The 124982-nt window shown below is 44.5% G+C and overlaps 1 protein-coding gene across 2 annotated transcripts; it reads right to left on the bottom strand.

Moving 5' to 3' along the window:
- Positions 1–3322: 3322 nt before the first annotated feature.
- On the bottom strand, positions 3323–97198 carry LOC309568032 (Friend leukemia integration 1 transcription factor-like). Of its 2 annotated transcripts, XM_082273608.1 has the most exons (9): positions 97031–97198; positions 30784–30965; positions 26682–26848; positions 18272–18475; positions 17075–17152; positions 16923–16985; positions 15728–15787; positions 9658–9705; positions 3323–3838 (listed from the first exon to the last, which is right to left on the bottom strand). In XM_082273608.1, exons 1-9 carry the CDS (start codon positions 97046–97048, stop codon positions 3327–3329), a joined length of 1332 nt encoding a protein of 443 aa, XP_082129734.1. In that variant the 5' UTR covers positions 97049–97198; the 3' UTR covers positions 3323–3326. The 2 variants fall into 2 exon arrangements, with proteins under 2 accessions (XP_082129734.1, XP_082129735.1); XM_082273609.1 differs by lacking the exon at positions 9658–9705.
- Positions 97199–124982: the final 27784 nt, after the last annotated feature.

Below are 124982 nucleotides of genomic sequence, written 5' to 3'. Positions count from 1 at the left end.
GTCCTCCCCCCACCCTGGTCTGTCACTTTATAAAATAAGACATTATATAGTGCCCCCCCCACCCTGGTCTGTCACTTTATAAAATAAGACATTATATAGTGCCCCCCCCCACCCTGCTCTGTCACTTTATAAAATAAGACATTATATAGTCCCCCCCCCCCCACTGCCCTGTCGCTTTAAAAAATAAACGATTATATAGTGTCCCTCCACCCTGCTTTGTCACTTTATAAAATAAAACATTATATAGTCCCCCCCCCCCCCCACTGCTCTGTCACTTTATAAAATAAAACAATATATAGTCACCCCTCCACCTCATGCCTTCACTTTATATAAAATGACTTTATATCCAATAGATTGTAAGCTCTCAGGACCAGGGCCCTCTTGTATTGTACTGTAACTGCACTGTCTCCCTTGTTTTTGTAAAGCTCGGCACACACTGTTGGCGCTCTATAAATCCTGTATAATAATAATAGGGGGCACATCTGACCCCCCCCCCCCCCACACTGTCGCTGAGTTGAATGATCTGAATGGCCTATCAGTTTCTGCCATCTGACAATGGAGCGCAGAGATTTCTGGGGGGGGGGGGGGGTCCATTGTCCTATATCCTGGTAAACAGGAAGGCAGCTGTGAGTGTGCACAGGAAGTGGGGTGTCAGAGGACACAGGATGTGAGGTCCTGGACGTCACTCTCCTTGTCACCATCAGAAGCCACTGACCTTCTCTGTCTCTTGTCAGCTACTAAGTGCCCGGCCGCCATCATTGGTGGTGGGGGGGGGGGGGGTCTTGGATAGATTGGGTGACATATAATGACATGAGGAAGTATTGTGGATACATTGTAGCCATTGGATTGCAAAGATTTACATTTGTCCAATCTGCAGGGAATCGTTCGCTTTCCGAATCACAGTTGCCCTCGCTGGTTGTAAAGTTGGAGGCGATAACTTAACCACTTAAGCCCCGGAGGATTTGGCTGCTCAAAGACCAGGGCCTATTTTGTGATTTGGCACTGCGTGAATTTAACGGACAATTGCGCGGTCGTGCGACGCTGTACCCAAATGAAATTGACGTCCTTTTTTTCCCACAAACAGAGCTTTCTTTTGGTGGTATTTGATCACCTGTGCGATTTTTATTTTTTGCACTATAAACAAAAAAAGAGCGACAATTTTGAAAAAATAACAATATTTTTCACATTTTTTATATGAAATTCTCCAAAAAAAATGTAAAAATCAAAATTTTTAAACATTTTAGTCCAATTTGTTTTCTGCTACATATTTTTGGTAAAAAAAATCGCAATAAGCGTATTTTGATTGGTTTGCGCAAAAGTTATTGCGTTTACTAACTAAGAGAAAGATTTATGTCATTTTTATTGTTTTTTTTTTTTAACTAGTAATGGCGGCGATCTGCGATTTTTTTTTGCGGTACTGCGACATTGCGGCGGACAGATCGGACCCCTGACTGACATTTTTGACACTTTTGGGGGTACCAGTGACATTACTGCAGTAATCAGTGCTATAAATATGCACTGTTACTGTAAAAATGACACTGGCAGGGAAGGGGTTAACTTTATTAGTGATCAAGGGGTTAAGTGTGTCCCTAGGGGCGTGCTTCTAACTGTAAAGGGGCGTGGCTTGTGATGTAACCACAGAGACATACGATCCTACATAGCAGGATCGTATGATCTCTGCAGTTAGATCAGGGAGAATGACAGGCGGCTTTGTTTACATCAGCCGCCTGCCTTTCTCCCTCTCCAGCGGGAGAACACGAGTGGTCGGCGGACATCGGAGCCGCCAGTCACTCGCGCGGGGATCCCTGCAAACAAGCGGGGGCGGGAGCGCGCCTCCGGCGGCGCGCGCTTGCCCCCTATTGGCTCGTGGGCGAGTGACGTACCGGTACGTCACTTTGTCCAGGAGGGGCTGACCGCCGCAGTATATGTACTTGCGGCAGTCGGCAAGTGGTTGACCACTTGCTGACCAGCTGCCGTAGTTATACAGCGGCAGGTCGGCTCTGTACCTGTACTTCGCTTCGCGGGACCGCTCGCCCGCCCATTCGCAACAGGGGGAGCCAATCAGCCGATCCGAGGGCCGTGATGTTCGCCGATCGCTCCCCAGAGAGACGGAAAGGCGGTGTGCCGTTGTAAACACGGCAGACCGCTGTTCTGTCAGTGATGAACACAGAGATCCTGTGTTGATCGCCGCAATTCTGCCCGCGATCCCAAATCATTGCAAATCACGGGACGCCCGTGCAGTTTCCGTGACTTGCAATGGCACCCCAAAACGCGGTGCCATTTTTCTGTGATTGTTGCCCCGAGGAATCGCTGTAAAATTGTGCAAACAGAATCGTGGGACGCCTGTTACCCAAAAGAAGTTCATTATCCCGCAATCCTGTTTGTGTGATTTTACCGCAGATCGACGGGTGACAATCGCGCCAAAATCAGGCCGCGTTTGGGGTGCCATTGCAAGTCAGAGGGAATCGCTCGGGCGCCCCGCGACTTGCAATGGTTCAAAATCCCGGGGCAGAATCGCGGCAATCCGAAATGCCTGTATGCGAACGGAGCCTTACATTGTAGCAAAGCGTTATTTTTTCAGTGTTGTCACATAAAAAGATACAATAAAATAGTTACAAAAATGTAACGGATGTACTTACTTTTGGGAGATACTTTATATTTGTGATGGAGGTGAAGGAAGAAAATAAACAGATGTGCAAGACAGTGAAAAAAAATAAATAAAAGACATATAATGTGTTTAATGGGAAGTAAAAAATAGATATAACAAGAAAAAACAAACATAGAAAAAGATAAAAAGTCCGGTAAACTTGGCCTTGGGGGAGGGGCTGCTGAACCCCAGGATAAGTCCTCCTACTGCCTTGTCCCCAAAATATAAAAACAGGCTTTTCCTCTTTTTTTTTTTTTTTGGCCGGGTTTTATGGAATGGAAGTCCTTTATTGTCTGTATAAAACTTCACTATTAACTGCCAATCTGCAGCAGTTAGAAGAAAAAGGAGTGCCTTGGATCAAGTGATCCCCCTGCTGCCCCTATTTATGAGGTCATGTGATCTCCCCCACTGCCCCTTTCATGAGGTCATGTGATCTCCCCCACTGCCCCTTTCATGAGGTCATGTGATCTCCCCACTGCCCTTTTCATGAGGTCATGTGATCTCCCCACTGCCCCTTTCATGAGGTCATGTGATCCCATTGGATGAGACAGGTGACTGGGCTAACAAATCCGAGTCCTAAAAATGTGAAATGCTCTTTCCAGTAGTTCCTGGGCGCGCTAAGTAATTTAGTCCCGCCTCCATTTTTTATATTTTTTTAAGATACCCCATCTGCTCAGGGTCAGTAGTAGCCGCTCAGGTGTGACCCCAGTTGACCGCCATGTTGCTTCGTCACTCCCTGGCTCTGGTACAGTCCGCCCCCCGGTGGCGTGCCGAAGTACTGCACGGGTATGAGTGCGGGCAGGCTCTGCGGCTGACTATGGTGCGATGGTAGAGGCCCTTGCTGCTTGGCCTGCGGCGAGTAATAGGTCCCCTCTGTGTACTTGCAGACGGCGGAGTCGCTGTTGTGCGCTTGCTGGACCAGCTGGATCCCCTGGAAGTCGAACCTGTAGGCGTAGCGCTTGCCGTGCACCTTGCTCATGATGTTCTTGTCGTAGTAATAGCGAAGAGCCCGGCTTAGCTTATCGTAGTTCATGTTGGGCTTGCTCTTACGCTCCCCCCACCGCCGCGCCACCTCGTCTGGGTCCGTCATCTTGAACTCCCCGTTGAGGCCCTCCCAGGCGATGCAGCCGGAGTTGCCGCTGTCGGATAAAAGCTCGAGGAGGAACTGCCAGAGCTGGATCTGTCCGCTGCCTGCGGGGGTACGAGAGAGAGAGGGAGGGTCAGCGACAAATGCAAACGCAGATTAAACTGGGATCACTCATCATTCAAAGAACAGAGATTATCTGGAAGATACCACATTATGGCCACTAGATGGCGCTGATAATTATAGTAAATAAATACTTATCAGCTCTATCTAGTGGCCATAATGCAGTATTTCACTCTGTCCTTTATGAATGAATAACATTTAACCTTGAACATAATAATCTAATAACATTCGATTTTACCTCCAATTGCACAGAACATCATTCAAAGAACAGAGATTACCTGGAAGATACCACATTATGGCCACTAGATGGCGCTGATAATTATAGTGAATAAATACTTTTTAGTTCTATCTAGTGGCCATAATGAGGTATTTCACTCTGTCCTTTATGAATGAATACCATTCAACCTGGAACAAAATAATCTAATAACATTCGATTTTAACTCCAATTGCACAGAACATCATTCATCATTCAAAGAACAGAGATTATCTGGAAGATACCACATTATGGCCACTAGATGGCGCTGATAATTATATTAAATACTTATCAGCTCTATCTAGTGGCCATAATGCAGTATTTCACTCTGTCCTTTATGAATGAATAACATTCAACCTGGAACATAATAATCTAATAACATTCGATTTCCAATTGCAGAGAACGAATGTACACACAGTTTTGAAGGATGAATAGCCCTGCAATTTTTTTTTTTACAAATACAGCCCTTAGTTTCTTGGTCTAAGACTTTTTCAATGCCTAGATTGTTGTTTCTGTCTCTGTGTTCCTGTTGCAGATTTTCCTCACTTCCTGTCTGGTGAAACAGAAAGTGAGTCTAGAAAGCAGTAAAAGCCTGACAGGGGTTCCAATATTTCCCCACTCCATCCAAAACTAGAATACATGTTTTTTTGGCTGGACAGACACTTTGATATCAATAATCTTATGACACCCTGCAAAGATTTGTTACATAATAATTCTTCATTACATATACATGGTGTGCTTCCTGCTTTATATTACTGAGCAGTGACTGTGCTTTGCTGTTCCTCTTCCATAATCACTGTAAGGCTGAACAATTAATACCAGAAAAACCGATCACATTCCCAATACGGAGGTGACAGCCACCGGGAGCATTCACAAACCTCTGTACAGAATATAATAATCAGGAATGAACACAATTCAGGATGGGGGAGGGAGGGGATAAACATGGTGGCATTGGTAAAACATAATGGTGGCACTGGGGTGACAGGACGGCACTGGAGGGAACATGATGGCACTGGTGGAACATAATGGTGGCACTGGGATGACAGGGTGGCGGGGGAGACATGGCAGCACTGATAAGATATAATAGTGGCACCGGGGGGGGGGGGACATGGTGGCACTTGTGAAACAGAGGTGGCACTATGGTGGCACTGGTGAAACATAATGGTGGCACTAGAGTGGCACTGGTGAATTATATTGGTGGCATTGGGGTTACGCTGGCACTCAGAAAACATAATGTTGGCACAGGGTGGTACTGGGGGGGGATGATGGAACTGGTGCATTATAATGGTGGCATTGGGATGGCACTGGGGGTGATGTGGTGGCACTGGTGAAACATAATGGTGGCACTTGGGGGGCATGGTGGCACTGGCGGAACTTAATAGTGGCACTGGGATGACAGGGTGGCACTTGGTTGTGACATGGTGGCACTGGTGAAACATAATGTTGGCACAGGGGTGACAGGGTGGCACTAGTAAACCATAATGGTGGCACTGGGGTGTAAGAGTGGCACTGGGGGGGCATGGTGGCACTGGTGAAACAAAATGGTGGCACTGGGGTGACATGATGGCAGTGGTGGAACATAATGGAGGCACTGGAGTTACAGGGTGGAACTGGGGGAGGGCATGGTGGCATTGGTGAAACATAATGTTGGCACCTGGGGAACATTATGGAACTGGTGAATTATAATGGTGGCATTGGAGTGGCACTGGAGGTGACGTGGTTGCACTGGTAAAACATAATGGTGGCACTGGGGTGACAGGGTGGCACTGGTGGAACATAATGGTGTCACTAGAGTGACAGGGTGGCACTGGGGGTGACATGGTGGCACTGGTGAAATGTTGGCACGGGGTGACAGAGTGGCACTGAAACATAATGGTGGCACTGGTGAAACAAAATGGTGGCACTGGGGTGACATAATGGCACTGGGGTGACAGGGTGGCACTAGGGAAGGGCATGGTGGCACTGGGGTGACAGTTAGACACAGGGGGGTGGCATGTTGGCACAGGTGAAACATAATAGTGGCACTGGGGTGACAGGGTGGCACTGGCAGTACATACTGGTGGCACTGGTGGAACATGACAGCACAGTGGAACTGTGGTGACATGGTGACACAGAACAGTGGCACATGGGTGACATTATGCCACTGGTGGAACGAAATGGTGGCACAGGGAGTGGGGGGGGGGGGGTAGATCATTATAATACTATATTGATGAGGAGCAGAAATATGGTGGCACTATAAAGTACAGTGCACTAACCACCAAGGTAAGAGGGGATGTTACTATGGCTTCCCACAGATCACCAATGTAAGGAAAGCATTACTTGGGAAGGGGGGACAACCAATGCATCATTTTTTTATGTCACCCCTTTAATTTGACCAAGCTCCAACGTCCTCCCCCTACCCCCGGTGATCTCCACCCTTTTGGAATTGCCTACCTTTGTCTAAATTAAGGGGGAAAAAAAGACATATAAACAGATTTCAGTGGCTCGGTGGGCAAAATTAAGAATTTGTAATTCTGCAACAAAATGTAATTAATGAAAACCCAATCTTCTCCTTCTAATAATCAAAGTACACCACCAGCCAAGACAATGTGAGAGCCGCACAACGCCGGCAATCCTGGCTGCACTCGTCCTCCAAGCTTTAGCAGGTTGTCGGAGATATTTGAGGTTCCGCCACCCAGGATGGAGATCCACCTGAGCCGCGTCTCCCACATTTCTGAAAACTTCACTCGGAAAGCAATTAAAGGGTAATTAGAGTTAATCAGTGATAAACCAAATACACTATAAAAACACCCAAAAGTTTGTCCAATAATTAGGTGTAAGATCCAAAAGTAATAACCCCCCCCCCCCCCACCACCACCTGCAGAGTCCTGCATGAGGGGCCTCATTAGGAATGCGTTGAAACCCGAGGAGCTTGCAATCAGCTGGACACATGGAGAAGATGCTGCATGCTCAGGATTACATCAGTCTGACGTTTACATACTCACTATGGGGTAAACTGACATTGTGTGGGGTGGGAAGCTTTGGGGAGGCCATGGAAGATAATTAGAACGATGACCCCCCGCCTGGAAATGAATGGGTTCTCTGTACCATAATATTTACCCGAGATTTAAAATCCAAATCCATGAGTGATAAGCACAGAATAAACACGATGCAGTTTTCACCAGTTTGATGCTTTCCCCATTACTGTCTATTTAACAGCGGTTTTTCAAACACAATTTATTTGGAAAAAAATAAATAAAAATTCCGGTATATATCCCATAGTTTGTAGACACTAAAATGTTTGTGTAAACCAAATATAAACCAATAAATATACGTTTATTGTTTTTTTTTTATTTTTTTTACCAAAAATATGTAGCAAATAGGCCTAAATCTATGAAGAAATTTGATTTTTTTCATTTTTTTTAATGAATGTTTTCTACACTTTAACCACTTGCCTACCGGGCACTTTCACCCCCTTCCTACCCCCTTCCTGCCCAGGCCAATTTTCAGCTTTCAGTGCTCTCACACTTTGAGTGACAATTGCGCGGTCATGCAACACTGTACCCATATGAAATGTTTATCATTTTTTTCACACAAATAGAGCTTTGATTTGGTGGTATTTAATCACCTCTGGGTTTTTTATTTCTTACAACAAAAAAAAAAAGAAAAAAGACAGAATTTTGAAAAAAAAAAAGTTTTTCTTATTTTCTGTGAGTACATTTTGAAAATATATAATTTTTCTCCTTCACTGATGTGCGCTGATGAGGCGGCACTGATGGGCATTGATAGGCTGCACTGATGGGCACTGATGAGGTGGCATCTATGGGCACTGATGAGGAGGTACTAATGGGCACTGATAGGTGGGCACTGATAGGCAGCACTGAGGGGCACTGAGAGGTGGCACTGATGGGCAGCACTGATGGGCACTGACGGGTGGCACTGATGAACAATGATGGGTGGCACTGATGGACACTGATGGGCAGCACCATCAGTGCCCACAATCAGTGCCCATAATGCTGCCAGTCAGCACCCATCAGTGCCTAGATGAGCAGGCACTGACTGGCAGCACTATGGGCACTGATTGTGGGCACTGATTGTGGGCTCTGATGGCGGACACTGTGGGCACTGATGAACAATGACGGTTGGCACTGATGAGCACTGATGGGCGGCACTGATGGACACTGATGGGCAGCACCATCAGTACCCACAATCAGTGCCCTTAGTGCTGCCAGTAAGTGCCGATCAGTGCCTAGATGAGCAGGCACTGATGGGCACTGAATGGCAGCACTATGGGCACTAATTGTGGGCACTGATGGTGGGCACTGTGGGCACTGATGGTGGGTAGTAATTGGCATTTTATTTACATGTTCTGTAATCAGGGCACTGATGATCAGTGCCCTGATTACCTTTCCTGGTCTTCCCTGTGAGGAGGAGCAGCTGATCAGCTCTCCTCGCCTCACACTCTGACAGACACAGCCAATCACATGGGTAAAGAGCCATGTCATTGACTCTTTACTGAGATCGGGGTTGTGCCATGTCCTAGCAACACGGCGCGGCCACGATCGCTCTGGGGCGCGCAAGAGAGGCTGTTCTGGTGCACCGTCATATGACAGCGTCCCAGAACAGTAGCTCCACCGCTACACCGCTCGGCCGCCATTTGATGGTAGGCGGGTAGTATGTGGTTAATGAATTGTAGTGCACACAAAATGATATAATACCCCATTTTTTGATGGGGTGTTAGGCCGAATAAATAGATACCAAACAAAACTGCTCACACCTTTACAGGTTACTATTTTAGAGTTACACAGGAGGTCTGGTGCTGGAATTATTGCTCTCGCTCTCACGCTTGCGGCAATACACGTGTGGCGCGATCGCCGTTTACCTACGCGCGCAGTGTACGTATCTTTCGCCTTTGCACATGAGCACAGTGGGATACGGGCGCTTTAAAATTTCAAAAATAATAAAAAAAATGTAAAATAATAAAAACATTTAAAAATTTACAATTTTAAAAATTTAACATTTTAAAAATTTTAAAATTTTAAAAATTAAAAAAAAAATAATGAAGAATAAAATTTTAAAATAAAAAAAAATATTATTTATTTTTGTATGAATGTTTTTATTTTTTATTTTTACACTGTCTCTGTGATTTTATTTATTTATTTATTTTTTATTACTTTTATTATGTAAACATCCTTTGTGATAACAATAAGCAGTGACTGGTACTCTTCATGGAGAGATCTGGGGGTCTATTAGATTAGTGCCCACAGTGAAAAATTAGAACCCCCCCATCATTTTACCCCTCTGTTCCTGTCCCAAGGACATGAAAGTGAAAAGAAATCTCCCCAAAGTAAAAGGGAAAAAAAATGTGTCACCAAAACAGGTGACTCCATGTAAGATTATCCCGCTATTCCTGCTCTAATGACTAAAGATCCTGCACCTTTCCCAGCTCCGCCTACTCTGTGTTCCCAGCTCCACCCACTTTGCCAACTCATCAGCACCTCAAAAAAAGAAATGATTTCAATCTATGGAGAGAATGAACACGCCAATCAAGCTGACTAACGTGTCACTCACCTGGATTGGACAGGCGACTGCTTGTTGGCCCCAACACCTGATAAGGGTCTGGAAAATATAAAAATGGGAATATTAGAAGTGAGGGGGAGAAGGAAAGACATTGAAAGCCTTTAATCTTAGAAGATGCCAGAGAGTGGCTCAGTCCAACGGGCTCCGGCTAAAACTGAGAATGACTGCATAAGAATGACAGTGCCAGGTCGGACCAGGAAACCTTATTAACTCCTACGAAAGATGTTGACTAATTTTATTAGTCCTGTGGGGGGGTTTTTTTCACCGTGGTGTACCAAATACACTATAAGGCCAAAAGTATGTGAACCCCCATCAATATGATGGGGTTCATGTGTTTCCAGTGAAGGATTCTGTTAATGCTTCACAATACGAAGACATTGTAGACAGTTGTGTTCTTCCATCCTTGTGGTAACAGTTTGGTGAAGACCCTTTTCTTGTCCACCATGACGGTTCCCCTGTGTACAAAGCCAGCTCCATAAAGACATGGTTTAACCAGTTTGGTGTGGAGGAACAGAAGTTCACAAACCAAAGGAACTTCACAGAGCCCTGACCTCAACCTTACTGAACACTTTTGGGATGGATTAGAATGAGTCAGGTCTTCTCAACCAAAATCCAATTAAGACATGGTTTGACCAGTTTGGTGTGGAGGAACTCAGGTGTCCTGCACAGAGCCCTGACCTCAACCCTACTGAACACCTTTGGGATGGATTGGAATGAGTCAGGTCTTCTCAACCAAAATCCAATTAAGACATGGTTTGACCAGTTTGGTGTGGAGGAACTAAGCTGTCCTGCACAGAGCTCTGACCTCAACCCTACTGAACACCTTTGGGATGAATTGGAATGAGTCAGGTCTTCTCAACCAGTATCTCCATAAAGACATGGTTTGACCAGTTTTTTGTGGAGGAACTCAGCTGTCCTGCACAGAGTTCCGACCTCAACCTTACTGAACACCTTTGGGATGGATTGGAATGAGTCAGGTCTTCTCAACCAAAATCCAATTAAGACATGGTTTGACCAGTTTGGTGTGGAGGAACTAAGCTGTCCTGCATAGAGCTCTGACCTCAACCCTACTGAACACCTTTGGGATGAATTGGAATGAGTCAGGTCTTCTCAACCAGTATCTCCATAAAGACATGGTTTGACCAGTTTTTTGTGGAGGAACTAAGCTGTCCTGCACAGAGCTCTGACCTCAACCCTACTGAACATCTTTAGGATGAATTAGAATGAGTCAGCTCTTCTCAACCAACAACTCAATTAAGACACAGGTTGACCAGTTTAGTGTGGAGGAACTCAGCTGTCCTGCACAGAGCCCTGACCTCAACCCCACTAGCGGCGCGCTCCCGCCCCAACTAGGCAGCGGGGATGCCAATCCGTGGGACCAGTGGCTGCGATTGCCGCCTGACACCCGTGATCGCTCCCCGCTGAGAGAGAGGGACGGTCAGCTGTTGTAAACACCGTTCTTCTCTCTGGAATGATCATAGAGCGCCTGTGATCCTTCAATATAGGATCACATGTCTCTGTGATCATTTCACAAGCCCCCCCCCCCCAGTTAGAGAACACCCCCTAGGCTCACAATTAACCCCTATGATTACCCCTAGGTTAACCCCTTCCCTTCCAGTGTCATTATTACAGTGACAGTGCATATGGTCCCCCCAAGAGTTGGCAAAGTGGGTGGAGCTGGGAACACAGAGTAGGCGGAGCTGGGAAAGGTGCAGGATCTTTAGTCATTAGAACAGGAATAGCGGGATAATCTTACATGGAGTCACCTGTTTTGGTGACAAATTTTTTTCCCCTTTACTTTGGGGGAGATTTCTTTTCACTTCCATGTCCTTGGGACAGGAACAGAGGGGTAAACCAGTGTCACTGGTCCCCACAAGAGTGTCAAAAATGTCAGTTAGGGGTCCGATCTGTCCGCTGCAATGTCACAGTCCCGCTAAAAATCACAGATGCACTCTTACTGTATTAATGACACTGGCAGGGAAGGGGTTAACATTGTGGGTGATCAAGGGGTTAAATGTGTACCTAGGGAAGTGATTCTAACTGTATGTGGGAGTGGCTTGTGGAATGATCATAGAGACCTGTGATCCTATATAGAAGGATCACAGGCGCTCTGTGATCATTCCAGGGAGAAGAACGGTCAGCTGTGTTTACAACATCCGACCGTCCTTCTCTCTCAGCAGGGAGCGATCGCGGGTGTCAGGTGGCAATTTGAGCCGCCTGCCCCGTGCATCGGCTTCCCTGCTGCCGAGTGGGGGCAGCAGCCCGCCGCCGAGTGGGGGCAGCAGCCCGCCGCCGGCGTTGCACGCTCGCCCCCTACCTGCCTGCGCGCGACTGACATAGGTCTACGTCGGTTCGCACAGAAGGGCTGCAGTAAAAAGGTGGCAGGCAGTCCAGAAGCGGTTAAGTCGCTGATTGCCGCCATTACTAGTAAATAAATAATCAAATAAGAATTCCAGTATATGTCCCATAACGTTTGCTTATTGGGATTTTTTTAATACCAAAAATATGTAGCACATGGGTCTAAATTTATGAAGAAATTAGATTTTTTTCATTTTTTTTAATGGGTGTTTTTAAGCAGAAAGTAAAAAAATATTGTTTTTTTTTTTTTTTTATAGTCTCAGCATTTTATGTTTATAGTGCAAAAAAAAAAAAAAAATGCAGATGTGATCAAATACCACCAAAAGAAAGAGCTATTTGTGGGAAAAAAGCACACCAATTCTATTTGGGTACAGCGTTGCACAACCGCGCAATTGTCAGTTAAAATAACGCAGTGCTGAATCGCAAAATTTGCCTGGACATGAAGGGGGGGGGGATAAGCCCTCGTTCACATTGAACGCAGCTTTGAAATCATGCAACTTCATCTAAACTCGCACGATTTCAAAGCCGCATTTCAGAGTGAATTTGGGTTTGATTAGGAAGACATCTGTGCGTCTTCATGCATAGAGGTTTATTAAGTCGCACCCAAAAATCGGCAAAAAGTAGTGCAGGAACTACTCGGTGCGGCACCTCAAACTCAGCCTCACGCGATTGGAACGCTGCCATTGCCATTTGACCTGTCAAATCGCATGACTAATCACTCCAATGTGAACGAGGGCTAAATCTTTCAGAGGTCCGGTGGTTACAAAATTCTCGGATTAAAAAAAAAAAAAAAAAGATATTGGGGTTGATTTACTAAAACTGTAGAGTGCAAAATCTCCACGAAAGTGGAGTTACCCTTTAAGCTTTGACAATAAAACCTTCGAGCTGATTGGTTTCTATGCAGAGCTGCACCAGATTTTTGCACTTTCTAGTTTTAGTAAATTAACATCATAAACTCACTCTGGATACAGTGTTGCGTAACAGAGTCATTTTCAGTCAAACTATCACTCTGATGAAGACTATAAAATAGCCCGGATATCAAGCCTGGATACTGAAGTGGTTGATCAATCCCGCAGATTTTAAAATATTGATAATGAGTGTTGATATGACATTAACGTGTTAAACCTTCGATGAGATTTTAGTGATCGGGCTCAGCTCAGGATTTTAGTAATAATTCACTTTCTGTACCTTCTGATGAGCGGGGATTTTACACACAATGGAGGTTGAGGTTATCTCGAAGGGACTTTCCAACTTTACCAAAAAGTGTTTGAAAGGCAAATATTTTCAGGGCAAATAATAATTTTTGTTCTGTAGAAGTGTTATGCTGAAATAATCTTTTCTAATTCTCCAACACAGACACTATATATATATATACACTATATTACCAAAAGTATTGGGACGCCTGCCTTTACACACACATGAACTTTAATGGCATCCCAGTCTTAGTCCGTAGGGTTCAATATTGAGTATCTATCTATCTATCTATCTATCTATCTATCTATCTATCTATCTATCTATCTATCTATCTATCTATCTATCTATCTATCTATCTATCTATCTATCTATCTATCCTTCCTTCCTTCCTTCCTTCCTTCCTTCCTATCTATCTATCTATCTATCCTTCCTTCCTATCTATCCTTCCTTCCTTCCTATCTTTCTATCCTTCCTTCCTTCCTTTCTATCTATCTATCCTTCCTTCCTATCTTTCTATCCTTCCTTCCTTCCTTTCTATCTATCTATCTATCCTTCCTTCCTTCCTTCCTTTCTATCTATCTATCTATCTATCTATCTATCTATCTATCTATCTATCTATCTATCTATCTATCTATCTATCTATCTATCTATCTATCTACACAATATTACCAAAAGTATTGGGACGCCTTCCCCTTTACACACACATGAACTTTCATGACATCCCAGTCTTAGTCCGTAGGGTGCAATATTGAGTATCTATCTATCTATCTATCTATCTATCTATCTATCTATCTATCTATCTATCTATCTATCTATCTATCTATCTATCTATCTATCTATCTATCCATCCTTTCTATCTATCTATCTATCTATCTATCTATCTATCTATCTATCTATCTATCTATCTATCTATCCTTCCTTCCTTCCTTCCTTCCTTCCTTCCTTCCTTCCTTCCTTCCTTCCTTCCTTCCTTCCTTCCTTCCTTCCTTCCTTCCTATCTATCTATCTATCTATCCTTCCTTCCTATCTATCCTTCCTTCCTTCCTATCTTTCTATCCTTCCTTCCTTCCTTTCTATCTATCTATCCTTCCTTCCTATCTTTCTATCCTTCCTTCCTTCCTTTCTATCTATCTATCCTTCCTTCCTTCCTTTCTATCTATCTATCTATCTATCTATCTATCTATCTATCTATCTATCTATCTATCTATCTATCTATCTATCTATCTATCTATCTATCTATCTATCTATCTATCTATCTATCTATCTACACAATATTACCAAAAGTATTGGGACGCCTTCCCCTTTACACACACATGAACTTTCATGACATCCCAGTCTTAGTCCGTAGGGTTCAATATTGCGTTGGAACTAAGAGGCCAAGCCCAACCCCTTAAAAGCAACCCCACACCATAATCCCCCCTCCACCAAATGATTTGGACCAGTGCACAAAGCAAGGTCCATAAAGACATGGATGAGTAAGTTTGGGGTGGAGGAACTTGATTGGCCTGCACAGAGTCCTGACCGCAACCTGATAGAACACCTTTGGGATGAATTGGCCTGGAGAGCGTCCCATCCCAACATCAGTGCTTGACCTTGCCTTGTGCACTGGCCTAAATCATTTGGTGGAGGGAGGGTTATGGTGTGGGGTTGTTTTTCAGGGGTTGGGCTTGGGCCCAGGGCTGTCATCAGGGTAGTACAGGTGATGCACCTGTACGGGGCCTGAGCGTCAGGAGGGGCCCGGGCCCCGGCAACCAGGAAGTGTGCACAGTGCAAGAGAGAGGAGATGGGACGGAGGAGATAGGATTGGAGGAGGAGGACATGGGATTGGAGAGATGGGATGGGGAAGGAGGGGGGCATGGGATGGGACTTGGTGGGACAGTCAGTGGGGGGCCCTAGGGAATGTTGATGGTCAGGTCCAGGGGGGGGGGGCAGTCCTAAAGCTGTGAAGGGGCCCCAAAAATTCTGGCCCTGCTTGGACCTTTAGTTCCAGTGAAGGGAAATCTTAAGGTGTCAGCATTCCAAGACATTTTGGACATTTTCATGCTCCCAACTTTGTGGGAGGAGTTTGGGGATGGCCCCTTCCTGTTCCAACATGACTGCGCACCAGTGCACAAAGCAAGGTTCATAAAGACATGGATGAGTGAGTTTGGGGTGGAGGAACTTGACCTCAACCCGATCGAACACCTTTGGGATGAATTATAGCGGAGACCTTGTCAGCCAACATCAGTGCCTGACCTCACAAATGCGCTTCTGGAAGAATGGCCAAACATTCCCATAGACACTCCTAAACCTTGTGGACAGCCTTCCCAGAAGAGTTGAAGCTGTTATAGCTGCAAAGGGTGGGCCAACTCAATATTGAACCCTACGGACTAAGACTGGGATGCCATTAAAGTATAAAGGCAGGCGTTCCAATACTTTTGGCAATATGCTGTATGATATCAAACCACCAGGGGGCTCTCCCCGCATATAGAGCAATTAATGTCAGCTGCACCCATTTCCCCCAACCCACCTGGAGTGGCACGTATGGCTCCGGCGGTGCTGCTGATGGTCGGCGTCTGAGGAGGAGACCCTGCAGAAATGGACAGCTATACTCAGTACATTACATTACCGACATCCTCATTCACCATTTATCAAGTCATCCATACATCAGGTAACGCAGTCAGCATCCCTGCTTAAAGCGAATGTTCAATCCGCTCATTTTTGCCTTCCCCGTTTCCCCCTCCCACTTAATTAACATGCTAATAATGGCCTTGGCGCCGAGCAACTGAAGCCATCGCAAAGGGTGTGCTGGGTGTGCATGGGCACACCCTTATCACCCTTTGCAATGCCAATTACCCCTGGTTCCCTCCTCTACCGCGGGCTGCTGCAGGGGATGATTCAGGATGGATGAATGAATGAACACAGTGAGTGATCTTTACGGATCAATCCTGTGTTCATTCTTAACTGAAGCATAGTAAACTGTGTTTACTATGTTTGATTTTGCGAATGGACAGGAAGCCGCTCAGCAAAGAGCCCCTCCCATTCATTCGCTGTCCAGTGCAGCTGAGGCTGCAGAGAAAGGGACTGGGGAAGCTCTGTCCTCAGTCCCTTTCGCTCTGTTTAGATTCTTGATAGTTCAAACAAATTCCCCCCAACGGGGCTCCCAAAAAAATTGTTAAAAAAATAATAAAAAATAATATTGTAAAAAATAATTTAAAAAATAAGATTGTAAAAAAAATAATTTAAAAAAATAAGATTGTAAAAAATAATTTAAAAAATAAGATTGTAAAAAAAAATAATAAAAAAAATAAGATTGTAAAAAATAATTTAAAAAATAAGATTGTAAAAAAAATAATTAAAAAAATAAGATTGTAAAAAATAATTAAAAAAATTAGATTGTAAAAAAAGAATTAAAAAAATAAGATTGTAAAAAAAAAAAAAAAAACAAAATAATAAAATAAAAACTAGTGACAGATAAAAAAATAAATAAATAAAAACAACTGTCCTCTGCCCCACTGACACCAATCTCTGCTCTACTGACACCCTCCACTTCTCTGCTGATATACACGCATGTGTATTAACCCAAGAGGAGCCTATATAAGAATAACATGGACCAGCATCATCGATTTCACAGACGGGGAAGTCTCAAGGGCTCCCTCTAGCTATCTGGAGGATAACTGCAGATTTATCATATATAACAATAGCACATTTATTCGGTGTTGTACCCCTCTGAATGGAGCCGGTGTTGGAACTCCAGCTTCCTCGCCGTACATCCTCATACAACGGCTCTAAAGACAACACACAAGGAGACAACCAATTAGTCCGATTTGGTCCAAATAGTAGATCACATGACCAGCCGTGGCGAATGTTCGCTTACCTATCTTCACCGGATTCCTCGCGGGCACTGGATGAGCTGGAACAGTCGGAACCACTGAATAAGTAAACGTTGGACTGTCTGTGTAGGGGAAATAAAACAATAGATAAATAAATAGTCAGTCCTTCCATAACTGGACCTGAATGGGTCTATTTATTACACATTCGTTGCACGAATGTCAGAAAAATTGGTGCAAGCTGAACAAAATGTGACCGTAATTTTCTAAGAGATTTTTGCCTGTATCTTCAGCTCCATCTAGTGGCCAAAATGCAGTATGGTTCATTGGGAGGAGGATTGATGCTATTAGGGATATTTGGGGGGCATTTGTGCTAAGAAGAGAAATTGGGGAGGTGGGGGGGGGATTTGTGCAAGGATGGAGGATTGGGGGAGGTGAATTTGTGCTGGGGGATAGGGTTTAGAGTTGATGGGGGGGGGGGGGGTGGGAGGGGGAATTTGGGGGCGGTAGGAGGTAAGAACTGTTTTAGGAGGGGAAACTTTGGGAGGTGTGTTAAGGAGTGGTAATGTTGGGGACGATTTGTGTTTTGGGAAGGGGATGGGGGGGAAGAGGATTTGCGCTAAGAGGGGGTATTTGTGCTAGAAAAAGTAATATGGTATGGGGGGGGGGGATTTGTGCTAGGAGGGATGTTTGGGGGGGGCATTTGTGGTAGGAGGAGAAATAGGGGGGGGGGGTTTGTGCTAGGAGAAATGGGGGGGGGGGGGCTGTGCTAGGATGGAGGATTGGGGGAGGGAATTTGTGGTGGGAGCAGGCATTTGTAGTGGGGGGGGGGAGAGAGGATTTGCGCTCAGAGGGGAAATATTAGGGGTAGAGGATTTATGCTAGGAGGGAGGGGGGTGGGGGAGATTCTGCTGGGAGCTTATGTGGAATGAGAAAGATTTGGCATTGGGGGGGCAAAGATTTGTGCTGGTAGGGGGGAATTCAGCAGGGGGGTGGATTTTTACTGGGTGGAGGGGGAATTTATGCTTGGGGCTAAGCATGCAGATTAGCGCTCATTTTTATTTTTGGGGGAGGGGATTGTTGCTAACACATAACGCTCATACATCTGGGGGGCGCAATTTGGCATGTTTACCCTGGGTTCAAGATGACCCTGTCCCGGCTCTGCCACATAGCACAGCCAGGTGGGTGACACAAGTCACAGTTTTGTAGAAGCTGCAATAAATGTGGTCAGGCGGCGCACGTACTTTGGCGGAGGTAGGCCAGGTGCGACATCAGCATTTCGGTGCTGTAGGAAGATGCCATGCGTAAGAAGTCCTCTCGGGTCATCCTGCACAGTTCCTTCCCATCCACGCCTTGCATCAACGACGTGCTGACATCACAGAGCCCGTACTCCTTCACCGCCCAGTCCAGCCACTGGGCCACGTGTTCCTGCGTCCACACCGTCGGGTCTGTTTCCAGGGAGGAATTGGTTAAAGGTTATCAAGTGGCAAGGAGACAGCAGAAAACGCTAATGTTTGCTTGCCTTTATCTGGCCCTTGGGGGACTATTCCTCCCACTGACACCAATGATGGGGCACTATTCCTCCCACTGACACCAATGATGGGGCACTATTCCTCCCACTGACACCAATGATGGGACACTGTTCCTTCCACTGATACCAATGATGGTACACTATTCCTCCCACTGACACCAATGATGGGGCACTATTCCTCCCACTGACACCAATGATGGGGCACTATTCCTCCCACTGACACCAATGATGGGGCACTATTCCTCCCACTGACACCAATGATGGGGCACTATTCCTCCCACTGATACCAATGATGGGACACTGTTCCTTCCACTGATACCAATGATGGGGCACTATTCCTCCCACTGACACCAATGATGGGGCACTATTCCTCCCACTGATACCAATGATGGGACACTGTTCCTTCCACTGATACCAATGATGGGGCACTATTCCTCCCACTGACACCAATGATGGGGCACTATTCCTCCCACTGACACCAATGATGGGACACTGTTCCTTCCACTGATACCAATGATGGGACACTATTCCTCCCACTGACACCAATGATGGGGCACTATTCCTCCCACTGATACCAATGATGAGGCACTATTCCTCCCACTGACACCAATGATGGGGCACTATTCCTCCCACTGACACCAATGATGGGGCACTATTCCTCCTACTGACACCAATGATGGGACACTATTCCTCCAATTGACACCAATGATGGGGCACTATTCCTCCCACTGACACCAATGATGGGACACTATTCCTCCCACTGACACCAATGATGGGGCACTATTCCCCCCACTGACACCAATGATGGGGCACTATTCCTCCCACTGACACCAATGATGGGGCACTATTCCTACCACTGACACCAATGATGGGGCACAATTCCTCCCACTGACACCAATGATGGGGCACTATTCCTCCCACTGACACCAATGATGGGGCACTATTCCTCCCACTGACACCAATGATGGGGCACTATTCCTACCACTGACACCAATGATGGGGCACAATTCCTCCCACTGACACCAATGATGGGGCACTATTCCTCCCACTGACACCAATGATGGGGCACTATTCCTCCCACTGACACCAATGATGGGGCACTATTGATCTTTTATTGAAAAGAATCAAGCAACATATTTTATACAAAAGTAAAAAACAGAACTATAGTACAATATTCCAACCGAAAACAAAGGAATACACATCCATGTGCAGAATATATACAATATATACATAATCCACTTCCAACATTTTTAGAAAACTATTTACATAAAGCAGCAGAGAGGGCCTAAGAGGCACAACCCATCACCTATGTATGCAGCCATTTATCAAAAACTAAGCATTAAGAAAAAATCTAGGGTGATAAGAGACAGAAAGCCACACCCGGGAAAGAGACTCCTGGCAGTCAGGGAGGTTTGAAACCCCTCCACGCCTTCAACCAAGCCCTCTGACCCCACTTGTCTCTCTCAAGCGCCCGAATCTTCCCCACCTCATGCAGAATGTCACACACCACCACCTGAACAGGAAGGATTTTACGCCGAAGGGTGACCTGACACCGTGCGTTCCATGTGTAATAACGGACTACTAAACTAACTAAAAAAAGTGTATCCAAACCAAATCCCCCACCAGTATTGAATGCTCCATACACCCACTCAGCATAACCCAGCCTGGAGAGGAAAGGAACACCGAGGGCCAGCCCCACCTGTTTGTATACCTCTATGTTAAAAGGGCAACGAAGCAGAAAATGGTCCATAGTCTCCTCCTCACCTGTACATTCCTCCCGAGGACAACCACGATCCACCCCACTGCGGAATTTCAAATTGCCCCGAACATAGAGCCTCCCGTGGAAGCACAACCAGGCCAGATCCCTGAATTTAAGGGGGACTCTAGCCAAATTAATCAATCTTAACCCTTCCCTCAAAATTGGGCCTGGGCAATCCCTTAAGGCCAGTGGGTCATGAAAGACTTCGCTCAAGACTCGGCTCATAAGGACTTTCCTCGGAGCGGATCTGAGATCTTCAGCCGACAGTCGCCACTGCCGCAGCAACTTCAGACAGGGAGCGACATAGGCTGGAAGCTGACCACGATGACCCCTGAGATTCTTCACTTGGCCACCTTCTTCCCAAAGTCGCAGAAAAGGCCTAAACCAAGATCTAAACAAGCCTGCCCATCCAGGAGGTTCCACTGCAAGCATACTACCAATATTAAACTTAAGAAATAGCAGTGAAAAGAAAAGAACGGGGTTGACCATACCTAAGCCACCCTCCCTCCTGGATAGATAGGTGACATTCCTCTTGATGGGGTTCAGTCTGTTCCCCCAGAGCATCTGGAAGAACACACTATAGATCCTAGCATAGAGAGACACTGGCAAGATGCAGACAGGGCTGACATACAAGAAGATCGGTATCAGGTAAGTCTTAATCAGATCAACCCTTTCCCTCAGAGATAACTTCCATCTCTTCCAGCTGACCACTTTAGTATTGGCAACTTCCAGCCTGCCTTCCCAGTTTTTGAGGCCATAATCGCCAGGTCCAAATTCAATGCCTAATATCTTAATTTTTTCCTGGGGCACTGGAAAGGTGTCCGGGAGATCAAACCCCTCACCTTCCTTTCCCATCCAAAAAACTTCACTCTTTTCCTGATTGATCTTGGAGCCTGATGCTTCAGAGTACCGTGATGTCAAAGAGACCACCTCCTCCGCTTCATCTGTCCCAGTGACAATCACTGACACATCATCCGCATAGGCAACAACCCTCAAAGGCGGCTCACCCGGGATTCCCACTGGTACCCCACACAACATGCTGCACTCTAGCCTCCTGATGAAGGGGTCGATTGCAAAAACATAGAGCAGGGGACTCAGGGGACAACCCTGGCGCACCCCAGAACCAACCTCAAAGGACTGTCCAACCCAACCATTAACAAGAGGGAAGCTTTCTGCCCCCTTATACAAAACTTTTAACCAATCGACAAAACCACCCGGCAGACCGTACTTACTAAAGAGCAACCACAGGTACTCATGATTGACACGATCGAAAGCCTTTGCCTGATCCAATGCCAGTAGATACTTTCCCCAGCCTGCAGCCCTGCACTGCTCCAAGGCCTCCCGGACAGCTAAAACCGCTGTGAAGGTGCTCCTACCCTGGATCGAACAGTGCTGATGGCGAGAAAGCAAAGACTCTGCTACTGCCGATAGGCGCCAGAAAAGTATCTTCGCCAGCACCTTTCTATCGACATTGAGAAGGCTGATGGGGCGCCAATTCTCAATCATCGAAGGATCTTTACCTTTTGAAAGAAGAATCACAGCTGAGTGTCTCATGGAAGGGGGAAGCACCCCCTCAGCAAGACAACTGTTAAAAACCTCTACCAAATGTGGGGCCAGAATAGACTTAAAGGCTTTGTAAAACTCAGCCGTCAGACCATCCGGTCCAGGTGACTTCTTGATGGCAAGCTGTTCAATTGCCCTCGTCACCTCTTCAACTGTGATCTCTTCGGTCAAATTCATCAAAGGGACATCTCCACCATTTAGACCTGGAGTAGAGTCCAAAAAGCTTTCCATCTTGTCCCGGTCAAGCTCTTTCCTCCCAAGAAGTTCAGCATAAAAAGACCTCACGACCTCCAGGATCCCTGACCTGGACTTTGTCAAGGAACCTGTACTATCCTTAAGGCCAACGACCATCTTAACAGCTACACCCTGTTTGCAGTTCTGGTAAGGGTCAGGCGAGTGGTATTTCCCATAGTCCCTCTCCAGAACCAAAGAGGTATGCCGGTCATATTGACACTTCCTGAGGAGGATTTTCACTTCAGAGATTGCCCCAGGATCTCCTCCTCTCGAGACAAGAATATCCAGCTTCCTCCGCAAACGTTGGTAGGTCATGTATCTATTAAACTGTTTTTTATTGGCTAGGCCCCTGAAGAATCCAGCAATCCTCTTTTTGGTCAGCTCCCACCACTCAGCCTTGCTGCTACAAAAGTCCAGGATGGTCACCTGTGCCTGAAAGAATTCCTCAAAGGATTGTCTAACATGTTCTTCCTCAAGGAGAGTCGAATTTAATCTCCAGATGCCTTTGCCCCTCTGAGGGAAGTCTGAAGCATTCAAGACCACAGATAGCATACAGTGATCAGAGAACTCCACTGCCTGCACCACTGGGGGTGAGAAAGCAGAGGCCTCCTTCAAAAAAAACCTATCTATCCTACTCTGACTATTACCTCGATGAAAGGTGAACCCTGTGTCATCCGGAAGGTGCTTAATGTGCACATCCACAAGACCAGCATCCCTAACCATACTATTTAAAAAAACGCTATCATATCCCAGCCTGTCATTGAAGTCCTTCCTGTCCTTGGGCCTAGTCACAGTATTAAAGTCACCTCCAAAAACCACTTGCCGGGATGTAAAAAGAAATGGCTTGATCCTTGTAAAAAGGCATTTCCTGTCCCACTTTGTGTGCGGCCCATATATATTAATTAGGCGCAGGTCCTGCCCTCCCACAAGAACGTCTAAGACCATACATCTCCCAATCTCCACCTCAATAACCCGCCGGACAGTTACCATGCCGGTTTTAAACAACACCGCCACCCCGCCGTAAGGCTCGGCCGCAAGAGACCAGTAAGATGGACCATACCTCCACTCTCTCTTGGCCATATGAATATCTGCCAAGGAGGTGAGCCTAGTCTCTTGCAAAAATAAAATTTCAGCATCTAATTGGCTGAACAAAAAGAAGGCCATAGAACGAGCTCTTACTGACTTAATACTGGCGACATTTATTGTCACCACTTTTAACGGAGGGGGAACCGCCATTTGGGTTATTGGGTGGATTGCTTCTTAGCTCCCCTCTGCTGCTCATCACCAGAAGCCTCTCTCTTTCTTGAGGCCTCCTCCAACTCCATTTCTGAGTCTGAATTTTGTTCAGAGGAAGCTCCAGATGAGGAAATATCCCATGCAGAAGCCCTAGAACGGTTGGGGACAGACACTGGGGCTTCCTGCTCCGTCCTCACCGCCTGTCTCTTCCGCCTCACAACCTTCCTTCTCTCCTCCAGGTACTGCAGGTCAGACTCCAAGATGTTTTCATCTCTTGTTTTCTTCTTCAAAGTCTTTGCAGAAGACTTCTTTACAGAAGAAGCAGCAGCACCCTTTTTGGCACATCCCACCACTCCGGGTGGGGGGGGACCTTCCTTTAAGTCAGACCTAGGAGACTCATGGGGCAAGACTGACTCAGGGGGCACAGACTTGGAAGGTTCTGACACAAGAGGAGCGGGTACAGTAGGCTGGGGGGACACAGAGACAGCCACAGAAGGAATACCTACAGACACAGGAGGGTTTGCCACAGAAACTGGGGAGGGATCCTGAACAGGACCAGGGGAGTCAGTCACCGCAGGGGAAGATGGTACACCAGGGGCCTCATCCTCCATCCCGTCCAGCCTCAACAGATCATCTACTACCTCCTTCTCCATATTGTGCCAGGCCTCCGGACATCGGCTGTAGGGGTGGCCAAGGCGCAGGCACAGGTTGCACCTTATCGCCTGGGTGCAGTCCCTGGCCACATGACCCTGTCCCCGACATACCGAACATATTAAGGCTGAACAGGAGGAGCTAAAATGCCCCTTTTCTCCACAGCGGTGACATAGCTTTGGCTGACCAGGATAAAAAACAGTCATCCTATCCCTTCCTATGAAAGCCGAGGAGGGCAGGTGACGGACAACATTCCCATCCCTGGCCAACCTGACCGTTACTGACCAACCCCCAGTCCATATACCACGTTCATCAAGAATTTTATTTGGTGTTGTCAAAACCTCACCATAGTTCCTTAACCAGACCTCTAAGTCCCGAGCAGGAACACTCTCGTTAGTGAGAATGATGGTTATTTTTTTAACCGTTGATCTCTGCGAAACAGCAACTGGTGCCAGATCTTCCCATTCGGGTCTTGACCTGCACCGAGCTTCATATCGTTCCCAGAACAGGTCAAGACCCTCTGGCCTGGTGAAGCTGATTGTGTACTCCCGGCTCCCAGCTACGTGTATTAGGGCATAAAGGTCATTCGCCCCAAAGCCCATCTCCAAAATCATATCCACCACCACACGCCGTGCTGGAGAGACTGCACCACCTTCCCATTTAAGTATAACGACATTACGTCTTGGACCCCCAGCAGAAGCCAGAGACCCAAGACCGGAACCAGGGGTGCTCAAAGTGGCAGTTTGTGGTGTTAATCTCTGCCTGGAAGCAGGGTTCCTCATTGGCTGCAGCCCTGGCCTAATAATATTACCAGGAGCAGAGCGTACCACCTGAGCAAAAGAGGGCTTATCAGGGCCAAGACCCCACACTGATGTAACTTTAGCTGGTACATTATTATTATTATCCTTATTATTAACTTCTTGTACTGAGCCAGCAGGATTGTCCATTAAACACACATTAGTAGGATTATTCAGAACACCTGTGTTGGAAGAAATGTCAGAACAATCAGTATTCACTATCACAGTTTCTGCTGTAGTACCACAGGTGGCCTGATGCTGCAGTATAGAGACAGCAGCTGTGACTGGACAAACAGCCTTTGACTCAGCAAAAGGGGGGTTAATTGGTTTCTCTGGCTCTTGTAGTTCCTTTGCTGCAATGTCATTTTTTAAACGCAGTTTTTCCTGCAAGGAAACATCAGCTGCTGAAATATTGCTGGATATGAAATTACCAGCCTGGGTGTCATTGGGCAAAACATCAGCATTAGCCAAGGTGTTAAATGGCACAAAAATAGTGTTATCAGTCACTTGGGACTTGCTAGGCTTTACCTTATCAGGCACATTATCAGGAAAGTTCTCCTCACCAAACACCAGCTGATCCGCCCGTAATGGAGACTCCACTGCCTGGATCACTGTCAGCATGCCTCCTGAGCCCTGAGAAGGCAACGGGTTGCTTACCTCACCTTGGGGAGTCAGGGGGTCAGAACCGGGGGTCCCCTCCTCCACCTCCATCTTTGCCATCCTTGCAAATCTCCGGTCATTGCAAAACTTTTCCTTAAAGGGCCCCTCTTTACCTTCCATCATGGCCACAATGGTTTCCTGGTGTTGAACCCGGACCTTTGCCAACTGGATTTCCGAATCCATAGATCCACGGCTGCGGCTGTGCAAACCTTCACGTTGCTTTCGCAGACGCTTCAACTCCGCTCTCAGTTTGTAGAGCTGGTCTCTCTCCCTATTCAGGACCTTGATCCCGGCCACCACTCGCTCCCGAATGGACTCGGTATCCTCATCCTCACCAGGGGCAGAGAGATCCCCAGCCATGGCTTGTCCAGGAGCAGGTATGTCATCCAGCTGCCCAGGGGATGGTTCAGAGCTTCCAGCAGGAGAGGCCCTGCTGGCCTGCATGGCCTCCCCAGATAGGGGCCAGCAGGGCTGGGAGAGATTTTACCGAACTCCCCTCTCACAGAAATCACCTGGAGCAGCTCCAGACACACAGCCAGAGAACCTTCCTGCAGCCACACCCGAAGCTGAATGATGGGAAACTACTCCTCCCACTGACAGCAATGATGGGGCACTATTCCTTCCACTGACACCAATTATGGGGCACTATTCCTCCCGCTGACACCAATAATGGGGCACTATTCCTCCCACTGACACCAATTATGGGGCACTATTTCTCCCACTGACACCAATGATGGGGCACTATTCCTCCCACTGACACCAATGATGGGGCACTATTCCTCTCACTGACACCAATGATGGGACACTATTCCTCCACTGATACCAATGATGGGGCACTATTCCTCTCACTGACACCAATGATGGGGCACTATTCCTCCCACTGACACCAATGATGGGGCACAATTCCTCCCACTGACACCAATGATGGGGCACTATTCCTCTCACTGACACCAATGATGGGACACTATTCCTCCCACTGACACCAATGACGAGGCACTATTCCTCCCACTGACACCAATGATGGGGCACTATTCCTCCCACTGATACCAATGATGGGGCACTATTCCTCCCACTGACACCAATGAGGAGGCACTCATTGATCCATGAGAGCTTCAGATTATTTTAGTATGTTTATTGGTTCTCTTTGTATAGCACCAATCATATGCAGTTCATTCCATTGAAGACCCCTTTCCCACCCCCGTTTCCTATGAAATGCTCCTGACCTGCCGGAACAATCACTCTCTTCTCTTCGTTGCCATTGATTAGGTTCGGCGATTCAGTTCCATCGCTCGTGGTGTCGGGGTAGGTGGGCTGGTAGGTTGTGTGGGGGGATTCATTCTCCTCTTCTGGTTTATCAGCAGCCATGACTGTTACCACCGATGAAGGGAGTCTGGGGGGAAAATGAATAAAGAGAGGATTTAAAAAATCTTCATTAAAAAAGGGAATGTAAATATACACAGTATCTCACAAAAGTAAGTACACCCCTCACATTTTTGTAAATATTTTATTCTATCTTTTCATGTGACAACTCTGAAGAAATGACACTTTGCTACAATGTAAAGTAGTGAGTGTACAGCTTGTATAACAGTGTAAATTTGCTGTCCCCTCAAAATAACTCAACACACAGCCATTAATGTCTAAACCGCTGGCAACAAAAGTGAGTACACCCCTAAGTGACAATGTCCAAACTGGGGCCAATTAGCCATTTTCCCTCCCCGGTGTCATGTGACTCGTTAGTGTTACAAGGTCTCAGGTATGAATGGGGAGCAGGTGTGTTAAATTTGGTGTTATCGCTCTCACTCTCTCATACTGGTCACTGGAAGTTCATCATGGCCCCTCATGGCAAATAACTCTCTGAGGATCTGAAAAAAGAATTGTTGCTCTACATAAAGATGGCCTAGGCTATAAGAAGATTGCCAAGACCCTGAAACTGAGCTGCAGCACGGTGGCCAAGGCCATACAGTGGTTTAACAGGACAGGTTCCACTCAGAACAGGCCTCGCCATGGTCAACCAAAGAAGTTGAGTGCACGTGCTCAGCGTCATATCCAGAGGTTGTGTTTAGGAAATAGACACATGAGTGCTGACAGCATTGTCTCAATGATCCCAAGAACAATTTACAAAATTTTGACAAAACTGAATCTTATAGAACATTTGTTTAGCTCATTACATGAAAAATGAATGCAAAACTGAATACACCCCGTAACAAAAACTACTCCATCTAGTATTTTGTATGACCTCCATGATTTGTAAGGAGAGCACCAAGTCTTCTAGGCATGGAATGAACGGCGACATATTGTCCCATCTATATTTTTCCATTCTTCCAGAATGACCTCTTTTAGAGCCTGGATGCTGGATGGAGAGTGATGCTCATCTCTTCAGAATTTCCCATAGGTGTTAGATTGGGTTCAGATCAGGAGACGTACTTGGCCACTGAATGAATTTCACCTTGTTCTTCAGAAATGCAACAGTGGCCTTAGATACATAGTTAGTGAGGTTGAAAAAAGACATCAATCCATCCAGTTCAACCTATGATGTGTGTGTGTGTTTGCCGTTAACCGTACATTGTATACCCCTGTATGTTGTACATTGTATACCCCTGTATGTTGTACATTGTATACCCCTGTATGTTGTACATTGTATACCCCTGTATGTTGTACATTGTATACCTCTGTATGTTGCACATTGTATACCCCTGTATGTTGTACATTGTATACCCCTATATGTTGTACATTGTATACCCCTGTATGTTGTACATTGTATACCCCTGTATGTTGTACGTTGTATACCCCTGCATCTTGTACATTGTATACCCCTGCATCTTGTACATTGTATACCCCTGTATGTTGTACATTGTATACCCCTGTATGTTGTACATTGTATACCCCTGTATGTTGTACGTTGTATACCCCTGTATGTTGTACATTGTATACCCCTGTATGTTGTACATTGTATACCCCTGTATATTGTACATTGTATACCCCTGTATGTTGTACATTGTATACCCCTGTATGTTGTACATTGTATACCCCTGTATGTAGTACATTGTATACCCCTGTATGTTGTACATTGTATACCCCTGTATGTTGTACATTGTATACCCCTGTATGTTGTACATTGTATACCCCTGTATGTTGTGGTCTTTAAGGTGCCCATCTAATAGTTTTTTGAAACTATCGATGCTCCCTGCTGATACGACTGCTTGTGGAAGAGAATTCCACATCCTTACTGCTCTCACAGTGAAGAACCCCTTACGTATTTTAAGGTTAAACCGCCTTTCCTCTAGTTTTATTGAGTGGCCACGTGTCTTATTGTATTCCCTTTCTCTGAATAGTTTGTTCCTTATGCTAGGGTCGCCAGTACAGTATTTGTACATTGATATCATATCCCCCCCTCAATCGTCTCTTCTCCAGAGAGAATAAGTTCAGTGCTTGTAGTCTTTCCTCATAGCTGATGTCCTCCATTCCCCTAATTATTTTTGTTGCCCTTCTCTGGACTCTCTCCAGTTCCAGCACATCCTTCCTGAGGACCGGTGCCCAGAACTGGACAGCATACTCCAGATGTGGCCGGACCAGAGTCTTGTAGAGTGGGAGAATAATCTCTTTATTTCTGGAGTGAATCCCCTTTTTTATACATCCCAGTATTCTGTTGGCTTTGCTTGCAGCGGCTTGGCATTGCATGCCACTGCCAAGCCTATTGTCTACCAGTACCCCCAGGTCCTTTTCCATCCTAGACTCACCCAGAGGTTCCCCCCCTAGTGAGTAGCTTGCTTTCTGGTTTCTGGCACCCAAGTCCATTACTTTACATTTTTCAACATTAAACCTCATCTGCCATGTAGTTGCCCACCCCGTTATTTTGTTCAGGTCCGCTTGTAAGGTTTCCACATCCTGCATAGAAGATATTGGCATGCTTAGTTTAGTATCATCCGCAAATACTGAGATTGTACTAGATATCCCCTCCTCTAGATCATTTATGAATAAATTAAACAGGATTGGCCCCAGGACAGAACCCTGGGGGACCCCACTATGTGTGTTCTGGATCAATCATGTTGGAAAAGTGCACAGCGACCAAGGGCACGGAGTGATGGTAGCATCTTCTCTTTCAATATAGAGCAATACTTCTGTGAATTCATGATACCATCAATGAAATGCAGCTCCTCGACACCAGCAGCACTCATGCAGCCTCCACAGAAGGACACTGCCACCGCCAAGTTTCACAGTAGGCACCATGCATTTTTCTTTGTATTCCTCGCCTCTGCGACGCCGTACAGTTTTGAAGCCATCAGTTCCAAAAACATTTATCTTGGTCTCATCACTCCAGAATGCAGAGTCCCAGTAGTCTTCTTCTTTTTCAGCATCGGCCCTGGCAAATTCTAGGTGAGCTTTTTTTCTGCATGGCCTTTAGGAGAGGCTTCCTTCATGGACGACACCCATGCATGCCATTCCTCTGAAGTCCTATGGCATTTTGTGTGACGGGAAACAATCACCTCAGTTTGGCTTTCTACTGCTTTAGCTAACTCGCCAGCGAGGAAGCCGATCCACGGGGCCGGCGGCCGCGATCGCTCCCCGTGGAGAGAGAACGGCGGTCTGCTGTTGTAAAAAAAAAATCTCTAGCAATACACACCAAACTGAGCATGTGCAGAGTGACTCCTAAGGCTCTGTCTTATCAGGAGATGGATTGGGGACAGTGGAAGAAGGGGAGGATCAGAGAAGACAGGGTCAAACTGTTTTTTTTACACAATGCAGAGGATTAACCCCTTAGGTTCCACAGTGAATATAACAAGCATGCTTTTACAGACTAATGTTACCGTTGTGGATTTAGAAACACTTTAAGCTACAACTTTATGTTAAATTTAAGCTAGCTTAAGTTTTAGATATACCAGGTAAAGTTTAAAAACCCTGGAATGGTTTTCTTGTGGCCCCATTGTGGGAATTTCCCACCACTTCCTGTCTCTGAGGACTCAACAGGAAGTAAGGGAACCTGCTCAATGAGCACACAGCAACAGAAACATGACGAAGGATCAAAAGGATGACAAAGGATGCTGATTGGCCCTGCGCTGATCACATGCACCCTCCCAAGAAAAAAAAGAAATCCCTAGCAATACACACCAAACTGAGCATGTGCAGAGTGACTCCAAAGGCTCTGTCATATCAGGAGATGGATTGGGGACAGTGGAAGAAGGGGAGGATCAGAAAAGACAGCCTCTTTACACAAAATGCGGAGGATTAACCCCTTAGCTTCCACAGTTAGTATAACAAGCATGCTTTACTGCATTTACAGACTGATGTCACTGTTGTGGGATTAGTAATATGGTCTACAATTCCTACCTGGTCACCGTATGTTCCTCTATCTCCTCTTTTATATGCTGCTGTCGCTCGCTGCTATAGATCCAGGTGGTCTCGGGAAGAGCGGAGCGCTCCTTAATGCTTGAGTACTCATCTGGCATCTCCGTCTTAGGCAGTAGCGGTGCGAATAGCGTATGGTCCTCGCTGACCACTGAGAGAGCCTCCTGGGAAGAGAGAGAAGAGCCATCAATCACCTTTTATATGGATTACCACTATTACATGTAATATCAATTAAAGGAAACATATTATTTTATATTCTTTACAGTAAAACCTCGGATTGACAGTAACTTGGTTTGGGAGCGTTCTGCAAGACAAGCAACATTTTTTTCGAAATGTTGACTTTATGAACAAACGATGTCTTCATATACAAGTAGCATCACGTCATAACTGAGTATTAAAGAGAAGAGAGGGCGCCTCTATGTGTAGCAATATGGTTACATTTAATGAAGGTTCAACATTTAGCAACTCACATGGTTGATGATTATAAGAGGCACATCTAAGTATGCCGACATCCTGGATAAAGCTGTCCATAGAGACCGTCCTCCTCACCTCGCTATCGACGTCATCCCTTCCACACTGCACTCCACGAGCGCTTCAAGCCTCGCTTTCAGATCGCTCTACTGCAGGGTAGTCTTCCCGGCCACCACTGCAGATTGACAGCGGTAAGAAGGATGGTCTATGTGGACAGTTTTACCTTCAGATGCCTGCATTCTTACAGTATCTCACAGAAGTGAGTACACCCCTCATATTTTTGTAAATATTTTATTCCATCTTTTCATGTGACAACACTGAGGAAATGACACTTTGCTACAATGTAAAGTAGTGAGTGTACAGCTTGTATAACAGTGTAAATTTGCTGTCCCCTCAAAATAACTCAACACACAGCCATTAATGTCTAAATCACTGCCAACAAGTGAGTGAAAATGTCCAAATCGGGCCCAATTAACCATTTTCCCTCCCCAATGTCATGTGACTTGTTAGTGTTAGAAGGTCTCAGGTGTGAATGGGGAGCAGATGTGTTAAATTTGGTGTTATCGCTCTCACTCTCTCATACTGGTCACTGGAAGTTCTACATGGCACCTCATGGCAAAGAACTCTCTGAGGATCTGAAAGAAAGAATTGTTGCTCTACATAAAGATGGCCTAGGCTATAAGAAGATTGCCAAGACCCTGAAACTGAGCTGCAGCACAGTGGCCAAGACCATACAGCGGTTTAAAAGAACAGGTTCCACTCAGAACAGGCCTCAAAATGGTTGGCCAAACAAGTTGAGTGCACGTGCTCAGCGTCATATCCAGAGGTTGTCTTTGGGAAATAGACGTATGAGTGCTGCCAGCATTGCTGCAGAGGTTGAAGGGGTGGGGGAGGGGTCAGCCTGTCAGTGCTCAGACCATACGCCGCACACTGCATCAAATTGGTCTGCATGGCTGTCGCCCCAGAAGGAAGCCTCTTCTAAAGATGATGCACAAGAAAGCCCACAGTTTGCTGAAGACAAGCAGACTAAGGACATGGATTACTGGAACCATCTCCTGTGCTCTGATGAGACCAAGATAAACTTATTTGGTTCAGATGATGTCAGGCGTTTGTGGCGGCAACCAGGTGAGGAGTACAAAGACAAGTGTGTCTTCCTACAGTCAAGCATGGTGGTGGGAGTGTCATGGTCTGGGGCTGCATGAGTGCTGCCGGCACTGGGGGGGCTACAGATCATTGAGGGAACCATGAATGCCAACATGTACTGTGACATACTGAAGCAGAGCATGATCCCCTCCCTTCAGAGACTGGGCCGCAGGGCAGTATTCCAACATAACGACCCCAAACACCTCCAAGATGACCACTGCCTTGCTAAAGAAGATGAGGGTAAAGGCGATGGACTGACCAAGCATTTAGCATCTGTGGGGCATCCTCAAACTTAAGGTGGAGGAGTGCAAGGTCTCTAACATCCACCAGCTCCGTGATGTTGTCATGGGGGAGTGAAAGAGGACTCCAGTGGCAACCTGTGAAGCTCTGGTGAACTCCATGCCTAAGAGGCTCCCCATTAACACGTGAGACCTTGTAACACTAATGAGTCACATGATGCCGGGGAAGAGAAAGTGGCTAATTGGGCCCCCTATTTCCCAAAGACAACCTCTGGATATGACGCTGAGCCCGTGCACTCAACTTCTTTGGTCGACCATGGCGAGGCCTGTTCTGAGTGGAACCTGTCCTGTTAAACCGCTGTATGGTCTTGGCCACCGTGCTGCAGCTCAGTTTCAGGGTCTTGGCAATCTTCTTATAGCCTAGGCCGTCTTTACTGTATATAGAGCAACAATTATTTTTTTCAGATCCTCAGAGAGTTATTTGCCATGAGGTGCCATGTTGAACTTCCAGTGACCAGTATGAGAGAGTGAGAGCGATAACCCCAAATTTAACACACCTCCCCCCATTCACACCTGAGACCTTGTAACACTAACGAGTCACATGACACCGGGGAGGTAAAATGGCCAATTTGGACATTGTCACTTAGGGGTGTACTCACTTTTGTTGCCAGCGGTTTAGACATTAATGGCTGTGTGTTGAGTTATTTTGAGGGGACAGCAAATTTACACTGTTATACAAGCTGTACACTCACTACTTTACATTGTAGCAAAGTGTCATTTCTTTAGTGTTGTCACATGAAAAGAATAAAATATTTACAAAAATGTGAGGGGTGTACTCACTTTCGTGAGATACTGTATATATATATATATATATATATATATATATATATATATATATTTATTTATTTAATATATATACATATATAGTATCTCCCAAAAGTAAGTACACCCCTCACATTTTTTGAAATATTTTATTATAAGTTTTCATGTGACAACACTGAAGAAATGAAAATTACAGTGAACCCCTAATATATATATATATATATTTATTATTTTAGGGGTTCAGAGTAATTTTCTAGCAAAAAATGATGTTTTTTACAGGTAGGAGAGGAAAACTGGAATTTGCCCGGTATCGAAGCGATTAAAGAACTCACAAAGATGTAAGATGAAGGAAAGGCGTTTACAATGGAGGGTAAAACATACATGGGGCAGCCATAACATTTTATTACATTTGCAGATTCTGCTTCATTTTTAATCGTTATACACAAGAGCTCTGTGCTACTGATTCCTATCTCAGTGGAGTCGGATGCTTTTACTATAAGGGTGATATTTGTGGACACCTGACCATCACACCTACAACTCTATGGTCAAAAATAAGACCAATTATTGAGTTCAGGTGTTTCCAGTGAAGGATACTGTTAACCACTTGCCGACCGCCGCACGACTATTTACGGCGGCGGTCAGCCCCACACAGGCAAAGTGACGTAGATCTACGTCGCTAGCCTGTGAGGCTCTAGGGAGCGAGCGCGTGCCGCCGGAGGCGCGCTCCCGCGCGGTCACGGACTCTCTCGCGCGTGTGCCCGGCGGACCCGATGTCCGCCGGGCACTCGCGATCGTCCGTTACACCGGGAGAAAGGCAGGCGGCTAATGTAAACACAGCCGCCTGTCATTCTCCCTGGTGTAAGAATGGTGATCACACGGTTCTACTATGTAGGACCGTTGATCACTGTTCTTACACCTCAAGCCACAGCCAATCACAGTTAGAAACACGCCCCTAGGGACACCCTTAACCCCTCCCTTTCAAAAAAAGTTAACCCCTTCACTGCCTGTGTCATTTTTTACAGTATATGTATAGCACTGATTACTGTAGTAATGTCAATGGTAACCCCAAAAGTGTCAAAAATGTCAGCCAAGGGTCCGATCTGTCCTCCCCAATGTCGCAGTCCCGCAAAGAAAATCGCAGATCGCCGCCATTACGCGTTAAAAAAAAAAAACAACAAAAATGACAAAAATCTTTCCCTTTGTTAGTAAACGCAATAACTTTTGCGCAAACCAATCAAAATACGCCAAAAATTGGCCTAAAATGTTAAAAATCTTTGATTTTTAAATTTTTTTTTGGGAAATTTATATAAAAAAATGTGAAAAATATTGTTATTTTTGCAAAATTGACGCTCTTTTTTTGTTTATAGCGCATGATCAAAAAATCGCACAGGTGACCAAATACCACCAAAAGAAAGCTCTGTTTGTGGGAAAAAAACGACATCAAATTCGTTTAGGTACAGCGTCGCACGACCGCGCAATTGTCCGTTAAAGTCACGCAGTGCCGAATCGCAAAATAGGCCCTGGTCAGGAAGGGGGTAAAATCTTCTGGGGCTTAAGTGGTTAATGCTGCAGCATACAAAGACTTTTTAGACCAGCCTTTCTAGCTTTTTTTTTTTTTTTTTTTAACCACAGACGAACCCTTTAAATTATTTTTAGACCTCAGAGAACCCCTGCTAAAACCAAATCATTGGGTGTCAATGAGAAAATGGCCATTACATGGTGGCCAGTAAGCAGAATGTCCCCTTACAGACAGTTTGGTGTCATATAGTTGGCTCTGTCAAGTGGTGTTGGCTCCATCACCAATAAATGGGAGGTCAATAAGCCGCAACTCAAGCCACTTGACTGAAAAATTTACATTTCTGTGTCGGTTACACCATGGTGGAAACACAGCACAGCGAGCAAGTAACATGTGAAAGGTTCATTAAAGATTTCTTCCAGGTAAGTGTTGCAATATAAGATTTGGAGACAGGTACTTCCTAAAGTGCATCAAAGTTCTCCTTTTTTAAACTCTTGCTAAAGATCAATTTAGTAAGGCTGTGCTGCCTTGCCCAGCAGACTGGTGAAATACATAGTGGCACAATGGCTTAGTGGTTAGCATTTCTGCCTTGTAGCGCTGAGGTCCTTGGTTCAATTCCTGGCCTGCATGGAGTTTGCATGTGCTTCAGTAAGTTTCCTCCCACATTCCAGTGACTTGCTGGTAGGATAATTGGCCAGCCACATGGAGTTTGCATGTTCTCCCTGTGCTTACGTGGGTTTCCTCCATGCTGGTTGGCTAAGCTGACCCATGCATGTAAGGAAGGGACCTTAGATTGCCAGTGCCTTGAGGGCAGGGACTGATGTGAATGTATTGTATGCAAATTGTTGGTGCAATAAATACACCTTGTAACATTTTGTGCAGATACAGGAAATTGCTCCATCAATAGCAGATTACCCAAGAAAGCGTTGCCCAACACCCCTCACCAGACGAATACAGACTCCAGCCGCTGCATTTGGAATCTTCTTACAAAAAAAAAAAAAAAAACAGCGGAAATCAGGAACACTCTTATTGCTGAAAGTGGTTGTAAACCTCAGACATGAGATATGAACAAAGCATATCCCTCCATAGTGTGTACTTGTCTCAGTCCAGAGCACTAAGTGTCATTTCTGTCTGCTGCCTCCTTCCTGTCACTTCTGACAAGTTTTCCTAATACCAAGAGAAAAAAAGGTGACAGGGAAGGGAGCTCCAGCACACAGTCTGTGATTGTCAGCCTCAGCTCTGTTCCTGTGTGAAGGAGGGTGTGTCCCTTCCCTCCAATCAGCTCTCAGAGCTCTCCTTACTGAGCTGTGCAGGTAGGAATCAGGGCGGTCTTGAATGCAGGGCAAAAGGGGCAGCTGCCCAGGGCCCTGTCTTCATTGAGGTTCCCAAAGCAGCTGCCCCTTGAGCCCCTTGTCATGGGAAATCCTGCACTGGTGTCAGCGCCACGGTGGGAGCCCAGGAGAAGCGAGAGCCCGGGAGGAAGAAGAGCTCCCCGACCACCCACTACAGAAAACTACAGGAGGGGGCAGAGACAAGACCACCCTGCGAAAAGAAGCGAGAGCAGAGCAGTGGGAGGAGTCTAGCAGGCTCCACCCACTACACAAAACTACAGTAGGGGGTGGAGACAAGACCAGTTCTCCTGCAAAAAGGAGAGAGGGCAGAGCTGTGGGAGGAGATCAGCAGGCTCCACCCACTACCAAAAACTACAGGAGAGGGTGGATACAAGACCAGTTCTCCAGCAAAAAGGAGAGAGGGCAGCAAAAAGGAGAGAGGGCAGAGCTGTGGGAGGAGATCAAAAACTACAGGAGGGGGGCGGAGACAAGACCAGTTGTCCTGCAAAAAGGAGAGAGGGCAGAGCTGTGGAAGGAGATCAGCAGGCTCCACCCACTACCAAAAACTACAGGAGGGGGCAAGGACAAGACCAGTTACCCTGCGAAAAGAAGAGAGAGCAGAGCAGTGGGAGGAGCCTGGCAGGCTCCACCCACTACACAAAACTACAGTAGGGGGTGGAGACAAGACCAGTTGTCCTGCAAAAAGGAGAGAGGGCAGAGCTGTGGGAGGAGATCAGCAGGCTCCACCCACTACCAAAAACTACAGTAGGGGGTGGAGACAAGACCAGTTGTCCTGCAAAAAGGAGAGAGGGCAGAGCTGTGGGAGGAGATCAGCAGGCTCCACCCACTACAGAAAACTACAGAAGGGGTGGACACCAGACCAGTGTCCCTGCACAAGGAGAGAGAGCAGCAGTGAGCGGTCTTTATTACAGGAAGTCTCACACTGGATTACTGCACAGATCTGGAAGAAATACACAACCTGGAGTTTAGCTTTAAAGCACATGGAAAGTGAAATTTCAGAGCGCCGGCTATGCGGGGCTGCAGGTTAGATATATAATACTCTGTACTAGTGAAAGAAGCCTCATATTCCATCCTAGGACTTTAAAAATGACTATTTGCCTTATCAAGGAGGCCATATTGTGTCGGCGGTCAGGAATTGGCCGCAAGCCATTTCAGGTCCTCTTATTTTTAGAGTTTATCAGTAAAGAATTTCATCATCTTCCATCCCCACAATCCGTCCTTAACGTCTTCAGCCAGACTAACAAGTGTTGGATTTTATCAGCCGCCCTTATCTGCATTATCTGCCTTCATTTCCCAACAGCTAACGGGATTGTCTTATCCCTAATTGTATCACTAATGTGACATGATCCCCAGCTCCAGGAGGTACGAGGGGCGGAGACTCAGCCTGGTATGGAGATAAGGTCCATGAGAACCCCCAACTGGATGACATTTAGTCTGCTAAAGCATGGAGTATCATAAACAATTTTTCTTCCTTTATTACATCTCAGTGCTGCTGATCTCCTGCAGTCTCTTTGCAGACACTTCAAGCCTAAGGGATGGCTGCATGGCATTTCTCAGGGCAGGTTTCCTGATGGTGACAGCCATGGACCATGCCTGCCGCCCTGAAGTGGCCACTTGTAGTCTTCATATGAAATCTGTGAGACAAGGCGACGACTCAGGAGCTCATTTGGGCTGGGCAGGGCAGGGACAAAGGGTGGGCAGGAGGGGAAGCCGCCCAGGGCACAGTGGTGGTGGCACTGGTGTGTAGGCTATTGCATTAGGGTGTGCGCCCCAGAGCACAAACACACATGCGTGTATATCGGCAGAGCAGTGGATGGTGTCAGTAGAGCAAACATTGGTATCAGTGGGGCAGTGGACGGTGCCAGTAGAGCAAAGATTGGTGTCAGTGGGGCAGTGGACGGTGACAGTAGAGCAAAGATTGGTGTCAGTGGGGCAGTGGACGGTGACAGTAGAGCAAAGATTGGTGTCAGTGGGGCAGTGGACGGTGTCAGTACAGCAAAGATTGGTGTCAGTGGGGCAGTGGACGGTGCCAGTAGAGCAAAGATTGGTGTCAGTGGGGCAGTAGACGGTGACAGTAGAGCAAAGATTGGTGTCAGTGGGGCAGTGGACGGTGCCAGTAGAGCAAAGATTGGTGTCAGTGGGGCAGTGGACGGTGACAGTAGAGCAAAGATTGGTGTCAGTGGGGCAGTGGACGGTGACAGTAGAGCAAAGATTGGTGTCAGTGGGGCAGTGGACGGTGACGGTAGAGCAAAGATTGGTGTCAATGGGGCAGTAGACGGTGACGGTAGAGCAAAGATTGGTGTCAGTGGGGCAGTGGACGGTGCCAGTAGAGCAAAGATTGGTGTCAGTGGGGCAGTAGACGGTGCCAGTAGAGCAAAGATTGGTGTCAGTGGGGCAGTGGACGGTGCCAGTAGAGCAAAGATTGGTGTCAGTGGGGCAGTGGACGGTGCCAGTAGAGCAAAGATTGGTGTCAGTGGGGCAGTAGACGGTGCCAGTAGAGCAAAGATTGGTGTCAGTGGGGCAGTGGACGGTGCCAGTAGAGCAAAGATTGGTGTCAGTGGGGCAGTGGACGGTGCCAGTAGAGCAAAGATTGGTGTCAGTGGGGCAGTGGACGGTGCCAGTAGAGCAAAGATTGGTGTCAGTGGGGCAGTAGACGGTGACAGTAGTTTTTTATTTTTATTATTTTAAATTATTTTTTACAATATTATCTTTTACTAATTTATTACATTTTTTTAGGAGCCCTGTTATGGGGCTTTGGTGAAATATTAAGGGTCTAAACAGACCCCTGATGTCTCACTTTTGAAAGAAACTGAGGACAAAGATTCCCCCGTCCCTTTCTCTGCAGCAAACATAGTTTACTATGATTCAGTTAAGAATGAAGACAGGAGCGATCAGTACAAATCACTCACTGTGTTCATTTAGAAAAGAAAGGCTGATTCATGAAATATTTACCATCCCCTTCCCCACTCCTGAGAGGAGAGGAGAGAAGAGAAAAGGAGGGAAGCTGGCAGCACTGCAGGGAGGAGACGGGAAGCAGGGGGGAATCAGCACCACAGGGGGGTGATTAGGGTGTGCCCAGGCACCCCGGGCACACCATGTGTGCACGCCTATGGGTGGTGGGGAGGCAAGACTCAGGACCCTGGATCCAGGACTCAAGACCAAGGACTCAGGACTCAAGACCCAGGACTCAGGGCTCAAGACCCAGAATCTAGGACTCAAGACCCAGGATCTAGGTCTTCAGGATCTAGGACTCAAGACCCAGCACTCATGACCCAGGATCTAGGACTCAAGACTCAGGACTCAAGACCCAGGATCTATGACTCAAGACCCAGTATCTACGACGCAAGACCCAGGACTCAAGACCCAGGATCTATGACTCAAGACCCAGGATCTAGGACTCAAGACCCAGGATCTAGGACTCAAGACCCAGGATCTATGACTCAAGACCCAGGATCTAGGACTCAAGACCCAGGATCTAGGACTCAAGACCCAGGATCTAGGACTCAAGACCCAGGACTCAAGACCCAGGATCTAGGACTCAAGACTGAGAATCTAGGACTTAAGACCCAGGACTCAAGACCCAGGGTCTAGGACTCAAGACCCAGGACTCAGGGGAGCTCATAGGAAGCTGAATTGCATCTCAACTGGAAAGTTTTGCAAAGTCCATTTTAGTGTTTTAAAAGCCGCACATGAGCCCCTCCCATCCAAACACATCCGTCATAATCAACGGGAATAAAATGTAACATTGTACCTAGAAAATGAAATCTTTTCACCTTCCATCACCCAGAGGGATACAAAAGATAAATTGAAGCTTCTTATTTATTACCTTTAATATAATACATGAGAAAAAGTTCCTAAATAACCTCTTAGGTCCCATTCACATTTCCCAATTTGGAATCGCGACAATCTGCACCTTTAACCACTTGCCTACCGGGCACTTTCACCCCCATTTCTACCCAGGCCAATTTTCAGCTTTCATCGCTGCCACACTTTGACTGACAATTGCGCAGTCATGCAACACTGTACCCATATGACATGTTTATCATTTTTTTTTTTTCACACCAATAGAACTTTCTTTTGGTGATATTTAATCACCACTAAGGTTTTTATTTTTTGCTAAATAAATGAAAAAAAAAAAAAAAAAGTTTGAAAAAAGAAAATGTTTTTCATGGTTTGTTATAATTTTTTTTACCTGTGGTATGGCATGTGTAAAAATGCGGTATGTTTGTAGATGCATGGATGATGCTGGATGTTCTCCAGCCAGGAAATGAGGCGGGGCTTTATCTTGCTGCAGCTTCTAAAGCACATTGTAAGAAGCTCACAGTGTGCAGTGAAATCAGAGGAAGCCATTTCAGTCCAGGAGAGGAGCCGGTGTTCTGTTGGATCATGCCTCTGACCATTTGCGCATGTGCAGTACATACTGCCACTCCAGCTGACGTGACGTCAACACTGCGCATACGCAGATTGTCAGAGGCATTATTCTTCAATCTGCAAAGTGCGGAGGGAGAATATAATTGTCAGATTCTGCCTCACTTTCTCTGTGCATTTGCGAGACTTGAAAGACAAAATCCACCCATCAACACACCCAAATCCGCACTGCAAGATCCGCCCAGCAACACACCCAAATCTGCACTGCGAGATCCGCCCAGCAACACACCCAAATCCACACTGCGAGATCCGCCCAGCAACACACCCAAATCCACACTGCGAGATCCGCCCAGCAACACACCCAAATCCGCACTGCCAGATCCGCCCAGCAACACACCCAAATCTGCACTGCGAGATCCGCCCAGCAACACACCCAAATCCACACTGCAAGATCCGCCCAGCAACACACCCAAATCCACACTGCGAGATCCGCCCAGCAACACACCCAAATCTGCACTGCAAGATCCGCCCAGCAACACACCCAAATCTGCACTGCAAGATCCGCCCAGCAACACACCCAAATCCACACTGCGAGATCCGCCCAGCAACACACCCAAATCCGCACTGCGAGATCCGCCCAGCAACACACCCAAATCCACACTGCGAGATCCGCCCAGCAACACACCCAAATCCTCACTGCAAGATCCGCCCAGCAACACACCCAAATCCACACTGCGAGATCTGCCCAGCAACACACCCAAATCTGCACTGCAAGATCCGCCCAGCAAAACACCCAAATCCGCACTGCGAGATCCGCCCAGCAACACACCCAAATCCACACTGCGAGATCCGCCCAGCAACACACCCAAATCCACACTGCGAGATCCGCCCAGCAACACACCCAAATCCACACTACGAGATCCGCCCAGCAACACACCCAAATCCGCACTGCAAGATCCGCCCAGCAACACACCCAAATCTGCACTGCAAGATCCGCCCAGCAACACACCCAAATCCACACTGCAAGATCCGCCCAGCAACACACCCAAATCTGCACTGCAAGATCCGCCCAGCAACACACCCAAATCCACACTGCGAGATCCGCCCAGCAACACACCCAAATCTGCACTGCAAGATCCGCCCAGCAACACACCCAAATCCACACTGCGAGATCTGCCCAGCAACACACCCAAATCTGCACTGCAAGATCCGCCCAGCAACACACCCAAATCCACACTGCGAGATCCGCCCAGCAACACACCCAAATCCGCACTGCGAGATCCGCCCAGCAACACACCCAAATCCACACTGCGAGATCCGCCCAGCAACACACCCAAATCCACACTGCGAGATCCGCCCAGCAACACACCCAAATCCGCACTGCGAGGATCCGCCCAGCAACACACCCAAATCCGCACTGCGAGATCTGCCCAGCAACACACCCAAATCCGCACTGCGAGATCCGCCCAGCAACACACCCAAATCCACACTGCAAGATCCGCCCAGCAACACACCCAAATCTGCACTGCAAGATCCGCCCAGCAACACACCCAAATCCACACTGCGAGATCCGCCCAGCAACACACCCAAATCCGCACTGCGAGATCCGCCCAGCAACACACCCAAATCCACACTGCGAGATCTGCCCAGCAACACACCCAAATCCGCACTGCGAGATCCGCCCAGCAACACACCCAAATCCACACTGCGAGATCCGCCCAGCAACACACCCAAATCCGCACTGCAAGATCCGCCCAGCAACACACCCAAATCTGCACTGCAAGATCCGCCCAGCAACACACCCAAATCCGCACTGCGATATCCGCCCAGCAACACACCCAAATCCACACTGCGAGATCCGCCCAGCAACACACCCAAATCCGCCCAACAATAGTATTTTAACCTGTGACTCCACCTATGACTTCGCTCAAGTCTTGCGCATGAGCAGAGAGAGCGAGGCAGTTTCTGACTTGGTATTGCACAGTTGTGGCAGTATTCTGTCGAATAGAGCATCCCATTGGATAATCCCACTGACTATCTGCGCATACGCAGTGTTGATGTCACGCAAGCTGATCAATAGATCAGTACTGATCAGTACTGCGCATGCGCAGATTGTTAGAGGCATTATCCAATGGGATGCTCCATTCGACAGAACACCGCCACAACTGTGCAAGACCAAGCCTTGGTTCACATCGATGCTACTTTGAAATTGTAGCACGATCTCAAAGTAGCAGATCAGCGCGATTTCAGGCACTGCTTGAACGACACGCGTGCGGCTTCATGCACAGATGTCTATTGAAGTTGCACCTGAAATCGATAAAAGTAGCGCAGGAACTACTTCTGCAAATCGGTGCGGCGCCGCAAACTTGGTGTCGCATCTATTGGAACGGTGCCATTGCCGGCAATAGATTGCGACTTGACCTGTCAAATCGCATGACAAATCGCTCCAATGTGAACGAGGGCTGAAGGGAAGGCCGGAGGTCGACTATCCTCCCATAATTAGCACGGTCCAGCCATATATAACCATTAAAGATGGCGGTCCTCTGGCAGGGAAAAGTAAACCCGAACAGCGTGACGTGTGAGCAGAAGTCGATGGTGTCGCAGATAAAGGAGCTTCTCTATATTCTCTAACAACAGGAAGCGCTTTGTAACCACAAAAAGTCATCTTCAATGCAGAAACCTAAATCTATCGAATGTCACCCAGTCCTGGCGATGGTCCTAATCTCCCCCTCCACCGACTCAGGTCACTTCCTCTCTGCCACCCATCCAACCTCTCCATGGGGGGGGGGGGGTTAAAGGGTCACAACTGGCACCATGTTTCACATGAAGCAAAAAATTTGCATAGATTGTATCAACTTTAAGAAGTTTTTTTGTTTCATATCTTATAAACTTCTGAACTGATGTGAACTGGATGAACTGCGATTATTTCAAAGATCACTTTGTATGGTTGGCAGGGGGGCGCTGAGGATTAAAGGAGATCTCTGGCCCAACTGTTAGGCCCCTTTCACACACGGAGTCCGTCAGGCGGACTCCGTTTTTCTCAGCGGGGGATCGATCCGCCGATCCCCCGCTGAGAAGGCGGATGACAGCTCTGTCTCTGCTCTGTGTGCGGAGACAGAGCTGTCAGGTCTCCATGCATCTCTATGGGGGAATTGGGTGGGAACGGACCGCCTGTCCGTTCTCATCCGATCCCATCCGATCCGCTGGACGGATGGAAAATAGGGTTTCCATCCGTCCAGATTTGACGGATCGGATGTCAGTGGACATGTCTCCGCTGACATCCGATGCCCCATAGAGATGCATGAGGGGACCGTTCAGATCCGTTAAAAAAATGGACAGGAGGATCTGAACGGTCAGCCTGTGTGAAAGGGACCTAAGGTGTCCGATCTGTCTGCCGGAATATCGCAGTCCCACTAAAAATCGCGGGGGATCGCAGGGGAAGGTGAGTTTTAGAGCCCATTCAGACTAGTGCGACACGACTTTGGGGGGCGACCTGTGAAGTCGCATGCACCGCGACTTCGGCGCGACTTGCAGAGACTTCACATAATGGAAGTCTATGCAAGTCGCTCCGAGGTTGCCCCAAAGTAGTACAGGACCCTTTTTCTAAGTCGGAGCGACTTGTGTCGCTCCTATTAGAACGGGTCCTGTGCTAATCAATGGACCGCGACCGAGCGCTAATGTGAATGGGCTCTTAAAATATAAAACAACAGATTTCCATGCAAAACAATGTATCGCTTTTAGCACCGAAATCCTGACATAATCAGACCGCCAGGGAGGTTCAGTAGTGGATAGGCATGGATTATTTTGGAGAATAAGAGTCGGTTCAAACTATGGCGACACGACTTCTGGGCAACTTAATGAAGTCGCCGTGCACCGCGACTTCGGCGCTTCTTGCACCCACTGCACATAATGGAAGTCAATGCAAGTCGCTCCAACTTCGGGCAAAAGTAGTGCAGGAACCTTTTTCTAAGTCGGAGCGACTTGAGTCGCTCCTATTAGAACGGTTCCAATTGCACAGAATGGACATAGGTGTGCGCAGCCTATTGCATTAGGGTGTGCACCCCAAAGTTTAAATACACATGCATGTGTTTGCCTACATGTATATGGTCCCGGTACATTACTCTCCCTGCTGGCAATGTGAAATAGAAGTGTGTGGCACTTCTCTTATGGCAGAGCAGGTCCGAGGGAGATCTTTCCCATCTCCTCACTGGCAAACAGAGCGATAATGCTAATGTGCCCTAGGTGATAAGGGTGTGCCCAGGCACATCCGGCACACCCTGTGCGCACGCCTATGAGAATGGAGCACGACTTGTCAGGCGACTTGTCGGAAAAGAGTGAACCGGCACTAAGGATTTCATTTCGTGTCCCTTTAACTGTTTCAGCTCCCCAGCGCCACCACCTGAACCAGAGACCGGGACCACCTGTACAGCCACCTGTGTGCGGCGCTGAAATCGTTTCACAGATTCTGTCAGTTAGTCAGACCAAATCCACCCAAACCCGTCACCAGACACCAGAGTCTCCCACAACGAAAATCTCATTAACCACAGAGGACCTCCACCCAGACTCCGCCCTGGGAGCACAGATAGAAAAATCTGCTTCTCAGCTGCGCCAGTAACCGATAGAGATTAGGAGAGCGGCGGAAAAATATCTCAGACGTGGGTGCAAATGTAAACCGAAACCCAGAGAAGCTTTAACGGGTTCATGTCATTGCAAAGGTCATAATCTTCTAAAATCTGCATCTTTCATTAACCACTTCTTTACCGGAAGATTTACCCCCTTAATGACCAGGCCATATTTTACGATTCGGCACTGCGTTACTTTAACGGACAATTGTGCGGTTGTGCGACGCTGTACCTAAATAAAATTGTTGTCCTTTTTTTCCCTACAAATAGAGTTTTTCTTTTGGTGGTATTTGATCACCTGGGCGATTTTTATTTTTTGCGCTATAAACAAAAATAGAGCGACAATTCTGAAAAAAAAAAAATATATATTTTTCACATTCTGCTATATAACATTCCCCCCCCCAAAAAAAAAAAAAAATTTAAAATCAACATTTTTTAACATTTTAGACCAATTTGTTTACTGCTACATATGTTTGGGAAAAAAAATCGCAATAAGCGTATTTTGATTGGTTTGCGCAAAAGTTATTGCGTCTACTAACTACAGGAAAGATTTATGTCATTTTTATTGTTTCTTTCTTTTTTTACTAGTAATGGCGGCGATCTGTGATTTTTTTGCGGGACTGCGACATTGCGGCGGACAGATCTGACCCCTAACTGACATTTTTGACACTTTTCGGGATACTACCGTACTAGTGACATTACTACAGTAATCAGTGCTAAAAATATGCTCTGTTACTGTAATAATGACACTGGCAGGGAAGGGGTTAACACTGTGGGTGATCAAGGGGTAAAATGTGACCCTAGGGGAGTGTTTCTAACTGTGGGGGGCGTGGCTTTTGAAATGATCACAGAGACCTGTGATCCTATATAGAAGGGTCACAGCCACTCTGTAATCATTTCAGGGAGAAGAACGGTCAGCTGTGTTTACAACATCCGACCGTCCTTCTCTCTCAGCGGGGAACGATCGCGGGTGTCGGGTGGCAATTGGAGCCGCCTGCCCCGTGCATCGGAGTACCCGCTGCTGAGTAAGGGCGGGAGCACGCCGCCGTCCCCTAGCTGCAGGCGCGCGACCAACGTAGGTCTACATCGGTTTGCGCAGGAGGGCCGCACTGCCGCAGTAAATAAACGGCGGGCGGTCGGGAAGAGGTTAAGTTCGTCCCTGGTGATCCTGCTCTGAAGATCCTTGTTCAGACACTTCCTGTTATAGGGTGACAACACTCTGCGCCTGTCTCCCTGTTGTGCTCCTGCGTTGTCACCATTCGCTCAGGCTTTCAATGGAGGCTACAAGTGGCTGCCTCAAAGCAAATTACACAGGCCTGGTCTACCATTGTCACCATCACCCACCGTTCCCATAGATGCCATCTGTCCAGTATCTCTGACCCAATGATGCTGTGTCCCCTGGATCACAGCCATCACCCTTATATGAGTTAGTCCCCATTCACACTTGTGTGACTTGACATGCGACTTTTAACATCAAAGTCACATGACAAGTTGTACCTCCATGTCTTCCAATGATCCCTGTGCTGAGTTCCCGGGTCTGTACACCTGCTGTGCCCATTATGAGGGGGTCCCACCATCCCTGTTCTGAGTTCCCGGGTCTGTACACCTGCTGTGCCCATTATGAGGGGTTCCCACCATCCCTGTGCTGAGTTTCCAGGTCTGTACACCTGCTGTGCCCGTTATGAGGGGTTCCCACCATCTCTGTGCTGAGTTCCCAGGTCTGTACACCTGCTGTGCCCGTTATGAGGGGTTCCCACCATCCCTGTACTGAGTTCCCGGGTCTGTACACCTGCTGTGCCCATTATGAGGGGTTCCCACCATCCCTGTGCTGAGTTCCCAGGTCTGTACACCTGCTGTGCCCATTATGAGGGGTTCCCACCATCAAATTCCCCCTCCGAGTGAGGCCCTCTAATTCCTCCTGTATTGAATTGTATTGTCTTCCGTCATATTGTAAAGCGCTGCGCAAACTGTTGGCGCCATATAAACCCTGTATAATAACAATAATAATAATATAATAATAATATTAATAATAATATAATAATAATAACAATAATATAATGATAATAATAATAATAATAATAATAATATAATAATATTATAATAATAATAATAATAATAATATAATAATAATAATAATATAATAATAATAATGACAATAATAATAATATTAATAATAATATTATAATAATAATAATAATAAAAATAATAATAATATAGATTTTGTTATTGTTAGTACATTAGTCAGCCCGGAGTTCAGCTTTGAATGCAGTTCGGCATGCCTTATGTGCGATCGCACAGATGTCTGCTTTCTGCAGAGTAGATTTTGCAGCTCCTTACAATAAATAGTTCAGTCTGAGCTGGAAATGGTGTCATAAATAAAGCTCAGTTTTATTATTTCTCACCAGAGATGATATTTTTACTGAGAACGACTTCCTTTATTCGAGGGAAGAGACGATTTCTCAGCGAAGTGCTGACTGTGCAACCAATGAGGTGCGACGCTGCTTACCAACCCGACACTCCGCCCACCAAATACTGACATTTGTATCTACGCCGTCCCTAGAATTCTTCTATCAGACTCCATTCTGAGAACTTTTATTGTATATTATGGAAAATAAAAGGGGAGGAGCTGGGAACACCCCCATGCGATTTTAGGTGCCGCTGTTTTAGTGCCATAGCATGCCGGTGCCAAGGCCAAGAATAATGCGACACCTGAAGGAGAAAATATCAACCTCAGGGTCGGAGGACAGTTTGTTTTTTGGGGTTAATGAAGTAAAGATTGGTTATGGGTGAAGTCACACCTGGGAATGCATCCACACTGCGATTATATGCGAGAATTGCAGAGGGGATCCCGGCGATTCGCTGCGGGAGGCAACCCAGCGATCCAATGCAAGCGATCGGCCTTGGATGCAGGGCACACATTACAAACAACACAGAGCATAGAACTCATACAGCAGACAGTACACACACAGAACGCACACAGCATAGAACTCATACAGCACACACACACACAGAGCGCACACAGCATAGAACTCCTACAGCAGACAGCACACACACAGAACGCACACAGCATAGAACTCATACAGCAGACAGCACACACACAGAGCGCACACAGCATAGAACTCATACAGCACACACACACACACACACACAGAGCGCACACAGCATAGAACTCCTACAGCAGACAGCACACACACACACAGAGCGCACGTAGCATAGAACTCATACAGCAGGCAGCACACACACACACAGAGCGCACGTAGCATAGAACTCATACAGCAGGCAGCACACACACACATTTATAACACATCACAGAGCACACACAGCATAGAACTCATACAGCAGACAGCACACACACAGAGCGCACACAGAATACAACTCATACAGCAGACAGCACACACACACACACAGCGCAGACAGCATAGAACTCATACAGCAGACAGCACACACACACACACAGCGCAGACAGCATAGAACTCATACAGCAGACAGCACACACACATTTATAACACATCACAGAGCACACAAAGCACAGAACTCATACAGCAGACATTACACACACAGAGCACACATACAACACATCGCAGAACACACACAGCACATAACTCATACAGCAGACAGCACACATACAACACACACAGCACAGAACTCATACACCAGACAGTACACATACACAGAGCACACATACAACACACACAGTACAGAACTCATACAGCAGACAATACATACACACAGCACATATACAACACATCACAGTGCACCCACACAACACTTATCATAGAGCACACACAGCATAGAACTGTACAGCAGACAGTAAACACACACACATGCAACACATCATACAGCATACACAGCATAGCACTTATACACCAGACATTACACACACAGAGCACACATACAACACATCATAGAGCACACACAGCATAGAACTCATACCCTAGAGCAGCCTTTCTCAACCTTTTCAACACAGAGGAACTCTTGAAATAAATTTCTGGTCTCGGGGAACCCCGGCTAAAAATGAGAAATCTACAACTCCTGATACATTAGTGTGACAGTCAGTGAGAAGAATGCTCCGTACTCTTCTCATCATTGGGAAGAATTACCCCCCTTACAAATAGCTACAAGGAACAATGGTGTCACTGGGAACTTATCTGAGGGGCAGAAATTGCCCATTGCTAGAGAAACCCCCAGCAACCTCAGGAGGAACCCTGGTTGAGAAAGCCTACACTAGACAGTACACACACAGAGCACACATACAACACTTATCACAGAGCACACACAGCATAGAACTCATACACCTGACATTACACACACACAGCACACACAGCATAGAACTCATACACCTGACATTACACACACACAGCACACACAGCATAGAACTCATACACCTGACATTACACACACACAGCACACACAGCATAGAACTCATATACCTGACATTACACACACAGCACACACAGCATAGAACTCATACACCTGACATTACACACACAGCACACACAGCATATAACTCATACACCTGACATTACACACACACAGCACACACAGCATAGAACTCATACACCTGACATTACACACACACAGCGCACACAGCATAGAACTCATACACCTGACATTACACACACAGCACACACAGCATAGAACTCATACACCTGACATTACACACACAGCACACACAGCATAGAACTCATACACCTGACATTACACACACAGCACACACAGCATAGAACTCATACACCTGACATTACACACACAGCATACACAGCATAGAACTCATACACCTGACATTACACACACACAGCACACACAGCATAGAACTCATACACCTGACATTACACACACAGCATAGAACTCATACACCTGACAACACACACAGCGCACACAGCATAGAACTCATACACCTGACATTACACACACAGCGCACACAGCATAGAACTAATACACCTGACATTACACACACAGCACACACAGCATAGAACTCATACACCTGACATTACACACACACAGCACACAGCATAGAACTCATACACCTGACATTACACACACAGCGCACACAGCATAGAACTAATACACCTGACATTACACACACAGCACACACAGCATAGAACTCATACACCTGACAATACACACAGAGCACACACAGCATAGAACTCATACACCTGACAACACACACAGCGCACACAGCATAGAACTCATACACCTGACATTACACACACAGCACACACAGCATAGAACTCATACACCTGACATTACACACACACTGCACACACAGCATAGAACTCATACACCTGACATTACACACACACAGCACACACAGCATAGAACTCATACACCTGACATTACACACACAGAGCACACACAGCATAGAACTCATACACCTGACATTACACACACAGAGCACACACAGCATAGAACTCATACACCTGACATTACACACACACAGCACACACAGCATAGAACTCATACACCTGACATTACACACACAGAGCACACAGCATAGGACTCATACACCTGACATTACACACACACAGCACACACAGCATAGAACTCATACACCTGACATTACACACACAGCGCACACAGCATAGAACTCATACACCTGACATTACACACACAGCACACACAGCATAGAACTCATACACCTGACATTACACACACAGCGCACACAGCATAGAACTCATACACCTGACATTACACACACAGCGCACACAGCATAGAACTCATACACCTGACATTACACACACAGCACACACAGCATAGAACTCATACACCTGACATTACACACACAGCATAGAACTCATACACCTGACATTACACACACACACAGCGCACACAGCATAGAACTCATACACCTGACATTACACACACAGCACACATACTGTATACCATTTATTATAGATAACCTACAGCACAGAATGGGGTACAGAGAATACCTAGCATAGAACATGTACAGCAGACAGCACACACGTGGCACAGATTTTACATATATGCATAGAATTTTTGTGTGCTACACAGTGATTGTCCTTTATTTAATTTTATCTCAGCAGATCAGCACATACAAAACAATGTGTGCATGAAAACAATAACTCAGAGGTAAACTTTTGAACCATGGCTCTAAGTTAGCACTGGCTTAGGGCACACTGCCCATCTCCTTGGATTGGACCTGCTATAAAGCATTGTATTAGGAAGATGGGAGAGCTGCATTCCTCTGGATCCAGGCTCCTGCCTGATTGTGCAGGGTGTGGGGGAGTCTGGGGACAGGGATGCAGGATGCTGGGCCGGAAGCTGTGGCCTGTCTGGAACTGCAGATAAGAGCAGATAATCACAATGGCCTTAGAACTTCCTGTGCTGGGAAAGGCGCGGTATTAGAGATGGTGAGGAAGGCCCTCTGACTCCCGCCAGGCCAGGACAAAACTTACAGAAAGGATAAAAGTCTGGGTTCCCCTTTCCCATTTTCTCCCTCTTATAAGTTTGTAGCAATTTCCTCTTTTTTTTTTTAATTTTATTTAATCGTGATCATGATTTGCCCTGATCATGACCTTCTTTTTACTGTGTCACAGCCCCGCCCACTTTTTAACATTCTGCCTTTGGTGATTTGAGTGCATGGGAACCGCTGCAACTAAAAGGAAAAATTACGGTACCCATCAGCCATGTGCAATACAAATCATGGTGCTCCATGCATTCTAGAAACTCTGATGCATGTTTATCATGTTAAGCCCCTCCCACAGAACACAAAATCAGAAGTCTGTATAGATTCATAATTGGGGGGGGGGGGGGGATATAATAACACTTTTTAATTTTTTAAATATAAGGTCTGTGTCAAAGCAAGGACTGCAGACATGCAGGAAGAATGTGGAATATTTAATTCTCATAGAGTGTAAAGGTGGACATTCCCTTTAAGAAAGTCTCCAGGCCTGACCTGAACTAAGAAGTACCAGCAGTTCCAAAGAGAAGCAACTGTACAATAGAGGGTTCAAGGGCCTGTACACGCTCCATGGGGATAAAGACTGTTTGATTTCTAGTACCGGGGTCCTGGGCTTAAATCTCATGTTCCCCCATCTCTGTGTCCATTCCACTCCATTTCAGATTTACTGACACCTAACCAAGCTGATCTGTGCTGGGGGACATTAGAGTGTAAGCTCCATTGGTGCAGAGACTGATGTGATTGGCTCAGTGATTTCTGTACAGCACTGCGGTATATATCAGAGCTATATAAATGTATAATAATAATAGTGTGTGACTGTGGGAGGACATTAGAGTGTAAGCTCCTCTGGTAAAGAGTGATGTGATTGGCTCAGTGATCTCTGTACAGCGCTGCGGTATATGTCAGAGCTATATAAATGTATAATAATAATAGTGTGTGACTGTGGGGGAGGGGACATTAGAGTGTAAGCTCCTCTGGTGCAGAGACCGACGTGACTGTCTCAGTGTTCTCTGTACAGCACTGCGGTATATGTCAGAGCTATATAAATGTATAATAATAATAGTGTGTGACTGTGGGGGAGGGGACATTAGAGTGTAAGCTCCTCTGGTGCAGAGACCGACGTGACTGTCTCAGTGATCTCTGTACAGCACTGCGGTATATGTCAGAGCTATATAAATGTATAATAATAATAGTGTGTGACTGTGGGGGAGGGGACATTAGAGTGTAAGTTCCTGTGGGGGGACATTAGAGTGTAAGCTCCTCTGGTGCAGAGACCGACGTTACTGTCTCAGTGATCTCTGTACAGCACTGCGGAATATGTCAGAGCTATATAAATGTATAATAATAATAGAGTGTGACTGTGGGGGAGGGGACATTACAGTGTAAGTTCCTGTGGGGGGACATTAGAGTGTAAGCTCCTCTGGTGCAGAGACCGACGTGACTGTCTTAGTGTTCTCTGTACAGCACTGCGGTATATGTCAGAGCTATATAAATGTATAATAATAGTGTGTGACTGTGGGGGAGGGGACATTCGAGTGTAAGCTCCTCTGGTACAGAGACTGATGTGATTGGCTCAGTGTTCTCTGTACAGCACTGCGGTATATGTCAGAGCTATATAAATGTATAATAATAATAGTGTGTGACTGTGGGGGAGGGGGCATTAGAGTGTAAGCTCCTCTGGTACAGAGACTGATGTGACTGGCTCAGTGATCTCTGTACAGCACTGTGATATATGTCAGAGCTATATAAATGTATAATAATAATAGTGTGTGACTGTGGGGGAAGGACATTAGAGTGTAAGCTCCTCTGGTGCAGAGAATGATGTGACTGGCTCAGTGTCCTGAGTTATATAAATGTATAATAATAATTATAATAATAATAGTGTGTGACTTTGGGGGGACATTAGATTGTAAGCTCCTCTAGTACAGAGACTTATGTGATTGGCTCAGTGATCTCTGTACAGAACTGCGGTATATGTCAGAGCTATATAAATGTATAATAATAATAGTGTGTGACTGTGGGGGGACATTAGAGTGTAAGCTCCTCTGGTGCAGAGACTGATGTGACTGGCTCAATTTCCTGAGTTATATAAATGTATAATAATAATAATTATAGTGTGTGACTGTGTGGGGACATTAGAGTGTAAGCTCCTCTGGTACAGAGACTGATGTGACACTGGGGAAGGGGACATTAGAGTGTAAGCTCCTCTGGTAGAGAGACTGATGTGATTGGCTCAGTGATTTCTGTACAGCACTGCGGTATATGTCAGAGCTATATAAATGTATAATAATAATAGTGTGTGACTGTGGGGGAAGGACAATAGAGTGTAAGCTCCTCTGGTGCAGAGACTGATGTGACTGGCTCAATGTCCTGAGTTATATAAATGTATAATAATAATAATAATTATAGTGTGTGACTGTGGGGGGACATTAGAGTGTAAGCTCCTCTGGTACAGAGACTGATGTGACACTGGGAGAGGAGACATTAGAGTGTAAGCTCCTCTGGTACAGAGACTGATGTGACTGGCTCAGTGTTCTCTGTACAGCACTGCGGTATATGTCAGAGCTATATAAATGTATAATAATAATAATAGTGTGTGACTGTGGGGGGGCATTAGAGTGTAAGCTCCTCTGGTGCAGAGACTGATGTAACTGGCTCAATTTCCTGAGTTATATAAATGTATAATAATAATAATAATTATAATAATAATAGTGTGTGACTGTGGGGGGACATTAGAGTGTAAGCTCCTCTGGTACAGAGACTGATGTGATTGGCTCAGTGTTCTCTGTACAGCACTGCGGTATATGTCAGAGCTATATAAACATATAATAATAATAGTGTGTGACTGTGGGGGGGGGGGGGGGGGCATTAGAGTGTAAGCTCTTCTGGTGCAGAGACTGATGAGACTGGCTCAGTGTCCTGAGTTATATAAATGTATAATAATAATAATAATTATAATAATAATAGTGGGTGACTGTGGGGGGACATTAGAGTGTAAGCTCCTCTGGTGCAGAGACTGATGTAACTGCCTCAATTTCCTGAGTTATATAAATGTATAATAATAATAATTATAGTATGTTACTGTGGGGGGACATTAGAGTGTAAGCTCCTCTGGTACAGAGACTGATGTGACACTGGGGGAGGAGACATTAGAGTGTAAGCTCCTCTGGTACAGAGACTGATGTGATTGGCTCAGTGATCTCTGTACAGCACTGCGGTATATGTCAGAGATATATAAATGTATAATAATAATAGTGTGGGACTGTGAGGGGACATCAGAGTGTTAATTTTTGTTTATTAAAAATCTTACAAACATACAACATAATAAAAACATATCTACATATATGAAGAATAAATTAATGATATAAAAACAAACAAAAAGTAGCTTACTTCAGCATAAAAAAAACAAACTAGCTTTTTTGCCAGAAAACATAAACAGAACCAAATTTACAAACCAAGATGTATGCCATTTTTTTTATAATGCACAACAAAGCCCTAACCTCAACCTATACACACCCTCAGGCTAAGAAATGATTACACATTTATCCCATGCATGCAGCCTTTTTCCAAAAATCTGATCTTCTAAAAATCTAGTGGGTGTGAAAGGACAGAAAGCAAAGCCATACACCCAGAGACTGACAGACAGCAGCTACGGGAACCTGACATTCCTCCACGCCTTTGTCCAGGCTTTCAGCCGCCACCAGTCCTTCTCAAGACCCCGAATCTTCCCAACCTCACCCAGAATGTTGTGCACCACCACCTTGAGTGGAAAGACTTTTTTTCAGAGTGGAAACCTGATACCGTGCATTCCATGTGAAGTAACGGACTACTAAGCTAACTATAAAAAGTGTCTCAAAATCAAAATCCTGATGCGACTGAAAAGACCCGTACGACCACTCCACATAACTCAAGCAGGAACGGCAAGGGATACCCAGAGCCCCACCCACCCGCTTATAGCCTTCTATTTTGAAGGGGCACTGAAGCAAGAAGCGGTCCATCGTCTCCTTCACACCGCCACACTTCACTCTTGGACAACCACGGTTCTCCGCAGAGCGATGCTTCAAGTTGCCCTTCATAGAGTCTGCCATTGAACGAGAGCCAGGCCAAATCCCGAAACTTTAAAGGGATTCTCTCCAGATTAATCAAACGTAGACCCTCCCTCATATCAGGGCCTGGGAAATCCCTCAAGGCCAGTGGCTCACTAAAGGCAGATTCAACAACCCTCCTCTCCAGGGCCTTCCTAGGAAGAGACTTAATTTCCTCCGCCGTCACTCGCCACTGCGGAAGCATTTTCAGGCACGGGGCAACGTAAGCCGGGAGCTTACCATGTCGGACCCTCAGACTTTTCACTGGCCCACCATTCTCCCAGTTTCGCAGAAAAGGCCTAAACCAGGAATGAAAAATACCAACCCACCCAGGCGGTTCTTCTGCTAGCATATTTCAAAAATTATGTTTCAAAAGAATCAGAGGAAAGAATACCACCGGGTTGACCATACCTAGGCCACCCATCCGCCTGGGAAGGTAGGTTACAAACCTCTTAATGAGGTTCAGTTTTGTTCCCCCATAACAGCGGGAAGAAACAGCTGTAGATTTTTGCATAGAGAGACACTGGCAAAACAGACAAAGCTGACATACAGAAGTACTGGGATCAAGGAAGTTTTAATCAGGTTAATCCTTTCCCTGTAAAAGAGTTTCCATTCCTTCCATCTGGCAACCTTGGCATCGGCATCTAGTAGCCTGCTTTCCCAATACAAGGCCGTAATCGCCGGGACCAAATTTGATGCCTAAAAGTTTAATTTCCTGCCGGGGCTTTGGGAAGGTGTCTGGAAGCTCAAAGCTATTGCCTTCCTCTCCCATCCAAAAAAACGACACTCTTGTCCTGATTGATTCTTGAGCCAGATGCCTCAGCATACTTCTCCATCACCGAGACCACCTCCTCTGCCTCCTCTGTCCCAGAGCTGAAAACAGACACATCATCAGCATAGGCCACGACCCTCAAAGGGGGCTCACCAGGAATGCCCAAAGGCACCCCGCACAACGGTCTGCTAACCTCCTGATGACAGAATAGATTGCAAACTCATATAGCAGAGGACTCAAAGGACACCCCTGACACACACCTAAGCCAACCTCAAAGGGCCGTCCGATCCAACCATTCACAAGCATGAAGCCTTCAGCTCCTCTGTACAAAGTCCTCAGACAATCGATAAAGCCTTCCTCCAGGCCATATTTGCCAAGAAGCAGCCATATGTTGACCCGAAAGAAAGCTTTAGCCTGATCCAGTGCCAGGAAGTACCTTCTCCAGCCTGCAGCCTTGCACCATTCCAGGGCCTCCCCTGACAGCTAACACTGCTGAAAAAGTGCTTCTACCCTGAACCGAACAGTGCTGGTGGTGAGAAAGTAGATTGCTCGCTACAGACGATAAATGCCAGAAAATGATTTTTGCCAGTATCTTCCTATCAAAATTGAGAAGGCTAATGGGCTGCGAATTATCAATTCTTGAAGAATCTTTACCCTTTGACAGAAGGATCACCGCAGATTGTCACATGGAGGAAGAGCACGAACCCTCTCTCAGACAGCCATTAACAACCTCCACCAAATACGGGGCAAGAGTAACCTTAAAGTGCTTATAAAACTTGGCTGTCAGTCCATTTGGCCTGGGCAACTTCCTAATGGCATGCTTATCAATCACCTTAACCACCTCTTCTGCAGTGATGTCCTCTGCCAAACTCACAAGAGAGCTGCCATTTCCCAGTCCTGGAATAGAATCCAGAAAACTTGACATGCCTGTCCGATAGAGGTCTCTACTACCCAGGAGGTCAACATAATATCACCTGGGGATTTCCAGGATCCTCGACTTGGACTTGGTCAAGGAACCCGTACTGTCAACCAGGCCTACAACTGACTTAACTGCTCTACCTTGTTTGCAATTCTGGTAAGGGTCAGGCGAGTGATATTTGCCATAATCCCTTTCCAGAACCAAAGAGGCATGCCTGTCATATTGACACTCCCTGAGCAAGAGTTTAACCTTAGAGATCATCGCTGGATCTCCATTGTTCGAGACAAGCCTATCAAGCTTCCTCCGCAAACGCTGGTAGGTGACATACTTATCAAGCTGTTTATTTCTTCCTATAGCCTTGAAAAACCCAACAATCCTTCGTTTTGTAAGCTCCCACCACTCCGACTTACTGCTGCAAAAGTCCATGATCGATACATGTGCCTGAAAAAAATCCTCAAAGGATTGACTCACCTTCTCATCGTCCAGGAGTGCCGAATTCAGCTTCCAGGTACCCCTCCCTCTAGGTGGTGTATTGGGGCTTTTCAGAGTCACAGACAGAATACAGTGATCGGAAAACTCCACCGCCTGACACACTGGTGCCGAGAAGGCAGAGTTCCCCTTTAAAAAAACCTATCTATTCTACTCTGACTACTACCTCACTGAAAAATGAATCCCGTGTCATCTGGGCAGCAGTGAATGTGCACATCAACCAGACCTGCCTCTCTAGCTATTTGATTATAAAAAAAAAGCTGTCACAGTCCAGCCTGGTTCCAGTACCTTTTCTGTCCTTAGTCCTAGTGACTGTGTTAAAATCACCACCGAAAACAACTTGCTGGGCTGTAAACAGAAAAGGCTTGATCTTCACGAAGAGGCATTTCCTGTCCCACTTTGTCTGGGGCCCATAGATGATAATCAGGCACAGGCCCTGCCCCCCCCCACCATGGAGACGTCCAAGACCATGCATCTCCCCAATTCTACCTCAATAATCTGCCGACAGGTTACCATGCCGGAAAAAAGTACCGCAACTCCAGTGTAAGTCTCAGCTGAAAGAAACCAAAAGGAGGGGCCGCGCCTCCACTCCTTCTTAATCAGATGAATATCGGCCAAACTAGACAACCGGGTCTTTTGCAAAAAGAAAATATCAGCATCAAACCTGCTGAGCAAAAATAAGGCAATGTTACGAGCACTTACTGATTTTATGCTGGTGACATTAATGGTCGCCACCTTCAGTGGAGTGGGAACCGCCATCAGCATGATTGAGGTACACCTTTCTTAGCCTACTTACCCTCCTCCCTACTTGGAGACCCTTAAACGCTTTAATGCTCCTTGTGGTTCCTCCTCCATAGAAATCACTAACTCATCACCAGCAGAACTTCCACCCTCCACCTCGGAAAACACCTCAAAAGCATTTGACACCTCCACCCTCCCAGGTTCAGAAGCACGGACATCCTTCCTCTTTCCCTGCCCCCTACCCTTTTTCCTTTTAGCCTCCAACTATTCCATATCCTCATTTGACAATCGGGATGGCAGAACCCCCTCTCCCCAGGACCTCCTCAGCCAAAAACCCCCGCAATAACTCCTCTCCCAACATCATTCACCCCGAATTCCACGTCATTCACCTTGTGTTCTGCACCAGCCACTCTTATTCCCTTCCCCTACCCACCCCCCCCCCCCAATATCATCCAATCCATCACCCACTCCACCCCTCGGTGTCTGCTGACCTCCAGTCGCACTTCTGCCACGCCAAGGTGGAAGCGTTGGCATAACCATACACGCTGGTCCAGCACCCTCCATTGCCTTCACTACTCTAGGAAAAACAACAGGAGACACTGATAATATTAGTGACTGTGGAGGGACAGCGCTGTGGTATAGGTTAGAGCTATAGTATGATAATATTAGGATAAATTATACCTGGGGTGAAAAAGGTCATCAGTGAAGGAAATGAGGACAGTGCAGTTTTCGGGAATTCGGCAATCATTTTGTAGGTCTCCAGGCCAGGATCTGCACCGACACTGATCTGTCAGTTACATTATGAACCTAATTCTCATTTTCTGTTTCACATTGACTCTCTGGAAGAGCAAAACGTAAAAAGAGATGTGTGCCGCATTGTAGATTCACTTCAGCTCATTTAATGAGAGTGAAATGGACACGCCGGGTTACCTCATTCACCGCCGCTGTTGCAACATTCCCGAGTGTTACTAACGCTAAACAAATGGATTTTTAAGCACTGTAACCATTATGCAACACTACATTAGAAACACTTTCTTCAGCGTTTCACAACCCCTGCTTCTTGCCTTCATGCCTGATCTCTGCCTGAACTCTGCTTGCAACACCTCCCCCAATCGCTAAAATGATGCCTGTCATAAATGTAGATTGGATTTTGCATTTCTTACACCTATACGCAGTATCCTCTCTCTCTATGTCAGACACAGTGGGAGCCAATCAGCAGGTCCGCCAGTCTCTCTCTATGTCAGTCTCATTTGGATTTTTAGCTGGTATGTTTGGGCATGGCAGGATTTTAACCACTTCCGGACCGCCCACCGCATATATACTGCGACAGGGTGGCCCGGCTGCGCAAAATCATGTATAGGTAAGTGATTTTGTGCAGGGGGCGCGCACGCGCCGCCGGAGCGCCGCTCCTGCTGTGATCAGACAAAGTGGGTGCCAATCAGCAGGTCTGCTGGCCTCTCTCTATGTCAGCCTCATTTGAATTTTTAGCTGGTGTGTTTGGGCATGGCAGAATTTTAACCACTTCCGGACTGCCTACCGCATATATACTGCGGCAGGGCGGCCCGGCTGCGCAAAATGATGTATAGGTAAGTGATCTTGTGCAGGGGGCGCGCACGCGCCGCCGGAGCGCCGCTCCTGCTGTGATCAGACAAAGTGGGTGCCAATCAGCAGGTCTGCTGGCCTCTCTCTATGTCAGCCTCATTTGAATTTTTAGCTGGTGTGTTTGGGCATGGCAGAATTTTAACCACTTCCGGACTGCCTACCGCATATATACTGCGGCAGGGCGGCCCGGCTGCGCAAAATCATGTATCAAGTGATTTTGTGCAGAGGGACGCGCACTGCCCCCACTGTGATCAGACACAGGGGGAGTCCATCACCGATTCCGCTGGCCTCTCTCTATGTCAGCCTCATTTGAATTTTTAGCTGGTGTGTTTGGGCATGGCAGGATTTTAACCACTTCCGGACCGCCCACCGCATATATACTGCGACAAAATGATGTATAGGTAAGTGACCTTGTGCAGGGGGCGCGCACGCGCCGCCGGAGCGCCGCTCCTGCTGTGATCAGACACAGCGGGTGCCAATCAGCAGGTCCGCTGGCCTCTCTCTAGCTGGTGTGTTTGGGCACGGCAGGATTTTAACCACTTCCGGACCGCCCACCGCATATATACTGCGACAGGGCGGCCTGGCTGCGCAAAATCATGTATAGGTAAGTGATTTTGTGCAGGGGGACGCGCACTGCCCCCACTGTGATCAGACACAGGGGGAGCCCATCACCGGTTCCGCTGGCCTCTCTCTCTATGTCAGCCTCATTTGAATTTTTAGCTGGTGTGTTTGGGCATGGCAGGATTTTAACCACTTCCGGACCGCCCACAGCATATATACTGCGGCAGGACTGCCAGGCTTTTGTGCAGGGGGGCGTGTGCTGCCCCCGCTATCATCAGACACAGGGGGAGCCAATCAGCAGGTCCCACGGCCGCGATGGCCGCCGGCCACCCGCAATTGTGCAGAGGAATGACAGAAAGGCCGCCTGCCTATGTAAACAAGGCAGACCGCTGTTCTGTCACAGAGGCAGAGAAGCTAAGCTGAAACACAGATCTCTCTTTTACTCTAGTGCATCCATCCCCCACACAGTTAGAAAGCACTCCCTAGGAGCACACTTAACCCCTTAATCCCCCCTAGTGTTAACTCCTTCCCTGCCAGTGAAATTTATACAGTAAGGCCCCTTTCACACGGGCTTTCCGATCAGGCCCCTGTCAGTTTTTCTGACTGGATGCTCCATGCACCCCTATGGGGCAGCGGATGTCAGTGGTAACATGTCCGCTGATTCCCGCTGCTCTCCGATCCGAGGCGGTCCGTTTTCATCTGATCTCCCATAGAGGAGAGCAGGGCTCTGACAGGTCCATCTCAGCACAGTAAGCGGAGACGGACCTGTCATCCACCTGCTCAGCAGGGATTGGCGGATCGGATCGATCTCGAGTCCGCCGGGTGGAAAGCCTGTCTGGAAGGACCCTATCATTATATAATCTATCGCCAAACATTTGTGGACACCTGACCATTACACCTGTATGAGTTTGTTGGACATCCCATTCTGAAACCTGGCCATTAATTTGGAGTCCCCCCCCCCATTTATGGCCATACCATTCTTCACTCTTCTGGGAATGCTTTCTACAAGATTTTGGAGGGTGTCTGTGGGAGTTTGTGGCCATTTGTGAGGTCAGATACTGGTTCTGGATGAGAAGACCTGGCTCATATTTGACGTTCCAATTCATCTCAGTGGTGTTCAGTAGGGTTTAGGTCACCACTGTGCAGGCCAGTCAAGTTCCTCCACCCCAAACTCACTCATCCATATCTTTATGGACCTTGCTTTGTGCACTGGTGTGCAGTCATGTTGGAACAGGAAAGGGCCATCCCCAAACCGTTCCCACAAAGTTGGGAGCATGAAATTGTCCAAAATGTCTTGGTATGCCGACGCCTTAAGACACAGGTGTCAAACAGAAGGCCCGCGGGCCGAATCCGGCCCTCTAGGCCATTTTATGTGGCCCTCGCACCTCTCCTATAGCTCCAGTCCTCCTCCAGACCTTATACTTTCTGCTTTCCAGCAATGCCTCCAGCTTCTTCTCAGCAGCATCACAAGGTAATGGAGGTGCACTGTGATGTAAGGGAGGGTGGGGGACTCAACTTTTGATGGTGGAGAGGCTCTTGACGTCTTATGTAAGGGTAGGGGATGCTCTTGACATCTAGTCTTACAGATACAACCGGCCCTTTTGAGGGCAATCATAATGCTGATGCGGCCCGTGATTAAATTGAGTTTGACACCCCTGCTTTAAGAGTTCCCTTCACTGGAACTAAGGGACCAAGCCCAACCCCTGAAAAACAACCCCGCACCATCCCCCTCCACCATATGATTTGAAGAGGTGGACCAATACTTTTGGCAATATAGTGTGGATGAGCGAGTTTGGGGTGGAGGAACTTGAAGGGCCTGCACAATCCCAATATTTTTGGTAATTTAGTGTATATTCTCAGCAGTCGATTTTTCAGGGTTAAATTTAGAACTTCATTCTCCTAGTCAACATTATTTCTAATCCTCATGCTGCTAGCATTAGTAAAGCGATAGGAAAGTATATCATATTTACCCCGTTACCATTGGTCGGCTCTATTGTAATAGCAACTGCTATTACAAGCAGCTGGAGAGGACGAGGGGACACCCCCTGCCGCCTTTCCGCAGCTTGCTTGGGCTCTCCCGTCCCTCCGGGAGACCCGAGCTACCAGCCGGCACGTCCGCTGGCTAGAAAGACACCCAAACAAAGCTGGAATCAGCTTTGATTGGGTCTCCACTATAACATGACATCACTTATGATGTTTTGAATGCTTTTAGTGCAGAGGAGGTGTTTGGGGTCTATCCCTCCATAAAGAGGACCTGTCACTGCCTATAACAGTCACAAGGATGTGACAGAGCAGACACAGAGCGCTCTCCTCAATGGGTAGCTGGATATAAATGGACTGCCTGTCCATTTACACCTGACAGCAATCTGATCCTCTGGACGGAAGGGGAACGGATCCCCATCTGTCTCTTTTTAACGGATCAGATGTTGGTGGGTGTAAACATAGCGTTTACACCGGCAGCTCCATAGAGACAAATGGAGATTCCGATCGGGTGCGCCTGGATAACGGACAGGCGGACCCAATCAGAAGGTCCGTGTGAAAGGGTCCTTAACCACTTTACCCCCAGCCCTATTTCGGACACTTTTTGTTCACAAGTTAAAACCAGTATTTTTTCCTAGAAAACTACTTAGAACCCCCAAACATTATATATATTTTTTTAGCAAAGACTCTGGAGAATAAAATGTCGGTCATTGCAAAATTTTTTGTCACGCGGTATTTGCGCAGCGGTCTTTAAAACGCCATTTTTTTGGAAAAAATTTGAAAAATCACATTTCACTAATTTAAAAAAATACTAAACAGTAAAGTTAGCCCATTTTTTTTGTATATTGTGAAAGAACATGTCACGCCGAGTAAATAGATACCAAACATGTTACGGTTTAAAATTGCGCCCCCCCGTGGGATGGCGACAAACTACGGTCAATAGAGATCTCAATCTGCGACGCTTTAAATTTATTTAACGGTTACCAGTTTTGAGTTAGAGTGTAGCTCTTTTTTTTAAATTATTGCCCACGCTCTGGCGATCGCGGCGATACCTCACATGTGTGGTTTAAACAGCGATTTCATTTGCGGCTCGACTTGCGTATACGTTTTTTTTTGTGCGCGAGCTAACGGTGACGGGGGCGGCTAAATTTTTTTTTTTTTTTTTTCCTATTTATTTTTTCTTTTTTTTTAACTTTATTACAGGTTTTTTAAAAAAAAAAAAAAATCTGATCACTTTTATTGCTGTCACAAGCAATGTAAACATCCCTTGTGACAGCAATATGTGTGACAGGTACACTTTATGGAGGGATCGAGGGTCTAAAAGACCCTAGACCCCTCCACTACACTTCCCTGTATGCAAAACGCCAAAAACGGCATTTTTGCATACAGCCGTTTTTTAAATCTGCCGCCTTTTGCGGCACGGTAACCCGGAAGTGACGTCATGGACGCCGCCTCCGGGTTACGTCATCGGAGACCCGATCGATGCCGTTTCCGGCATTCATCGGGACTCCATCCAGCCGGCGGACGTGCCGGCCGGGTGCTCGGGGCTCCCGGTGGGACGGGAGCCCCGAGCAAAGCCGCGGAAGGCGGCGGGAGGGGGGGGGGACGTCCCCTCCCGCCCCCCCGGGTAACGATCGAGCGGCTCCCGAGCCGCATCGATCGTTACCGACGGAAAGCCGACCGCCGGCTTCAAACAACGGTACCGGGATGATGCCTCTAGCTAGAGGCATCATCCCGGTATAACCACTCAAAGTCAGCCGACGTAGATCTACGTGGCTGGTCGTTAAGTGGTTAAGGTTTCCGATCATAGACTGTGTCCCAACAACAAGAAGGGGTGGTGATAAGGAATTATTGCTCAAGAAAAAAAGAGGTATTTTGGATCGAGTGTTTAGATACTTTACAACCTCATGGACTTAGGGCCAGTTCACACCTGATGCAGTCCAGTGCGTCTTTTTTTTCTGCATCAAAAACAAATGCACAATAGATAATATGGGTTCCAGTGACATGGTTAACACCAGTGCAGTCAGTTCCAGTGCAGAAAAAGGGACGGTTCACACCTGATGCAATCCAATGCATCTTTTTTTTCTGCATCAAAAACGCATGGACAGTAGATTATATGGGTTCCAGTGGCATAATTCACACCAGTGCAGTCAGTTCCAGTGCAGAAAAAGGGACGGTTCACACCTGATGCAGTCCAGTGCATTTTTTTTCTGTATCAGAAACGCAAGAACAGTAGAATATATAGGTTCCAATGGCATAATTCACACCAGTGCAGTCAGATCCAGTGCAGAAAAAGGGACGGTTCACACCAGTGCAGTCAGTTCCAGTGCATTCCAGTGCAGGAAAAGGGATGGCTCAAACCAGTGCAGTCAGTTCCAGTGCATTCCAGTGCAGAAAAAAGGGATGGCTCAAACCAGTGCAGTCAGTTCCAGTGCATTTCAGTGCAGAAAAAGGGATGGCTCAAACCAGTGCAGTCAGTTCCAGTGCATTCCAGTGCAGGAAAAGGGAAGGTTCACACCAATGCAGTCAGTTCCAGTGCATTCCAGTGCAGAAAAAGGGATGGCTCAAACCAGTGCAGCCAGTTCCAGTGCATTCCAGTGCAGAAAAAGGGATGGCTCAAACCAGTGCAGTCAGTTCCAGTGCAGAAAAAGGGATGGCTCACACCAGTGCAGAAAAAGGGATGGCTCAAACCAGTGCAGTCAGTTCCAGTGCAGAAAACAAAATTAGTGCATGCTGCAATTTTTTTTTGCATAAAACTGTACTGGAGCACGAAAAAAAAAAAATGCATCAAAAATACACAGGAACATAACTAAAGGCATTAAAAACGCACTGGAATGCATCACATGGAAACCCCCACCCTTCCAGGAAACCTTGAAAAAAGAAAAAACCAAGAGGACAAAAAACACACTGGAACACGCCAAAAACGCATCAAAAATGCGCATGCAGGAACGCATCTGGAGTGAGTTTTTGTGGTGTGAACTGTAAGTAAAAACACATACGAAGTGCATTCTTGTGGTGTGAACTGGCCCTTTAGCCCATGTTCACACTGGTGTGACTTGTCATGGGAAGTTGCACCCTATTGTCAGAAAATGGGGGAACTGTTAAAATTGGTGCAGTTCCTGCACTGCTTTTGGCGATTTCAGGTGCGACTTGCATAAACATCTGGGCATGAAGTCACACAGATGCCAGCCACCTGAAGTCGCACTGACTTTAAAGTTGCACGATTTCAAGTGAGGTCACACGATTTCAAAGCTGCATTCAGTGTGGACTTAGACCTATTCAGATTTTGATTCTGTTTGTACAGTTGCTGGATATTTAGTTTTGTTTTTTTTATATAGTGTAGATAGAGTATTATTTATATATTTCTTGTTTCTTTGTAGCTAGTTTAGAAAACAAATGAAATCTATGTTGCTTATTGAAGGGTGGAGGGTTGGGTCGTTTAGGACACTCGACTCGTGTTATCAATTGATGTTGAAGTTAATTACTTTGTATCGGGTTCCTGTGCATATATAAATGAGAGTCGGTTCACACTGATCCGACACGACTTCGGGCGACTAATGCAGTCGCCCGTGCACCGCGACTTTGGCGCGGCTTGCAACGGCTTCACATAATGGAAGTCAATGCAAGTCGCTCCGACTACAAAAAAGGTGCAGGAACCTTTTTCTAAGTCGGAGCGACTTGAGTCGCTCCTATTAGAACGGTTCCCATTGCACAGCACGGTCCACTACTTGTCAGGCGACCAAGTCGCCTGACAAGTCGGAACAGTGTATCTCAAATTTTCCGAGATACTGAATTTTGGGTTGTCACTAGCTGTAAGCCATAATCATCAAAACAAATGCTTGTAATGTATCACTCTGTCTGTAACGCACCAATATAAAATATATGAGTTCCACTTTTTGAATTGAATTACTGAAATAAATAAACTTTTTGATAATCTAATTTTATGAGATGCACCTGTGTGTGTATATATATATGATAATGACCCCCAAACACACCTCCAAGATGACCGACCACTGCCTTGCTAAAGAAGCTGAGGGTAAAGGCCCGTACCCACGATAAGAAAATCTGTAGGGAAAATTTGTCCGACGACCGATCTGCCGATTTTCGGATTGTTAGTACGGTGCTTTCGACAGCCGACTCCGACTTTTCAGCTGACAAAATCCTGATGTGCAGGCTATAAAATTTTTGTCGTCCGTAATACAACGTCCGATTTTCGTCTCATTAGTACAGATTTCGACGGAAAAAAATCTTGAGAGCAAGACTAGGCATGCTCAGAGACGAAAGAACACATAGCAAGCAAACCAACACATGACATCACTTCTGAAGTAGAATTCTATCGTACGGGAAAATTCGTATGAAAATAACCTCTTTACTTTCCACATCAGACTAGCATGCCACAAAAAAATGGATCGTTCGATAATCTGATCGTGTGTACGGGGCTTAAAGGTGATGGACTGGCCAAGCATGTCTCCAGACCTAAACCCAATTGAACATCTGTGGGACATCCTCAAACGGAAGGTGGAGGAGCGCAAGGTCTCTAACATCCACCAGCTCTGTGATGTCATCATGGAGGAGGGGAAGAGGACTCCAGTGGCAACCTGTGAAGCTCTGGTGAACTCCATGCCCAAGAGGGTTAAGGCAGTGCTGGAAAATAATGGTGGCCACACAAAATATTGTCACTTTGGGCCCAATTTGGACATTGTCACTTAGGGGTGTACTCACTTTTGTTGCCAGCGGTTTAGACATTAATGGCTGTGTGTTGAGATATTTTGAGGGGACAGCAAATTTACACTGTTATACAAGCTGTACACTCACTACTTTACATTGTAGCAAAGTCTCATTTCTTCAGTGTTGTCACATGAAAAGATAGAATAAAATATTTACAAAAATGTGAGGGGTGTACTTACTTTTGTGAGATACTGTAGACACAGTGCTCAGCATAAATAAGTACACCTCAACAGATTTGTCAGAAAACTTTTATTTTCCTTTCAGAATAGACATTTTCTATGGGACAATTTACTACAGGGGTGTACTGACTTTTGTGAGATACTGTATATAAAATGTGTGTTGGTTTTCTAACGCTCTCAGGTGTTACAAACTTGCTATTCTAGCAAAACAAGGCTGTTGGTGGAAGTGAAACTTTTTATCTTTTTATTTTTAAAAGCATTGCTCATCCATGTGTAACCATTTCTGAAGAATGACAGCCCCAGGCGCCATGCTCCCTTTTGGATTTTTATCGATGCCCCCCCCAGGTTTGGTGCTGCTCTCGGTGGTCTTGGTTCTGAGCCCTGGAAGGTTTTTTTTGGCTCTCATCAGATCTGGTGGCGGTTTGACTTGACGCTTTAACCACAGACAGCCCTGACCTGGTCCGTTTTACCGCCAACGGCTCTTCCCCAGCTGTCTCCTCGTTCCGGGGGGGGGGGGGGGGGGGGACTGTCATATTCACAGCTGATGTCCCACTTCTCTGAGGTGTAACCCTTTCTGTGCCAGCTGAGGCCCCCCCCATGACATGATTTTGTCAAGTGAAGATATGAGTTCAAACAATAACCAAGCTATGATTGGCCATTGCAATGATTTGAAGAACATTTATTAGTAAATAGCTTTCAATTGTTTATCCTTTATTCACATCCTGCACCTGGCTGCCCATCCAGGGAAATCCCTCTACCTGCTTCACACCAGTGTTAATTTTGGCAGCAAATTTCAATTTAGTTTTAGTCTTAGTCTTAGGACTAAAATGGCATTTTAGTTTTAGTCCCATTTTAGTCTTCTGCAAGTGTTTTAGTTTTAGTCGTATTTAGTCGACTAAAACTCCAGTACATTTTAGTCGACTAAAACTCATTTTAGTCATCTATAATCGAATGGGTGTAGTTCAATTGTAATTTGTAATGCATTATTTAAGCATTTCTCTACAATTTCCAAACTCATTATATACTACTGCTGGTCCTGGAGTGAAAAATCTAATATTTTATTATTTATGGTGGTATTAAGCTTTGAGCATGCACCAGTGTTAATTTTGGCAGCAAATTTTCGATTTAGTTTTAGTTATAGTCTTTTGACTAAAATGCCATTTTAGTTTTAGTCGTATTTTAGTCTTAAGACTAAAATGCAATTTTAGTTTTAGTCGTATTTTAGTCATCTGAATTGTTTTAGTTTTAGTCGTATTTTAGTCGACTAAAATTGTGTTGACTTAGTCGACGAAAACGTTTTAGTCGGTTTTAGTCGATGAAATTAACACTGCTTCACACCTATGCGTTTTGCAGAAATACATTGAACATGGTTTTCTATGGGGACACATTCACATCTGTGTGCTTTCAGCCGCTGCGTTTTCTTGGAAAGGGTCAGAGACTTTTTTTCCTGCAGCTGATTGCGTTTTTGGTGCAACAGACTTTAACCACTTGCCGACCGCCGCAAGAACATATACTGCGGCGGTCAGCCCCTCCTTGGCAAAGCGGCGTAGCGGTACGTCGCTCACCCACGAGCCTCTAGGGGGCGAGCATGCGCCGCCGGGGGCGCGCACCGCCCCCGCTTGTTCCCTGACATCCCGCGCGAGTGACCAGCGGCTCCGATGTCCGCCGGCCACCCGCGATCTCCCGCTGGAGAGGGAGAAAGGCAGGCGGCTGATGTAAACAAAGCCGTCTGTCATTCTCCCTGGTAACTGCAGAGACTATACCAGTGATGGCGAACCTTGGCACCCCAGATGTTTTGGAACTACATTTCCCATGATGCTCAATATACACTGCAGAGTGCATGAGCATCATGGGAAATGTAGTTCCAAAGCATCTGGGGTGCCAAGGTTAGCCATCATTGGACTATACGATCCTGCTATGTAGGATCGTATGTCTCTGTGGTTACATCACAAGCCACGCCCCTTGACAGTTAGAATCACGCCCCTAGGGACACACTTAACCCCTTGATCACTAATAAATTTAACCTCTTCCCTGCCAGTGTCATTTTTACAGTAACAGTGCACTGATTATGTATCACAAAAATATATATTATTTTTGTGATACATATACCCTTCTTTTGGGGCTTGGGCCATTTTCACGGTGACTTTCTAGTGCACTGATCAATGTAGTAATGTCACTGGTACCCCCAAAAGTGTCAAAAATGTCAGTCAGGGGTCCGATCTGTCCGCCGCAATGTCGCAGTCCCGCAAAATAAATCGCAGATCGCCGCCATTACTAGTTAAAAAAAACAAAACATTAAAAATTACATAAATCTTTCCCGCAGTTAGTAAATGCAATAACTTTTGCGCAAAGCAATCAAAAAACGCTTATTGCAATTTTTTTTACCCAAAATGTGTAGCAGAAAAGAAATTGACCTAAAATGTTAAAAAATTTAGATTTTTAAATTTGTTTTTTGAGAATTTCGTATAAAAAAATGTGAAAAATATTGCTATTTTTTGTTTTTAGCGCAAAAAGTAAAAATCGCACAGGTGATCATATACCACCAAAAGAAAGCTCTGTTTGTGGGAAAAAAAGAACGTCAATTTCATTTGGGTTCAGCGTCGCACAACCACGCAATTGTCCGTTAAAATCACACAGTGCCGAATCGCAAAATAGGCCCTGGTCTCTGAGCAGCCAAATCCTCCGGGGCTTAAGTGGTTAATGGAACTGCACCTAAAAACGCAAGTGCTGCATTTTTTATGAACTTTGTGGGGGGTTTTTTTGGCCAATAGTAAAAAAGTATGACAGTTTTGGCTTAGAGTTAAATGTTATGGTTAAGGGTTAGGGCTGCATGTTAGGGTTATGGATAGCATTAAATGTTAGGGTTAGAACGTTAATGTTTAACCCTAAAATTTAAATTTAGCCCAAACATTTAACCCTTACCCTAACCCCTAACCCCAATGTTTAACCCTTACCCTAACCCTTAACCCTAACCCCAACATTTAACCCTTATCCTAACCCTTAACCCTAATATTTAACCCTTAACCCTAACATTTAAAGCTAACTCTAACATTTAATCCTTACCCAAACCCTAGCCCTTAACCCTAACCCTAGCCCTTAACCCTAACATTTAACCCTAACCCTAGCCCTTAACCCTAACATTTAACCCTAACCCTAGCCCTTAACCCTAACATTTAACCCTAGCACTTAACCCTAACCCAAGCCCTTAACCCTAACATTAAATATTAGGGTTAGATGTTAAGGTTAAGGTTAGCATTAAATGTTGGGGTTAGAACGTTAACCCTAACATTTAATGCTAAACCTTACCCTAACCCTTAACCCTAATTGTTAACTCTTAACCCTAACATTTAACCCTAACCCTAATATTTAACCCTTAACCCTAAGATTTAGCCCTAAGCCTAGTCTTTAACCCTAGCCCTTAACCCTAACCTTAGCCTTTAACCCTAACATTTAACTCCAACCCTAGCCCTTAACCATAACATGTCACCCTAACCCAAGCCCTTAACCCTAGCAATAAATATTAGGGTTAGATGTTAGGGTTAAGGTTAGCATTAAATGTTGGGGTTAGAACGTTAACCCTAACATTTAATGCTAATACCCTAACCCTTAACCCTAATATTTAGCCCTTAACACTAACATTTAATGCTAACCCTTACCCTAACCCTAATTTTAACCCTTAACCCTAACATTTAATCCTAACCCTAATATTTAACCCTAACCTTAGCCTTTAACCCTAACATTTAACCCTAACCCTAGCCCTTAACCCTAACATGTAACCCTAACCCAAGCCCTTAACCCTAACATTAAATGTTAGATTTAGGTGTTAGGGTGAAGGTTAGAATTAAATGTTGGGGTTAGAACGTTAACCCTAACATTTAATGCTAATACCCTAACCCTTAACCCTAATATTTAACCCTTAACACTAACATTTAAAGCTAACTCTAACATTTAACCCTTACCCAAACCCTAGCCCTTAACCCCAACATTTAACCCTAACCCGTAACCCTAACATTTAACCCTAGCCCTTAACCCTAACATTTAACCCTAATATTAGCCTTTAAGCCTAACATTTAACCCTAACCCTAGCCCTTAACCCTAACATTAAATATTAGGGTTAGATGTTAGGGTTAAGGTTAGCATTAAATGTTGGGGTTAGAACATTAACCCTAACTTTTAATGCTAACCCTTACCATAACCCTTAACCCTAACATTTAAAGCTAACCCTAACATTTAACCCTTTCTCTAACCTTTAACTTTAATATTTAACCCTCAACTCTAACATTTAACCCTAACCTTAATATTTAACCCTTAACCCTAACATTTAACCTTAACCCTAATATTTAACCCCTAACCCTAACATTTAAAGCTAACTCTTACCCAAACCCTAGCCCTTAACCCTAACCCTTAACCCTAACATTTAATCCTAGCCCTTTACCCTAACATTTAACCCTTACCCAAACCCTTAACCCTAACATTTAACCCTTACCCAAACCCTAGCACTTAACCCTACCCTAAACCCTAACATTGAACCTCAACCCTAGCCCTTAACCCTAACATTTAACCCTATCCCTAGCCTTTAACCCTAACATTTAACCCTAACCCAAGCCCTTAACCCTAACCCAACTGCCTAAGGCCTGGTTCGCACCAATGCGTTTTTTTTTTGTACTTTTTGCTCTTTGCAGAAACACACTACAGTCCATTGAAAAAGGTTTCATATGGGACACCCTCACATCTATTTTTTTTTCAGCTGCTGCGTTTGTTGGAAGGGTCAGAGGCTTTTTTAACCTCCCTGGCGATCTGATTATGTCAGTATTTTTGAATATTAAAGCGGTACATTGTTTTGCATGGAAATCTGTTTTATATTGTAGGCCTGTAATTCTTAGGAATAACTCACTTAAATCTGTCCAAACAAGAGTCCAGTAGACATGATAAAGTTTGAAACATAAAATCATAAATTATAACATGATAATAATAATAATATGTAGGAAGTAACACTTAAGAGAAAGTGTACTAAAATACTGATAAAATATTGATATAATATATTTATATTAAAATTGTGTGATGGTAAAAATGGATAGGATTGGTAGAGGGGAGCAGCAGCAGTAGTAAAAAAGGGGATTTGTGCAAAAAATAGTCCTACTGGATTAGGGCTATCTACATCTCTTGCTAACAATCCAAGTATTTAAAATAATTGGTGGGTGTTCAAAATAAATATTATAAATGAAATATCATAAGTAAATATATAAATAAATAAATATCAGACCAATTAATATAACATAGTGCGGTATTCTGTGCAAGTGGTATAAAATTAATAAAGGTGATCCAAATAAAATTTATATGCAAATCAATCAATATTGTGACATAAAAATAATGAATACATCAAGTGGCAAAAAAATCAAATCAGAATGGCAATAAAATCAAGTGAGTGACAAAAAAAAGTCCCGATTGACTATTCTTCAGTGCAAAAAAAGTTCTTTGGGACTTTTTTTGTCACTCACTTGATTTGATTTGAATACCGCACTATGTTATATTAATTGGTCTGATATTTATTTATTTATATATTTACTTATGATATTTCATTTATAATATTTATTTTGAACACCCACCAATTATTTTATATTCTTGGATTGTTAGCAAGCGCTGTAGATAGCCCTAATCCACTAGGACTATTTTTTGCACATAATAATAATAATAAGAGCCGGTTCACACTGGGGCGACCTGGTCGCCTGACAGGTCGCCGTAGGTCGCTTGCCATAGAGAAGCTGTGGACCCGTTCTAATAGGAGCCACACAAGTCGCTCCGACTTAGAAAAAGGGTCCGGAGCTTCTTTGGGGCGACCCGGAGCGACCTGCATTGACTTCAATGTTATGAAGTCCGTGCCGGCCGCTCCGAGGTCGCGGTGCGAGCTGCGCACCGCGACTTGTGAGGTCGCCCCGGCAAGTCTAATGTGAACCGGCTCTAATACATTTTGTTCAATAATGTAATCAAACCGAAAACACCGAAATTTGTCCAAACAAGGGTGCAATATTACTTATCACTGTAATACTAGACACTGCATATTGGTTTAGTAAACATCCGGGTATGAAAAATGTTGAAACATGGGACTGCACAAAATCCGATGTCACAATCGGGACAATAGAATCTGGTTTCCTTTCTTATTTTGCTTCCACTGTTATCTCTCTTCGAGCAACAAACCACACACATCCTTGTAGGTGCTGACTTTTTCCCGGTTGGTGGGATTGTAGTCCATGAAGTGACGACCAGGGTTGACAACGCCAACAGCAAGATGTCCAGCTCCATTCCCAGCCATTGATGGTGTTTGGTGGTTCACAAAGATACGTTCAGCAACTTTCCAAATGAAGTCCAAATGAATCACAGGCTTGTCACTTTTTCTTTTGAGCAGAATGTAGGAAGTCCACAAGCATTGCTAAAAAAGATGTCTGAAGATCTTCTTGTAGTACTTATTTTGCTGTTTCCTCATTGCTGGGTAGAATGTCCTTGCTTGGTTGGCTCTGTGGACACTTCACATGGTGTTATTGTAGTCTATCACTACTTGTGGCTTCATGACTTCTTTCCCACCTTTTGTGCGTACCATAACAGTGGAGGTGTTATGAACGGTACTCATTGGGCACGCATCTTTCTTGTCATGCCATCGCAGTGCCATCATTTTGCCTTTCTGACAGGCAACCATCTCTCCAGTCTTCAAACGTTGGAGGCATGTCGTGCCGGTTAGCGATAACAGTTCCATAGGCATCTGTTTTGTTTTGCAGAAGAAACTCATAAAGTTCAGATGTATAAAAGTTGTTACGCAATAGCCCTGATTTAGCAATGGTTCAATGAGTGAAAGAACGGAAGATGTTGCCTTTCCATAGTTGCTGTTGTTCCTTTTCCAGTGTATATCATTGAACTCGGAATGTAGCCAGTTGGCGATTCGCATAGCATGTAGGATTTTATGCCAAATCGTGTCCTCTTTGATGCAATGTATTGCACCCAGCTGAGCCTTCCCTTGTACAAGAAAAAAACAAGCGCTCTAGGTTTAAGCTGGTAAGGATAGTAACTATATGCTAAACCTGAACCAGAAGTGCTGCTCTACTACGGGTGATAGGGGACAAGAACCATCTGTGGACTACAGTGGGGATCGAAAGTTTGGGCACCCCAGGTAACAATTTGTATTAATGTGCATAAAGAAGCCAAGGAAAGATGGAAAAATCTCCAAAAGGCATCAAATTACAGATTAGACATTCTTATAATATGTCAACAAAAGTTAGGTTTTATTTCCATCATTTACACTTTCAAAATAACAGAAAACAAAAAAATGGCGTCTGCAAAAGTTTGAGCACCCTGCAGAGTTAATATCTTGTACTGCCCCCTTTGGCAAGTATCACAGCTTGTAAACGCTTTCTGTAGCCAGCCAAGAGTCTTTCAATTCTTGTTTGAGGTATCTTTGCCCATTCTTCCTTACAAAAGTCTTCCAGTTCTTTGAGATTTTTGGGCTGTCTGTCACGCACTGCTCTTTTAAGGTCTATCCATAGATTTTCAATTATGTTGAGGTCAGGAGATTGTGAAGGCCATGGCAAAAGCTTCAGTTTACACCTCTTGATGTAATCCCCCATGGATTTCGAGGTGTGTTTAGGATCATTATCCATTTGTAGAAGCCATCCTCTCTTTAACTTCAGCTTTTTCACAGATGGCATCAAGTTACCATCCAAAATTTGCTGAAATTTTATTGAATCCATTTTTCCTTCTACTCGTGAGATGTTCCCTGTGCCACTGGCTGCAATACAACCCCAAAGCATGATTGATCCACCCCCATGCTTAACAGTTGGACAGAGGTTCTATTCATTTAATTCTGTGCCCCTTCTTCTCCAAACGTACCTTTGCTCTTTCTTCCAAAAAGTTCAATTTTACCCTCATCGGTCCACAGAACTTGTTTCCAAAATGCATCAGGCTTGTCTATATGTTCATTTGAAAAGTTCAAACGCTGATTTTTGTGGTGAGGACATAGAAGAGGTTTTCTTCTGATGACTCTTCCATGAAGACCATATTTGTACAAGTATCTCTTTATAGTGGAATAGTGTGCCACAACTCCAGTGTCTGCCAGATCTTTCTGGAGGGATCGTGCAGTCAAACTGGGTTTTGAATTGTTTTTCTCACAATCCTGCGAGCTGTTCTGTCTGATATTTTTCTTGGTCTTCCAGATCTTGCTTTAACTTCCACTGTTCCTGATGACTGCCATTTCTTAATTACATTCTGAACAGAGGATATTGACATCTGAAAACGCTTTGCTATCTTCTTATAGCCTTCTCCAGCTTTGTGAGCGTCAACTATTTTCAGTTTCAGTTTTCTAGACAACTGCTTAGAAGATCCCATTGTGCTGATTGTTGGGGCAAGGTCAGATGAGTCTGGGCATTTAAAACCTTTCAGATTGACATCACCTGGTCTTCCCAGATGATTGAGAACAATCCATGACACTGGCAAGTCTCAGCCTTGCAAAGGGGGCAGTGCATGCGATAAATTCTGCAGGGTGCCCAAACTTTTGCAGACGCCATTTTTTTTTGTTTTCTGTAATTTTGAAAGTGTCAATGATGGAAATAAAATCTAACTTTTGTTGACATATTATAATAATGTCTAATCTGTAATTTGATGCCTTTTGGAGATTTTTCCATCTTTCCTTGGCTTCTTTATGCACATTAATACAAAATTTTACCTGGGGTGCCCAAACTTTCGATCCCCACTGTAGATACAAGGGATAATAAGTCCAGAAAATGTCCAACAGGTGTAGATCAAAGTAAAACCAGTTGCTGCTGTAAGGGCTGCTCCATAAAACACAATGAAGTCGTTGCTGTGAGACAATGCAAGAGAAAACAAACAGAGCGCCTCTAAGTGCAGCATTTATTTGTAGGCATCAAATACATAATTGTAGCAACTCACATGGTAAAAGAGTATAACAAGCTTGGGAAATCCGGTGGTATGTCCGATGTAGGTCCAGGGGTCCTGGAGAGTGGAATGCCAAGAGCCGGTCTGAAGGGCGGATCGACGCTGTGCAGGGAATCGTCCGTCTTCCGGATACGGCTGGGTGCCAAGGACCAAGCTAGAGCGCAGCGTACACAGCGTGACGTCACCAAGGGCAGTGGATGTAGGCCATTAGACTTTCATCTATGCTAAAGTCTAAAATAGTGTGGTAATGGAGCTGCGCTTTGGTGTATAACAAAGGTTGAATATGGAGTGGTTGGGGAGGCAAGGAATTTAAGACCCTGTTCACATTAGGTCGCTCCGACTTAGGGGGCGACCTGTGAAGTCGCGTGCAGAGCGACTTCGGCGCGACTTGCACAGACTTCACATAATGGAAGTCAATGCAAGTCGCCTCCAGGTCGCCCCGAAGTAGTACAGGACCCTTTTTCTAAGTCGGGGCGCCTTGTGTCGCTCCTATTAGAACCGGTCCTGTACTACTCAATGACCGCGATCTACCGCGACTTGCCAGGCTGACCAAGTCGCCTGACAAGTTGTGCTAGTGTGAACCGGCACTAAAGGCACCAAAGTAATAAAAGAAACAATTTTATTTATAAATTCTTAAAAGGTTTTTACGATGAAGTATATACATTTAGCCTCAAATAAGGCATTAGTAATTCACCATATCAGTGGGGCTGATTAGTAACTGATACAAAATAACAGACTATATACAGCTATTGATAACATATGTGGGTGGATACATCACATCAGAGAGATCTCATGAAGGGTGACAGAGGATGAAACTGCCGTCCATCAAGATCGATTGATGCTGTATTCAAATATTCGCATTGCTCATATTCACGTGCAATGGTAAAATTTATTAACCACTTTAAGACCGGAGGATTTTCCTGCTTAATGACCAGGCCACTTTTTTCAATTTGGCACTGCGTGAACTTAACTGACAATTGCACGGTCACGCAATGCTGTACCCAAACAAAATTTACGTCCTTTTTTTCCCACAAACAGAGCTTTCTTTTGGTGGTATTTGATCACCTCTGCGCTTTTCATTCTTTGCGATAATAATAAAAAAAGTTTTGCGAAAAAATTGACATTTTCTACTATGACAGTTAAAAAATATCCAATATATTCAATTTTGGTCATATATTTAGGCCAAAATGTATTTAGCTACATGTCTTTGACAAAAAAATTCTCATTGAGCGTATTTTTAACCACTTTTAGACTGGAAGATTTTACCCCATTCCTGACCAGGCCATATTTTGCGATTCGGCACTGCGTTACATTAATGGACAATTGTGTGGTCGTGCGACGCTGTACCCAAATTAAATTTATGTCCCTTTTTTTCCCCACAAATAGAGCTTTCCTTTGGTGGCATTTGATCACCTGTGCGATTTTTAATTTTTGAAAAAAAGAGCGACAGTTTTGAAAAAAAAAAACAATATTTTTCACATTCTGATATATAACATTCCCCAAAAAAAAACAATTTCAAATCAAAATTTTTTAACATTTTAGGCCAATTTATTTTCTGCTACATATTTTTGGTAAAAAAAAAGTGTATTTTGATTGGTTTGCGTAAAAGTTATCGCGTTTACTAACTACGGGAAAGATTTGTCATTTTTATTGTTTATTTATTTTTTACTAATAATGGCGGCAATCTGCGATTTTTTGCAGGACTGCGACATTGCGGCGGACAGATCGGACCCCTAACTGACATTTTTGACACTTTTGGGGGGGGGGGGACCAGTGACATTACTACAGTAATCAGTGCTAAAAATATGCACTTTTACTGTAATATTGACACTGGCAGGGAAGGGATTAACACTGTTGGTGATCAAGGGGTTAAATGTGTGCCTCATGCTTACTGACGTGTGTGGGGGGAGGGGGTTGTGTGTGTCAGACAGAGATCGCAGGTTACAGCTATGCTGAATCCTGTGATCTGTCCCTGCCTGTCACAGTGAAGATCCGCCCACTTTGTTTACACAAGTGGGCGGATTTCCTCACTCTTTCCCCGACGATTGGGGAAGAGCGGCGGTGATCGCTGCATCTTCTTCCCTGGCCCGACTCCCGCTGTGTCTAAACACAGTGGGAGCAAGCCTCCGGCGGCGCGCCGTGCGCCGCCGAGAGAGAGAGAGGTATCTGGCGACGTAGGTCTACGTCGCCAAACCCAGGGCTGCCACCTTGCTGCAGTAGCAGATACTTGAGCAGTCCGGAAGTGGTTAAAACAAAAACGCAAATTACATTCAAGTAGACTTTCAACGGTGTGGAAAACCGAGGCTCTAGGTCCGAGCCGCCTGTGATACGCACTTCCGGGTTTGCCTTACGTCTCGACGCGTATCGTCACGGTCACGTGACTTCTTCAGGTGATGATGCTTACATACATTATGCTGATGTCTCTTTCTGGCACATCACTCCGTTGGAAATTCTTTAGAATCATTTTCGATACTTCCCAAATTTTCTTTAGTTTTGGTGCAGGGTGAGTTTCATCAAATTCTTCCTTGTTTTCGAAGTGTAAATATTTAATGATCAGGGAAAATCTGTACTCTGACATGACCGTGCCAAAGAATGGAGTGGCAAGTAATGTAATAGTTGTCCAATACCACTTCTGCAGGGGTTGCCCCACCACTCCCTGAAGTATTATGAGGCACAGAAATGTCCAAATGTCCTCTTTGGTCACTGCTTCCCACTTTCTGCTTCTTGAAAAATTCCAATACAGAGTAGCTAATTGTAGCTCTTTGTATCGGTTTGTCTCAGTAACTATTTTTTTCAATAATCTCATCGGTCAGAAATAATTGTAGGTATGCCAAGGGGTTGTCGTGTTCAACGTTTACTTTCATACCGGGTGCTCCAGTAAATGGTAATTTTAGGGGCGCTGCCTGATCCGTACCGCAGTCAATAGAGCACCAAGTTCGCAGATCTCTGAGCTCAGTCGCAGAATCGGCGCTGTCGTCACTTTCAGTGTCTGATGACGAATTTCCCCACAAATCACTTTTGCTCAGTTCTTCAAGTAATTCCAATTTACTATCGCTGTTTTCTAGCTGGTGGTCCTTTTGACCTAAAGGAACGCTTTTTGGATGCCATGGACGTTCTCAAGTCTCCAGGCAGAAAGAACAGTAAAAGTGCAGGCAGGGCACTGGACAAATCACTAGGGACAAAACTGAGGTGAAATGGTTTAACACAGTAATCTAATCCTAACAGATTACAATGTACAGTATCTAACAAAAGTGAGTACACCCCTCACATTTTTGTAAATATTTTATTCTACCTTTTCATGTGACAACACTGAAGAAATGACACTTTGCTACAATGTAAAGTAGTGAGTGTACAGCTTGTATAACAGTGTAAATTTGCTGTCCCCTCAAAATAACTCAACACACAGCCATTCATGTCTAAACCATTGGCAACAAAAGTGAGTACACCCCTAAGGGAAAAAGTGCAATGTTATCGCTCTCACTCTCTCATACTGGTCACTGGAAGTTCACAATGGCACCTCATAGCAAAGAACACTCTGATGATCTGAAAAAAAAAGAATTGTTGCTCTACATAAAGATGCCCTAGGCTATAGGAAGATTGTCAAGACCCAGAAACTGAGCTGCAGCACGGTGGCCAAGACCATACAGGGAAGGGAACCCAATAGACGGATGCCGGCATCGGCCGAAGGACATCGGGGGATCGCAAGGACAAGGCAAGTTTCACTACAGGGTAATCCCGAGTGTGGCTCGGTGTTACCGCTTTTGGTACTAAAAATTAACCCTGAGCCACAAACGGGATTAACGCTAAGGAGGTTAAAATGCAAAATGTTGCGCTTTTGGTCAGTAGACTTTAATGGAGAAGTTGCAGGAAAGAATGTAGTGCGTTTTGCGCTTTTTAATCTGCCCAACAACAACTCTAAGGGCAAAAAAAAAAAATTCTTAAGGGGAACGATCGGATCTTTATTTGTCCGTTAGTATAGTGCTATATACTATATATATATATATATATATAGTATATATTACTGTGTGTATCTACACAGTAATATATATATATATATATATATATATATATATATATATATATATATATATATATATATATATATATACACTGCTAAAAAAAATTAGAGGAACACTTTTTAATCAGAGTATAGCATCAAGTCAATTAAACTCCTGGGATATTGATCTGGTCAGGTAAGTAGCAGAGGGGGTTGTTAATCAGTTTCAGCTGCTTTGGTGTTAATAAAATTAACAACAGGTGCACTAGATGGGCAACAATGAGATGACCTCCAAAACACAAAGGGTTTTACAGGTGGAAGTCATTCACATTTTTTTCCCTACTCATCTTTTCTGACTGTCTTGCATTTGGCTAGGGTCAGTGTCACTACTGGTAGCATGGGGCGAGACCTGGACCCTATAGAGGTTGCACAGGCAGTCCAACTCCTCCAGGATGGCACATCAATACGTGCCATTGCCAGAAGGTTTGCTGTGTTTCCCACCACAGTCTCAAAAGCATGGGGGAGATTCCATTTACTCTAGGAGAGCTGGACAGGGCCTTAGATCAACAGCCAGTGAGGAGGGGGGGGGGGGGGGGGTAGGTGGGAACATGGCCCACTCTGTGTGTCTTATGGATGATATGATATAATATAAGATATGTATATAAGATAATTTATATATTTATATATAAAAATAAGACCTAGTGCAAGTTTCTGGGATGGCTGCAATATAAGCCCTAACCTGAAAATAAGCCCTAGTTAGAGTCCTTGTAAAATCATGTAATCTGTTCTGTAAAAAGATTATATAATGTGCGGTGTGTCTTCTTGTGTAGCTTTATTTTGGAAAATACCTTATTTACAGCGCTGCTGGGCGCTCACGTGACCAGCCGAAGCTCTTCTCTTCTTCCCCTGGCTGACTTCAGCAGTCCCTCCCTCTGTCCGCTAGGATCTCAGCCTCTCCCTCTGCTGGATTTAGAGCGGGGAAGAAGAGCTCCAGGGGGGGTTATGTGAGCGCCCAGTGGCGCTGTAAATAAAATATTTTCCTTGATAAATTGCAAGGTCTTTAACTAAGGTTTATTATTGGAATTACAGAAATTCACAATGCTGACTCCTGAGCTGACAGGGGGAGGAACTTTTTTGTACATACCGTAAATAAATAAGACATCCCCTGAAAATAAGCCCTAGTGTGTTTTTTGTAGCCAAAATGAATATAAGACCCTATCTTATTTTTGGGGAAACACAGTATATATATATATATATATATATATATATATATATATATATATATATAAATAAATAAATAAATATATATATATATATATATATATATATATATATTAATCTTATACATATTATATAAAATATATATTATTTATTTTCTATATATTATTATATATAGTACACATTTTATATATATATATATATATATATATATATATATATATATATATATATGCACTGTATATACTGTATGTTCAGGTTTCACATAGGTTTCTATGTGCACAATGGCCATTTCCCCCTGTGCTTTTTGTAGCCAAAATTAATATAAGACCCTATCTTATTTTCGAGGAAACACGGTGTGTGTATATATATATATATATATATATATATATATATATATATATATATATATATATATATATATATATATATATATAAAATCTTATAAATCTCATTAATATTATAATTATAATATCATATTAATGATATTAATTAATTAATATCATTAATAAATGATATATTATTTATTTTATATATATTATTATATACACTATATATATATATATATATATATATATATATATATATATATATATATATATATATGTACTGTATGTTCAGGTTGTGGACTTTTTCTATGTGCACAATGACCATTTACCCCTGTGTTTTTTGTAGCCAAAATTAATATAAGACCCTATCTTACATCTATATATACCTATATCTATATATATATATATATATATATATAGAATAAAAAATATATGTTATTTATTTTATATATATTGTTATATATACTATATATATATATATATATATATATATATATATATATATATATGCATTGTATGTACTGTATGTTCAGGTTGTGGACCTTTTCTATGTGCACAATGGCCATTTCCCCCTGTAGGTTTAGAGCGACCCAAGGGACATAATTCATTCTAAAAACAAATTTCAAAGCCCTGGCTGAATTCAGGCCAAGCTGACCACACAATAAGAGCTGAGCTAAGGAAGAATAGTAGGAAGCAGCAGTAATAACGGTATATAGGGTGGGGGTGGGGGGTTTTGCGGCAAGTCAGGCCAGAAAAGAGGTCAAAGTTTAGACGTTTCTAGATTTGAAACAATCGGTTTTTTTTTTCAAAGCTTTGTTCTGTATTTGTACCTGGTGACCCTGCCAGTATCACACTACCTGTCCTAGGGTGACAGCGCTGCTGTAGCTATGGAGGAGCAGCATTGCCACCTTAGAACAGGACTACAGAAACCTCCCCCCCTCCTCATCTACATAATATAGAAGAGGAAATGCTCAGTGGGCCAAAGATATTGCTAGCAACAATGTAACAAATAGGAGTGCAGCACAGGCAGAGACCACAGGAAGTTATCAGCTCAAATGATTTCAGGCAGGATGAACAGGTATTGAGAGGGATTACATAGCGTATATTGTAAACCATGTGATCATGTTAATAAAAACTGCCACTATATTGGAGTCAGCCTGGGGTCTGCCTTATTACAGTCCCCCAAAATAAATACAAAAGAAGAGATGGTTTCACATTTTTTTTTTAACCTTAAAGAGTCTTTGGACTACTCTAGAAATATAAAAGAACAGTAAAGGGCGCCAAACTAAGTGTAGCAGATGAAAAGCGTAGCTAATTAAAAGACAAATGGTAACTCACATAATGTTTATTAAAAGGCATCTCATCCATCATGTGGAGTAACAGCGGTATCTCTATGGCATGGGTGCTCAATCTGTGGCCCTCTAGCTTTTTTGCAGAACTACAAGTCCCATGATGCACCGCAAGGCTGACAGTTACAAGCATGACTCCCAAAAAGCAGTGGCATGATGGGACTTGTAGTTCCGCAACAGCTGGAGGGCCACAGGTTGAGCACCAATGCTCTATGGGCTCGCAGCTGATTCCATGGCAGCACATCAGAGGGTCGGCCTCTGGCTGGGTGTGGGGGATGCAGGCGTGAAGCGCTGAACATCAGTAAGCTGAAATCTTTGTGGAACGCAAACACCAGACTGGAATTGGCGTAATTGGGGACTTGGCTACGCGTTTCGGAGCTTTGAGGCTTCTTTGTCAAGCCTCAAGGACTCTACTCTATAGTCTTCGATGGACATTTACAGTGTCTTGAAAAAGTATTCATACCCCTTGAAATGCTCCACATTTTGTCATGGTACAACCAAAAACATAAATGTATTTATTGGGATTTTAAATAATATGGTTACATGTTTACCGACCCCCTCCTGGTTCTCTATTGTGACACATCCCCTGGAGCAGCCGGCAGGAGAGCGGAGGGAGCACAGTGGGGGGGGGGGGGGGGGACCGGGGAGCACACAGAGGCCCAAAGACAGCAGAACACAAGTGAACTGGATAGGAGGGGCGGAGGGGGAAGCATACAGAGAAACCAATCCCCTCCACTTTCCTCATGCAGCTACAGGAGGAAAAAGGAGGAGAGTGATTTCTCTACATGCTGCCCCTGCCGCCCCTCCTATCCAGGTGTACAGGGGAGCCGCACAGGCCCCCTGGAGCATGGGGCCCGGTTGCAATTGCAACCCCTGCAACCCTGTAAAGGAGAAGTGAAAAGCTAGAATACTAATCAGGTCTTTGATAACGCTCAAGTGGGAGGGCGAAACGCGTCGACGTATTTCAGGTGCGGGACCTTCTGACGTCACTTCCTGGTCATTTCCTGTTCTCCGTGGAACGCACGTGGCAGCGGCGTTCCCGGAACCATCTGTAATACGTTTTTTTCTCCTTTTACAACTATCAGCTTTTGTGAGTATATTTCTTTTTTGCGTTAAATAAAATATTAAAAACGGGCTTCGCTATTTTGGAATCCTCATTGTTTTTTGGAGCTGCCCAGGGCCACCACATTGAAGGGATATTGTCCAGCATATTTCATCTTACACCAAGGAGAGAATTTGACATGCCATAATATCCAACCAGTGAGGAAAACAGATTGGAGGATCCCTTTCTGGTGAGTGGGGTTTCTGAAGGGGTTCAAGTCACCTGGCACCAGTGATTATCCTAGGAGCACCCTAACACCTGCACAGGAGCACTTTTTATTGTATTTTGCATTTATTCACCAGCATTTCTATTTTATGGTTATATTTTGCACTTTTGTGCACATGAAATTTGAACTTTCTTAATTTTGTGGACTTTACTATAAGTTTTTTTTCCAGACACTTTATAATTTTTAACCACTTGCCGACCGCCGCAAGTACATATACTGCGGCGGTCAGCCCCTCTTGGGCAAAGTGGCGTTCCGGTACGTCACTCGCCCACGAGCCAATAGGGGGCTAGCGCGCGTCGCCGGGGGCGCGCTCCCACCCCCGCTTGTTCCCTGACATCCCCAAGCGAGTGACCGGCGGCTCCAAAGTCCGCCGCCCACTCGCAATCTCCCGCTGGAGAGGGAGAAAGGCAGGCGGCTGATTTAAACACAACCGTCTGTCATTCTCCCTGGTGTAACTGCAGAGACTACGCGATCCTGCTATGTAGGATCATATGTCTCTGTTGTTACACCACTACCCACGCTCCTTGACAGTAAGAATCACGCCCCCTAGGGACACACTTTACCCCTTGATCACTAATAAAGTTAACCCCTTCCCTGCCAGTGTCATTTTTACAGTAACAGTGCATATTTATAGCACTGATTACTGTAGTAATGTCACTGGTAACCCCAAAAGTGTCAAAAATGTCAGTTAGGGGTCCGATCTGTCCGCCGCAATGTCGCAGTCCCGCAAAAAAAAAACCGCAGATCGCGGCCACTACTAGTTTAAAAAAAAAAAAACAATAAAAATGACATAAATCTTTCCCGTGGTTAGTAAACGCAATAACTTTTGCGCAAACCAATCAAAATACACTTATTGAGATTTTTTTTACCAAAAATATGTAGCAGAAAACAAATTGGCCTAAAATGTTAAAAAAATGTTAAAATTTTTACTTTTTTTTTTTTGAGAATTTCATATAAAAAAATTGTGAAAAATATCTTTTCAAAATTGACGCTCTTTAGCGCAAAAAATAAAAATCGCACAGGTGATCAAATAACACCAAAAGAAATCTCTGGTTGTGGGAAAAAAAGGACGTCAATTTCATTTGGGTACAGCGTCGCACGACCGCGCAATAGTCCGTTAAAGTCACACAGTGCTGAATCGCAAAATAGGCCTTGGTCTTTGAGCAGCCAAATCCTCCGGGGCTTAAGTGGTTAATTATCAGTATTTTTAATCTATATTTATGGTTACACCCTGCACTTTATGCACTGGAAATTTGCACTTATTTTGTGTACTTCGTTATATTATATATTTGGTTATTTTAGGCACTCAGTTTTACAAACGCTGTGATTTCCTGTTTTACTATTCAGTACCAGTTTGCAGATTGCGGAGGGAAAAAAAATCCCTTCTTATGTTGGATGGGCCATGCTTTGGATGTTGCTGCTATATGTAAAACTATTAGTTTAGTTTTTTTATTTTTACATTGTAGAATGGGGTGCAGAATTTTAAAGGGTGCCGCAACTGAAAAAAGGTTGAAAAACACTGCTCTAGACATCTCTTGACTCTTTTCAGCTCTCTTCAGGGGCGTTACTACAGGGGTTGCAGAGGTTGCAATTGCAACCGGGCCCCATGCTCAAGGGGGCCCGTGTGGCTCCCCTGTACACCTGGATAGGAGTGGGGGCAGCATGTAGAGAAATCACTGTCCTCCTTTTTCCTCCTGTAGCTGCAGGAGGAAAATGGAGGAGATTGGTTCCTCTGTATGCTGCCCCCTCCACTCCTCCTATCCAGTTCACTTGTGTTCTGCTGTCTCTGGGCCCCTGTGTGCTCCCCTGGACACCCCCCCCCCACACTGTGCTCCCTCCCCTCTCCTGCCGGCTGCTGCGTCACAATAGAGAACCAGGAAGGGGTCGGTAAATATGTAATTTACCAGCTCCTTCCTTTTCTGAATGGACAGAGTCATAGTCAGTGACATTGGAAAAAAATAAAATAAAATGATAAAAAATAATACAATTAAAATACCAAAAAATAAAAACTACTGACAGCAGTGGGTGAACTTCCAGGATCGCAAAGGTGACACTTGCGACCGGGTCCTGGCACTCCACCACCGTGGGGAGGCCGCCAAGATGGCAGGAAGGGGGCCCACTGCAGAACTTGTGAAAGGGTCCCAATGCAGGACCGTAATAAAGGAGAGTAAAGGGCCCCAGGATCAGTGGGAAGAGCCCCAGGCTTGAAGGGAAGGGCCCCGGCCAGGGGTTCGGGGGGCCCTTAATGGTTTCTTGCACTGGGGCCCTGAAGGTTCTAGTTACGCCTCTGGCTCTCTTGCTGAATTGAACCCCCAACTGTTAGAGATAATAAAGACCTCGTAAGGAAACGGAGTGCCCAGAGGTGGCCAGAAGGAAAATGTATCACAATTTGTGCATTTTGAAGCTCGGCGCCAGGCCTGCTACCCTGGGCACCGGCGGTGAATACGGCCCCCAAGTATTCTCCATAGGGGGGGGGGGGGTTTAGGTAGCGAGGTTACCCCGGTGTCAGAGGTCTCGGTTTCTGTCCTGCCTACCTGTGGTGGGAAACCTTCGCAGACACAGACGGGAATTTTAAAAGCCGCTCTTTTGCATTATGTAACGTTTTAGTTCTGCAGCTCCTTCATTTGTAAACTGCAAAGGGTGGCTAGTTTTTTTTTTTGTCACAGTTATTATTGCTGCAAGAGGGAGGCCGGGTTTCAGTTTGTGAAAGCAGAGTTACAGCCTTAAATGGGTGACTCATATCAGAAGCGAGAGGGGGGGAGGGGGCGGCGGTATACGTCTTTTTATGAACTCCAAAATAATGCAAAGTTTAGACTTGGCAGAGAATGAGCTCTGCTTACCGATTTATATCATTGAATTTCTTTATATCATGCTGGGGCTTTAGTAATCAGCAAAAAAAGCAGCGACCAATCACAGCTCAGTGTCTGCCTTGGTGGGCAAGAGGGACAGTTGCCCTGGGCGCAGTGAAGCATAAGGATAAAAAAATGGTTGTAGGGTGGTACCGCTATTTCTATGGCATGTTATATAGTGAGGGAGGGGGGGCGCAATTCTGCATCCTTGCCCTGGGCGATGGATGACCTTGTCCCGGTACTGCCTGCCATTAGTGGAAATGGAAAAGGTGGCATTTCTTCTGCAAATGCAAAGTGCCTGGCTGCCGTGTAGACCCCATTATTTCAAATAGTTGACAGGGCAAATAAATTAACCTGGGCTACGTGATGGATATACGCTTTGCAGTTTTTGTGCATCGCATTAATTAATGCACATTAATGTGCAGTGTGTCATGGGATAATGTGCAATGCCTTAAGGCTGGGCTGGCAAGAACAGACCGAAAATGGACATGCACCACACTTTCCTGATGCAGCACCCCACAACCAGTGCGGGGACAAAGCTATCTGGAGCCCAGGGTAAACATGCCGAACTGTGCCCCCCCCCCCCCAGATGTATGTGCACTATGTGTAAGCAAAAATCCCCCCCCCCCCAAAAAAAAAAAAAATGGAGCACTTACCCCTAAGCATGAATTCCTCCTGCTACATGGACAAATCTGCTCTCATAATGAAATTGCCCCTTCCAGCACAACAAGTCTTTGCCCCCCCCCCCCATCCCTCTTCTAGCTCAAATCCCAAACCCAAATGCGCCCTCAGCAAAACCCCCCCCCCCCCAAAAAAAAATACAAAGAAAAATCACTCCTCCTAGCAGTGCCAGGACAAGGCCATCTAGCGCCCAGGGCGAACATGAGCATTTATGAGCATTATGTGCTAGCAAATTCCCCCCCCCCCCCAAAAAAAATAAATAAACAAAATTGAGCACTTACCCCATAACCATAAATTGCCCCGCCTACAAGGATAAATCTGCCCCCATGATGAAATTGCTACTTCCAGCCCAAACTTTGCCCCCCATCCCTCCTCTAGCTCACAACCTCTCCCCAAATCCCCTCCTCAGAAATCCCCCCCCCCCAAAAAATAAAAATAAAATCACTCCTCCTAGCAGTGCCAGGGCAAGGTCACCTAGCGCCCAGGGCGAACATGCCAAGCTGCGACTCCCCCCCCCCAGTTGTTTGAGCATTATGTGCTAGCAAAAATCGCCCCCCACCCCGAAATAATGGAGCACTTACCCCAAAGCATAAATCCCCCTTCTACAAGGACAAATCTGCCCCCATGATAAAATTGCCCCTTCCAGCACAAGTCTTTGCCCCCCCACCATCCCTCCTCTAGCTCAAATGCTCTATCCAAATCCCCTCAGCAAAAATCCCCCCCCCCCCCCAAAAAAAAAAAGTCACTCCTCCTAGCAGTGCCAGGACAAAGTCATCTAGCGCCCAGGGCGAACATGCCAAACTGCGACCAGTTGTAGGGGCATTATGTGCTAGCAATACTCCCCCCCCCCAAAAAAAAAAAAAAAAAAATGTAGCACTTACCCCTAAGCATAAATTCTCCCTCCTACAAGGACAAATCTGCCCCCATGATGAAATTGCCCTTTCCAGCACAAATCTTTGCCCCCCCCCAGCTCGAATCTACTCTCTCCCATTTATGCGCATTTGAACGCATTGCGCTGAACTAAAAAAAAGTAGTGCGTGTTTCAGTGCTGGAAAAACGCAACGCGCTGGCGGGAACCGAATTCATAGGAAACCGTTTTTATTTAGTTGTGTTGGGAATGCACTCACAAATGCACCTCAGCTCCATCCACCCCACCCCCTTGCTACTACTTACCCCATCCACCCCCACCACCTAGGTTCTACTTACCCCATCAACCCCACCCCCTTGCTACTACTTACCCCATCCACCCCTCACGCAATCTTTCCCACCCCTTGCTTACTACTCACTCCATCCACCCCCACCGCTTTGCTACTACTCACCCCATCCACCCCCTTGCTACTACTCACTCCATCCACCCCCACCGCTTTGCTACTACTCACCCCATCCACCCCCTTGCTACTACTCACTCCATCTACCCCACCCCCTTGCTTACTACTTATTCCATGTACCCCCACCCCCTTGCTTACTACTCACTCCATCTACCCCCACCCCCGCCCCCTTGCTTACTCCATCCACCCCCACCCCCTTGCTTACTACTCACTCCATCTACCCCCACCCCATTGCTTACTACTCACTCCATCTACCCCCATCCCCGCCCCCTTGCTTACTCCATCCACCCCCACCCCCTTGCTTACTACTCACTCCATCTACCCCCACCCCATTGCTTACTACTCACTCCATCCACCCCAACCCCCTTGCTACTATCTACTCCACCCACCCCCAAACCCTTGCTTACTACCCACTCCATCCACCCCAACCCCCTTGCTACTACTCTCCCTATCCACCCCCGCCCACTTGCTACTACTCACTCAATCCACCCCCGCCCCCTTGCTACTAATCACTCCATTCACCCCCACCCCCTTGCTACTACTCACCCCATCCACCCCGCCCCCTTGCTACTACTCACTCCATCCACCCCACCCCCTTGCTACTACTCTCCCTATCCACCCCCGCCCACTTGCTACTACTCACTCAATCCACCCCCGACCCCTTGCTACTAATCACTCCATTCACCCCCACCCCCTTGCTACTACTCACCCCATCCACCCCGCCCCCTTGCTACTACTCACTCCATCCACCCCCACCCCCTTGCTACTCTACCCCTTTGCCTCCTGTACCTAAATCCCTTGTAACCCCTCCTCCACACCCAAGGGTGTAACTATAGTCATAACACACCAGGAAGCTGCTGTGGGGCCCCCGAGCTTCCTGTCTACACACTTCATTATCCTTCAAACAATAGAATTTGGCAGTTTTTGATAAAAAATGAAAGTATATTAAATCTGGGGAATTCCATGTGATTACTATGAAAACAATTAATATTCTGTATCACTGCAGGGACTACCTTCAAGGCAAAGACTGGATCAGCAGGGGGGCACGGAATGGTTTTGCCAAAGGGACCAACCACACATAGTCACAGCCCTGTCTCCATCTTACCCACTAAGACTCCCTCCACCTTGCACCTGCACAGCACTGGTTGGGTCCCTTAAAACCTTCCCTGCTTTTCCAGGTCCACAGTAGGAGGAGCTAGTACACCCCAAGGTGGGAGAGGAAACCCCAAACTCCAGGGAACAGAAGCAGAGATTATGATAGGTAGTTCTATCTGTTGGACCTTGTCAGGTAGTAATCAGCAAACTGACTGCCTGTCTGGTTCCATCTATAACTGAAATACACATTTTGGGTGGACTGACCACCTAATATATGACAGTAAAGCAGTAGATCATTTAAAAACCTAAATTCTATTCAGTGTAATTAATATATTAAATAAATGTAGAGTTTATCGGATACAACCCACTGATATTTACTACAGGTAAAAGGGATTTGCTTCTACTACTAATAATAATAATTAGCAACATGTGTAGGCGGCACATGGGAACGTGATAAAAATGATCCAAGGAGGATGCAAATAGGATGACCAAAAATTAAAAACCCCATGCCCACCGCCTGTTGCAAATTGTCCTAGCACCTTATCCTATGCTTTATTGGCTGGCAGCACAGGGACATTGATTATGATGACCCATTGGACAGCATCTATTCTTTATACATTAGGCACCTTGGGAGCGCCTGGATAATCTTTGTTTTTACTAATAATAATTACATTATTATTATTTTTTATTATTCAAATTTATAATTATAATATTTATTATTAATAATGTTCTACTACTACTACTACTACTACTACTACTTTAAATATAATTTAATACAGCCTTTTTTAACCAGTGTGCCCAGGCACCCTGGGGTGCCTTGAGGTTTCTTCAGGGGTGCCTTGGAAAAATTCCTAAAAATGCATCAAAAATTGTATACAAGCCAGCAGGTGGATCAGGCCTGCCTTTTAGTTACACAAAGCCTTTCTAGACACTCAGGGCCGGTGCTACCAGTAAGGCGACCTAGGCAGCAGCCTCGGGCGCAACTTAGCAGGGGGCGCCGGCTGAGCCTGACCCGAGGTACGTGACTTACCGTAAGTCACTGAAGGGGTTTTAACCAGTGGCGGCCGACCCGTCCATTAGGGGCGCAGGGGCACTGTCCCCCCCTATCCATGCGTCCGGCCCCCCAATCTACATGCAGGGCGCCGGATGCATGGATTCCAAAGAGGGTTTTTTTTTTTTTTTTTCTTGAAGCACGTGATTAGAGCCAGAGGCCCTAATAGGCTTCAAAAAGGGTGGGCTCAGGGCGCAGAGCACTGCGCCCTGAGCCCACCCAGTTGTGTGACAATAACAAATGAATATTTGCTATTGCCACACTGATTCTCCTCCCGGCCAATCAGGAAGCGGGACCTGAGATCAGTTTCCCAATTGGCCAAAGGAGAAGGCATCCTATTGGCGGAGGAGGAGACTGAGGGGGAAGCCATCGCCGTCCGAAGGAACAAGGTAAGTGAACTGGCGCCCGGGGGGGATATGGTGTGGACTGGACTCTAGAGTGATGGGGGGGCATGGCCAGGTCTGTCTGCTGCCCCCCCCCCGACCAATGGAGCACCAGCCGCCACTGGTTTTAACCCCATCAGCAACTAGGGATGGGGCGTGGGAGAGCATATGGGGGGGGGGAGGGGCTGTGGCAATTTTTATTTTGCCTAGGGCGGCAAAAATCCTTGCACCGGCCCTGTAGACACTGGCATCCTAACAACCAATGACAACATTGGAGAGAAATGGAGCTGACAGATGGAGAGAAATTGAGGGAGAAGAGAAACATTGGAATACTAGTCAGTACCAGTTTGCAAAAGGGTATTTGCTTTGGAAGAATAAATCACCTCTAATGTTGGGTGTCCTATGTGTTGCTGCATTGTGTAAAACTATTAGAATAGTTTCATTTTTTACATTTTAGTATGGGGTGCCTCAAGACTGTCAATAATTTTAAAGGGTGCCTTTAGATTGTCTATAATTTTAAAGGGTGCCTTGACTGAAAAAAGGTTGGGAAACACTATATAATATAATATAATATAATATACGTAATATAATATAATATATAATATAATATATTAAAATTATACTATAATATTATTGCTTACTAAATAATAATAATAATATTTTTTATTACTCATTTATTTTATTATTATTAATATCAGTGTTATTATTTTCATAAATTATACCACAGCTTGTCTTTATGAAAATATAATTTATAAAAATGCAGGAAAATGTATTATTATTATTGTTATTATTATTGTTATTTACATGTATAATTCTAAGCATATTTATTATTATTAATAATAATCTAATGGTGGAACCGGGTAGACAACTTATGCGTTGTCCTAAGAGTCAGCCCTTAATTTAATCACCAATAGACATATAGTGCACAATCTTAAGATTTTTTAGGGTGGGTTTTTTTTTTCCAACAGGGGGAGATGGTGTTGGGAAAAATAATAAACTATTTCTCCCTTTCCTGAGGGGTATTAAGATAAGGGGTATTCAAAAAGCTGTGTAGTAATGTATATGCTGGGAACACCATATATATGGTTATGTGTATGTGATGTCAATCTGTTTTAAAATGTTATGTTTCTTTTTTTTTTCCTTTGTGTTCAAAGTTAAATTAATAAAAAAAATAAAAAATAAAATTAATAAGCTAATGCTACTACTACTACTTCAAATGATAATATATTACTTATTAAAATTATAATATAATATTATATATAGATATTATATAATATTATTGCTTCCTAAAAATAATAATAATAATAACAATCCCCCCATCTGCCCCTCCTCTGGTGCTCTTCCTTCCTCATCTCTCATCTTCTTTTCCCTTGCCGATTCTTTCTCTCCCCCCCCCCCCCCCCCATTTTGAATTTTCCTTTGACTACATATTAATTTACCCCATATCTATTGACTGGATATTGGTTTGCACTGTCAGGCTTGTTCTGACACCTGATGTTACCTTATATGCTGTATATTCTGAAAATACCCATGATGTATTGCAATTTTTGCTGTCATTTTGTTCTTTTTCTCTTTAATAAAAACTATTTTTTAATATCAATCGTTTATTGTTAATATTATTATTGTTATTATTATTATTATCAATATTATTATTTTCACAAATGTTACCACAGCTGGTCACTTTTTGAAAATCGAATTGATAAAAATGTAGGAAAATGTATTATTGTTGTTATTATTATTATTAATATTATTATTTAGGAATAGCTGCAGCTTTAGCAATAATATTATATTATATTATATTATATTATATTATATTATTGGTGTTATGTTGTTATAATTTTAGGTAGTAGTGTTATATTGTTATTTTGTATTTATAAACCTTTTCTCACTTTTGTTTCCTGTTTAACTTTCTTTTTTGTTTGCTTTTTTTCCCTCCAAATATTAGGGGTGTAATAATGTAGGGATGGGGTGCTATGCAGGCTCTTAAAGTTCCATACCAGCAGACCCAGCAGTGGAAGCAGAGGGGTTAATTGCAGCCAAGCCAGATCTGCCGATGTATCAAGAAAACAGATAAACTTCCTCAGACCGATCGGAGCTCTGACCGACCATTATCGGCCAGAATGACAGTTTTATGTCTGTACCCTGCTAATTTAAATCCGCATGTATTTTGCAAATATAAATATAGTGGAAAAACTAAAGAAAAAATTCTCTAATATAGGACATTGGTTTTTAGAAGACGAGTTCGTAAGATTGATGACAAATAAATCTGATTGACTGACACACTGGCCTTCCAGCAGCGAAAAATCGCACAATATCCTAAAAAACTAACATTTTACCATCTTATTATATATTATTATCTCCTCTGCTATGAGCCGGGTCCTTATCCCCCGCAAGGCACATTTATTCGGAGGTTTTTTAAACAAATTAAATTATTTTACAAATAAAACTTACTTCCTTTCCAAAAAATATACAATAAAGATATAAATATATATATATATATATATATAAATATATATATATATATATATAAATATATATATATATATATATATATAAATATATATATATATATATATATAAATATATATGCAGTATATATATATATATATATATATATATATATATATATATATATATATATATATATATATATATGCAGTATATATATATATATATGCAGTATATATAAATATATATATATATATGCAGTATATATATATATATATATATATATATATATGCAGTATATATAAATATATATATATATATGCAGTATATATAAATATATATATATATATATATATATATATATATGCAGTATATATATATATATATATATATATATATATATATGCAGTATATATATATATATATATATGCAGTATATATATATATATATATATATATATATATATATATATATATATATATATATATATATATATATGCAGTATATATATATATATATATATATATATATATACTGTATGTATATAGAATATGTATGTAGGTGTGTAAAAAAAACGAATATATATTTATATATATTTATATAAAATTTGATTTAAAATATTTTAAATTATTAATTTCTAAAGTATAAAATAATAATAACAACACTTTATATAAAGTTTCCCTCACTATAGTTGATGTATTGTACTATTATAATCTAAACGTACAAAGTTGCAATTATTTAAAATAAGGGGTGTAGTAAATAAAAAAAAATAAAATAAAAATAAGTCATTCTAGTGCTAAGCTTTGTACAGCGATCAAGGATGTAGGCGCTCTCTGGACATTAATCATGGTGGTAAAAAAATATGTGAAAAACAAGGCTGATAAACTGCTGGTAAAAATAAATAAATATATAGTTATATTATAAATACAAGACGAAATAAGTAAAAAAATTAAAAAATAAAAGTAGAAATGAGCAAACTAAAAATAATAAAGTGGAACTTTACAAAGACGGTGAAATTAATTTACAAAGCTGTAAAGTAAAAATTATTACAAAATAAAAGTACAAAATAAAGCAAACTAAAAATAATGAAATGACACTCAATCAGTAACTTTACAAAGAGTGTGAAATGAACTTACAAAGCTGTAAAATAAAAATTATTAAAAAATAAGAGTACAAAAAAGTTAACTAAAAATAATAAAATGACCAGGAACTTTACAAAAACTGTGAGATAAACTTACAAAGCTGTGTAGAAATACAAATATAAACAGGACCTACAGCTACAAGGAATACTTGCACATATTAAAGAAACAATGTAATAATAAAACGATAATCAGATGACACACCAAAAGTACTAAAATAATGAATATAAATAACACCAATGCCGTTAAATAAATAGTAATAAACGTCTGCATATGTTAATAAAAGATACAATAAATACCTATATTTATAAAGCTTCAACAGTCGGATTTGTAAGGTTGTAAAATAAATAAATAAATAAATAAATAATTAAGTAACAATAATTAAATACAATATATAAACATAAAGTGCAATGTATAATGAATAAAAATTTGACCGACTTGAGAAAAAAGCAATAAAAAAGAAATGCCTAATATATATATATATATATATATATATATATATAATGTCTGTGTGGAAAGTTATAAGCCTTAATCACATGAAGGGGTGTTTTTGTTGCACCCCACCTCTTAAAATAAATACATAAATAAAAGAATAAATTAATACATAAATAAAAGAATAAATTAATACATAAATAAAGGTACCTGCAGAAAAAGTGGGGCCCCCAGGTCTTACACCCCCTCTAACCAATGTTGGGGTGACCTGGATCCTTGGTACCTGTGATGGACCATTACCATCCACCTCCTGGCTGGTCCTTTTCCTTCTCTCCTGATGCCAGCAGGTGCCCACTGAAGACCCCCACCCCCAGCCCCAATGAGGGGCCCCTGTGGGTTCCCCCATCCTACCCTGGGGTCCTGCCTGTGCATTGAGGTCCTTCTGAGATCTTGAAGCTGGAGCTTTCGGTGATATTTAAGCTGAGACATGAACCGCCAAGGGGAAGGAAGAGGAAATCTGGTACCAGGAGGAAAGAGTGGGGGCCCCGGATTACCGCCCCAACCAAGCCTGACTGACTCTCAGCAGGGAGGGGGAGGGGAGGGGGTGTCCAGTGGGTCCCCAGTCCCTGCAGTCCCAAATCCAGGAGTGCTTACCTTGATGGTGCAATCCATGTCCACCTGGTTCCTCCAGAACCTGAAGAGGAACCTCAGGAAGCCACCATGGCTGACAAGGTGCAGAGCTGAGCGCACAGGGGCCGGATGACAGCTCTATGTGTGTATGTCACAGTGTGTGTGTATGTGTGTGTGTGTCAGTGTGTGTGTTTGTGTGTGTCAGTGTGTGTTCTCTTTTGGGGAAGTGAGGTCACGGACTGGTTTCCTTGTTCTTTGGTGTCAGTTGCACAAACTGAAATTTCATCTCAAGACTCTCTTCTAGTTCTTTGGGTAACCCCTCAGCTTCTGTAGAACTAACCGTTCTAGAAAAGTGAAGTTCACCTGTTGCTGGAGAACTACAAGCCCCAGAAATGTGTCACCTGTGCATAACCACACTTCCCTCCAACATAAAGGTCATGTGTGGTTGGAGAACTGCAGGTCCCAGCAACCTGTCACCTGTGGTTGAAGATCCTCAAGTCCCTGCAGCATGCAGGTCATGTGAGGTGGAAGAACTACAAATTCCAGCAACATAAGGACCATCTGTGGTTGGGAAACCCCAACAATATAAAGGTCATGTGTGGTTTGAGAACTACAAGTCTCAGCAACCTGTCACCTGTGGTTGAAGATCCACAAGTCCCTGCAGCATGCAGGTCATGTGAGGTGGAAGAACTACAAATTCCAGTAACATAAGGACCATCTGTGGTTGGGAAACCCCAACAATATAAAGGTCATGTGTGGTTGGAGAACTGCAGGTCCCAGCAACCTGTCACCTGTGGTTGAAGATCCACAAGTCCCTGCAGCATGCAGGTCATGTGTGGTGGAAGAACTACAAATTCCAGGCTGTGGTTGGGAAACCCCGACAATATAAAGGTCATGTGTGGTTGGAGAACTACAATTCACAGCAACACATGGACCATCTAGGATTTGAGAACTACATTTCCCAACATCATGTAGGTCACCTGTGGTTGGATAACTTCAAGCCATAGCACCATAGAGGTCATCTGTGGTTGGAGAACTACAATTTTCAGCACCATAGAGGTCACCTGTGGCTGGAGAACTACAAGTACCAGCAACATAAGGGCCATCTGTGGTTGGAGAACTAGTCCCAGCAACATAAGGGCCATCTGTGGTTGGGGAACTACAATTTTCAGCACCATAGAGGTCACCTGTGGCTGGAGAACTACAAGTACCAGCAACATAAGGGCCATCTGTGGTTGGAGAACTACAATTTTCAGCACCATAGAGGTCACCTGTGGTTGGAGAACAAGTCCCAGCAACATAAGGGCCACCTGTGGTTGGGGAACTACCATTTTCAGCACCATGGAGGTCACCTGTGGTTGGAGAGCTACAAGTCCCAGCAACATAAGGGCCATCTGTTTTTATAGTTTCCAGCAGCATGAAGGTCATTTCTGGATGTTGAAATGCAAGTCTCAGAAGGTAATCTGTGTATGGAGAACTACAAGCCCCTGCAACATAAAGATCATGTGTGGTTGGAGAACTACAAGTCTCAGCAACCTGTCACCTGTGGTTGAAGAATCACAAGTCCCTGGAGCAAGCAGGTCATGTGTGGTGGAAGAACTACACATTCCAGCAACATAAGGACCACCATCTGTGGTTGGGAAACCCCAACAATATAAAGGTCATGTGTGGTTGGAGAACTACAATTCACAGCAACACATGGACCATCTAGGATTTGAGAACTATATTTCCCAGCATCATGTAGGTCACCTGTGGTTGGATAACTTCAAGCCCCAGCAACATGAGGGCCATCTGTGGTTGGAGAACTACAATTGTCAGCACCATAGAGGTCACCTGTGGTTGGAGAACTACAAGTCCCAGCAACATAAGGGCCATCTGTGGTTGGAGAACTACCATTTTCAGCACCATGGAGGTCACCTGTGGTTGGAGAATTACAAGTCCCAGCAACATAATGGCTGTTTTTATCGTTTCCAGCAGCATGAAGGTCATTTCTGGATGTTGAAATGCAAGTCTCAGAAGGTAATCTGTGGTTGGAGAACTACAAGCCCCTGCAACATCAAATCCATGTGTGGTTGGAGAACTACAAGTCTCAGCAACCTGTCACCTGTGGTTGAAGATCCACAAGTCCCTGCAGCATGCAGGTCATGTGTGGTGGAAGAACTACAAATTCCAGTAACATAAGGACCATCTGTGGTTGGGAAACCCCAACAATATAAAGGTCATGTGTGGTTGGAGAACTACAATTCACAGCAACACACATGGACCATCTAGGATTTGAGAACTATATTTCCCAGCATCATGTAGGTCACCTGTGGTTGGATAACTTCAAGCCCCAGCAACATGAGGGCCATCTGTGGTTGGAGAACTACAATTGTCAGCACCATAGAGGTCACCTGTGGTTGGAAAACAAGTCCCAGCAACATAAGGACCACCTGTGGTTGGATAACTACCATTTTCAGCACCATGGGGGTCACCTGTGGTTGGAGAACTACAAGTCACAGCAACATAAGGGCCATCTGTTTTTATAGTTTCCAACAGCATGAAGGTCATTTCTGGATGTTGAAATGCAAGTCTCAGAAGGTAATCTGTGGTTGGAGAACTACAAGCCCCTGCAACATAAAGATCATGTGTGGTTGGAGAACTACAAGTCTCAGCAACCTGTCACCTATAGTTGAAGAATCACAAGTCCCTGCAGCAAGCAGGTCATGTGTGGTTGAATAACTACAAATCCCAGCAACATAAGGACCATCTGTGGTTGGGGATCCCAAATCCCAAATATGAAGGTCATGTGTGGTTGGAGAACAAATATTTCAGCAACGTGAGGGCCATCTGTGATTGGAGAACTACATTTCCCAGCGCCATGAAGTTCACCTGGTATTGGATAAATTCAAGTTCCAGCAACATGAGGTCCATATGTAATTGGAGAACTATAACTTCCAGCAACATAAAGGTCATCTGTGGTTGAATAACTACAAGTCTCAGCAACATAAAGGTCATTTGTAGCTGGAGAATTGCAAGTTTCCAGCAACCTGACAGTCACCTGTGGCTAGAGAACTACAAGTCTAAGCAACAGGAAGGTAATCTGTAGCTGGAGAATTGCAAGTTTCCAGCAACCTGACAGTCACCTGTGGCTAGAGAACTACAAGTCTAAGCAACAGGAAGGTAATCTGTAGTTGGAGAGCTACAACCCCAGCAACATAAGGGTCATCTGTGGCTGCTGAACTACACATCTCAGCAACATAAGGGTCACCTGTGACTGGAGAACTAGAAGTCCCAGAACCATGAATGTTACCTATGCATTGATAACTACAAGCCTCAGCAGCATAAGGGCTATCTGGGGTTGGGGAATTACAATTTCCTGCACCAAGAAGGTCACCTGTGGTTGGAGAACTTCCAATTCCAGCAACATAAGGTCCATATGTAATTGGAGAACTATAAGTTCCAGCACCATAAAGGTCATCTGTGATTAAATAACTACAAGCCTAACAGTCACCTGCGGCTAGAGAACTACAAAACTCAGCAACATAGGGATCATCTGTGGTTGGAGAACTACAATTCCCAAGTTAACCTGTTGTTGGAGAACTACAAGTCCCTAAAACATGAAGGTCACCTCTGCTTGGATATTTACAAGTCCCAGCAGCCTAATGGCCATCTGAGGTTGGAGAATTACACATCTCATAAACATGAAGGTCATCTGTGACTGGAGAACTACAAGTCCCAGCAGCATAAGGACTATTTGGGGTTGGAGAACTACAATTCCCTGCACCATGAAGATCACCAGTGGTTGGAGAACTACAAGTCTCAGTAATAGAAGGGCAATCTGTGGTTGAAGAAGTTTCCAGCAGCATTAAGTCCATTTCAGGTTATTGAAATACAAGTCTCAGAAGGTAATCTGTGGTTGGAGAACTACAAGTTCCTGCAACACAAAGATCATGGGTAGTTGGTGAACTACAAGTCTCAGCAACCTTTCACCTGTGGTTGAAGAATCAAAAGTTCCTGCAACATGCAGGTCATGTGTGGCTGAGGAACTACAAATTCCAGCAACATAAGAGCCATCTGTGGTTGGGGAATAACAAGTCTCAAGGTCACCTGTGGCTAAAGAACTACAAGCCTCAGAAACAGGAAGGTAATCTGTGGTTTGAGAACTACAAGCCTCAGCAACAGAAAGGTAATCTGTGGTTTGAGAACTACAAGCCTCAGCAACATAAGTGTCATCTGTGCTTGAGGAACTACGATTCCCAGCATTGTGAAATTCACCTGTTGTTGGAGAACTACAAGTCCCTGCAACATGAAGGTCACCTGTGCTTGGATAACTGCAAGTCTCAGCAGCATAAGTGCCATATGGGATTAGAGAACTACAATTTCCAGCACCATGAAGGTTACCTGTGGTTGGAGAACCACAAGTCCCTTCAACATAAGGGCCACCTGTGGTTAGAGAACTACAAGTTTCCAGCAGTATGAAGGTCATCTGTAGAAATTGAAGTCTCAGAAGGTAATCTGTGGTTGGAGAACTACAAGTTCCTGCAACACAAAGATCATTAGTAGTTGGTGAACTACAAGTCTCAGCAACCTTTCACCTGTGGTTGAAGAATCAAAAGTTCCTGCAACATGCAGGTCATGTGTGGCTGAGGAACTACAAATTCCAGCAACATAAGAACCATCTGTGGTTGGGGAATCACAAGTCTCAAGGTCACCTGTGGCTAAAGAACTACAAGCCTCAGCAACAGAAAGGTAATCTGTGGTTGAAGAACTACAAGCCTCAGCAACATAAATGTCACCTGTGCTTGAGGAACTACAGTTCCCAGCATTGTGAAATTCACTTGTTGTTGGAGAACTACAAGTCCCTGCAACATGAAGGTCACCTGTGCTTGGATAACTACAAGTCTCAGCAGCATAAGTGCCATATGGGATTAGAGAACTACAATTTCCAGGACCATGAAGGTTACCTGTGGTTGGAGAACCACAAGTCCCTTCAACATAAGGCCCACCTGTGGTTAGAGAACTACAAGTTTCCAGCAGTATGAAGGTCATCTGTAGAAATTGAAGTCTCAGAAGGTAATCTGTGGTTGGAAAACTACAAAGATCATGGGTAGTTGGTGAACTACAAGTCTCAGTAACCTTTCACCTGTGGTTGAAGAATCAAAAGTTCCTGCAACATGCAGGTCATGTGTGGCTGAGGAACTACAAATTCCAGCAACATAAGAACCATCTGTGGTTGGGGAATCACAAGTCTCAAGGTCACCTGTGGCTAAAGAACTACAAGCCTCAGCAACAGGAAGGTAATCTGTGGTTTGAGAACTACAGTGCTTGAGGAACTACAATTCCCAGCATTGTGAAATTCACCTGTTGTTGGAGAACTACAAGTCCCTGCAACATGAAGATCACCTGTTCTTGGATAACTACAAGTCTCAGCAGCATAAGTGCCATATGGGATTAGAGAACTACAATTTCCAGCACCATGAAGGTTACCTGTGGTTGGAGAACTACAAGTCCCTTCAACATAAGGGCCACCTGTGGTTAGAGAACTACAAGTTTCCAGCAGTATGAAGGTCATCTGTAGAAATTGAAGTCTCAGAAGGTAATCTGTGGTTGGAGAACTACAAGTTTCAGCAACATGTCCCCCATTTTTGAAGAGCCAATTGTCCCCAATAACATGACCTTCATCTGTGATTGGAGACTTGTAAGTCTCAGCAGCATGAAGCTTACCCATTGTTGAAGATCTGTGAGCCTGAGAAATGAGATAGAGATAGAGATCTGACTGTTGAAGTACAGATATAAAACATTTGAGGGCTGCCCCAGCTCACCATGACCCACCAATATCTACAAAACTGCTTTTGGGTGGACTGACCCTTTATCTCAATATTATTTAAATATATACAGAACCCTTAGAAACAATCTGTAAAAAATGATGACTAAGAATTAATATTTTCAGGGTGGTTTACTGACCTTTTGTTTTTTTACTGGGCCTGCTGATCTTGTCTCCAAACACCCAATAATACAGTAAGGGGAAAAAAGTTTTTTCCCCTCCCCTGCTGATTTTGTACGTTTGCCCACTGACAAAGAAATAATCAGTCTATAATTTTAATGGTTGGTTTATTTTAACAGTGAGAGACAGAATAATAACAAAAATATAAAGAAAAACGCATTTCAAAAAAGTTATAAATTGATTTGCATTTTAATGAGTGAAATAAGTATTTGATCCCCTATCAATCAGCGAGATTTCTGGCTCCCAGGTGTCTTCTATACAGGTAATGAGCTGAGATTTGGAGCACTCTCACACGATCGGACCGATCAGGTCTGCCTGTCCGTTTTTCAGGTGGACCTGATTGGGCCACCCATGCTACTCTATGGAGAGGCGGATGTCAGCGGAGATGTGTCCGCTGGCACCCGTGTGTCATCCGACCTGACATTATCCGCTTAACCACTTAAGCCCCGGAAGATTTTACCCCCATTCCGACCAGGGGGTATTTTGCGATTCGGCACTGCGTGACTTTAACGGACAATTGCGCGGTCGTGCGACGCTGTACCTAAACGAATTTGGCGTCCATTTTTTCCCACAAACAGAGCTTTCTTTTGGTGGTATTTGATCACCTGTGCGATTTTTTGATCACGCGCTATAAACAAAAAAAGAGCGTCAATTTTGCAAAAATAGCAATATTTTTCACATTTTTTTATATGAAATTCCCCAAAAAAAAAATTTAAAAATCAAAATTTTTTTACTTTTTCGGCCAATTTGTTTTATGCTACCTATGTTTGGTAAAAAAAATCGCAAAAAGCGTATTTTGATTGGTTTGCGCAAAAGTTATCGCGTTTACTAACAAAGGAAAAGATTTCTGTCATTTTTGTTGTTTTTTTTTTAACGTGTAATGGCGGCGATCTGCGATTTTTTTTGCGGTACTGCGACATTGGGGCGGACAGATCGGACCCTTGACTGACATTTTTGACACTTTTGGGGTTACCAGTGACATTTCTACAGTAATCAGTGCTATATATATGCACTGTTACTGTAAAAATACACTGGTAGTGAAGGGGTTAACTTTATTTGGGAGGGAGGGGCTGTGTGTATCCCTAGGGGCGTGCTTTCTACTGTGATTGGCTGGGGCTTGAGCTGTATGGACACTGATCAACGGATCTACATACTAGATCCGAGTGATCAGTATCCTAACCAGTGTTGCCAACCGTCCGTATTTTCACGGACAGCCCGTAAAATCAGGGCACTTTTCTCCTGCCCGTAAATGCCCGTAGCAGGAGAAAAGTGCCCGTTAAAATGGTGGCTGCGGCGAGAGAATGTGACTGCGCATGCGCGGCGTGCGCCTCGGTCATCTCCGGACTTGTCATATTCTCGAGTCCTGCTCCGATTGTCCTCCCCACCTGACGTGACCGCCTCCGGCTCCGCCTGTGTGTGCCCTCTGCCCTGGGCGGGCCCGCCCAGAATCTTGAACCTCGATCTTCCCGCCACTGCCGCCGCGGCTGCTACCTACCTCCCCCAGCCTGAGGAGCCTGTTGCCGGACCGGGGACCGTGTGTGGAGAGACCCGACCAGCCCAGGACAGGACAGGACTGTCTGCAGCAGCACCACCAGCCAGCTGAGCTCCAGCCTCCAGTCCCACCACCCCGAGGACAAGCCAAGGATCCATCCATCTCTGCCTGGGCTTGGGCTGGCCTGGCACAGACACCACCACCATCGGCCATTCGCTGTCTCCACTCAGTCTCCAGGGAGATCTTCTTCACTTCTCCAGAGACCGTGAGTAGTACTCCTCCTAGGGCTAGGCTCCTACTTATCTTCTCGCTCCCAGACCCAGTCCCCCCCCAGCCTCAGGCCCCACCTGCAACCTCTCTGACTGACCCCCAGGCCCCAGCCCTGGATTGAGCCCTGAAACAGGATCCATCCATGAGGAATTGAGGATTCCATCCATCCATGGCCTCTCCTCGACCTCGCTCCCAGTCCCAGTCCCCCCCAGGCCCCACCACCTGCTGCCACCTCTGACCCCCTCAGCCCTGGCCCTGGCCTGAGCCCAGGGCAGGGCTGCTGAAGGATCCATCCATCCAGGAAACAGGATTCAATTTCCATCCATGGCCTCTCCTCGCTCCCAGTCCCCCTCTAGTCCCCACCTGCATTCTCTGACCCCGGTCACCCCCTGGCCTGAGCCTAGGGCAGGGCTGCTGAAGAATCCATCCATCCATCCAGGATTCCATCCATGGCCTCTCATTGCTCCCAGTCCCCCCCAGGCCCCACATGCCACCTCTGACCACCTCCTGTACCATGTCCGCAGTCTCTGACCACCTCCTGTACCATGTCCGCAGTCTCTGACCACCTCCTGTACCATATCCGCAGTCTCTGACCACCTCCTGTACCATGTCCGCAGTCTCTGACCACCTCCTGTACCATGTCAGCAGTCTCTGACCACCTCCTGTACCATGTCCGCAGTCTCTGACCACCTCCTGTACCATGTCCGCAGTGTCTGACCATCTCTTGTATCATGTCCGCAGTGTCTGACCATCTCTTGTATCATGTCCGCAGTGTCTGACCATCTCTTGTATCATGTCCGCAGTGTCTGACCATCTCTTGTATCATGTCCGCAGTGTCTGACCATCTCTTGTATCATGTCCGCAGTGTCTGACCATCTCTTGTATCATGTCCGCAGTGTCTGACCATCTCTTGTATCATGTCCGCAGTCTCTGACCATCTCTTGTATCATGTCCGCAGTCTCTGACCATCTCTTGTATCATGTCCGCAGTCTCTGACCATCTCTTGTATCATGTCCGCAGTCTCTGACCATCTCTTGTATCATGTCCGCAGTCTCTGACCACCTCCTGTACCAAGTCCGCAGTCTCTGACCATCTCTTGTCTTTTATCACGTCTGCAGGGGAGTCTGGACTCTGGAGAGGAGTCAAGAGTGAGAGCGCCGCCGGGATGGGGGTCACAGGAGAAGTCAGATGTGTGGGGCCTGCAGAGTGGAGACCAGAGCCGTCTGACTGAGCCCTGCACAGTGCACCTGAGAGGAGGTCAGTGACAGTGCCGCCAGACCAGTCTGATGGGGGGGGGGTCACTGATGTAAGGGCCAGGGGGCACTGATATAAAGATCCCTCTATATTAGTAACCCCCCCCCCATATCTTAATGTATTCACTCTGTGGAAGGTGGTCTCTTGTCACCAGATTGCCCCCCACATCAGAGTTCCTGGCGTTCCCCTTTACATCAGAGTCTGCAGGATTCTCCCCTTACAGTGCGAAGGGGGAACTCTGCGGACCCTGATGTAAAAAGGAACTCTGATGTAAAGGGGAATGCAGTGGACTCTGATATAAGGCGGTTTCTGGTCACCAGAGCACCCACTTAAATCAGAGTTCCCCCTTAAATCAAGATCTGCAGCATTCCTCTTTTTGTCAGAGTTACACTGTAAGGGGGAATCCTGCACACTGATATATGGGGGAACGCTGTGCTGGCTGGGTTATATTAATCTGATCTTCATGTAAATGGAGAAATATGTTTTTTGACTTTTGTTTAACCTAAACACATTGCTAATAGCACCATCTACATGTTTATAGTTTAAGTATTGATATTTGCACGGTTTAACACTGAAAACAGCCTGTTTATGTGCATTTTTGCCATGTCAGTAAAAAATCGGTGCCGTCCGTAAATTTTGGACGTTCTGCCAGTAAATTTCCCTCCGGGGGGTTGGCAACACTGATCCTAACAGCAAGGAGAATGACAGGCAGCTTGTTTACACAGGCTGCCTGACATTCTCCCTCTCCCCCGCCGATCGCCGAGTGACCGGCGGACATCGGGTCCGCCGGTCACACGCGCGGGGCGGTCCGTGACCACGCGGGAGCGGGAGCGCGCCTCCGGGGGCGCGCGCTCGCTCCCTAGACCCTCACAAGCTAGTGACGTAGCCCTACGTCACTTTGCCTGTGAGGGGCTGACTGCCGACGTAGATCGGCGTTAGGCAGTCGGCAAGTGGTTAAAGCGGAGTTCCGCAATGATAGCCTTTGAACTGTCCCCGGGTTCACTTACCTTTTAGAAGAAATACTTACCTTGAAAATGTCTTGTCCAGCGCTGCCATTTCAGGTGTGGGCAGCTGAAGCCAGAGCGTTCTCTTCGGTGTCCTCTTCGGTGACGTCGCAGTCCCAGAATGCCCTGCTTGTCACTTCCGGTGCAGGCGCAGCATCCCTGCACAGCTTCTGGGCATACCCAGAAGCTGTTTAGCAGGGAATGACGCGCCTGCACCGGAACTGATGAGCGGGGCCGGTGCAGGCGCATTGACTCCTGGGAGCGATGACGTTCGGCTCCCAGGAGTCAATGCAAGCAGGAAGTCACAGCGTGGGCTGTGGCCGCAGAGGGAGGAAGTGGAAGGAAGGTAAGTATATTTTCTTCAAAAACAAGGTAAGAAAAGCAAAAAAAAAAAAAAAAATTGTGATTATCCAATTCTTTTTCAGGTTACTTAGAGCAGGCGGATGTCAAATTTTCGTTTTGAGGCTGAAACTCCACTTTTATTTGATCACCTCTGCGATTTTTATTTTTTGTGCTATAAACAAAAAAAAAAAGCGACAGTTTTGAAAAAAAAACAAAAAAAAACCCAATAATTTTCACATTCTGCTATATGACATTCCCATAAAAAAAAAAATTTAAAAATCAAAATTTTTTAACATTTTAGGCCAATTTGTTTTCTGCTATATATTTTTGGTAAAAAAATCGCAATAAGCGATTTTTGATTGGTTTGCACAAAAGTTATCACGTCTACTACCTACGGGAAAGATTTATGTCATTTTTATTGTGTTTTTTTTTTACTAATGGCGGTGATCTGCGATTTTTTGTGGGACTGCGACATTGCGGTGGACAGATCGGACCCCTGACTGACATTTTTGACACTGTTGGGGGTACCAGTGACATTACTACAGTAATCAGTGCTAAAAATATGCACTGTTACTGTAATAATGACACTGGCAGGGAAGGGGTTAACCCTGTGGGTGATCAAGGGGTTAAATGTGAGCCTAGGGGGAGTGTATCTAACTGTGGGGGGGGGGGGTTGTGGCTTCTGAAATGACCGCAGAGACCTTGTGATCCTATATAGAAGGATCACAGGCGCTCTGTGACCATTCGGCTGTGTTTACCGTCCTTCTCTCTTAGCAGGGAGCAATTGCGGGTGTCAGACAGCAATTGGAGCCTGCAGGCTCTGAGGAAGAGGCACGGCCTCGAAACGCGTCAGCCCTCAGTCTTTACGAGATATTGGACTCTTACAAAAATGCTGTTCTATGGAATTGAAATGCTGGATTATTACGCATGTTTGTGAGTAGCTGATTTTAAATTTGTGCTATTAAAAGCCCGCTGAGGATAATGCGCTAGACTGGTGCGCCCCTTTCTTTGTTTTTTATTTGTAGTGTTTGGTTTACCACCCCGGTCGCAGAGGGCAGCAAAACTTAGCCATAGTGGATGCCAAGTGTGAGTTCCGTGATAGAGGCAGCCTGAGCCAGCAGGGTGCTCAGCATCACTATTTTCGTTTCTGGAGCAATTGGAGCCTCCTGACACACGCATCGGCTTCTCCGCTGACGATCGGGGGTGGGAGCGCGCCGCCTCGCGCTCGCCCCCTACCTGCCACCAAGTGACCGACGTACCCATATACGTCGGTTTGCCTGGTAGAGCCACCCTGCTGCAGTATATATGCAGTCGGCAAGTGGTTAAAACAGACGGATGGCGATGCATTCACCATCCGTCCAGTGGGTGGGATCCGATGAAAACAGACATGCTGTCCGTTTTCATCCGATCTTCCCATAGAGGAGAGCGGGACTCTGACAGATCCGTCTCTGCACAGTGAGCGGAGAAGGACCTGTCATCCGCCTGCTCAGCGGGGATCTATGGAGCGATATCGCTGAGCTAGCTGAGTGAGCCGAGCAGATCTGCCCTGTGAGAAAGGGAGTGCTCCTAATCTCAGCTTGTTGCCTGTATAAAAGACACCTGTCTGTCCACAGAACCAATCAATCAATCAATCAGATTCCAATCTCTCCACCATGGCCAGGACCAAAGCGCTGTCCAAGGATGTTGTCCGGGACAAGATTGTAGACCTACACAAGGCTGGAAATGGGCCACAAGACCATCGCCAAGAAGCTTGGTGAGAGGGTGACAACAGTTGGTGAGATTATTCGCAAATGGAAGAAACACAAAATAACTGTCGGTCTCCCTCGGTCTGGGTCTCCATGCAAGATCTCATCTCGTGGAGTTTCAATGATGATAAGAACGGTGAGGAATCCGCCCAGAACTACACAGGTGAATCCGGTCAATGAACTCAAGGTAGCTGGGACCATAGTCACCAACAGTGGCGGCTAGTGCTCAAAATTTTTTTTTGGGGGGGGGGGGGGGGGCGCAAACAGAAAAATGTAATAGGCATTGCTTTGTGGCAAAAAACGCTGTAAAAAATTGCGTGACTTTGAGGTCGCAAAAGTGTGAAAGGGGCCTTCAGGTATAGTGTGCCCCTTTCAATGCAGAGAGACCAGCGTGCCCCCTTTCAATGCAGAAAGACCAGCGTGCCCCCTTTCAATGCAGAGTGACCAGCGTGCCCCCTTTCAATGCAGAGAGACCAGCGTGCCCCCTTTCACTGAAATCTTCTAATGAACATCTGAATGATTCAGAGGAGAACTGAGTGAAAGTGCTGTGGGCAGATGAGACCAAAATTGAGCTCTTTGGCATCAACTCCTATCGCCATGTTTGGAGGAGGAGGAATGCTGCCTATAACCCCAGGAACACTATCCCTACCATCAAATATGGATGTTGAAACATTATGCTTTGGAGGTGTTTTTCTGCTAAGGGGACAGGACAACTTCACCGCATCGAAGGGACTATGGATGGGGCCATTTACCGTCAAATCTTAGGTGAGAACCTCCTTCCCTCAGCCAGGGCATTGAAAATGGGTCGTAGATGGGTATTCCAGCGTGACAATGACCCAAAACACATGGCCAAGGCAACAAAGGAGTGGCTCAAGAAGAAGCACATTAAGGTCCTGGAGTGGTCTAGCCAGTCTCCAGACCTTAATCCTATAGAAAATATGTGGAGGGAGCTGAAGGTTTGAGTTACCAAACATCAGCCTCAAAACCTTAATGACTGGAGGAATAGTGTCCCATAATTGGTATCAGTGGGAGGAATAGTGCCCCATTATTGGTGTCAGTGGGAGGAATAGTGCCCCATCATTGGTGTCAGTGGAAGGAATAGTGCCCCATCATTGGTGTCAGTGGGAGGAATAGTGCCCCATCATTGGTGTCAGTGGGAGGAATAGTGCCCCATCATTGGTGTCAGTGGGAGGAATAGTGCCCCATCATTGGTGTAAGTGGAAGGAATAGTGCCCCATCATTGGTGTCAGTGGAAGGAATATTGCCCAAATCATTGTGTCAGTGAGAGTAAACAATGCATCTTTGTTATTGGGGGAGGAATAGTGCCCCATCACTGGTGTCAGTGGGAGGAGGAGTGTCCTATCTTTTGTGTCAGTGGGAGGAATAGTGCCCCATCATTGGTATGAGTGGGAGCAGTAGCGGCTGGTGCTCAACATTTTTGGGGGGGGGCGCAAAAAGAAAAATCAAGGAAGAGTATGATGGATGGATGGACCCAGGCCAGGCCAGAACAGGTAGGTAGTACAGGCACTCAGGCAGGTCACGGACGGTGCAAGATTTAATAAGTTACCCAGGCCGGGCCCAGACCACAGTGTGCAGATATGATTATATATATATATCAATCCATGGATGGATGTATCATCCATCCATCCATGATGATATATATATAAGGATATCTGTGCACACTCTGGTCTCGGCCCGGCCTGGGTAACTTGATAAATCTTGCACCGTGACATGCCTGTACCTACCTGTTCTGGCCTGGCCTGGGTCCATCCAACCATCCATGATGGATGGATGGATGGATGGACCCAGCCCATGGCAGAACAGGTAGGTACAGGCATGGATGGTATTGATGATGGCAAATTCTAGTGATTTAGTGAGAAACCATGATGACTTAGATTTAGTGATAGCAGGTCATGACTCTGAGGAGAAGACTGCAGGTGCAGGAGAGGAGGACTGACCCAGGAGAGGACTGTCTGCGACTGAGGAGTCACTTACCGGTGGTGACCGACTGGTGGACTGACTGTTCGTGAATCGTGAGTGGTGCACTGGTGTGGTGTCTCTCTCTTCCAGATGAGATGACCTCCGAGACGCTGCGCGGCCTGGTGACTGCCTGGTCTGGACTGATGGATCCGATTCCGATCCGGTGACTCCGGCCTCCTCTCCGCTCCGCTCTCTGCAATGCCGGTGCCGCCCTCACTCCCGCCGTGACCGTCCGTCCACCGCGTCCAGTGTCCACTCCAGTCGGTGCGGCAGCGTGACTGACGCACGCGACGTCAGCGGGGTTAGCATGGGGCCATGGGATGTCCTGGATGATGATTGGTCCAGGCTGTAGACTGGACCAATCACAGCCAGGATATCAGGAAAGTGGGGGTGTCCTAGCGCAATGACTTGCGCCCAGGTTATGCCCCCAGAAGGCAGCCAATCGGTGCCTCTTCTGGGTCGTAAACCCCACCCCCCCTATAGCCACCACATAGGCTGGCGAACACAATTTTTTTTTTCAAAACTATTTGTTCTTTTTGTACTTTTTTTTTCTTTGCCTGGTGCTTGGTGCTGGTCACTTGGTGGTGACAGACAGTGACAGATTGCAGGGTTCAGCATGGCTGAACCTGCGATCTGTGTCTGTGTCACTCAGTCTCCTCCCCCCACACACGTTAGTAAGCACCAGGCTGTGTTTTGAGTTATTTTGAGGGGACAGCAAATTTACACTGTTATACAAGCTGTACACTCACTACTTTACATTGTAGCAAAGTGTCATTTCTTCAGTGTTGTCACATGAAAAGATAGAATAAAATATTTACAAAAATGTGAGGGGTGTACTTACTTTTCTGAGATACTGTACATAATTTGGTAGGTTAACTGGCAGTTCACCAAACTGGTTGGGGAGTGTACTTGTGTGTGAGTTTTGGTAAGACCATTAAAGTGTAAGCTTCTTTGGTTCAGAGGCTGATGCATAGTATTGCATAATATGTTAGTAAATAAAAAAAAAAAGAAAACATTGGTATAAAAAATGTTTACACTTTTTTATTGTGCACTCAAGACAAGTCTTCATACCCACGCAGTGCAAAGAATAGGTGCTTGCAGGCTGCGGCGGGGAACTTGATGAGGGGGGGGGGGGTACTGGGGGCCTTTCTAACTATGAAGTGACATGGGAACAGAGAAGATATCACGTATTGGGGGGCCGATGGGTGACTCAATGTTTCCACTCTAAGACTGACATTTTGGTTACACACAAAATAATAGCGGCTGATAAGCTTCTCTCTGTGAGTCTCCTACAGAACTTTATCAGCATCTGCAGTTCACCACAGGCTTGCAACATCCACACATCATTAGTCAGAGTCACCAGCACAGCTGGGCACCGTGTGGGCACCGGGGAGAAGGGTGGGTGATGGGGGGGGTGTCTGGGGCATTGCACTGGGTCTGCCATCATCAGAACACCATCAGAAGGCCAGGAAACATCTCATTGTCTACAAGACAGTTCAACTTTACAGAGAGAAGAGACAACCTCTGACTTCTACTTTATTTAAAGTGTAAAGATTCAATCAACATAAGGGACCACAAAACCTAAAATAGAAAGAAAAGAGAGGGAGGGGAGAAGATGAGAAGTGAGGGAGATAGAGGGGAGGAGAGGAGAGGAGAGGAGAGAGAGGAGAGAGGAGATGAGAAGTGAGGGAGATAGAGGGGAGGAGAGAGAGGGAGAGGAGAGGAGAGGAGAGGAGAGGGGAAGGGAGAGGAGAGAAGAGAGAGAGAGGAGGGAGGGAGAGGAGATGAGAAGTGAGGGAGATAGAGGGGAGGAGAGGAGAAAGAGGGAGAGAGAGAGGAGAGGAGAGGGAAAGGGAGACGAGAGGAGAAATGGAGGAGAGGGGAGAGAGGGAGGAAATGAGAGAGAGAGAGAGGGGGAGGAGCGAGAGAGGGAGGAGAGAGGGAGGAGAGAGAGGGGGAGGAGAGAGAGGGACGGAGGCAGTGCTTTAAGTGGGCCGGTATGCACTGGTACTCAGTACCGCCACTTCCAAATATGGCTCTTGAGCATACCGCCACCTCTCCATGCACCTTAGCATACCAGTACACTCATTTTGGACATCTGCACCCTCAATTGCCCCCCCCCCCAAGAATATTTCCCACTCCAGAGCCATTCACCACCAGTGAGTCCCCCTGCTCCGGAGTCCCAGCCCAGGCCAGGGGGGGGGGGTGCTCTGTGGGGACCCCGATGTGGGGTGGGCGACTAAATTTATAGGTTATAGAGTACCGGCACCTCTTTTGGGCCACTTAAAGCACTGGAGGGAGGAGAGGAGCGAGAGAAGGAGGAGAGAGAGGAAGGGGAGAGAGAGAGAAAGAGGGAGGAGAAAAATAGCTGCACCATGTCACAGACTGGGGGGGACATGAAAAACTGAGGACTTAAAACCTCTTTTACATGGACTCATCTCCTATCCACCTTTAATGAGTGCTACCCCCCCCCAACCCCCCAAAACCCAGAAAGAAAGAGAAAAAAAAAAAGGAGAGAAAGAAAGAAAGAAAGAAAGAAAGAAAGAAAGAAAGAAAGAAAGAAAGAAAGAAAGAAAGAAAGAAAGAAAGAAAGAAAGAAAGAAAGAAAGAAAGAAAAAGAAAGAAAGAAAAAGAAAAAAAGACAGAAAGAAAGAAAGAAAAAGAAAAAAAGACAGAAAGAAAAGGAGGGAGAGAGAGAGAGAGAGAGAAAGAGATAAAGAAAGAAAGAGAGAAAAAGAAAGGAAGAAAGAAAGAAAGAAAGAAAGAAAGAAAGAAAGAAAGAAAGAAAGAAAGAAAGAAAGAGAAAAAGATGGAAAGAAAAAAGGAAAGAAAAGGAGGGAGAGAGAGCAAGAAAAAAAAAAAAGAAAAGCAAGAAAGAGAAAAGAGAAAGAAAGAAAGAGCAAAAGATAGAAAGAAAAAAGGAAAGAAAGGGAGGGAGAAAGAAAGAAAGAAAGAAGGAAAGAAAGAAAGAAAGAAAGAAAGAAAGAAAGAAAGAAAGAAAGAAAGAAAGAAAGAAAGAAAGAAAGAATGATAGGAAGGAAGAGGGCCCTAGGCGCTGTAGATGAGTAATGTGAATATAATATACTGTAGTTGAGGAATCTGTGAATTACAAAAGGAAAAGAGAATAACAGAAAAGTGAATGTGTAATCCCAGAACGGATATAATAAAACGCTGCCATTGCTGGCCTCTGGGGGCGCTCTCCGCCCAGAAGACATTTCTGCAGATTGGAACATCTGGTGTTTGGTTTAGTTGGTGAATTTGAAGAACTCTTTTTATTATTGTTTTTGTTATTCTTCCTTTAAGTATCACTAAGTGTGAAGGCAGCGTGACTCCTCGGTGGTTTTGCAGCCATGGCGTAGATTATGGGTGACATGGAGGAGCCACAGCTTTACTGGTTGGCCGATGTTTGCAACAAATAACAGAATGACGAAAAAAAAAAAAATAAAATCGCTTTGTTCTCTGCGCTCCTACCAAACTGTTTTCTACAAGCAGCTCTGACAACATTTTGTGGCAATGATGTAATAACCGGCATCACTGAGAAAACCACAAAGTCTGGAACTGGAGCTTCCATGTGACCAAATGCTTCAAATATTATTTTATGTGATGTTCCTTATTTTGTTGGGATTTGTAGATCTGACGTAGGAGGCCGGATAGACAAGCTTCTAAATTGAGATACAGAACATCCTGGAAGTATATAGAAGGCGCTCTGTGACCATTCCGGGGGAGCGATCGTGAGTGGCCGGCAGCAATTGGAGCCGCCTGCCTCGTGCATCGGAGTCCCCGCTGCCGAGCGGGGGCGGGAGAGCGCTGCCGGTGGCGCACGCTCGCCCTCTACCTGCAGGCGGAGGGCCAGCCTGCCACCGTATATCTGCGGTGGGCGGTCCGGAAGAGGTTAAACCTATTTTTGGGCAGTTTGGGCAACCTTTGCCATGACACTCCCAGTTGAGCTCAGCTGCATCCTGTTTCCACTGATCATCCTTTAAGCAACTTGATTGGAGTCCACCTGTGGTAAATTCAGTTGATTGGACATGATTTGGAAAGGCACACACCTGTCTATATAAGGTCCTACAGTTAGTAGTGCATGTCAGAGCACAAACCAAGCCATGAAGTCCAAGGAATTATCTGTGGACCTCCAAAACAGGATTGTATGGAGGCACAGATCTGGGGAAGGGTACAGAAACATTTCTGCAGCATTGAAGGTCCCAATGAGCACAGTGGCCTCCATCATCTGTAAATGGAGGAAGTTTGGAACCACCAGGACTCTTCCCCGGCCAAACTGAGTGATCATCGGAGAAGGACCTTAGTCAGGGAGGTGACCAAGAACCCAATGGTCACTCTGACAGAGCTCCAGGGTTACTCTGTGGAGAGAGGAGAACCTTCCAGAAGATCAACCAACCAGCACTCCACCAATCAGGCCTGTATGGTAGAGTGGCCAGATGGAAGCCACTCCTCAGTAAAAGGCACATGACAGCCCGTCTGGAGTTTGCCAAAAGACACCTGAAGGACTCTCAGACCATGAGAAACAAAATTCTCTGCTCTGATGAAACAAAGATTGAACTCTTTGGCCCGAATGGCAAGCATCATATCTGGAGGAAACCAGGCACTGCTCATCACCTGGCCAATACTATCCCTACAGTGAAGCATGGTGGTGGCAGCACCTATATATATATATATATATATATATATGTATATATATATATATATATATAAATAAAAGATTATGTAGTGGGTGAGAGGAACCAGGGAAAGCAAAATATAATCAGTTAAAAAAAAATTATGAGAGGGAAAGGAGAAACCAGGGAAGGCATAAAATAAGCAGATTCAATAAAAAAAAAAAAAAATAAATAAATAAAGATTATAAAGAGGGAGGAGGAACCAGGGAAGGCAATATAAAAAAATTAATAAAATAAACAAATTATGAGAGGGGAAGAAGGAACATGGAAAGGTAGATAAACTTTTATAAAAAAAAAAAAAAAATGAAAACAACTTTTGATGATTGTCATGTTAAAGCTTCTGAGATTTTAGGGATTAGGTTTAGATCTGTGTTCATTTTTAGCCCCCTATAGTCACAATGTATCCCCTCCAAGGCTCATAATTAAAAATGGTCTTTTTTAAAGCTTCCTTTTTTCCCTCTGATTTGGGAAGATAACCTTGTATGGAGTTCTTTATTGTGACCCAGGAGGGTCAGCAATCTGGTGATTTTTTATTTTGTTTAGGAAGTGTCTTCAGTCACCTCTGACCGGCCATTGTTATCGGATGTAGCCGGACATCTGTATGTACAGTATGAGGACAATGGCTGTCCGGGGTAATAAATGCATCAGAAGATACGAGAGATGCTTCTTGTTTATAATCGGCTCAGCTGTATTGGGCCCTTACGCGCTTTAAATTTTCATTTTGCCACACTTCCTATCAGCATGCTCATAAAATTATTAAATAAAAGCTTAAAAAAGTTTTCTTTACATTTGTTATTTTAGAACCATTATCATCGGGTCTCTGTGCTTCTCTGTGCAATGCCGGCAGATCATGGTTGGTGGGAGGGGCTAGTATATAGCTTTCTGTTATATATTGCCATTATTTTTTCTGCCTTAGCCGGGAACATATGTGAGAGCCGCCTTTGTTTACCATGTTAGGAAGATCCTGGATGTTTGCCTGGACAATGTGCTTATTGATATCAACTGCTTAATGCTTCCCCACCTCCACCTCTGCCCCCCCCCCCCCCCCCCCGCACACACGATGCTTCCTTTTTGGGACATGTCCAGCATAAACTGGTTTTATTCATTGTGATGCTGCATAGTAACTAGGCTCTCTACACTTTCTCCTGAGGAAGCAGGTTATGTGCAAATCACAGGGCTGTCTTTAATAATGATTGGACCCTGGACAAACATTTTCTTGGGCCCTCCCGGATCCATATATCAACTATTTCCAAGCAGTGCGGGCTCAAGGCCCCACAACAATGACCAATAACTGGGCCCAGGGCAGCTGACCCTTTTGCCCTGTGTTAAAGAACGCCCTGGCGAAACACGTAGAGGGATGTGTTCTGTTGTGTCGGAGGGCAGCATATGTCAAGTGGAATTTATTCGTCCTATGTTGGATAATGTTTGCCAAAATCAATATAGATTAGGGGTCTCCAAGCTTTCTAAACAAAGGGCCAGTTTACTGCCCTTCAGGATTTAGGGGGACAGATTGTGGCCATTGGGAGTATAAATTGTCCTGGTGTCAGTGGGAGTAAACCGTGCATCTTTGGTATTTGGAGGAATAGTGCCCCATCACTGGTGTCAGTGGGAGGAATAGTGCCCCATCATTGGTATCAGTGGGAGGAATAGAGCCCCATCACTGGTGTCAGTGGGAGGAATAGTGCCCCATCATTGGTGTCAGTGGGAGGAAAAGTGCCCCATCATTGGTGTCAGTGGGAGGAATAGAGCCCCATCACTGGTGTCAGTGGGGGAATACTGCCCCATCATTGGTGTCAGTGGGAGGAATAGTGCCCCATCATTGGTGTCAGGGGTAGGAATAGTGCCCCATTATTGGTGTCAGTGGGAGGAATAGAGCCCCATCACTGGTGTCAGTGGGAGGAATAGTGTCCCATGATTGGTGTCAGTTGGAGGAATAGTGCCCCATCATTGGTGTCAGTGGGAGGAATAGTACCCCATCATTGGTGTCAGTGGAAGGAATAGTAGCCCATCCTTGGTGTCAGTGGGAGGATTAGTGCCCCATCATTGGTGCCAGTGGGAGGAATAATGCCCCATCATTGGTGTCAGTGGGAGGAATAGTGCCCCATCATTGGTGTCAGTGGGAGGAATGGCGCCCCATCATTGGTGTCAGTGAGAGGAATAGTGCCCCATCATTGGTATCAGTGGGAGGAATAGTGTCCCATCATTGGTATCAGTGGGAGGAATAGTGCCCCATCATTGGTGTCAGTGGGAGGAATAGTGCCCCATCATTGGTGTCAGTGGGAGGAATAGTGTCCCATCATTGGTGTCAGTGGAATGAATAGTGCCCCATCATTGGTGTCAGTGGGAGGAATAGTGCCCCATCAATGGTGTCAGTGGGAGGAATAGTGCCCCATCATTGGTGTCAGTGGGAGGAATAGTGCCCCATCATTGGTGTCAGTGGGAGGAATAGTGCCCCCTTTTGGGGTTTATATTTTATTTTTGATGATATGTATGTTTTAACCTTTTTGGAATAATAAAACAGAGAGGAGTGTGTATTCCCCAATATTTGAACCTTTTTGTATTTTGTGGCCTCTATGGGGCATCTAAAAAGTCTGTCTGGGTCTGGGGAACTGGGGCTTCGATCTAAAGTAACAAAAAACATTTTTACTGAACACAGAAATGCTGAGATGTTTGCTGCTGAATTTTTCATGCACAGGATTCGTGAGAACATGTCTTGGTGATGAGATTAAAAGACGAATATCAGATATGAGCGATTAAGGTGTGATCTGAACATACTGGATAACCAACATAGTGATAAAAATCTCCAACTTCCCCAAACTATATTCTGTATTTAGATATACTGTACCTGTGAAAGTGCTCAACCACCAAGACAAAAATAATATTTTATTATATACAGTAATATCGTACATATTTATCCATTATACTCATAATAAACTCTTATATAAAAATATACAATAATTTTATATATTATTATATAACATTGTATTTACAGTTTATAAATTATTTTATAATGTTAGCGTCATATTATTATAATTTTCTTTTTTTTTTTTTTTCACATGCATTTATGTTTTTATACATCATTATAAAATACATGTACCATTCATTTCAATTTATATGATATTTATTTTTACTTCATTTTTTTTTTGAGTACTCCGTGCTTTAACATATACTGTATGTATTCAACCTTTCCTTTTCAATAGACGTTTATTGTGGAAAAAAAAAAAATTTAATTACACAGTTTTATCATAATATACATTACTATTGTATTTATTTATTTATTTATCATATACATTCTTATATAAAAATATACAATAATATTATATATTACTATATAACATTGTATTTACAGTTTATAAATTATTTTATAATGTTAGCGTCATATTATTATAATTTTTTTTTTTTCACATGCATTTATGTTTTTATACATCATTATAAAATACATGTACCATTCATTTCAATTTATATGATATTTATTTTTACTTCATTTTTTTTTTGAGTACTCCATGCTTTAACATATACTGTATGTATTCAACCTTTCCTTTTCAATAGACGTTTATTGTGGAAAAAAAAAAAAATTTAATTACACAGTTTTATCATTATATACATTACTATTGTATTTATTTATTTATTTATCATATACATTCTTATATAAAAATATACAATAATATTATATATTACTATATAACATTGTATTTACAGTTTATAAATTATTTTATAATGTTAGCATCATATTATTATAATTTTTTTTTTCACATGCATTTATGTTTTTATACATTATTATAAAATACATGTACCATTAATTTCAATTTATATGATATTTATTTTTACTTTATTTTTTTTTTTTTGAGTACTCCATGCTATAACATATACTGTATGTATTCAACCCTTCCTTTTCAATAAACGTTTATTGTGAAAAAAAAAATGCACAGTTTTATGATAATATACATTAATATTGTATTTATTTATGTATTTATCATATACACTCTTATATAAAAATATACAAAAATATTATATATTATTATATAACATTGTATTTACAGTTTATAAATTATTTTATAATGTTAGCGTCATATTATTATAATTTTTTTTTTTTTCACATGCATTTATGTTTTTATACATCATTATAAAATACATGTACCATTCATTTCAATTTATATGATATTTATTTTTACTTCATTTTTTTTTTTTTTTTGAGTACTCCATGCTTTAACATATACTGTATATATTCAACCTTTCCTTTTCAATAGACATTTATTGTGGAAAAAAAAAAAATTAAATTACACAGTTTTATCATAATATACATTACTATTGTATTTATTTATTTATTTATCATATACATTCTTATATAAAAATATACAATAATATTATATATTACTATATAACATTGTATTTACAGTTTATAAATTATTTTATAATGTTAGCATCATATTATTATAATTTTATTTTATTTTTTTTTCACATGCATTTATGTTTTTATACATTATTATAAAATACATGTACCATTCATTTCAATTTATATGATATTTATTTTTACTTTATTTTTTTTTTTTTTGAGTACTCCATGCTATACCATGTACAGTATGTATTCAACCTTTCCTTTTCAATAAACGTTTATTGTGGAAAAAAAAAACCTTAAATTACACAGTTTTATGATAATATACATTAATATTGTATTTATTTATGTATTTATCATATACACTCTATATAAAAATATACAATAATTTTATATATTATTATATAACATTGTATTTACAGTTTATAAATTATTTTATAATGTTAGCGTCATATTATTATAATTTTTTTTTTTCACATGCATTTATGTTTTTATACATCATTATAAAATACATGTACCATTCATTTCAATTTATATGATATTTATTTTTACTTCATTTTTTTTTTTTTTTGAGTACTCCATGCTTTAACATATACTGTATGTATTCAACCTTTCCTTTTCAATAGACGTTTATTGTGGAAAAAAAAAATAAAAATAAAATTACACAGTTTTATCATAATATACATTACTATTGTATTTATTTATCATATACATTCTTATATAAAAATATACAATAATATTATATATTACTATATAACATTGTATTTACAGTTTATAAATTATTTTATAATGTTAGCATCATATTATTATAATTTTTTTTTTTCACATGCATTTATGTTTTTATACATTATTATAAAATACACGTACCATTAATTTCAATTTATATGATATTTATTTTTACTTTATTTATTTTTTTTGAGTACTCCATGCTATAACATATACTGTATGTATTCAACCCTTCCTTTTCAATAAACGTTTATTGTGAAAAAAAAAATGCACAGTTTTATGGTAATATACATTAATATTGTATTTATTTATGTATTTATCATATACACTCTTATATAAAAATATACAATAATATTATATATTATTATATAACATTGTATTTACAGTTTATAAATTATTTTATAATGTTAGCATCATATTATTATACATTTTTTTTCACATGCATTTATGTTTTATACATTATTATAAAATACACATAATATTCATTTCAGTTTATATAATATTTATTTTTACTTTATTTTCTTTTGAGTACTCCATGCTATACCATGTACTGTATGTATTCAACCTTTCCTTTTCAATAAACGTTTATTGTGAAAAAAATAAAATAAAAATAAACTTAAATTAAACAGTTTTATGATAATATACATTAATATTGCATTTATTTATGTATTTATCATATACACTATTATATAATGATAACATCATATTAAATCATTTTTTTTAAGCCACGTGCTATTATGTTTTTATTCACATTTTATATGTTGGATATGCTGGCCAGGGACTGGCGCAAAATACACTCACTGGCCACTTTATTAGGTACTCCTGTTCAATTGCTTGGTAACACAAATTGCTAATCAGCCAATCACATGTCAGTAACTCAATGCATTTAGGCATCTAAACGCGGTGAAGACGACTTGCTGAACTTCAAACTGGGCATCAGGGGATTTAGGTGACTTTGAACGTGGCATGGTTGTTAGTGCCAGACGGGCTGGTCTGAGTATTTCTGGGATTTTCACGCACAACCATCTCTCGGGTGTACAGAGAATGGTGGGAAAAAGAGAAAATATCCAGGGAGCGGCAGTTGTGTGGAGGAAAATGCCTTCCTGAGGTCAGAGGAGAATGGGCAGACTGGTTCCAGATGATAGAAAGGCAACAGTAACTCAAATACCCACTCGTTACACCCAAGGTAGACAGAATACCTATCTCTGATCGCACAACAGCAGCAGAAGACCACAGCTAAGAACAGGAAACTGAGGCTACAATTGGCACAGGCTCACCAAAATTTGACAATAGAAGATTGGAAAAACATTGCCTGGTCTGACGAGTCTCAATTTCAGCTGCGACATTCAGATAGTAGGGTCAGAACTTGATGCATGGATCCAACCTGCCTTGTATCAACGGTTCAGGCTGGTGGTTGTGGTTTAATGCTGTGGGGGATATGTTCTTGGCATGCTTTGGTCCCCTTAGAACCAGTTGATCATCGTTTAAAAGCCACGGCCTACCTGAGTATTGTTGCTGACCATGTCCATCCCTTTATGACTACACTGCCCCAATCTTCTGATGGCTCCTTCCAGCAGGATAATGCACCAGGTCACAAAGCTCCAATCATCTCACCACTGGTTTCTTCACAATGACAATGAGGTCACTGTCCTCCAATGGCCTCCACACTCACCAGATACGGTCACTGTACTCCAATGGCCTCCACACTCACCAGATCTGGTCACTGTACTCCAATGGCCTCCACACTCACCAGATACGGTCACTGTCCTCCAATGGCCTCCACACTCACCAGATCTGGTCACTGTACTCCAATGGCCTCCACACTCACCAGATACGGTCACTGTCCTCCAATGACCTCCACACTCACAAGATAAGGTCACTGTCCCCCAATAGCCTCCACACTCACCCCATCTCATCCAATATAGCACATTTGGGATGTGGTGCAATGGGAGATCGGCATCATGGATGTGCAGCCCACAAATCTGCAGCAACGGCGTGATGCTATCATGTCACTATGGAGCAAAATCTCTGAGGAATATTTCCAACACCTTGTTGTGTCTATGCCTGGAAAAATGAAGGCAGCTCTGAAGGCAGGTGGTCCAACCTGGTTCTAGCAAGGTATACCTAATAAAGTGACCGACTGGGATGGTCAGGTGTCCACAAATGTTTGGCCATAGATTGTATACTGTTATGTACAAAGAAGGGCAACGTCTCTTGATGATCATGGTTTCGGAATGAGATGTCTAACAAGCTTATATAGGTGGGATGGTCAGAGTAAAATCTCTGAGGAATGTTTTCAACACCTTGTTGGATCTACGCCACGAGGAATGAGGGCAAAAGGGGTCCTACCCCCTACTAGCAAAGTGTGCCTAATAAAGTGTCCGAGTGGGATGGTCAGGTGTCCACAAATGTTTGGCCATAGATTGTATACTCTTATGTACAAAGAAGGCCAACTTCTTCTGATGGTCATGGTTTCGGAATGGGATGTCTAACAAGCACATATAGGTGGGATGGTCAGAGTAAAATCTCTGAGGAATGTTGCCAATACCTTGTTGGATCTACGCCACGAAGAATGAAGGCCAAAGGGGGTCCAACCTGGTACTAGCAAAGTATACCTAATAAAGTGGTCAAGTGGGATGGTCAGGTGTCCAGAAATGTTTGGCCATAGATTGTACACTGTTATGTACAAAGAAGGGCAACATCTTCTAATGGTCATGGTTTCAGAATGAGATGTCTAACAAGCTCATATAGGTGGGATGGAATGTTTCCAACACCTTGTTAGATCTACGCCACAAAGAATGAAGGCCAAAGGGGGTCCAACGTGGTACTAGCAAGGTATATCTAATAAAGTGGCCAAGTGGGATGGTCAGGTGTCCACAAATGTTTATAGGTAGGATGGTCAGAGTAAAACCTCTGAGAAATGTTTCCAACACCTTGTTGGATCTACACCACGAAGAATGAAGCCAAAAGGGGGTCCAACCCTCTACTAGCAAGGTGTGCCTAATAAAGTGGCCGGTGAGTGTAAATGGCCACCATTAGGGTTCATGATTATTGCAGCATTTTCCCTTCAAATGCGGAGCAGGTCAGATAAGGCCAAGTGGGATGGTCAGGTGTCCACAAATGTTTGCCCATAGATTGTATACTGTTATGTACAAAGAAGGGCAACTTTTTCTGATGGTCATGGTTTCGGAATGGGATGTCTAACAAGCTCATATAGGTGGAATGGTCAGGTGTCCACAAATGTTTGGCCATAGATTGTATACTGTTATGTACAAAAAAGGGCAACGTCTTCTAATGGTCATGGTTTCAGAATGAGATGTCTAACAAGCTTATATAGGTGAGATATTCAGAGGAATGTTGCCAAAACCTTGTTGGATCTACGCCACGAAGAATGAAGGCAAAAGGGGGTCCTACCCGCTACTAGCAAAGTGTGCCTAATAAAGTGGTCGAGTGGGATGGTCAAGTGTCCACAAATGTTTGCCCATAGATTGTATACTGTTATGTACAAAGAATGGCAACTTCTTCTGATGGTCATGGTTTCGGAATGAGATGTCTAACAAGCTGAGAAATGTTTTCAACACCTTGTTGGATCTACGCCACGAAGAATGAAGGCCAAAGGTGGTCCGACGTGGTACTAGCAAGGTATATCTAATAAAGTGGCCAAGTGGGATGGTCAGGTGTCCACAAATGTTTGGCCATAGATTGTATACTGTTATGTACAAAGAAGGGCAACGTCTCTCGATGGTCATGGTTTCGGAATGGAATGTCTAACAAGCTTATATAGGTGGGATGGTCAGAGTAAAACCTCTGAGAAATGTTTCCAACACCTTGTTGGATCTACGCCACGAAGAATGAAGGCAAAAGGGGGTCCAACCCGCTACTAGCAAGGTGTGCCTAATAAAGTGGCCGAGTGGGAAGGTCAAGTGTCCACAAATGTTTGCCCATAGATTGTATACTGTTATGTACAAAGAAGGGCAACATCTTCTAATGGTCATGGTTTCAGAATGGGATGTCTAACAAGCTTATATAGGTGGGATGGTCAGAGTAAAATCTCTGAGGAATGTTTACAGCACCTTGTTGGATCTACGCCATGAAGAATGAAGGCCAAGGGGGTTCAACGTGGTACTAGCAAGGTATATCTAATAAAGTGGCCAAGTGGGATGGTCAGGTG

The sequence above is a fragment of the Pelophylax lessonae genome, assembly GCF_965119305.1.
Source record: "Pelophylax lessonae genome assembly, chromosome: 12".
NCBI lineage: Eukaryota > Metazoa > Chordata > Amphibia > Anura > Ranidae > Pelophylax > Pelophylax lessonae.
The sequence above is the reverse complement of the archived record's forward strand: the minus strand, read 5'-3'. Positions and strand labels throughout refer to the sequence as shown.

Bases quoted from the DNA above. Each gene is read 5' to 3' on its own strand.
- LOC309568032 (XM_082273608.1), bottom strand. The intron at 18,476-26,681 runs GTCAGGAGCATT...CCCTGGAAACAG, and splicing joins GAGAGTGATTGTTCCGGCAG to ACCCGACGGTGTGGACGCAG. The intron at 17,153-18,271 runs GTACGTGCGCCG...TCCCCTACACAG, and splicing joins CCTGGCCTACCTCCGCCAAA to ACAGTCCAACGTTTACTTAT.